The following is a 144179-nucleotide window of genomic DNA, read 5'->3' as shown; positions in this document are numbered from 1 at the left end:
TCCCAATGGAAATCACCTTCAACATGAGTTTTGGATGAATCTACTGTATTTAAACAAATAACACACCCAGTTATTACTTACATAAGAGTTAGCACACATAACAGGAGACCCTGGGTATCCTTCCTCCATCCTCTTTCTTAACGTTTTGCTCCTCCTCCTAACCTGGGTTTGATTTTCGCCTGTTCTGACATTGCTTGCACTTTTAATCGCATGTGTGTTTCTCCATAAGATATGTGATATTGTTCATGCCTTTAACACATCCTGTAAGATTTTTGCATTGCAGGTGGAGCTCCATACATTACTCTTTTTCTTTCAGCATTGGCTCTTTGAGGTTCCACTCTGTCCACAATGTGTATTAGTTTGTTTTAACCACAACTTAATGTTTACTGACTGACTACACAAAATGTTCTATCCACCTACTGGGAATGGTCGGTCACGCTGTCAACACTACGTTTTGCCTGTTTCACTGCCGTGTATTTTGCTTTAGGTTTGTACATAATTTAGGGTGATTGAATTTAGTGGACGATACCAGACACACAGTCCTATTTGAGTCTCCCAGAAATAATAAGTTTTCAGTATGTGTCACAAACATTACTCCTGCAAGAATTTCATTCCAAACCCAGTGAGAGGACAAGCACCAGACACGCTATTACCGGCTGTTACCTCAGCATCTAAGACAACAAAGAGGAGATCAGGAGTTCAAGACAAGCCTGGCCTATATAATGAGACCCTGACTCAAAGAAAACAATACAAATGCTCCACAAAATTCCAGCACATGCACACACAAAGAGTAATTAAAAAGAAAGTTTGCTCAAACGATAGTTGATTTTACTTATTGATATTCTGGTCTTTTTTTTCTATTCAAATTTATGCTTAACTACACCATCTTATCCCACCCACCCCCATTCATAAGAAACAAAAATATGGTTCTACTACCAAATAAATTAATTCCACCCCATTACTAAGGGGCCAAGCAGGTCCCACACTTTGAAAACAGTTACAGGGTAGACAGCCAGGAGTAGAATGCTAATTTGTAAGCATTCCATTTGGGGCTTTTCAGAACAGCCAAACTATTCTCCAGAGTGCAAGCAAATGAACGTCCTTGTGGTCTGCAGAAAGTTTTACTCTGGTCAAAACTTTTGATGCAAAGCCCTCAAACAACAACAACAACAACAACAACAACAACAACAACAACAACAACAGAACAAACTAAGAACTAGAGCTTTGCCTGGTACAGACAGACATAATTCCAAAATTTCTTGACTGCTGGAGTCTGCCTCACTTCGGCACACATGGCTGTCACTGGTGCCAGTAATGCTTAGAATCATTTTTGTTCTTGTTGATCACGAGAAGGTCGTCCTCAGTGAACTGCCAGTTCAGCCTTTGCTTTTCTTGTGGGCTACCTGCCTACTAGTACACTTCGTTTCTGATAATCACGCAACAAACACCTAATCTGAGGCGTCTTCCCATTTGGTTTCTACGGATACTTCTTAATGTGAGAGTATTTTAATATGGCCAAATATTTGAAAATATTTAAATAGTTGAAAAATAATATCTACCTTTTACAACTTGCTTCAATAAATGTAGTCTGCTTTTCTTTGTAGTGACAACCGAAAGCAGCTTGGGAGGAAAGGATGTTTCCTGTTAGGCTTCATAGTCGTCACTACAGGAACTCGGGGCAGGAACTGCAGCAGGGACCATGGAGGGCCACTGCTTACAAGCTGCCCTCTTGGCTTGCTCAGTGTGTTTTCTTATATAAACCAAGATCATCTGCTCAGGGGTGGTCTCACCCGTAACTGCTAGACCTTCCACATCAATCACAGATCAGGAAAATACACATACATTCTGGGAACCCGCAACGGATGTCTCTCTCCCCAGGTATCTCTAGCCGTGGCAAGTAAATAAAAACTCCCCAGCATAGTCTGGGAACGAGGCGAATTTCTCCGTGCTTACTCCTACGTCAGTGATTTTGGTCTGGTTTAGTTATTGCTACTCTATATGGCAAATGCCTGAATGACTGTTAGCGCCTGACAGGCTCTGAATGCTTGATGAGTCAACCGCAGTGTGTAACTGCCAACGAAGAAGTCAGGTTCTGGGGCGAGCCCTTCGATAAGGGTTGCGGGGCGGGGCCTGGAACCAGAGTCCTGGGTGTCCATAAACAACCTTGGACCCTCAAGAGAAAGACAGAAAAAATTTGCCCAGGTAAAGCTTTAAAAGGATCATTATTCTATTTTATCTAGTATTTGAGTGGAATACACGTGAGATTTTTGAGTTACTTATCCTACAATCTCACAAGAAATTTATAGTTTGAATTATATTAATAGACTTTTCAACTTCCAGGCACATCTGCCTTCCCAGGATATGCCATTATTAAAAACAGAGGTTTTATTTATGATAAGGACTGAATCCAGGGTCTCCTGGATGCTAAGCGAGTACTCTATGCTCACTGCTTAAAATATTGGATTTTGTTTATTAATAACATTTTATAGGCTTTCATATTTTATGGTTATAATTTTTCTAATAGTATCTTTTTTCTAATAGCATTATCTGAATATGTAGATCAGGAATTATCCAGGGCATTCAGTACTTCAGAGATTTTAATGATGACTATTTTAATTTTGAATTTTAATTATGAATTTTGCATGGAGACTGTCAGATTCTGTTACGCTGCCAGGGAAAAATCTTTTTACTTGGTCTCTTTGGATTTTTAAGCCTGGAATGAATTTAATTTGTTTTTTATAAAGATCTTAACTGGCACCTTTACAGTCTCAAGATTTTAAAATCACATGTATCTGCCCGTGTGTGAAAGAGGGGGTGGGGGTTGTAAGCGTGTACCACATAGAGGACAAAGGACGGTTTGCCGGAGTCTATTCTCGCCTTCTGCCACGTGGGTCCTAGGAATAGAATTCAGTTGCCATGCTTGGCAGGCAGGGCCTCTACTCACTGGCTCAGAATCTCCAGTGTTTAGCAGAGCAACACGGATAGTAGATGTTCTGCACACAGCAAGCCAAGAAGCTGTGAAAAACATGAAAGACTAGGTTGCTGCAGACCCTAAGGGCCTGGGTACAGCGGTGAGGCAGTCCATCAGTCGGGGAAGTGAGCCGTGGAGCCTCTGAAGGAATTGTCAGCGTGCTCTGATTCCAGATATTCTTGAAGGGAAGCTCTCTCCCTTCTCCTCAGACATAAAGAGGGGTTTTCACAGGTCCACAGGAGCCTTCTTGTGCCTCTTGAGGACGTTTGACACCACAGATGATAGGCCTACTACAGCCAGGGTAACAGACAAGGAGAGGATCTCTCATAAAGCAAGTCCCGGGACACCCTCAGAGAAAATCTTTCATGTTGAAATATCGTGGGACGATTTGAACATCATGGTGACTGTCACACAGTATAGCCAAACTCGAAAGCTTTATGCTGCCTACCTTTCATATATTTAATCGTTATCGGATAATGAAATATTTTAAAACATGCCCAAATTACACTCACCCATTTCAGAGAGCTTTCCAACAGACAAGCTTCTGATTCCGTATGCCACGTCTATGCTTTTGTTACTTTTTGTATTTTTTTTTTCAATCAGTATGTATGCCAGGGCACATGTGTGGAAGTCAGGTGACTGTGGAAGTTGGTTTTATCTTTCTATCCTGTGAATCCTAGGGATTATTAAGCCCAGGTCATCAAGTTTGGCCACAAGCACCTTCACCTGTTTAGCCCTCTCACTGGCCCTGCCTTTTTATTCTTTGGTTTTATTTTTTTCTGTTCTAATAACTTCTCATATTTATTGGTCCCTTTCTCTGAGGTTATTTGGAAGGGTCACTTCTACTTTTTTTTCTAGTGTTTACTTTGCTTGCCTTCTAAGTTGTACTTATCACTAATCTTTAATGCTTTTATTATATTTTCTCTTTTTGATTAGTGCATACTACTTCAAAGTAATGGGCTTCGCTGTGACATTTGGACTTGAGGGGCCCACGCTTGCTTTCTCCCTCATCTGTATCCCCTGGCTCCTGCTGGCTGGGCCTTTCATCTTTCCAAATGCTGCCCCTTCTACTTTCACATCTTTCTTAAAAATCCAGGGCTTGGAGCGAAGGCTCAGCAGCTAAGAATTGCTGTTACATAGGTTTGAGTCCTAGCACCCTGTCTTAGTTGGGGTTTTATTGCCATGAAGAGAGAGCATGGCCAAGGCAACTCTTAAAGGGGACAACATTTCATTGGGGCTGACTTACAGGTTCAGAGGTTCAGTCCATTCTCATCAAAGAGGAGCATGGCAGTGTCCAGGCAGATGTCTGAAGGAGCTAGAATTCCACCTCTTGGTCTAAAGGCAGCTAGTAGACTGGGTTCCAGGCAGCTAGTGGCACACTTCCTCCAACAAGGCCACACCTCCAAATAATGCCACTCCCTGGGTCAAGCATGTTCAAACCACCACACACCTACACTATTGCTCACCACCATCTCTAACACCAGTCCTAAGGAATCGGAAGCCTTCTTTTGGCCTCTGTAGGCACTGTACAAATGCATATGGCACATGTAAGTAGGCACAGAAAGAAGCCGACAAACAAAGCCACTCAGTGAGGGAGAGAAGCAGTTTACTAAAAGCAAAAAAACCTGCCAGCTCCTCCCATAGACAGTGTTGGAAAGTGACAGCTGGGACCTTGGATAGTGTAGGACAGTGACTCCCACAAGAGCTTCTTAGGTGTTATATGGATATATGATATGTGAGGGAAGGGAGACAGCTGGAATATCCAGGTGGCTAGTGAGGGGCTCTCAAATAGTGGGGTACTGCCCTTTATGATTAGGGCTGCTCATCCAGCCATTATCAGCTTCTGAGAAATGTTTTATGTGTCTACTTTGTAGCAAACCCCAGCCCAAGTGGAACCCTCTTTGTAACTTAACAGCATGAAGGCAAAACACTGTTCACAATAACGTAGCAGTAAGTATAGCCTTTGTCTTTGCTCTAAGATGCTGATCTACAATTCCACCCATTTTCCTGCATAGGACACAGTTTCACGTTTGGCCGTGGCACACTTACTGTGCTTTCCTCTCTCCACTCATCTGTGGATGGGTAGCTAGGCTGGCTGCATAACTTGTGACTTGTGCCACAGTAGCCATGGGTGTGCAGATGTTTGTTATATGCTCACATAGACTCTGTCTGATAGATACCCAGGAGTGATGTAGCTGCTGGCCCACATTATAGTACTGTGTGTAGGGTTTTGTTGTTCTATGGGTTTGATTGTGTTCTGAAACTCCCACACTGAGTTTCATGATGACTGAACAATTTTACATTCCCAACAACAGTGTATTTTTCCATTTGTTCTAATAGCATATGTTGTTTATTTTCTTAAGGATATGCGTTATGGTAAGGGTATGACATAACCTCCATTGATTGATATTTGACTTAGATGATGAGCACTTCATTTCTTGTATTTATTGGCCATTTGAAAAATTTCCCCCATTAACTTATTTATTTATTCACTTTACATCCTGGCACAGCACCCCCCTCCTCCCAGTCCTCCTCCCACCATGGCTCCCCCTCCACTCTCTTCCTTTCACCTTGGAGAAAGGGGAGGTTCCCCCTGGTACCAACGCACCCTGGAATCTCAAGTCATTATTGGCCTAAGCACATCCTCTCCCACTGAAGCCAGACAAGGCAGCATTTGAATTTCTTTTCAGAAATATCTATTTAATCCATTGGCTCATTCTTGGTTAGATTGTTAGTTCATTGATGGTCGATGTCTTTGTTTAGAATCCAAAGTAATAGATTTGATTAACACATTCTCATACATGTGCATCCCTGCACACCACTCGCTTGCATATCCATGCACACCACTTGCATTCAGCCTTCCACTGCTCTCTGAGTCCCTACCTGGCCCATGGTACTGTTCCTCCATAGAAAAAGTCCATTTACCTTTGTGTCAGGTGTCTGCACATGTATTAGAATCTTAGTTATGTAGTGGAGAAAGGAGGTGATACTGGCCTTCTCCATCATACTCTCTTCCACCTCCCCTTTCTGTAGAGCCTGTTTTATTTTCATTTCTATTGCTGGATAAAGAATTCCAAATGTCCCCAGTGATAGCACAGTTGTGGGTGACTGCGAGCTACCATTTTGTAAATGATAGCAGTGAGAAAGGAACGCATTGCAGTGCTGTAAGCACTCAGTATGCATGCTGCTACCCTGTATGCAAATGCACCTCACCTCTGTATAGTTGAGAGTCTCATCAGAAATGACCGTGGTGCCTGGAACCTGAGCTCCTCAGTGGTTGTTCAAATACAAGTGTATGTAGTGGAGACACATCAGATGATAAAGTCGTCATGAGAGTATCCTTGATTTCTGGGTGTCTCATTACTTTATTCCAGTATACTGACACATACTTCAAGACATCTTTCCCAGAGTGCCTCAGACCTTATTGCTTTAAGAGAATGATGATAATATTTTCATGACTTTATTTTAATGATTTAGTAAAGTGATTGAATCTAGTGTAGACTTCTGGGTGTGTGTGTGTGTGGGTGTGTGTGTGTGTGTGTGTGTGTGTGTGTTTAAAGTTTTTATCAAACTGTAATATTTGTGAATGGAATGCCTTGTAATATGAATGTTAATATAATATGTAAAGGGAGATTAAACGTTTGAATGATTAAACAAAAAAAAAAAGAATTCTAACAAAAACGTGCCTTAGGCTTGGCTGTAACACACCTGATGTTTCCCTAATGTATACAATAGGCTACTGTAATGACCTGAATCTTGCACAGCTTTGGCTCTGGCTACCTGATCATGGTGTTCCCAGGGGTGCCATAAATGCTAAGTTATTAGGTTCTTGCTTGAATTCTATAATAATATGGTCTTTTAAAACTACCAAACAATTTTTAAAAAAGAATCCCTCAAGCCATAGCAATAGGCGATCACATCCTGTCAGATCCCAGAGTTGGGTTGGTTTACCCATGTAGAACCCTTCAATGAAGTCATGCCCTCTTGAAGAAGAACCTTGTGCAATATCAACCTTTCTTCCATCCTTTCCTGAAAGGACTCATAGCCTCTTCCTAAGACAACTGCACACAAGGGAAAGGAAATAGATCTGCTGTGACCTTCTAGATGTGGGTTCTAAATTGATATACGTAAAGCATTGCTGTCCTTTAATCAAAGTATAGGCTGGTAAATGGCGGCGTTTAAGCCTAAGTCCAACTCACAGCAGGTACAGTGGACCTCCAAACTCATGCTGTCCTCATTTCCCCAGCTTCAGAAAGCAAAAGTTGGCAAAAATCCTCATTTTAGTTCTCTGACTCGTGGAGTGAGACTTGTTATGTGTGGTGGGACGGGCAAAACCGGACTCCATTAGAGCTGTGTCTACCAAAGAAACTAGGGAATTAAAAAGCAGTGTTGCATTCCTTTTGTATTCTGTAATTGGATTACGGAATTTAGTGCCACCACCAAGGACTTCAAAATTGCAAGGGTGTAGTTCTCATAATAGCTCATTTTACCTCTTCTCTCCAGCCTGTGCAGAAAACAGATGATGAATCATAGACAATGGAGAAAACAGATGAATCACAGACAATGGCAGCTGATCATTGCAAACTTAAAGTAATTACTCTAACTGCTGCTTCTGTACCAGGAATGCTGTCCGCGTTTGAGCAGAGTAAGGGTTCTCCTGCAACGTGGTAAACAGCTGTTGATTTTGCAAACGCCCTTTGCTTCATACCTGTCCATGAGGACCACCAAAAGGAGTCTGCTTTCAGCTGGCAAAGCCAGAAGTATACCTTTACTGTTGTGCTTCAAAGGTCTCTCAGCGCGCCAGTCCTATGTCATAATTTAGCTCATGAAGATTCTGACCACCTATCTGTTCCACAAGACATCACACTGGACCATGACATTGATGACATCACTGTAACTGGAGCAAGTGAACATAAGGTAGCAACCACTCTGGACAAGTTGGTAAAACATATGCATATCAGAGGACTGGAATTGAATACAACCCAAAGGGCCTTCTACTTCGCTGAAATTTTGGGGGGCCCAGTGGTGTAGAAGATGAAGAAATATTCCTTCTAGTATAAGGAGAGTGCATGTGGCTCCTCCCACCACCACGAAGGACTCACAATGTGTCGTGGGCCTATTTTGGAGGCCACACATTCCCCACTTGGGTGTGTTGCTCAAGCCTACGAACCAAAAAAAGGAGAACAGAGAAACCTTCCTGTTTTCAGTACGGTCTGGAATGAGAGAAGGCTTTTCAACAAGGTTAAGCTTTTGTGCAGTTGCTCTGCCATTCGGACCGTATGATCCAGCTTACCCAATGGTACTTGAAGTGGCAGTGGCAGATAGGGATGCTATTTGGAGCCTTTGGCAGGCTCCTATCCATGAATTACAGTGGAGGCCCTTCGATCTTTAGAGGAAGTCCCTAATGTCATCTGCATACAACTATTCTCCCTTTGAAAGAAAGCTAGATGTTGGGCCTTAGCAGGAACTGAACAGTTAACAATGGGCCATTGAGTATCATGAAACCTGAGCTGTTCATTATGAGCAGTGTTATCTGACCCATCAAGGCCTAGCAGCCACTCTGTAAAGTACAGTAGCAACCCATCATCAAATGGGCATGATGAAATCAGGTCTGAGCAGGTTGTGATGACGTGATTGTGTTTCATGACGTTCCTACTCTTGCTTTCTGACTCTAAGCATGTACCTATAGCCTCATGGGTGTGCTGTGTGATCAGTTGCCTGGGGAAGGGATTAGGACCCAGTTTGTGAATAGTTCTGAACATTTTCAGGTACCGTGCAGAAGATGGCAGTTGCAGCATCGCAGTCCCACTCTAAGACAACCCTGGAGGACATTGGTGAAGAAAAAGTCTTCACAGTATTCAGAACTTCAGACAGTATACATGGCTGCATTTGCTTAGAAAGGAAAATGGCTTGATGTACAATTACATACTGATGCAAAGACTGTGACAAATGATGTGGCTAGATTATCAGGAACTGGGAAGGAGTTGGTGAGGTAACTGGTGAGGAAAACATTGGAAAAGAGATAGCTTGATCCCTGGGCCTGAGAGAACTGACTCCCCCAAGTTTGTACTCTGACTTCCACATGTTCACAGCAGCATGCACACACACACACACACACACACACACACACACACACACACACACACACACACGCACAGCAAACTGCTTAAGTGTATTGGTGCAATCTCCATGTATTTGTGTAGTTCCTACAGTTTCACTTGCTACTGCTTTCTAATTTTTTTCCACTATGATGTGTTAAATACAAGAAGTCACTTTGATTCTTTTACTTGCTAAGAAATTATTTATTACTATAAGTGTGACCTATTTTCAATGGATTGTTGAGAAGCATGTGCCTTGAATTTTTGACATTGTCTGATTGACATATAGTGCCAGATGATTCTGCAGTTTCTTTAGTAGTTTTTTTTTTTAATTTGGGTGATCTACTGATCCAAGTGAGACACTGAAGTCAGCCATGGTTATTGTATCTGTACTTCTCTGTCCCTTTGTGTCCAGTAGCATTTGCTTTGTGAGTCCAAGTGGTGCAGTAGTGTTTGGTAAAGATATTTCATCACTGTAGCTCTTTGATAGTGTGTGCCCTTTGTAATGTTGATTGAATTCGTTTTCTGAATGATTTTTGACTGGAATATGCTCTATCAAATGTGAGCAGAGCTGTTCTTGCTCACTTTTGGACTCCATATTCCTTGAATATAATCTTCAGTCTCTCCCTCTCTCTGTCTCTCTGTGTCTCTCTGTGTCTCTGTCTCTGTCTCTCTCTCTCCCTCTTTCAGTGTCATGTCAGCCTTCTCCCTTAGCTTCCTCTTTATTCATCTTTGTGATTTAAAATGTAGGATCTTTCCTGTGTCTCACTGGTTTATTCCGTGATATTCATTCTTTCCCAAGCTCTTACATCTCTATGTATACTTTTTTTCCTATGCATTGAACTCCTTCAAATATCGTCTACAATGATTGCCTAGTGCTTATTAACTGTTTTAGTTTCTGATTACCATGATTACCTTTGTCAACTTGTGCAGCTCTTGTCTGGTGAATCTGATATCTTAATCTTTCAAGACTTGGGCATACATTAGAGTATGCACTTGTGGGAGCCGAATTGGATTTGGGCCTGGTTGCCTTGTCACTGTGTGGCCTTAGTCTTAGATTGTAGGATCAAAAGCCTCTCCCTGTAATTTACCGCACAAGAAGTTTGCATTCATGGAATGTTTTCAGCCTGAACAAGACCCTCCTGGGTCTCGTTTGACCCCTGCTGAGCCCTGCCCTTACATGTGGGAGCCTTTTGTTCCCAGTCTGGCCAGGTACTTCTCACCTGAGTCAAAGAATTAGGCTGGCCTTCCTGGTTATTTCCCTAATTTATTCAGGTCACATAGTCGGTCCTTTGTTACCACCGAGCTTCACAGATACCTACTAAGTGCTGTACTTGGGATATATAGTTTGGTCAATAAAGAAACCAGAGGCTCTCTTCCTCTTCTGGCTTGACACAATAACCTGTGTGTGTGTGTATGTGTGTGTGTGTGTGTGTGTGTGTGTGTGTGTGTGTGTGTGTGTGTTTCTTTCATCCCACAGGCTTTCGCCCGATTCTTGGTACCGTGTCGGTGCAGGCGCCGACATGCACTTAAGTGAAAATATGTTATCAGTCTGATTCTGTTTCATTTCAGTTAATGCTTCATTCTTCATGTGCCATGATTTTGTTCTTTTTTTATAGCTTGGTGAAATCTCACTGAACCATATGTACTAACTTTCTTTATTCTTTAGTCAGTTGGTGACTACATAGACTGGTTCTTCTTCTTGGCTATTATGGACAGAAGCATAATGTGGCACTAAGCGTACATGTGCAAGTGTTGCTGGGATGTGCTAACAAAGTACTTCCTATATCATTCCCATGAGTTATGTAACTTTGTCATGTGGTAGTTGCAAGTGTAGTTTTTTGAGGAAGCTCCACAGGGGCTCCCATAGGGGCTGTATTACTTTTCTCTTCCCCTAGCAGTAAGTCAGGGAATATCTTTTTTTAGGTCCTCACCAGTGTTTCTTGTCATTTATTTCCTTGACAACAGTCACTCTGACTAGAGTAAGGAGGAATTAAAAAAGCTGCTTCAAATTTGAGTTTCCATGCTGGTTAAAGATATTGGTTAATTTCAGAAATATATATAATGGTTTCTTCCAAACTGTCTTTCATTCAGTAGCTTGTTTATTGAGTGCATGATGGTGGTTATGTTTACAATTCTCATTTCTTCATATATTTCAGATACCAATCCCCTGTCTGTTTAATACATAGTTGGCAAAGATTGCTCATCTTATAGGCTGTTATAGTGTCTTTGCTGTGCAGCCTTTTAATTTCAAATAAACCCAACTGTCAACTCTTGGAATTACTTCTTGTGCTATTGGTTCTGCTGCTGTTGTTGTTTCTTTTCTTTTTTCAGGAAGTCCTTGCCTAGATACACTGTGTTTGAATATGCTTGGCCCATGGGAAGTGGAGTTGTGGCCTTCTTGAAGTAGATGGGGCCTTGTTGGAGGAAGTGTATCACATGTAGGTGGGCTTCCAGGGCTCCTAGTGCTCAAACTCTACCCAGTGCAGAAGAGAGCTTCCTGGTTGCCTGTGGAAGACTCCTTCTAGATGCAGAACTGTCAGCAACTTCTCCAGTACTGTGTCTACTTGGATTCTGCCGTGCTTCCCACCATGATGATAATGAACTGAACCTCTGAAACTGTAAGCCAGCCCCAATGAAATATTTTCCTTTATAAGAGTTTCCTTGGGGGCCAGAAGATGGCAGTGGCCTCGGAGTTGAGGCTACTAGAGAAGAGTCTGGGACTGAAGCCAGGGATAAGCACAGTGCTCAGGGTGAGCGACAGATTCTAGTCCTACAAGCAAACAATGGGCCAAGTCTAATGGGATTGGGTACCATGGAGACCCATCTAGTCAAGCACGTCAGAAAGGAGCACTTGCGGGGGAGCACTACAGAAGAAAAGGTAATAGTTCAGCAGTGGTTAGAATTCAGGATCACTTGAGTAGGTGGACACTCCAGTAAACAAGACACCCAGGCTCTGCTGAAGGGTCTTAACTCCTATCTTGAAGACACAGTCTACCTTGGAGAACATAACATTACCACGACAGACATCCTACGGTACCATGCGCTCTACCACTTTATAGTTGACCTGACAGTTCAAGAAAAGAAGAACTATCTCGATGTGTCTCCTGGTTTTGTCACATTCAACATTACCCAGACATCAGGCAGCATATGTCTAGTGTTGTCTTCATCAAGAACAGACTGTATGCTAACTCCCACTAGGAGCCCTGCCGGGCAGCAGCCAGAATAGAAGTGTAATGGAAAATGGACCATGGTACTGATGTAAATTAATACGACGTCGTTGTTTCTTTGTTAATGTTGGTAGAATTTTTAAAGTGTAAGCTCAAGTCTGAATGTTTTATTTTGTCCCTTAGTTGAGGCTTAGTAAGTTTTTAGTGGAAAAGTTCAGCTGTTACCCAAACAAATCATGATCAGATTACAGATTTTGTTGTTTTATGGGCGAAGTTGATTTTAGTAACAGTTGCAAATCAGTGGCTCAACTTAAAACAAAACAAAACAAAACAGTCCCTGTTTGTGTCACATCTGAATGCTCACCTTTGTCCTGTTTGTAAAATTCATTTTTCTCTTAGATATTTATTTTAGGTTACTAAAACCTATGACAAATTATGCTGAGGAATCAGAAAAGGAAAATAGATACATTTGTTCTCAAAATATTTATGTGAGCTAATAAATGTGGTTTTGTTTTTTTTTTAAGAGTTGCTTTGGTCATGGTGTCTCTTCACAGCAATGGAAACTTTAAATAAGACATATACCTCTTTTTTTTTTTTTCTGGCAGACTTACAAATTCCTTGCTATTTCAAACATTTTAGACATTTGGGTTCCAATTATTGAAAACCTGAGAACCTTTAGATAAGCCATATTTAAGCCATATTGCTTTGCCTTTCATATTTCTTTTGTCCCTGAGTTTCAACTTGGGCAATGTTGGGGCGAATAACATTTCCAGTTTTATTTGCAGTGTCTTGCTGTTGGGCAGCCTTCTCTTGAAGGTCCCGCCCCAAGTGTTGCTCAGAAAGGAGAAAACAAATTAGCACATTACAGCCAAAGCAAGCCAGACATAGAAACACAATTACTGCCAAGTACTACACCCACTAACAGCTGTAGAAAGGAAAATTGAAAAAATGAATAATGTAGAAGAAAACCATAGCAGTTAAAATTTAATTTGGCAACCATAATAGATAAATAAATAAAAGAGTGGGAATAAATAAAAAAGAAGGAAAAAGAACCAGCAATAAATGAAAGACAGTAAAGGGGGCGTGGAGAAGAAGCGATGGGGAGAGAACGAGCAAGAGCTGGAAGATGATCCCGCAGAGGACAGGAGCCCTGTCAGAAGCTTCGTTTCTGTTGTTTTAGGGCCATCCAGAGACTGCCCCACCTGGGGACCCATCCCACATAAAGTCACCAAACCCAGACACTATTGGGGATGCCAAGAGCTATATGCTGACAGGAACCTGATAGAGCTGTCTCCTGAGAGGCTCTGCCAGAGCCTGACAAATACGGAGGCAGAAGCTCACAGCCAACCATTGGACTGACAGCAGGGTACCAATGGAGGATTAGAGAAAGGACTAGGGTAGCTGAGGGGGCTTGCAACCCCATAGAAAGACCAACAATATCTACCAATCAGACACCCCAGAGCTCCCAGGGACTAAACCACCAACTACAGAGTACACATGGAGCGACCCTTGGCTCTAGCCGAATTTGTAGCAGAGAATGGCCTTGTCGGGCATCAATGGGAGGAGAGGCCCTTGGTCCTGTTGAATGCTCGATGCTTCAGTGTAGGGGGATGCCAGGGCAGAAAGGCAGGAGGGAGTGGATGGGTGGGTGGGGGAGTACCCTCATGGAGTCATGGTGGGGAGATGGGATAGGGGTTTCTGGAAGGGAAACCTGGAAGGGGAACAACATTTGAAATGTAGATAAAGAAAATGTCCATTAGGGGGAAAAAATGAAGAAAAAAAAAAGATGAGCTGTCCCCTCAGTCAGTCCCTCAGGCCCTCCCTCCTTATCTTCACAATGGAATCTGTCCCATCTGTTTACCCCAGGGGTCATGGAGGTCTTTGGGTTCACAGACCTGCACTAGGTGAGACTGGAATGGTAAACACTCCCGGCTGTTTCTTCAAGGGAAGGAATGCAATACCCGCTATCTACCCCGAAGGCTAGCAAATAGTGAGTGAGGTCTGCTACCAAAGATAGCAAAGAGGTCACCAGGTCATTAACGAATCCACCGCCAGGCTTCTGAGCAGGAGAACCGGTATTTTATTTTCTCCACTGAGGGCAGACCTCTGCGTGTTTAACAGTCCTGGTTCCTTCCTGGTTCCTTAGTGTTCTCTGGGTATGAGGACATTTGTGCACTCAGCACTCTGCTTCTCAGAGAGATTTATGCATGCTTTCCTGTGCATGACGTACTGAGTCAGTCACCACCAAAATAGTGTTCACCAGTTTGTGCTGTGCTCAAATATGCCTGGAATAAACCACTCAGGGTCAAGTTGGAACCATCACAGGTTACTACCTCCTCCAACCCCACCCCACCGCCATAGTCCCACTCTCTGAAGTTTGTAAAGGTACTAAGAGATCTCCTGCATTTCTGCTTTCTAATATTGGCTTTTAAGGTTCTATTTCTTTTGAATTTCGTTAGCTCTTATTTTGACTCATTTTTTGCTTGAAGATAAAGGATCCCTTTCCTAATAAGCAAGTCAGTTATTTTTACAATGCAATGAAATTCAGAATATTACAATGCAGGCCCAGCTGCAATCATTCTTCAGGCTAATTCCTTCCACATGTTCTCACTTTAAGCTCATGTAACTAGTCAGATATCTAGATATCTGTACTCTGACTTCCCAGCCAGCTTGTATCTAGACATTACCATAGTGGAGGAGATCTGGACAGTGATGATGGCATGGTTTATCTACCCCCCCAACCCCCATCCCCAAATGAAGCTTTACAACGTGGCAAATTGGTAAGAAGTCTTAGCATGGAAAACAAAGCACACTGTCCATGTATTTCTATACTTACAGTTTTTCATGTGTCTCTAGCCATGTTCTGTGCCTCAGCACTTGTCGTGAACTAGAACATGACATCTCTTAAATTGGGCCATTATTAAGGCAGAGCGACAGAAGATAAATGTTGTCTGTTCCTACTGTAACATAGTTAATTCAAGAATGACATTCAAAGACAAGCCTAACACCCACATGTTGTTGTAAAAATATAAAAATAAAACGGTAATGTTGGTCTTTTACCCCGCTGGGTCTACACCTCGGTGTCCCACAGTATCTGCTAGATATCTTGGCGGAAACACATCCCAGCCGCGCACTTTCCTACACTCAAACCTTCACATAAAAGAACACACAACACAATAATCTTTGACCCAATTGATAAGATATAATCGCCCACTTAAACATACAAAGCCTGGTACCATCCATCCCTTGAGAACATTAATAACAACCTGTAAATACACAGAGCAGAATCTTAATGTCACCTGCCATCTTGTCCTGCCACAGCTTCTCTGCCTCTCTCCCTCCTGTCTCTCCTTTCTCTCCTAGTCTCCTCCTCCTCCTTCAAACTTCTCTTCTGCCCATCCTTCCTTCTCCTCCAATGACAGGCTTCCTTCTATCCTGTACCTGCCCCTCATCTGTACTTTACAAATTCAATGGGGAGGTGGCTCTGGCGAAGTCATCTGACTTCTGAGTACTTGACTAGGCAGCTGTCCTTGGGGCAGTGGAATTAGCATCAAAATACAGATAACTCCAGGGCAAACCACAACACCCACAAATGGCTTTTTCCTGTTGTCTAGGGAGCACTATTGGTAAGTTCTGAGTTGTTTGCCTAACATGTAATGTTTCCAGGCAATTTTTTGGTTTGTTTAATAATTAATTCTAAACAATAATTATGTCCCTCCTTCTATTTCTTCTTCTTCTTCTTCTTCTTCTTCTTCTTCTTCTTCTTCTTCTTCTTCTTCTTCTTCTTCTTCTGCTTCTGCTTCTGCTTCTGCTTCTGCTTCTGCTTCTGCTTCTGCTTCTGCTTCTGCTTCTGCTTTTGCTTCTTCTTCTTTTCTTCTTCTTCCTTCTTCTTCTTCTTCTTCTTCTTCTTCTTCTTCTTCTTCTCCTTCTTCTTCTTCTTCTTCTTCTCCTTCTTCTTCTCCTTCTTCTTCTCCTCCTTTCTCCCTCTCCTACCCCTTCTCCTTCCCCTCCTCCTCCTCCTTCCCCTCCCCCTCCTCCTCTTCCTCTTCTTCTTTTGAGACAGTCTCCCTATGTAGCCCAGAAAGACCTCAAACTTCCAAGTACTATGTATACTCAACATCACTGACTTCACTATGGCATATTAGTCTTTCATAGACTGTGATCACACTGTTTAATTTAGACTTTAAACTGATATAGCTTGTCTGATATTTAATCTATTGACACAACGATATCATTTCTCAATGTCTTTAGTTTTGGTCCAAACATCAGATTCACCCTCTCAGTCCCTTATTGTTTAGTGTATAGCGACGTCATAGCAGTATGCAAAAGGACAGTCATTGGTTTCATTAGCTTGATGGTCCTTGCTCTTTGAACTTTCTGAACCCATGGCACTAAGCTATGATTTCCACTGCCTACTAAGCTTAAACAAAAGATATATTTTCCAGAAACTGCAGAAACCTAGTTCTAGTGTTTTTACACGGAACTGTAAGATCCTGTAGAGCTATGAACACAGGAAGGGAGGATAAAGATCAGATGAATAGGTTAAAATTTTTAAATTGGGAGGATAAACAGAGAATGGATACTTGAGCAGAGGTGGAAACTGCCTGGGCAGATCTCATATCTTAAATACCACAGATCTTGACAATACCCATCAGAACTGAGGCATGCTTTTAAGGCCTCTTGACAGTTTTTCTGCATTTATTGACACTGTTTCCTGAACGGCATGCATATTTAACATACCATCCTTATTACGAACACTGCTTTCCAACTCTGTGAAGGTGTTTCAGCATCTCATTGCTTGCCACTGCTTGGTTTGTGGTGTCGATTGATTGGACATGGGCGCTAGCTTGAAAAACTGAACCCATGAAAACCGCTAAAGATTGCTGGTGGCTACAGTGCGTTCATTCACTTGGGAGCAGCGCACACTTGCAATGTGCCTAGAGCCTTCTACTGTGTATTTTTTTCCACATCCTGCATACATTCCCTCGACAGGTCAAAGTTGATTGTTTTCTACACCCAGTTATCTGTCTCTGAATGTTTCACTGGTTCACTTTTTTTTTTTTTTTTTTTTTTAAATTTTCCTTCTTTGTTTTTGTTTTATATGCATAGATGTTTTGTCTGGGCACCACATGCATGCTGTGCTCACCGTGGCCAGAAGAGGGTGTCAAGTCCCCTGAGACTGGAGTTATAAATGGTTGTTAGCCACCATGTAGGTACTGCAAGTTGAACCCCAGACCTCTGAAAGAGAAGCTAATGCTCTTAACCACTGAGCCACCTCTCCAGTCCTATCCACAGAATTTGTAATAACTGTCTGGCCATGATAAAATGTCCCTATATGGTCTTCCTCTCATATAGCACAGTTATAAACTTGAAAAGAATTTTGATAAAGATCCCATCAATTTAAATTTTTTCAGTAAATAATTAGTGTAGGTTTTCCTCGCTGGTAAAAAATAATTTATGCTTCTACTTTATTGGATATTTTCAGAATAATTTCTCAGGCCATACAGCAACTAGCTAGACACTGCTTCAAAGTCTAATAAGTAGACACCAATTGTCACTCTCGATTGTTTCAGCAAGATCATTCTCACTAAACAATTTCAAAAAGTATGATCACCTCTCTAATGGGAGTGGTACTTACGTAGTTTAGCTTTTGCTTCATATACTTCCCAATTGTCCCTCTGGTGCTACCTATCTGTCTGTCTGTCTGTATAGATATTGTATGAAAGTGTGGTATGTATGTGTGTATGTGTGTGTGTATGTGTGTGTGTATGTGTGTGTGCTGGGAACTGAATCCAGTCCCATTTATGCTAAGTCTATACTTGATCACTGAGCTACACTCTGGACAATTCTTTTTTATTTAGAGTTTTGTGGTGTGTTGCGACATCCAGGCTAACATGTGGAGGAGGAGTAATACACAGTAAGCCTTTCCTCAATGTGAGGATTTATCAGATACTTATCAGTCCTGTTACTTGTCAGCAGAGAAAAGAGAATGTCATTCCAAATACTCTCTTGGAGTTGAGGTTTTGAAGCATAGATACTGTCAGGGATAGGGGGTCGGGTAAGCATATTGAAAAAGAAAAATTAAAGTATCAGCTCGGGGAGCACGGGACTGTAAAGAATAACCCCATGTCCATCCTTCACCTGTCAGTTTAGACCATTCTGTCATCAAGGTTCTGGTCTGTAGTTTAATTCCTGAGTAGTACATCTGAATAAAGTCAACTTTGCTTGTTAAGCTGGGGCATATTAAAAAAGCTGTGAGTTCTTATCCTGGCTTATTCAGTAAATTACTATTGAATTGTTTTCCTAGTTTGTGTACATAGAAATTCATAAAAGCAAAGCAGACAAATAAAAAGTTTGATCTAATCCAAGAGGTGGATGATAAAAATCAAGTCCGCCCTTATCGAAATGCTGAAGACGTCCCTCTTTTGGTCTGTTTTGCTTTTATGTATAATATAGATAATATAAAAATAATACCTTGAGGCAGTTTATGTCAGGCTTTGTTTATGTATTATCTTCATTCAAAGAACCATTAGAGATTTTCAAATCAAAGGGATTTATTTGGTTTTGAGTTTATATACATTTTCTGAATTCCCAGTTATTGCATGGTCATCAGAAAGCACAATCTTGGGTTGAGTGTGCTTTTCAATAGTTTTGATATATATATATCAAACTATATATATATATATATATATACACACACACACACATATATATATATATATATATATAGAGAGAGAGAGAGAGAGAGAGAGAAAGAGAGAAAGAGAGAAAGAGAAAGAGAGAGAGAGCCATAGTTATATTTTGAGGATGGTTTTGTGGTTATTTTAAAGTAAGTTATCTATTTCTCTGAACCAGATGTGTAGATCTACACTCCTGTGTTGAGATGGAAACATTGCTTGTATTTAAGCTGTTGCACCTTTAGAATTCTTCCCCTGATACTCACATTTAAGTGTTAATGTGCTTTTCCACTATGTTTAGAGACTTGTGTATTTTTCCTTCTGTAAATCTTTCAGCTTTTGACTGCTTTATATTTGGATCTGTTTTGAAGGTGTATGTTTGGTATTGTGGACTCACCAGATTGATTTCTATCAATAATCAAATGCTTTTGCCTACACCTGAATTTGTTTGTTTTGTGTTATTATACATTTGTGCTTATTTGTGTTTACCTCAAATGTCTTCTTTTTCTTCTTCTTAGATGTAAAAAATTTTAAAGCGTAATTTTTAATGACAAAGAGCTTCAGTTTGTTCTTAACATTGCAGTGGAGTTTGTCTTTTAACATGTCATTCCTTTCAGCTGGGTGATGGTAGATACTCTAATCCCAGTACGAGGAAGGCAGAGGCAGGCAGAGCACTGTGAGTTCAAGGCCAACCTGGTCTACAGAGCTAGTTCCAGGACAGCTGAGGCTACATGGAAAAACTCTGTCTAGAGAAAAAAAGAAAAGAAAGAAAGAAAATATTATTCTCGTGTCCTATTGGGTTGTCACACCTGCTCATCCGACTTTTTTGTTTGTTTGTTTCCCAATAACCACTGCTGCTTTTCGCTTCTTCCTGCCTGTGTTGGATCGAGGAACTCCTATTCATATCTCATTTTTTATCTGTGACGTAGGCACTACAAATCTTTAAAATAAGATTCTTATTCCTAGGCGTCATAATGGTCTGAATGGAAAACGTGTCCCACAATCTTGGGCATCTGTACATGTATTCTGCAGTTGAGGGTGCTGTGTGGGGAAGAGTGGGAAGTCGAGGCCAGCTGGGGGAACTGTGTCACTGGGGAGTGAAATAGCCTCCCTTCTAGGCTTCTCTCTGTCTTTCATGCTTGCAGTTGAAGATGTGAGCATTCAGCTTCCCTTCTACCTGCCTCCTTGCCTGCTGATAAGCCTCGATGCCGTGAAAGCTCCTTACCTTCTGAAACCTTAGGCCAAAAGAAAACCATTCCTTTTTTTAAGTTGCTTTGGGCATGGTACTTTCTCACCACAACAGGCAAGAAACTAATATGGTGTTTAGACACACATTCATTCCGATTTGGCGAACTGGTTCTTGATGTGTAGTCATGGCTTACCTGATACTATAGACTTTGTTCTTCGTGTTGACATTGATCTCTTGGCAATCCTCCTGCTTCAGTCTCCAGAAAGGTGGAATTAAAGTGTGAGTCACCACCCCTGGCTTTCTGATATACTCACATCATTAACGGATGCATTTAATTTATGCCGTTCTAGCAGCATCAGACATAACCTATGCCCTTTAAAATCATTCTTTAACCTGAGAGAAGATGAACAAGCTGTGAATCTCTTCATCCTTAGCACCTGGAAACCATATAAAGATAATGAGATAATTGCTAAGGGTTTTTTTCTCCATATTATATGCCAGTTGTTAGATTCAACCACAGATTTTGCTAGTATGTAAAAAGTATTATTTTTAAAACTCTTACATTCATCCTGTTTTATATAGTCATTAACTTGCTTAATTTTCCTCAGTTCTTTCAGAAGAGAATGTGTAGACAAATCCTGCGAAATACTCTAATTTTTTTTGCTTCTTTATCTACTTTAGTTGTAGTTCCTCTAAAACAGACATGATCCAAATTAGAATTTGTCTGCCTGTGCTTAGGGCTAAATATGATGCTCTTCAGTGTGGTTGCCCTGAGACATTGCAACAGAAGCCATTGCACAACCACTGCCATCAGTGTGCTTCTGAGTGTCTCCAGCAGAAGGACTTGGTTTCACTGGTTCCTACTCCTGCTCTCAGTGAGCAACAGGGGCTGCCAGCTATGGAGAACATGTCGTCCACAGGTCACATCCAAAGCTGAGAAGTGTCATGGATAGCAGTACAGTAGATGCAGGCACTGTGATGATGTAATAAGGTAGAATGAGGTCTTTCAAAGATGCCAATGTAAAATTCCTCTGCACTTGAGAATGTGAAGAAACAAGGGCTTGTGTGAAGAACTCTTGTGAGCTTAAGTTGCATGGAATGTCCTTGAACATAGCATGAGGAAGAGATGGTCTGAGCCCAAAGCCTCGCTGTTGACGGAGAAAGGCGCCATTTGCACTTTACTAGTTTATGGTCTGAACATCTGAATTCTGAAATGGAATCAATGGACTACATCAAGGGTTTTGCCAGATCTGGTCTCTCTTAGACATTGTAGGGGAGAATTGGTTTCTTTGCTTTTTTCTAGTTTCTAGAAGCTTCCTAGATCCCTTCACATATGATGATTTGTTGCCTGGAATACTTTGCTTATCACCCATCCTCCCAACACATTTTGGATTAGCATATTTTAGGAGGGGGGAAAGTTTCCCCAATGCTCTTTGCTTCTCCAACACCATGTCTGCCTAGATGCTGCCATGCTTTCCACCCTAGTGATAATGGACTATAAACCTTTGAACCTACAAGCCAGCCACAATTAAATGTTTTCCTTTCTAAGAGTTGCCTTGGTCATAGTGTCTTTTCACAGCAATAAAACCATAATTAAGGCAGAAGGTCAACATTTTCTTTCTTTCTTTTTTTTTTTTTTTTCTTTTCTTTTTTTCGGAGCGAGGGACCGAACCCAGGGACTTGTGCTTGCAAGGCAAGAGCTCTACCACTGAGCTGAATCCCCAACCCCAACGTTTTCTTTGTTGTTATTATACAAAAAGGAATCTAGAAGTAAAATCTCAGGTTACAAAAACATCTGCTCTGCCAGTTACCACACTCCAGAAAGCAAGAGGGAGCTAAGGTAGACAAGGCCAAAACCTCCTTGAGGTTTGAAAACACTTAGATTGTATCTCACCAGTCATATCTAGCTGCAAAAGGTCTAAAATATTACTGGTTTTCCAGCAGAGTTCCCAGGTACCTGATATTAAGGAAGAAAGATGACCAGATAGGTGGTTGTAACACAATTGGCTTTCTGTGTTTCATGCTGTTATTAAAAGTATGAATATAATATACCATAACATCTATTAAATGGGGAACAACATAAAGATCTAGAAAACTTGGCTCGTCCCATCACAGACACACACTGTAATATATGAGTTCATGGGAGGGGGCTAGGATAGCTCAGTTGGTAAAGTACTTCCTGTGTTCTAGCCCAGATCCCACAAATAACCACAGCATACTGGCCAGCCAGCCTAGCCTACAACAGGAGCTCTAGGCCAGTGACAACCTGGGGAAAAAAGTAGGCAGTACCTGAGGACTGACACCTAAAGTTGTTTTCTGGCCTTCACACACATGCACACACATGTGCACAAGTACCCATGATTACACATGAGCACACATGTACTCAAACATGAAAGAGTGAACAGAAAGCCACAGAGCAAGCCCTCCAAGGCCACCAGGAATTCTCCTTCCAATTCCTCCCAGGCCTCTCCCCAAACTGATAGCCACGCACGCGCACACGTGTGGATATGTATACAGAAAGACATAAGTACACCTTGCTGAGTCTGGTTTTGTCCCTTGTGTATATATGGGTTCATGACTGGCAACTTTATATTGGCCAAACAATAAGAGGACTCACCTCTGAGAGAAGGTAAATCCCCCTCTCCCAGCTACCAATCCCCTTCAAAGAGGCTCCTCTTCATAGCAAATGGAAACCATCCCAGAACACCGTGTGTATAGGTCATGTGAATTGGCTCACATAAAATTAATAAATGGGAAAATGAATCAATGTAATAATTTGAGTCCTATGCATGGGATGTCTCCAGCACATCACCCCCACGTAATCAGTGACAATCTTTCTCCACAGTTACAGAACGAGCTTCAACAATGCACAAGCCCATAAGAGAGACTTAGCAGTGGTGCCTTCCCTTAATGTTAGTGTTTGCAAGAGCGCCTAGGAGTCTCTTGAGGGTTATGTGGTTAGTAAGGTGTGATGACAGATAAGGGAGCTGCTGGAACACAAAGAAAAGTTAGAAAGAAGGAGTGGGGAGCGGAAAAAGAAAAGAATCCCTCTTGATTAAAAAAAATGATGATAGCCCATCACTCAAGCCTTTAATTTTTATAATGCTAGTCTGCTAGAACACACACACACACACACACACACACACACACACACACACACACACACACACACACCTTGGAAAAGTGGAGACAAGCCCCTGCCTTCAAAGCCATCTCAGAATAAGACTGGTTGGGGACAGCCTCTTTTTAAGGCATGCTTTTAAATAGCTGCCTTGTTTTTGCTCGCTGCTCCTATTTGAATACCGAGCACTGTGTTCTCTCTCTCAGTCTGTGTGTGCCATCTGCCATGTTGTTTATAGTATGTATTTTTGTAGAAAACATTTTGATAGACCCATGAGGTTTTATAAAGAAATTATAATGAGAAAGCAAGGAAACTAGAACTAATACAACGTTCCCCTTTCAGATCTTAACACCATTTTTCAGCCAAAGTTGGCTTTCTAGCCGGCTTCACTCCCTGCCTCCTACCATGGCTTCATTTTATTTAATGTTTAGACTCAAATCTTTATAAAGGCAAAGCACGTCTCTTTGTAGTCTCTTTCTCAAGAAGCTGCTGGACGATGCAGTGCCTACACAGAGAGCAGAGAAAAGGCTTGGGACTCTCCAACTCAACACAACAGAGCCATGGGGAAGGAGTTCAGGATGCTGGACAGCAAAGTCAAAGACAGATGGTCGTATGGCCTCCTCGAGTGCAACTTGTCCATCTGCTCCTTGGTCTAAGAGATAGCTGCCAGGAGGAAGACGGAGACTAGAGCTAAGAACTGAGGATCACAGCAGTTCCCCCTTATGACTAGGATAACATTCCAAAATACTGCAATGCTCTAAAATTTAGAGCAGCGCTAATCTCTTTATAGACTATGCATTTTCTATCCATGCAGGTCTATAACCTAAATTATTTTATAAACTACACATAATGAGTGTAAGGAAGATGCTAATAATAGCATAGAACAACCACAATCGATGGAGTAATGGAAAGCATGCCTTTCCCCTCTCCTGAACTGTCTATCGACTACTTAGCACCTTCCTGTGATGGTAGACGATGAGACAAGCCCATCTTGAGTACCAAGGATGGAGGATAGTAAGGAGCCAGTTAATTAAAGGTTATGTGCACGGCTGCTGGAAGATGTGACATAATTTATGCAGGGCTATGTTGCAGTAATTATTAAAAAATAGAATCTTTTATCTTGCACAAGTGCTGGCACCATTGGGCCGCATGGCATCTTCAGGATATTCTCATCTCAGCAGTGGCCAGTTCCAGCGTGGCACCATTCCATTTTACCTCTAGTCCTGGCAGTCTCTCATCCCCCATTGCTAGCTGCCCTTTCCTGGCTGTCTCTCTGCCAGCCAGGAACTCTCTGGTCCCAGCTACCCAGTAAAATCAGGACACTAGAGGTCCAGCAGTGGCTGGCCCTATCACGGCTTCCGGTTGTGGACTCTGCCCACACTCCCAGTAACTACCCCCTGATAGTTATAGTATAAGCTCCCAGCAACCTGTTAAAATCATGATTCACCAAACCGTAATTTAGCAATCAGATTTATATGTTAAATTCTCAATTCACAATATGCCCACACAGTAAACTCACAACAAATTGATAAAGATATAAAGCACCCACCCAGATAAGATAAACTGACCTACAGAAATCCGTCCACTAAGAAATATTCATAGCTACCTATGGCCATTTGAGGCCACACGGATCTGAGTTCTCCTTCTCTGCCTTCATTTCGGTTCTTCTCTCTCTCTCTCTCTCTCTCTCTCTCTCTCTCTCTCTCTCTCTCTCTCTCCCCCAAAACTTTATGCCTGCCCCACTTTCTCATTCTCCAAATACAGGCCTTTGCTTAACTTGTGCCAGCCCTCACCTGCATATAGACATCAACCTACAGGGCTGGATCATACGCCCTTGTTCCCAAGGGCATTTTATACATAATCACCCCAAAGTGACTTCTTTCCAGAATGCGTTATATAACCCACTAATATATATGGTATATTAATGGTATATATGGTATATTAGTTAGATACCAGTTGCATTTATTGCTTATGGTTCTACAGACATTTAGTAGCAGCCATCTTAGTTAGCCAAGTCACCCTGGATGGTCGCACTGGTGCCATGTCTAAACATTTATCTTGCCCTTACAGCCTTTATTCCCTTCATTCCACATACCCCAGGCACCTTGTTAGAACTGCCCACAGGAGCAGTTCTTGGGCCCACAGTCCACAGCCGCACTATAAAGAAGAACAACATTTGACCCGTAAACAGGCTCCGGCATCCTAAAGTTATGATGGCTCACTTTAGGCTATGGAAATGCTGTGGTTGCCTCCGGTCAGCCTGGGCAATACGATCAGCAAAAAGAGACCTGTCAGCATACCAGTACTTGTAATGGCATAAGCACAATCTTCAGGCACAGGAAGTCACCTGATGTAGTCGACACGCTATGTGCTAAGCGTACTTCTTGCCCTTGATCCAGCTAGGCTTTATTGCCTGTCACTACTGTTGTGATAGAGTCATGGCTCCCATATGGACAGACCACACTAGGCCACTGTAGTTCCACATGAGAAAGGTTTATAGGGAGGGGCTACAGAGATAAAGGAGGGAAAGAGAGAGATTCTGGGATTTCAGGGTCCAGATTAGTGTAATGCAATAAAGCCTTTGGGAGGCGTTCTAAAAATTGAGATGGGTTTTCCTGTTTGTCCTAAATGACCTCTTGGAGGTTTTCAAAATTTACTCGTTTTAAGGCTGCCTTATGGAGACCAGCCAGGAGGCAGGTTATAATTCTATCTCTGGCTAAAATACCACCTATGGAATTATAATTCCATTGAGGATTTTGGTCAGGTACTGCCTCAGATCCAATTGGATATTTTCTGTTTGATGAATTTTGTCTGCATGTGGTCTCGCTTGTTCCCAAACTCGCCTACGTTCATCGGGAAGTAAATTATTAGTAAGGATCATGTGTACGTCGTGGAAAGTCAAGCTATAAGACTGAGGAGTGTACTGAAACTCTTTAATAAAGGCAGAGGAGTTAGAGGTATAGGAACCCAGTCTGCTGTCCAGTTGAGAAAGCTCACTCACTGAGAAAGGACCATGCACTCTGGCAAGGCCATCTACCCCAACAACTTCCCCTAAAGGAAGAGCAATGCTGTGTCAGGTGTCCCTGGGGGAAAGGCACTTGGGCCTTAGAGTGGGTGATAGGATGGGTGAAGGTAGGTGCCAGTTCATGGTGATTAGAGCGACCTGCAGCTGGCACAGGAGGGGAGAGGTCTTGAGAGGTCGAGCAAGGAGGCTCCGAGGTAGCCTAGTGAGAAGGAGAAACTGAGGCGGCAGTTTGGGTTTTTGGAGGCGTGGAAATAGTCTGCATCGGAGAGGAGGCCGTTCGGTAGCTGAATCAAGGGTTGTAGCGTCCTCTAGCGGAGGTTTCATGGCTAAGAGAAGTTGGGTCCGGGAACAAGAAGAACACAGGGAGGGGTTGGAGCGAAGATAGGTAACCGCTTGGGCATAGGGAACCTCTTTCCATTTACCAAACCGATGGCTGTATGTATGTAAGATAGTCTGATCTAGTGTGTCATTAAGTAGACATTTGGAGCCATGGTCTAATGGGTAGTGAATCTAGACCATATTGCAGAGTTGTTCTTGTTTTGATGCCCTCATGTCGGGCATTAACTTAAGAGATTTGAAAATTTCCAGGAGACATCACAGTGGGGAGCCTGGAGGTTTGTTTGAAGAAAACGAGTCACTCATGGGGGGGTGTTGTTATTGAATTATTCATACTGGTGTCCGGAGAATAATTTCAATAACAAAATTTCAGCCAGGCTAGATGTCCTAGTCGTCACTTAGACCCTCTAGAGGCTATATACGGCGAGACCAGACTCATCAGAACACGTCTCTACCCAGGCCTGGGATTTCCTGAATAGCCGCAAGAGCCCAGAGGTAGCAATGCGAGAGGCACTTTTGAGGGGGTAGTCATCCAAGGAATGAAGTCTTATCTTGTACTTCAGCTAGGAGGCTGGTCATAAGGACTGGCCGTGAACTGCCAAACCCTTAGCCCATAAAGGCTGGCCAGGCCCTATTTAGGAAATTAGGGTCCTCTCCACCAACTGGCAAAAACCTTACCTATCTGCTGACGTTCATGTGAGAATTTTAGCAGTCTGGTAGGAAACGTGAAACTGTATGGTTGGTGTGGGCCTGTCTGACTAAGTAACCTAGAGGGCAGGAGCTAGCACCTCATGGTGAGCCATGGTGGACAGCAGCTCAGGTGATGGAAGTCCGTGAGTCCTGCAGCAGCCAGCGGGGGGGGGGGGCATTTGGGGGTTGAACATGGTGGCAGTGATAGAAATCCATCCACGTGGCCACTTCAGTGGGGTGTTGGTGGCAGCTGTGGCTCACGGCCCCAGAGCAGCAGCTGTGCAAGAAATGGAGTGGCAGAGCGGAGGTGGCACAGTGCTGTAGCCAGCAGCTCACAGACCCTGGCCCAACAGCCGCAGCAGCTGCCGGCTGGCACAACTGGATCTAGAGGTTCCTGAGTGTTGGCACCAATGTTGTGATAGAATAGCAGGTTTACTGGGGGTGTAGGGTGGGGCGGTAGGGGGGCGCAAAAGAGGGAAAGAGAGAAAAAGAAGGTGCGAAGGTCAGGAAGGGTCTGCTTTTTATTTAAACTATGACGTAATCACCCACAGGTAAAGATGGGATCTTAACCAAATGGACGCTGGGATTGTATGGCCATTGCCATGACAACAGATGCCCAGGTTCCTGTCACCTATGTATGACATCACCTCTGAGTTGAGGAGAAAGCTGGATCCTAATACCAACAACTATTGTTTGGGGGTTGCCTGGATACACATAAAACATTGCTGAAAGGTATGCCACAGTCCTTCCTTCAGAAGACCTATTTTTCTATTGGGCTTTTATCTATGCCACGACCTTGCTTCCTGTATGTCCCAGTCATCAGTACAGACATATAGCAGAATCCTCTGTTCAAGGTCTCCCACCTTGAACATCATTTTGTCTGAGGTATTTGCTTAGCATCACCATTTGCCGTGGTTTGGTAGCTTGGGTCTTAGAATTCTGAAAACATCCCCAGACAAGACAATCACTTTGGATAGTTATTGTGATGCTACCACGCCGACTTCTGACTCTGGCAGATCTGGAATCAGCAGCTGCGAGCCTGAGAGCTGCCCATGAATCACCCTCCCAGGTGAAGGCAAATTTTTCTTGACTCTCCAGGACCATGCCAATGGAGAGAAGAGGCTTTGCCAGATCTGCCACATGTTGGCATCAACCCAAGGACAAGTCAGTTGATCCATCAAGTCCATGATGGTGGCACCACAGCACACAGGAGTGGAGTTTCCTCTTTCACTTCCCTTTAGCCCACAATCATCCTCCAGATTCCATTGACTTCTGCAGCGGCCACACAGGGGAGTGTAAGGGACTGTGCTGTCTGTATTGTTATATCAGCTCCTCCTAATCGCTTAATAGTCTGAGTAATCTCTTCATGCTCCCTAGGTCACTGATACCTGTGTACCTGAACTCTGCTCGGGAAATCGACAGTGTTTGTGGATAGTGCTATAGATGACCTCATACCGCTGTCACAGCTGTGACTTACATTGTAAACTCACTGGCTGTCGTTTGGAGGGTTGCCAGCACTCAGAAGATATCCTCTCCCACATATATTTAGCCACTAGAGACACATATATTGTGTATGACCAGGAAGTCATGGTGATGTTGATCGTGGGGCCACCATAGCTATCTATGTATGTAGTCAGCCTAGGAAACAGAGCAAGGCTCCCATGAACTGACGTACAGTCAATCCCAGTATCAATGATGGCCAACACTCTTCATTCCTTGGAGGACAATTGAACATGAGGCCTTTGGTCTTCCAGAGTCCCCTTAGAGTAGCCCCTCAGCCCCACCCCTAGCTCAAAGGGCAAGGTAATGCAACTGAAGTAGTGCCAGAAAAGCCTGGAGAAATAGCTTTCATTTTTCTGCTGGTCCAGACTTCATTTCCATGTCTTTAAGGAAGCTCTGGAACCACAGGAGGAGGAGGGGTTCAGTTGGTTCCACAATGCTAACAGCACCTCTTTGGCTGGTGATCTATCCCCGCTAGAACGAGTTCTACCCATATCTGCGCTCCTGACTTCTGCTGGAGAGTGACTTAGCCTGTGCTCTGAATAGTTCATAGTGCTCTGCCTCCTTTTCTGGCTTTGGTCACCTCTTGTATATGCTGGTCTGTATAATACTACAGCCAAAGACCCAAATGTACTTTCAGAGCAGTAGCAAAAATCAAACCCCTCATTCTGGTCATAAAAATGCCTTGTATCAGGTACCTGGGAGTTTACATCAAACATAATCTCTACCATCTGGATAAAGACAGTGTACAAAGTCCATTTATACACAGTCCCTGGCAACTTGTCAGCCTCAGACCATACCAGAGATGTTCCAGCTGCTATCTGTCTCATTATCAAGCGTCCTCCCAGATCCTGTGGTCTCAAGACAAGCAAACATTTCCTTAAAGATCAATGGGTGGTGATGGAAGTCAATTTCTTCACCCCTTTGCAGTTCACTGCCTGCACTTCCCTTGTAGAGGTGCAGCGATCAGGCACAGACTGGCTCCCCTGGACTCTGCCCTGCTTTCCAAGCTGCTGCAGCTCTGTGAGATTGTAGGACATGTAGATCATGTGTGTGTGACTGTCATGTGCCTTGGGCCTGACCACACAGACCCAGGGGCTGCTCTGTCTCCGGCTTATTTGCCAGTAGAACTTACAAGAGGAGGTGGGGCATCGCTTCATACCCTGCCTCACCTTAGATGATGGGCCCTAGGCAGCTAGAGTTGTAAATCACGTTCCCAGGATTCTAGTTTCTCCACAGCTCTTAGCCTGCCTTGGCTTCACACTGCAGGGCATCTTTATAACCAGCAGCATAACTTTCCTACTGCTATTTGTTTTATTGTCTTGTTTTGTTCTTTTGTTTTTGTTGTTGTTGTTGCTGTTGTTGTTGTTGTTTTTCCTGTCAGGGCATCTACCAGGACCCCCAGAGCCTTTTCCCAGGATGCAGACAGTCTGAGCACCTCATCCCAGATTTCTGCTGGGAGCCCAGTAGGAAAGAAAAGCTACCAAAGGCTATCAAATGCTGTATTCGAGCACATATCCTCCATGCCTCCTTCAACCACTGTGGAAGATAGTTCATTTATTTCTGAGGTCCTACCCTACCATGTTGCCTATGCCAAACACTGAGGCAGAGTTCAGGGAGTCAGGGGTTGAGGGTCATGAAGAGCTGGGAGATTAGAAAACAATGTGTGGATGCTGCCGCCAGCAGAGCCCCTGGCAGGTTGAGCACACGCCTTTTAGTAGCACTTGATAGAGACATTTTATAGAGAATCACACAAAAGTGGCGTCTTGCCAGAGCTGGTTACATAATAAGTTATACAACAGTCCCGTTTCCTGATTACTCATGGCTCCCTGGATATGCAGTAGCTACCACATGAATCAATCCCCCACCAATGCCATGCTGTCCAGGCTGGAAGGACATGAGAGGTGAGGTAAATGCTGTAGGCATTGTGACATCTAGTTGCTACAGTAGAAGGGTGACTGAACCATCTGCTTTGCTTTATCTCACAGTCAGGGAACCAACATGGCAAAAAAACAAAACAAAACAAAACAAAACAACAACAACAACAACAACAACAACAAACCTTAGTAGTTAAGTGGCATACGCAGTGTTGACACACTGGCTCAAGGGCAAACCATGTCTTAGATAGAGCAGAATAGGAGAAAGCAGACGGTGTGAGATTTCATCTCATATCCAAAGGAACAATTCAAAATCAGTGACTTATTTATGTCTAGAAATTTCTGTTAGCATTTTTATAACTCTTGCCCATAATTGAAATCAATGGAACCACACACCACAGTAAAGGAGGGCATAATGTGTCTGCATAGTTTTGAGTATAAGGAACGTGACACCCAGCTTTTGAGTAGATGCTCAGATCAATAATATGTGAGGCTATGAACAGCTAATTCCAGTTCGACTTGCAAAACAAAAAAAAACAAAAAGACAATAAAACAAAACAAATAAAAAACAGTTGAGTGTCCCCGCCAGCGGGAACCCAGTTATTCAGGGTCCCGAAGAGGCTTTCTACCTGTGGGCCAAAATGGGGGTGAAGAGAAGAAGGAGACCAAGCAAGATTCTGTTGTCAAGGTCTCGTTTATTGGGATGAATGTTACAGCTTTTAAGGCTTTCAGGTAGGGGGAGTGTCCTTTGTGAAACACAGAGGAGGGGGAGGTGTGGATATAGGTAGTGATAGCAGGAGGCAAAGAGGTCAGGCGGTGGAGACACCGGGTGTTGATTCAGGAGGTAACAGGTATCTGCTAAGGGAGCTGAGGCATCCCTTGAATGTTATCTTCCTGTGCCATAAATTCATGGGAGAGGCTTTCATTCAACAATCTTAAGACTTATGGCAGTCATCTTAGGGGTGAGTCTCTGTGGCCAAACAGCCCAGAGTCACCTAGTCACTTTGAGCCATACAGTTCAAAAAGCGGCTAGGCCCAAATCCAATATGGCTCCGTGCAGTTGAAGGTATTTGTATCTCCTCGATACGTAGAATGGATTATGGGTCCCGGGATTCCACTTGGGATTTAATAAGAATAGTAATGCTCAGAGGGTTGGGGATTTGGCTCAGGGGTAGAGCGCTTGCCTAGCAAGCGCAAGGCCCTGGGTTCGATCCCCAGCTCCGAAAAAAAAAAAAAAAAAAAGAATAGTAATGCTCTGTGTATGTATGTGCAGAGTGCGTGTGTGCATGTGCCCATCTGCACACACATGCATGTGCAGACCAGAAGACAGCCTTGGGTGTTACTCTTTCTCAGGAACCAGCCACCTTGTGACTCTGTTGTTGTTATTGTTTGTTTCTTTGCTTGCTTATGAGATGGGGATTTTCATTGGTTGACCTAGAGTTTTCTAGTTAGGCTAAGCTAGTCAATAGACAAGCATCAGGGATTCTCCTGTTTCCACCTCGCTAGCTCATTTCTTCATGCTTTTCAAGCATTTGACTATAACTTCAGGCCCATGCTTAGAATAGGTTTCTTTATGCTAAACCCAGAATGCAATCTCAATTTTATGCCAGTGACCTAGATTAGCCGATCAATCTACCTTCCCAAAATATAGTTGAGATCCTATTTTTGTATTCTCTCCTAGAAAGCACAGTGACACCTCTGCTTGGGTTCCATCCATATTGCTTATTGAGGATGCTCATGGAGATCTGACTTTAAATGCTGGTCAAACTCTTCTTTCTTCCAGTACCTGGGATCCCACACAGCTCTTGCTCCCAAGATCCACTTGTTGATTCTCTAGGACTCTTACATAGCTGTTCTGTGCATTGGACCAATTACATGCACAGGGTCAATTATCAGAGAAGAGTTCAAAATCGTTAACGAGGACCAACCTCCTTATATGAATGCCAGAAGCACAGGGCTCTCTGGCTTCCATTTGTGGTCTTGAGTTACCTCATCCTATAATGATTTTCAAACCATCTTTATTGGCAACAAAGAAACCCAACTTAAGTTAAAAACATAATCAGTTCAGTGGTGTCACTGCTAATGTTGCAAGGGAAGTGACAGTCTTCTTCTGGGGCAACTATAGCACATGACTGAACTTGACCAGGCAGAGAGAAGCAGAAGCATCTCAACTTACATTTTTTCCAGACACCATGGCCACTGAAACCTTAAGGTCTGAACTGTTAGGATGTAGAAAGATACGGTATAGATCTGGGGGAGAGGGGTGGCTATTACACACAGGAACCTCTTCAACTCCTTAGACATTGCTCCAGGAGCAAAGATAACAAAAAACAAAGCCAGTTCAGCTCTCAGGCAGTTCCTAGTTAGATTCATAGATGGTTAATACTCAAGAGACCGCGGGGAGGAAAAGACTACGCCTGCTAAAATGTAAAACCGTGTAAAGGCTGTAGCAAGATCCGAAGGCTAAGATCTCATGGTTGGACTAGTGTAGCTGTTCAGTTATCTGCACTTGGGAAAAATAAAAGAACTATATGATTCCCTATAGGAATAGGATTAGAAATCATGTACACCCCTGGACGGGTAAATAAATGTGTGGCTGTGTCTGAGCATCTGGAACATCTGCTCTGAGTAACTTGGAAATAAGCCTTTGGCACCTTTCTTAAGGGTGTGTAGAGTCACAGTTTAGAGCAGAATCCCGGGGAAAGTTCCAGAGTGGGAAGCAAAAGCAGTCAGCACATTGAAGGAGTTCAGCCATGTCCTAGGAAGGCACTGATCCACCAATGATGGTACCAATGTCACCATGGCACACACCTGGCAAGGGACAGATGTCCTTAGGTTTGTTAATGACTTTATTCAGTGTTCTTAAATAGTTAGTCCAGAGATTATTAAAATTTAAGCTGAGTATAAGTAGCCACCCAATATTGTAGTATTCCTGTAAAAATTGCCCTCAACACTGGTGTGTTATATCCTTCTTACTAACATGTCAGTATCAAAGCTACTATAATATATCCTTGTATATTATTGATTGCTTCTTTTTATTTTCTTGTTAGAGGACTCTTGTTTCCAATGGGCTAATACATCTTAAACTTCCTCTCCTTATAAATATCATTCATGACAGCCAACTAGACAAGATAGACTTTTGAAACGCCCTTAGTGACTAAGTCACCATGCCACGATTGAAACTTTCTTTTTAGAGAAAGTCACAAGTCACTTTTACATTGCCTTAAGCTTTTTTTAATATATTAAAAATATATTTAATAGAGGGAAGATATTTCAAAACTAAGTAAATTTTATTTTACTTTCTTGGAAAAACATAAGCCAGACTAGAGGTATAGTTGAGTAATAAAGTGATTGCCTCACATGCCTGAGGGCCTTTCAGTCAGTCCCTGGCAGGAGGTGGGAGGGTCAGGGTACAAGGGGTGACAGAAGCCAATGTATTACTTCTTAAGGGGTTTTGATTAAAGGGTCTAGGGGCTCAAGTGTTGTACAAATTAGCTTATATTTTACAAATTGTGTTTAACATGCCTTCCATCAATTAACAATGTTTTGACCATCTCTAAGAGATAAGGGTCATGTGACTCTATAGTATAGATAATGTGTCACAATGAAAACATGCTGTGATAGAACTTGAAAAAAATAGCCTTGTAATATCCAGTTTAGCAATGGGGACTTTATAACTTACACAGCTATCATCTCCGTTAAATCCATCTTTTAAATGATATTAAGGAATAATGATTCACCTTCATAAATACCAAGGCTTCACACAATGATTTATCCCACTGTTCTCTGTGCTGTTTGTTTGTTTGTTTGTTTGTTTGTTTGTTTATTGAACCCACAGCTTTCCTGGTAGGTAAGCACCCTACCAGTGAGCAGCACTGCTAATCTTCGATGCTTTTTTAAAATATGGTGCCTCCCTTGTACATCTAGAGTGCCACACAAAAGACAGTATGATGTAGTTCTTTTCGGAGCTATAGTCTCTTCTCCATGAGATTCTCTAGGATGTGCTTCAGCTGCAGTTGCCTGTGTTAGACCTGTACAAGATCTAGTCAGTCATAATTCCAGGATGAATGGGAGAGGCCCCACTCCCTTTTTACTAACTATTGGTAGTTAATGACTAGCAGGGGAAGGGGAGTCAATGTTCTTGAAGGATGTGGCCCTCATAAGTTGCCCTTGCTCAGATGGTGGCCCTGGACCCACATCCTTATAGGAAGCTCTAATTGGGCTCATTGGGTTATAGAAAAAAAAAATCAGTAGGACGACATGAAGTTAGCAGAGGGGTGGGTGCGAGGAATGTGAGAGGAGTTGGAGTGGTTTATAATCAAAATATATTGTAAACAAGTATGAAGTCACAGAATAAATAAAAGGAATAAAAAAAGAACGGCAGCCAGAGATTTATTTCCAGAGGAAGGCAGCAGGGGAGCGTTTTTTTAGGTGATCTATTGTTTAACAAAACGCTTATAATCTTGCTAGTGCTTTGGGGTGGGGGGAGCTGTTCTAGAACAAAGGCCGACCTAAGGACTTTCGGGAAGCTGCTTTGTCATGTGCCCGAGACTTTTGCAAGAGGAAGTTACATCACTCACAGAGCATGTGACCTATCAGGGATCAGCTCCTCTCCGATTTTTGGTAAAAAGAAACCTTTGGAGAGCAGCAACGCTAATTTTAGTAGCTCCAGGCAGCTCGAACAGAGGAAATTCTGAAGATTGATTTTTTTTCTGATAATTACTTGCAGTTTTACTCCCTTCGAATAAATACCACTGTACTATAGGCATAGCAGGAAATACCAAGGTGACTTTTACAAGCAGCTATATCATGCAGGTTGGTCATGCTCTACCAGAATGATTGTTAGAGTATATACACACTTACAGATTTATTTTTACATCAAGTTACTGAAAAATCCCTCTGTAGCCCAAACAGGTTGATACTGGATTTTGGGGGTGGGGGTGGGGCTCACTAGATGATACCAAGGAAACCAGGGCCACCTCTTAGTCCCATTAATAATAATTTTAGGAGACTACAGGGATGGCCCAGTGGTTAAGCGAACTGACCACTTCTTCCAGAGAACCTGGAACTCCCAGCAACCACATAGCAGCTCACAACACAACTGTTTGTAACTCCAGTTCCATCAGATCTGACACCCTCGAGCAAACAAGCACGCAGGCAAAACATGAAATGATAAGAATACATAAAAAGATAAAAAGAATTTTAAAATGGAATCAAGCAGAAGCTTGAGACCATTTTCTTAGGATTTAAAAAGAAAACAGCACAGGGTAGTGTTGGACCCCAAAGGGAGCCCCCCACTCAAGTCTCGGGTGAGACGCGCACCCAGTAGGACACAGAGACCGACCTGCTGCAATCACATGAGGAAGTTTTATTGTGAGCAAGATGGTATGAGAGCTCAGGCCAGCATGCTGGGGTCGAGACTCATACACCACACAGGGAGTAGAGGAGTTCGACCACGACCTGAATTTTCACAGAGCTTATAAAGGAAAAAAACACAATTTAGGGGGAGCAAGAGGGAGGGAGGAGGGGAATTCCAAGACCATAAACAGCTCACACAGCTAGATCATATGCTAGTCATGTGCAACACCAGGCAACACACCTAGGGCTTTGTGACATTCTACAGGGTCATTAGAGCATCGTGGCCGGAGGCTATGGGTCATTGTGGCTGTTCCAGAAAACTTTTCATGCAAGAATGTTCCGGGAACCATTGTACAGCAGGGAGGGTGAAAAGTTCAAGCTCTTACAGACCCCACTTCTTCTTTTGGGGTAGTTAGGTTTATTATTAATTTTTAATTCTTCATTCCCCACTTCTTCTTTTTATCGCTCTAATCCTAGAGCCACTGTTCATCCCATTGTAGCTCTTGGTACTGTTGTCGCAGGACCAGTACCTGAACAGCACTCACTCTTTCTTTTATAAAAGCCACCAGCCTATTGAGTATACATGGCCCGAAAGTAAGTAGAAGCATGAGAATTATAATGGGCCCAACTAAAGTAGAGAGGAGAGTGGTTGACCATGGGGACTTATTAAACCAACTTTTAAACCATCCCTGATGCGCTTCTCTGTCTGCCTTTTGTCTAACCTTTTTCTAAGTTTATTTATGGAGTCTTTAATTACTCCTGAATGGCAGTTCTGAATTCTCTATAAGCCTTGTATTGTAACAGCAGATGTCCTTGTGCTGCCCTTGCAGCACCTAGATAGCCTTAGCCCTAAGTAATTCTCAACTCCTTTTTTGTGTCTTACTAAGTCGTTAGCATCAGGATTCCAATCTGGACACTATCTAAACCTGCACACCAAGGTCATGACTAGCTTTCAGAACTTCTAAACTTATATAGATTGTGATCCCTGAGGCACAGTCCCAAGAAGTGTTAGGAGTACTAACGTATGTAGCGTTACATCATTTGTAATGGAAATCAAGCCTATCCCACACCTATCTTGATAGAACCCAGGACAAACATGACTGACTTTCCCTCTAGGTCCCAGCTCTCAGCCCCAACAGCTAGTACACGGCTGGTGAGAGAATTGACAGCTGTCAGGGTGGTCAGCAGCACCAGGTACAGTCCTTTCCAGCGAGGCTCGAATGTCTGGGCTCAGTGTAGCTGCAGTCTCCGACCTGGAACTCAGGGTCTCCGGGGCATAGGCTGCTGTCAGCTGTGAGCAGATTTCTTTCTGTATCACCTGTAGGTCTTTTAACTTGGCATACAAATCATTATTACTATGGCACTATGACATGTTGGTTCAGTAACATCATCTAATACAGTCAGGGGAGCAGAGGCCCCATGTAAGATCTCAAAGGGGGTAAGGCTTAATCTGGAAGGGGTATTTCTTGCTCTAAAGAGAGCAAGAGGGAAGGAGTGTCACCCAGTCTGCGCCAGTCTCCATGGTCAATTTGGTCAGGGTCTCTTTTAGAGTTCTATTTATTTACTCTACCTGTCCTGAACTTTGAGGTCTGTAAATACAATGTAATTTCCAATCGACCTCTAAATACTTGGCCACACCCTGGCTTACCTTGGCAACGAAAGTAGGCCCGTTGTCTGACCAGATTACCTTGGGCACTCCAGACCTGGGGAAGATTTCTTCCAGTATCTTCTTGATGATTGCAGAGGCCGTCTCTCGTTTGGTGAGGAAAGCTTCTATCTGTTCCTGGAAAGGTATCTACAAGCACTAGGGAAATACTTGATCATATTTTTCTGGTTTTATCTCAGTGAAGTTCACTTGACTTTTCACTAAACTCTCTAGGTCTCTTTGCCCTGTTTGCTTGCTAAGCATTCACTACTGACATACCTTATATTTTTTTACTGTCTCTCTGGCTAAAATCTTAAAGTCTATTACATACACTTAACTACTTGGACAAACTTTTTATCTCCTAAATGAATCCATTTCTGTATTTGGCAAAGTGAGTCTTTTCTTTGTTCTCTGGGGAGTATAGCTTTCCCCTCAAGTGTGTCATTGTCTTTTTTTTTTTTTCCGTTTAATCAATTTTATCCTTTTCTTCTGTTTTACATTCTAAGTGAGGCCATCCCTTAGTCCAATCCCAGTTCCCAGTGGCTGTCTCTTGCAGGCCTGTAACCAGGATAGGCTCCTGCATAGCCATTTCCCGAGCCACTTTATCTGCTTTGTTACTGCCCCATGTCACTGAATCTCTTCCCTCCTGTTTTCCTGGGCAATGAAAAGTACTCACAGTTGTTGGCTTCACCAGGGCATCCAAGAGATGGCAAAGGCATCTGCAGTGCTGATGTGCTGGGGGCGTAGAAGTTCAGCCATCCCAGATGACATCGTTTTGTCCACCATGGCAGCACCCACTTATCTCTGACCTTCATTCATGAAGAGAACTGTTCCCATCTGTGACAAGGTCCTCGGCTTTCAGCAGCGGTCAATCAGCCAGTCGCAGAGGTCTTTCCTCCACCCATGGGCTTCTGCCAGTGCTTGACACTCGTGCTGTGGTGGTTCCAGGTCCGGACTGGGCAGCAAGGTGACCAGATTGTCCCCACCAGGTGGAGAATCTAGTCCATGGCAGCTGACCAGTGGTCCCATCTTTTGGGACACTCTATTCAAAGGCAAACATCAGCCACTCTATCACAGTTTAAGTCCTGGATTGGGTGATAATTGTTAGTGCCCGGCTGGCAGGAGTGATATGTTCCAAGCAGAACAGCGCTAAGCCATTCATCTCCCAGCATCAGGTACTGGTGCACTGAGACAAGTCTTAAGCTCCACATATACAGTCTGTAGATATGCATACACATGGCCTCACCCAGCCATTTCAACCCACGCAAGCCATTTTGGAGAGCAATTTTCTCATGAGCAAGGGATAGGGGCAGTCAGGGATGACTATGAACTAGTGGGTTACCCGGCCCACGCCAAGGTCCACTGTTCTTCGGGCAGTCCATAAGTATTGTTCGTTGCCAGTAGCCCCTTACACTCAAGGTCTTTGGATATTGGCCCACTGGGGGGCATAGGAGCACAGAGCATTGGGTCCCTGTATCCACACTTCCCTTCTATCTCTGTACATAGCCAGCACTCTAGGACCAAGAAGCTCTCCAGTGGCCCCTCTTGTTCTTTCTTGGGCAGTCACTGACCCAGTGTCCTTTTTCTTTGCATTAGGCACACTGATCTTTAGCCAGGAATTCTCTTCTGTTGCCAGGTACTATCTTCCTAGGTTCCCTAACTACTGTGGCCAGTATATGTTCCTTTCTCGTCTTTTATCTCTCTTTAGCTCTCTAACTTCCTCTTCTTTTTGTCTCCTTTCTTCCCTAGCTTTCTGCTCTTTTTACCTTCTTTCTCTTTTAACCTTACTTTCTCTGTAACTTACACTAACTCTCAGCAACTTAACTTAACCCTTCAAGTTTCTGTAACATTCTCTTCATATCCTTTCTTTATCTTGGCCAGATTGGTGGGGCACTTTCCAGCCCCTCAGAGACCCACCCTTGGAGCCTGGCGGCAGACCTGGAGCACTCCCTACCTTCAGGCGTCTGAAGAGAGCAGGCAGAAGTGAGGGCCTTCTATCCGTGTCTGGAACATTTTTTCTGGCCTCTAGTAGGATTCCGTCTTTCCTCAGTGGTAAAGAAGACCTGTAACAGCTACTAACAAGCATCTCAAATGGGATGGTGAGAAAACATAATGGATTCAAGAAGCCTGGTCAGGCCTGCAGGATTTTCTGAAAAGGAAGGGTGATTATTTTTCCAATTATATAGGTCAGCTGAGGAGAGAGGCCAATACTGCAAAGGGACGAGCTCATCGGGGCCCGGTGGTGGGCCATAGGCGCGGAGGGGCAAGGCAACCGTGAAATCTCCCTCTGGGCTGCGGCCTCTCCGGCTCCGCGTCCCCGCCGCGGGCCCCTCCACCCCTTCCCTCTCGGCAGGTGCCGGGTCCGGGGGTGCAGATGGCCGCGGCAGAGGGTAAGGGGGAGGCTGTGGCTCTGTCCATGAAGGGTCCTCGATCTCAGGGTAGATCTTCGGGGGTGCCGAAGGGCCCGCCGACGGTTGGGTCTGCTTAGGTTTAGCTGCCGCAACTGCCACTGTCACTCCGGACCCTACGGTCCAGGGCTTAACCCAAGGTGGGGGATCTTGGACTAGATCTGCCAGACGGTGATATAGGGGATCTGGTCGGGATGTCCTCCTACTTCCTGAAAGATAATGCGCTTGACAGCGAAAATGAGAGACAGGTTAAAGGCTCCCTCTGGTGGCCATCCTACCTTAAAGGTCGGCCATTCAGATGAACAAAAAGTCTGCCAGGGTCCCTTTTTAACATCTACTGAAAAATTGTGAGCTCTAGTCCTTACTTCAGTCCAGTGATCCAAAGTCAAAGTCAAAGGAGTCGTTACTTTCTGTCCCATGTCGAGCTCGACAACACACACCACACACACGAACACAAACAAAAAAGACAACAGAAAACAAAACCGACGTCGACCTCGTGTCGACCAGAGGCACTGAAACTGATCGGCAGGTCCCAGACCTTGCCTAACAAATCGGTCGTCAAGGAGTAAAGTCTCCTCTGGACCTACCAGAAGGGGTCCACCAGGCGTCCCTGGTCCTCCCCCGTCTCCTCCTGGGACGTCTCCCAGGGCGAACGGACGGTGGACACCTGGACACGTCTATCTTATCCACCCCGCCCTCCTTCCAGGAGTGCGGTCTCCTGAGCGTCCATGAAACCGAAACTGCGATCGCACAGATTTCCAGACAGAACACAGACACAGCGCTGAGACAAAACAGAGAATCTTACCTCCAAGTGGGTCTTTGGACCCCTGGGTGGTCGCGCTGATCCCGGACGAGCCCAAAAAAAAAAAATGTTGGACCCCAAAGGAGCCCCCACTCAAGTCTCGGGTGACGCGCACCCAATAGGACACAGAGACCGACCTGCTGCAATCACATGAGGAAGTTTTATTGTGAGCAAGATGGTATGAGAGCTCAGGCCAGCATGCTGGGTCGAGACTCATACACCCACAGGGAGTAGAGGAGTTCGACCACGACCTGAATTTTCACAGAGCTTATAAAGGAAAAAACACAATTTAGGGGGAGCAAGAGGGAGGGAGGAGGGAATTCCAAGACCATAAACAGCTCACACAGCTAGATCATATGCTAGTCATGTGCAACACCAGGCAACACACCTAGGGCTTTGTGACATTCTACAGGGTCATTAGAGCATTGTGGCCGGAGGCTATGGGTCATTGTGGCTGTTCCAGAAAACTTTTCATGCAAGAATGTTCCGGGAACCATTGTACAGCAGGGGAGGGTGAAAAGTTCAAGCTCTTACAGACCCCACTTCTTCTTTTGGGGTAGTTAGGCGGCTTATTATTAATTTTTTAATTCTTCAGTAGGTGTTAGCTTCAGAAACCCTGCCTACTTAGTGCATCTGAGAAAACCTGGTCATTAGCTTCTCCTTGCATCCCTCAGGTCCATCCTGTCACGAGGCCCTGCTGGCTGGCATTCCCCACCCGAAACTTCTCCAGCACAAGAGGCTGCTGGGTTTCTCTGCCCCCACAGCTGCTCTTCCCTACAGAACCCAGCCAGTGTGCTTACCCCTCCTCTTTTGGGACTCATAGGTGTTGCACCTGTGCCCCCGCCAGCGGGGACCCAGTTATTCAGGGTCCCGAAGAGGCTTTCTACCTGTGGGCCAAATGAGGGTGAAGAGCAGAAGGAGACCAAGCAAGATTCTGTTGTCAAGGTCTTGTTTATTGGAGTGAACGTTACAATTTTTAAGGCTTTCAGGTAGGGGGAGTGTCCTTTGTGAAACACAGAGGAGGGAGAGATGAAGATATAGACAGTGATAGCTGGAGGCAAAGAGGTCAGGCGGTAGATGATGATGAGGTCAGGCAATGGAGACACCGAGTGTTGACTCAGGAGATAACAGGTATCTGCTCGAGCTGAGGCATCCCTTGAATGTTATCTTCCTGTGCCGTAAATTCATGGGAGAGGCTTTTGTCCAACAATCCTAAGACTTATGGCAGTCATCTTAAGGGTGAATATCTGTGGCCAAACAGCCCAGAGTCACCTAGCCACTTTGAGCCATGCAGTCAAAAAGCGGCTAGGCCCAAATCCAATATGGCTCCGTACACACCTGGTTCCCCTCTCTTCCTTCCGCTCTCCCTTCTCCTCACCTGGTTCAGGATCACGTCTCTTCTGGACTCTCCCGGATGTCCCCGCCTCTCTCTGGCTATGTTCTCCCACATATCTGTCATAAACTTTCTCCTCCACCATACACAGGGACAGTCAGTTCCCTCCTTTTTCATTCTTTTGTTCATTAAGTACAAAAGCTATAAACCTCAAAAGCTACTCAGAGAAGGAGAGTAGAGGAGAGAAGAAAATTGCTATGCTTCTTAGCTGGCATGGTGTCAGAGACATGGGACAGGCAGACCCATGATGGAGAAAAGCCGGTAGATTTAAGCAGCATTGATGATGCTCTGGGAGAGTTGGTGCTGGGGGCAGGAATTGTGGAAATTAAAAATATATTAGCCCATTCAAGGAGAATTATTTTGCCTGTCTCTTTAGAGTGGCTTAAGGTAATCCTACTTTCTAAGGAAGGGTTCTACCTTCCTAAGTGGTGGCCCCTGCCTAGGCCAGAGACTAGGCCAAAGACTCTAGTCTCTTGACCAAAGGAGTATTCCATTGATGGTTCTTTATTGGTGCTCTACCATGATCATGTTTGGACCTAAAGTAATAATACTTTAATCTAACTATGTTTACATAAAGACTGTTCAAACATGAGAGTCATGTATAGTAAAGCTCTTAACCTTTGAGTCATTTTTCCAGACATCTTTCAGGCGCCATTAGTAAATGCACAACTGCTAATGCACATGCGTCTTCAGATCTAATCAGTCCTGCAAACTTCCAACTGTCTTGCCTCCTCTCTGTGTTCATTTCGGTGTGCTCCACCTCAGTCTGTCACTGTCCAGAGTATGCTTATGTCAAAACACTGTCAAAAAAAAGGAAAGAAAAAAAAAACCCTAAAAAAAGGGGTTGGGGATTTAGCTCAGTGGTAGAGCACTTGCCTAGCAAGCGCCAGGCCCGGGGTTCGGTCCCCAGCCCCAAAAAAAAAAAAAAAAAAAAAAAAAAGGAAAGGAAAAAAAACACTGTCAATCATCTTGTTAGCTCCCCATAATGAATCCAAACCTGACTAATCATGGAGTCTTTCTAACTCCTTTTCTTAAAGTTATTTAAATTTCAAGTTGTCTACATCTCTACCCTCAGTAACTGGAACATAAATACTGCTGTAGAGCTCTCCTATACGAGTTCGTCTTTCAGTTGCTCTGTCAAAATACCTACAGCTGGGCATTTAGAACTTTATTGAGCTCATAGCATTGGAGGCTTAAAGCCCAAGATATCGATGATCCCATCTGTTTAGGCTCTGGTGAGAATCTGCTTGGCTGTATCACAGTTTAGCCTAAATATAAAGAAGTCACCAACTTCAGAAGAAGGCCACATGGACAAACAGGAAGCCAGAGCATGATTGTATAGTTTGGTTTTTTTAGTTTGGTTTTTTGTTGTTGTTTGTTTTTTTTTTTTTTTTTTTTTTTTTGGTTCTTTTTTTCGGAGCTGGGGACGGAACCCAGGGCCTTGCGCTTCCTAGGCAAGCGCTCTACCACTGAGCTAAATCCCCAATCCCATAGTTTGGTTTTTTTATGTCAGCTAATTCCACAAGCCAGGTATGAGTTTCTTTCCAAGAGAATGTCACCGACGGACGATCCATCACCTTTAACTAGGCCCCATCTCTTAGGTTCCAAATACTTCTTAGTCCCACCATATTGGGGATCGGCAATGAGTCTGTGGAAGCCAGACCCCATGGAAGTCGTAATTAGACCTGTCCTTGCCTGTAATCTGTCCCCCACGCAGCAGCGGGAGCAGCGCTTTCAATGCGAACCGATGACGCTCTCAATGCGAACCGATCCTGCTCTCTGCGCTTAGGAAGCATTTCCTACTGCCCAGCCTCATCTTAGCCATCCATCTTTTATCCTGGTGCTCTAAGCACAGTGGCCTTTCAGCTGCCGAGTGCATCAAGGCTCTGTTCATCAACTGAAAAGCTTTTCCACATTCTTTCCCCTTTGCCTGGGACACTTTTCTTCCATTAGTCACTTGGCTAATCCCTCCCCTTCCGGCTAAAAGCTACATCTCCAAGGAGGCATTAGTGAACTCCTAGGCTAATATCGATTCCCTTGTAATGTCATTTTGTAGTGCCTGAGGTTTTCTTCTTCGAATGTCTATCAGAGCTTTGTAGAGTTATTTTAGTTCCATATTATTGTTACTCTTTAAAGCAGTGCTTTCAAGCGGGTATAGGAGCACCTGCCTTTAATCCCAGCGCTCGGGAGGCAGAGACAGGTGGATCTCTGAGTTTGAGGCCAGTTTGATCTATTTGAAGCTAGCCTGGTCTATAGGGTGAGTTACAGGACAGTGAGGGATATGCAGAAAAAGCCTGCTTCAAAGGACCAAACAAACAACAGTCTTTTGTGTTTCCAGGAAAGTTGACCTAACGGTACTGAGAGTTCACACATACTCCCTGTACTCAGAACACAGCATTCCATACTAAATGTACGTTTCTGCAGTAACACATTTAGTATAAATCATGAGTCAAGATGGATAATTAAATGAAAACCACAGTTTTCATCAGAGCCCTCTATGTGTTACACAATGTATCCTGTCAACAATTCTCTGACACTGAGTGTTCCAGTATTCTACTCAATTTTGATTCAGCGTGCTTCCAGTTCACAACAGACCCCCAACTAGGCAAAGATCTCCAACAAAATTGCCCTATCTTTCCCATGCATTCACACTGCTCTCTAACTAGGGCAGGCATTTGAAAGTACTCACCTTCCCCCACTCCAGGCTCAATGATTAGCTGGGATGACTCACTGAAGTCACCCTGAGAACTGTACTTGTGAGAGTAATTTTATGATAGAGGATATAGCTGGACAAATGAAAAAGTCCAAAAGCTAAGGTCTGGAGAACTAGCAAAGGCCCTTACCCTTGTGGAACTGGCCTGAGTGTAGCACTTCCTACCCACCAAAGGCTCCAGGAGCCGTCACGCAGAGATGTTTTATTTGAGATTTCATGGTTTGGTCTTGGACATGAACTCAGACTTCTGACCTCGCCTCTTTGGATGTGAGTGGTTTTGGCTGAAAGCTTTAACGCTAACCACGTGCTTAGCCTTTGTGACTACCTCTAATCTGAAACTCTTTAGAGCCCTCCATCTCAGCCCAGTCATAGACCATTTCATTTGATTAACAAAGACCCTTGTCACCCAGAAAGCTACAGTCTGAGGGTCTTGGAAGATTTGTAATAGGAGCTGGGGATAAAAAAGCACATAGATACCTATATAAACATACATATATATCATATAAGTAAACAGATAATGCAAATACATGCACACACATACTGTTCTATCATATGCTCTTTGACAAATTCTTAATATCATGTATCTACTATTTTGTTTATTACTTTTTTTTATTTTTTATTTTTTTATTTTTTTGGTTCTTTTTTTCGGAGCTGGGGATCGAACCCAGGGCCTTGTGCTTCCTAGGCAAGCGCTCTACCACTGAGCTAAATCCCCAACCCCTACTTTTTTTTTTTATTAACTTAAGTATTTCTTATTTACATTTCGAGTGTTATTCCCTTTCCCGGTTTCTGGGCCAACATCCCCCTAACCTCTCCCACTCCCCTTCTATATGGGTGATCCCCTTCCCATCCTCCCCCAATTATTGCCCTCCCCGCAACAATCACATTCACTGGGGGTTCAGTCTTAGCAGGATCAAGGGCTTCCCCTTCCACTGGTGATCTTACTAGGCTATTCATTGCTACCTATGAGGTTGGAGCCCGGGGTCAGTCCATGTATAGTCTTTGGGTAGTGGCTTAGTCCCTGGAAGCTCTGGTTGCTTGGCATTGTTGTTCATAAGGGGTCTCGAGCTCCTTCAAGCTCTTCCAGTTCTTTCTCTGACTCCTTCAATGGGGGTCCTATTCTCAGTTCAGTGGTTTGCTGCTGGCATTCGCCTCTGTATTTGCTGTATTCTGGCTGTGTCTCTCAGGAGAGATCTACATCTGGCTCCTGTCGGCCTGCACTTCTTTGCTTCATTCATCTCGTCTAATTGGATGGCTGTATATGCATGGGCCACATGTGGGGCGGGCTCTGAATGGGTGTTCCTTCTGTCTCTGTTTTAATCTTTGCCTCTCTATTCCCTGCCAAGGGTATTCTTGTTCCCCTTTTAAAGAAGGAGTGAAGCATTCACATTTTGATCATCCGTCTTGAGTTTCATTTGTTCTAGGCATCTAGGGTAATTTAAGCATTTGGGCTAATAGCCACTTATCAATGAGTGCATACCATGTGTGTTGTTCTGTGATTGGGTTACCTCACTCAGGATGATATTTTCCAGTTCCAACCATTTGCCTATGAATTTCATAAAGGCATTGTTTTTGATAGCTGAGTAATATTCCATTGAGTAGATGTACCACATTTTCTGTATCCATTCCTCTGTTGAAGGGCATCTGGGTTCTTTCCAGCTTCTGGCTATTATAAATAAGGCTGCGATGAACATAGTGGAGCACGTGTCTTTTTTATATGTTGGGGCATCTTTTGGGTATATGCCCAAGAGAGATATAGGTGGATCCTCAGGTAGTTCAATGTCCAATTTTCTGAGGAACCTCCAGACTGATTTCCAGAATGGTTGTACCAGTCTGCAATCCCAACAACAATGGAGGAGTGTTCCTCTTTCTCCACATCCTTGCCAGCATTTGTTGTCACCTGAGTTTTTGATCTTAGCCATTCTCACTGGTGTGAGGTGAAATCTCAGGGTTGTTTTGATTTGCATTTCCCTTATGACTAAAGATGTTGAACATTTCTTTAGGTCTTTCACAGCCATTAGGCATTCCTCAGCTGTGAATTCTTTGTTTAGTTCTGAATCCCATTTTTTAATAGGGTTATTTGTCTCCCTGCGGTCTAACTTTTTGAGTTCTTTGTATATTTTGGATATAAGGCCTCTATCTGTTGTAGGATTGGTGAAGATCTTTTCCCAATCTGTTGGTTGCCGTTTTGTCCTAACCACAGTGTCCTTTGCCTTACAGAAGCTTTGCAGTTTTATGAGATCCCATTTGTCGATTCTTGATCTTAGAGCATAAGCCATTGGTGTTTTGTTCAGGAAATTTTTTCCAGTGCCCATGTGTTCGAGATGCTGCCCTAGTTTTTCTTCTAATAGTTTGAGTGTATCTGGTTTGATGTGGAGGTCCTTGATCCACTTGGACTTAAGCTTTGTACAGGGTGATAAGCATGGATCAATTTGCATTCTTCTACATGTTGACCTCCAGTTGAACCAGCACCATTTGCTGAAAATGCTATCTTTTTTCCATTGGATGGTTTTGGCTCCTTTGTCAAAAATCAAGTGACCATAGGTGTGTGGGTTCATTTCTGGGTCTTCAATTCTATTCCATTGGTCTATCTGTCTGTCTCTGTACCAATGCCATGCAGTTTTTATCACTATTGCTCTGTAATACTGCTTGAGTTCAAGGATAGTGATTCCCCCTGAAGTCCTTTTATTGTTGAGAATAGTTTTAGCTATCCTGGGTTTTTTGTTATTCCAGATGAATTTGCAAATTGTTCTGTCTAACTCTGAAGAATTGGATTGGTATTTTGATGGGGATTGCATTGAATCTGTAGATAGCTTTTGGTAAAATGGCCATTTTTACTATATTAATCCTGCCAATCCATGAGCATGGGAGATCTTTCCATCTTCTGAGGTCTTCTTCAATTTCTTTCTTCAGAGTCTTGAAGTTCTTATTGTACAGATCTTTTACTTGCTTGGTTAAAGTCACACCGAGGTACTTTATATTATTTGGGTCTATTATGAAGGGTGTCGTGTCCTAATTTTTTTTCGGCTTGTTTCTCTTTTGTGTAGAGGAAGGCTATGTATCTACTGTTATGGTATCACATAAAATGTCTACCAACCTCTGTAATTCACATACTTAACCATTTCTCTATGTTCCTCAACCTCTTGGTAATCCCTGGTATTTTTAGTGCCTTTAATTTTGCTGTTTCTGGAATTAAATATTGTTGAAATCACACATTGTAGTCATTGTAGGTTAGTTTCTAAAATGCATTTAAATAGCTTCCTTTCAAATAAGAACTTACTAGGTAGGTAAGTCTGGCCTCCAACTTATAGTCTTCCTATCCTCCTATTCTTAGTGGGGCATTAAAGCTACCTACTGTAATGGTGACCTTTCTCATGTCTTTTTGTGGCTTTATAGCTCATTAGGGGTGTGTGTGTGTGTGTGTGTGTGTGTGTGTATGCATTTGCACATGTATACAAGAGTACACACATGCACGTGTGTACATAGGTGCATATGCACATTTACATCCATGCATAGGCCCCTCAAAGATCAACCATGGGTATTATACCTTCCTCAGATACTGTTTGTGGGAAAACTTCGCCAAGTAAATTTGCAGTCCACCATAATAGTCTCTGAGCTTGGCGGAAAATGGGAGACTCCCTTGTTAGCAGGTTTCCCCCTTTCCCGATCTTGTCCCCCACATTGGCCTCTACCTGAGGAAAGTCACATAGCATTAAGAACCATGCTCATGAGGTATCTAGATAGGCCCTGAGTGTTCAGCGAATGAGCATTCCTCCTCGGCATTTCTCCTGCAAAAGGTATTTAATCCTTGGTTCTTCCGGAGTAAGATGTATGCACTCACATTCGCCATCAGATGTGTCTCTCCATCAAGATTGCATTTCTAGTAAGGAGCCGTGACTAAATCCCGGAGAAGGCCTTCTCTTTTCCAGCCCGCAACAAGGCTCTCTGCCTTCCCCTTCCTGCCTGCTGCATGAACTCCCCGAGGGAAAGCATGGACAGGGACTCCATGCAGTATGCCAGCAAAGCCTGGCTACAGAGGAGATTGGGAACTACAGCAATTGACCCAGACTCTGCTATTTCCCTTTGGGGAAAACAGGAACTGAGGATCTCCATTATGGACCGTATCTGCTTACCCTGAGCAGCCTGCTGGCAGCACTCCTGAGACCTCAGCAGTGAGCCAGACAGGCAGCCTGGCAACTGTCCACCCTAGTTTTTTGTTGTTTTTTTTTAATGTGAGTTCTGAGGCTGAGACTCGGGTCTTTGTACTTACAAAGCAGCACTTTGCTGATGGAGCACTTGTTTCTCTACCTCTTGAAGAACATCTTGTGACCGGATTTGGTAATGATAAACAACTCTGATAAAAATATTCACAAGCAGTTGTTTTGTGGACATAACTTTTCAGCTAAGTGCCCAGAAGCATGGCTAATGGCTCTCAAGCATGATTCATAGGACAACATCACAGTTAGATTGGTAAGGAAGTTTAGATTGCTGTCCAGTGGCTGGGCTCATGAGTGTCTCACCATTCTAATTGGCATTCGGTGTTATCACTGCTTTGGATTTTAGCTTTCTGACGGATGTATATTGTGGTCTCATTTTAAATTTGCTGTCTCCTAGTTTTACAGGATTCTGAACTTCTCTTCAAATTGCTCTCCTTCTGTATCTTCTTTCAGACCTTTCGCCCAGTTTTTATTTATTTTCAGACAGGGTTTCTCTTTCTCCATGTAACCCACTCTTGGCTGTCCAGGATCTTGCTTGTAAACCAGGTTGGCCTTGAACTCACCTATCCTCCTGCCTCTGTCTCCTGAGTGCTGGGGTTAAAGGCTCTTACCACTAACACTTGACATTTTTATTGTTGAAATTTTAGTGTTATTGGTGTCTTGGGAATACACATCTTTTCTCAAATGTGTTTTCTTGTTTTACCTCTTGGTCTGTACCCTGTTTTCTGTGAACTCTCATGACACACAAACTTTTCTTTTTAATGAAGGTCAGCTTATCAAGTGTTTCTTCTGTGGAATGTACAGCTAGAAGCCTTTCCCCAAACTTTCCACAGATCTCCTATATTATTTTCTAGAACTTTTACAGATTTGCATTTTACATTTATCAAAAATTTTTTTTGTTTTGTTTTGTTTCATTTGGTTTGGTTTGGTTTGGTTTTTAAGATAGGCTTTCTCTTTATAGCCCTGGGAATCCTGGAACTTGCTCTGTAGACCAAGTTCCAGGCTGTTCTGGAACTCACAGAGATCCTCCTGCCTCTGCCTCCTGAGTGCTGGGATTAAAGGCTTGTATGCTACCGCCAGGCTGAAAGTGATTATTATAAAAGTCTAATGTCCATATCTACGTTCATTTTTACCTGAGGACATCCACTTATTGAGAAACTACCCATCCTCCACTCCTTTCTCTCTCTTCCTCTTCCTATTTCCCCTCCCACAGTCATTGGTCACCCATAGCCAAGTAGGACGACTGCCGTCAGGTTTCCTGCTTCTTCATCTTCTCTTTCATGATCCTGGGGGTCAGACTCAGAGCTGTGTGCTTTCGAAGCAGGCGCTCTTTGGTTTTCTGTCAGAGATCTCTTCCATGTACTTGTTGACTTTATTTCTCTGCTTCTATTTGTCTGTCCAATCTGCTCTGTCTTAATTACTACAACATCGAAGGAGTTTTGTACTGAGTACTGCTACGAACAGAGTGTTTGTGTCTCTAATCCCCAATTCCTACATGGAAGCCCGCTCTGTAGTATGATTCACGAACTCTCCCCTCTTCCCTTCATCTTCCGATCTTTTTTCCTCATCATCCCCTTGTTTTTCTCTCCTGTCCTTCAGATGGCTATCTGCAAATTAGGAGGTGGTGTTGTTATTAATATCAGATATCAATTGTTAATAATATCAGATATTGACTGCACCCGTGGGGAAAGAGCACACCAAACCAACACCAACACGGTTCCACATGGTGAGGTTTTAGTGGGGGAATGAGACAAGGGAAGGGGCTAGAGAAAGAAGAGAGAAGAGGGGGAGGGCGCAGGGAATCTGCCTTTTATTTAGAATGTGACATAAAGGTTCCTAGGTGGAGGCGCGAATTGAACCGGAAGGTCTTCTGGGGATGTATGGCCATTGCCATGGCAAGTGACCAAACAGTGTCACTGCTAAAGGCAATTCCTGATACCAACAGGTGGGTCCTTGTTAGATCCACAGTCTTTATCCAGACCCAAGATACAACAGGTATTCCCAGATTGCACAATCGGGAGGGGGGAGTTTCTGTTGCTTCAACCACCTAGCCCTTGGTAATTTGTTCTCATAGCCACAGTAAAACACCATCAAGCTATACTTTATTTATACTTTCTTTTGAGATTAGTTTACTTACTGTTCGCGTGTGCACCGGTGTGTATGTGCACAGTTCTTATGTCACACAGCACAAGTGTGAAGTCAGAGGACAGCGTCTCAAGATCTGGTTCTTTCTTTCAGGTTGACAGTTTTGGGGTTTTGTTTTGTTTGTTTAAGCTCTTGTCTTAAAGGGGATGAGAGATAGTTTATTTTGGAGTCATTTTGAGAGATCATGGCCTGGGAACACAGATTTAGGTTACCCCAAATTCCATGTTGTCATGTGGAAGCAGTTTCACTTAGTTCTGGTAGTTTTACAGAGCAGAGGAAGTCGTCAGTCTAGGCAAGTTTATAATATGGAGGTGTGTACATCAGAGAGGCAGGTACATGGGTGTGGGGGTGAGGGTCAGGGAACCTGTATGTAAGACCCAAGGTGTTTTCTGATGACAGTCTAAGCTTTTGGATTGGTAAAAGCCTGTTGCCGGCTAACTCAATATATTCTAAAGACCTTTTATCTATTGTCACAAGATAAGATGTTAGTTTGGACGGGGGTTGGCGGGGGTGACTGTTCTGGAGGGCCAGGATTTAAGCCCAAGAGAAGGTGATCTTCCTCTGGACTTGCAACATTCCAGCCAATTTCCACAGTATGGAATTCTTTTTTTTTTTTTTCTTTTTTCTTTTTTCTTTTTTTTCGGAGCTGGGGACCGAACCCAGGGCCTTGCGCTTTCTAGGCAAGCGCTCTACCACTGAGCTAAATCCCCAACTCCCACAGTATGGAATTCTAGGCAGGAGTTTTCCTTCGCACAGATATACATTCAACTATGCTTGTAGTTAAGTATTTTTATCTCGATATATTTTTAATATTGAATTCCAATTGCTCATTTTGAGCAGATAGGGAAGTAATTGACTCATGTACATTAACCTTGTATCCCAGCAACCTTGTTGTAGCTGCTTATTGGTGTTTATTTTGTCTTTGTTTACATAGATAATCATGCCATCTGTGAATAGAACTGTATTTCTTCCTTTTCAATTCTGTAACTCGTTTTACAAGTTTTTCACCAGCTCTGTCATAAGCTCCCCAGAGCATCAAATTTTCATTCTTCTTGTCTTGCAATGTTTATTGTTTTACTGGTTACCGGAGATATCGAGTTATTGTAATGGGGAGTAATTTAGGTAGACGATTGCTTGCACGCCAATGATGTCATACGCCGCTACTAAGAAACGGTCAGGTAATGGCCTCAGCAATGGAATGCTGTAGATATTGTCAGTTTCGCATATTAATGTAGACCCCAAACATCTGAGTTCTCGTATCAGCACCATCAATTCTCAGAAAAAGCATAGTCTTTGTTTTTAAGATTAGAATGTGGCTTTTATTTATTCATTCTTTGTGTGTTCAATACCGAGAGTAACAGGCAGCAGCCAATGAGCATTAGCTCTGGGAACAAAGGGTAGTAAAAGGCGGCGGGGCTGCCAGGGAAACGAGGCTGGAGTGGGGTCTTGGGCGGATTTCCTAGAGGGAGACTGGGCGGGAGGTCGCTGGGGCTGCGCCGCGTTGTCATGGGGACGGAGCCTGCGCCTGCGCCTGCGCGGCGGAAGGCGGGGGCGGTGATGACGCGCAGGGCGGGCCCTGAGGTTCGATTGTGTGGAGCCGGAGCGAGCGGCAGGAACATCGCGGTGTTCGGGGCAGGTGAGTAGCCGCGGGGGTCCCGGACCCCGGCAGGTCTTGGACGCTGATCGGGCGCTCTGTTCGGGGATCGGGTGGGTCTGGCCGTGTCCTCACCCGCACTCGGTCGCGTCCTCGGCGGCGTCAGGACGGCTGGGCGCGGACGGACCGGAGGTGACAACGGTTAGCGGCCGAGCCGCTGCTCTTGGAGGGGGCGGGGAGGACCAGGGCTTGCAGCAGGGTGTGTGCACAAGGAACGGTCCCCAGAGGTCTGGTGACTCAGATCTCCTTTGAGGATTTCCTTCTAATGCCGGGCGGAGGGAGGCGCACGGACGTGGAAAGTTTCCAGTTTCAGAAGTGCAGTTAGGGAGCGGTGGAGTGGATGGAGTGTGTGGGGATCGTCTGTTTTATTTGTCCTTTCTTCAGACACTTAGCTTTTTTGTCTTGTTTTGTTTCCATTAGGTAAATTACTTAGAAAGTGTAGGGTTTGAAATTCTTAACACGCACGCCTTACACTGAGAACTAATGTTAAGAACGAAAGTTACCTTGAAAACAGCTGCTGCCCTGGTCAGTTGTCTTGCTTTCTAAATGTCAAGGTGATAGCGTTAAATAGATTTGTACTCTCATTTTCCCGATCTAAGGACGAGGACAAGCTAAAAATGTGCCTTTCTATCCTGTTAACAGCTTAGTTCCTTAAACTTGTAGGTCTTACGTGGTACATAAGTATTACTAACCAGATGATTTGCACCAGGAAATAAGGAAGTGGAATGACTAAAAGGTTCAGTAAACAATCGCTCCATTATAGCCGAAGTTACTTAACTTAGGAATCAGATTTTAGCTGTACTGGAACTATTAAAGAGGATTTAAAAATAACGAACAAGAAGGGGCTGATTAACATTTTGATGCACTTTTTAATTAAGCAGCTCTTTAAAATGAGCATGACTCACCAGTTTTACCCCCGTTTTTGCCACTTTCTCTTAGGTAGTAAACATCAAGAGACTGTAAGACACCCACACACTTTAAAATACACATTTAGTAATAGTTCTCTTTGTATTTATTAATTGCCAAATGTTGGAACACTTACTGAAAATTTTAGTTTAGTAAACATATGGCTCAAAATTTAAGTATGAAAAAGTGTAAAACGTACACTTTTTTCATCTCCCCTGTGCTTGGATGATGCTTTGGCTGTAAGTATGATTGTCACTCTTTGCAAGTTGGTAACAACTAAAGACATGAAACGTCTTCCTGTGTGTGGAGTTATAATTGGAACAGATATCTAAATTGAGTTACTCCCATTATACTTTGTTTTCTTAAAGTTGTACAAGGCTTCGAACCAACTGTATTAAAAATTGACAGTTTTTCCCCCCTTTTGCTAGCTTTTTAAAAAAGATTGTGTTTGTGTGTGGGTGTATACATGTGAATGGGAGTAGGGGGTGTAGAGGTCAGAGTCTGAAGATCCCTGTAGGTTTGGATTCAGCGCCTTTGTCAACTGCCCAAAGAACGGGTGCTGGGAACTGAACAGCACGTGATCTGAAGAACCGCGCACCCAGAACGGCCAGCAGAGCTAGACCCCCAATGCCCAGCCTCAGGACAGCTCTACATTAATAACCTTGTCACCTTTTCAGTACCCTCTGCTAGTGTACATGGTCTGAATCTTCCTGGACCCCACTCCTGATGGAGCATAAGCAGAAACTCCTTTTGTGTTCCGAGCTGAAGGCTCTCTCCTCTTCAAGACTCTTGTCTTCTTACAACAACTCCAGGTCTTCTTAACAGCTGTTATGAAGGGCAACTCAGTTTAGCTCTCTTCAGTAGACACTATAATGCCTTTCCGTAATCTGTGACACATATGGGAGCAGTTCTCAATGGCTGATCATCAGAATCCCCTTGGCTTTTGTTTAAGAGGACAGGTCTCAAGTCTCTCCTAGACTCCATAAGTCTAAGGAAGTTTTTTTTTTTTTTTTTTTTTTTACTTTTATTTTTATATAGTCCAGTCATTGCCCCCCTCCTGGGAACAGTTTTTTTTAATGCCTGAGGTAGTTTTTATCTGAAGATTAGCCAAAGTCAAGTCGTTCTCTTAGGACCTGAATAAGTGTGTTCTCTGCCACTCTGTGTGTGTTCCATGTCACAGGATGTCTGTTAGGACGGATTCAGGTATGTTCTTTGACACATTATATGAACTACAAGCTCCTCACTGTTTTGAGTTCAACACAGTACTTCTTATTTTTGCTTTTAAATTATTTATGTATAGTTGTCCAAAGTGAAAAGTTTCACACTAGTCATCTCTCTTATTTATCTGCTCTTGGCCTCTTCAAGTGACGCACAGCAAATTTGGAATACAGATAAAAGTTATTAAAAACTGTACTGTCCTCTTAGCGAGGGAGGACGGGGCTTTTCTTAATACTGCAGGACAAAGTTCTTCCTGTTGACTAAGGGATTTTGTTTCTCCAACTAATAGAAATATGTTGTTTACTCACTGATTCTCAGGTTTGAAGAATTTAGTTGAGGAGGATTTCATCTGAAACCTCTCAGTGTATATATATGATCAGGTTATTCACATTAAACCTAGACTTCACCAGAGGGTCTCACATGCACCACCTTTCTCATTAGCTTTCTTTCTGCAACTGTGGCTGAGAGAGCAGAATTCTAGCTTGCTTTTTTTTTTTTTTTTTTTGGGGGGGGGGGGGATGGGGACCGAACCCAGGGCCTCTAACACTGAGCTAAATCCCCAACCCCTAGCTTTCTTATTAGACGCAGCAGCAGCAGCAACCAAATCCTAGTTCTTCCAAAATCTCACTTCTCTCATTTGAATTGTGTGGGCCTAAGCAACATATATTGTTCTGGGCGTTGAGGGACAGGTAGAAAATTCTTCATGATGTAGAAGTTCCTTCATCGGATGCTGATTTTTCCCAACTGTGTCTACAGAATAACAGGATCTCTGACCAGCAGCAGAGCAGTTGACAGTGATAACGCATCACTCTCAGTTTATCCCACCTGAGTAACCGTCCTTTCTAGAAGGCACCATGTCTGGAGATAACATTTCTTGTAGTCTTTTGTTGTTGTTGTCTTCTTGTTTTGAGGAGACTCCGGTATTATCCAAAATTAGGGGGAAAAAAATCTTAACAGAAACTCTTTGGGGAGTTATTTTCTAAAACCTACTGATAACCATGGGTTCAGGGTTCTTCATAAGACATGACAGAGTATTAAACCAGTATGGGGTGAGCCACACATGCCTCAAGGGCTGATTTTTTTTTTTTTTAATTTATTTATTTTATGTTATGAGTACACTTTTGCCGTCCTCAGACACACCAGAAGAGGGCATCAGATCCCATTACACATGGTTACGAGCCACCATGTGCTTGCTGGGAATTGAACTCAGGACCTGTGGAAGAGCAGTCAGATGGCTCTACTGAGCCATCTCTCCAGCCCTGAGACTGATTGTTGAAAGGATTGGTTCTTTCCAAGGAATAAAACCAGTACAGAGTGGAAGGTTGCAGGCAGATCTCCACAGATGGCAAGGACTTCCTGTGCTGGTTTGATTTCAGGAACACTGGATGATGTATCATGCCATCACTCCTGAATGGAAGCCCTAGAAGCAGAATTCTTTGGTTTAATAGGAGTTGTAAAGGATTAAAATGAGAACTCTTCACTACTGTAATCTCGTAATTCACATTGGTCATTGTAAAGAGCTTCAGTCAAGGAGCTCTAGTCAAGGGTAATCATGGTTCTGCAAAAAGAGCTAAGTACTTCTGACACTTGGAATCAGATCAGAGACTTAGTGCAGGAGCTTTCTTTCCCTCAGCCTTGTGATTGGGGACAGTGGGAAGCCAGGCAACAGCTATGGCAAAGGTAATGTTTTGTATCTTAATCTGAACACCAGATTCAAGCTCAGTGGATAGGGTGCAGTCCCAGTCGCTTAGGGTGTTTTATAACTGACTGCTGTGGAAATAGAAATTAAATGATCCACTTCAACTTGGAAAGCATCTCTTTGTTTTCCCAGTCTGGAAGATAGATGCCTATGATTCCATCCCTCTATAATGATAAACACTGAGCTTGAGTGATTTTGTTGGAGTTTTCGAGCACTGTTATTTGTGCAAAACTAAAAAACTAAGGAGTGCAGAGGCTGGAGCCAGTCTTGATCACGCAAAAGGAGGTCATTGAAGGCCCAGTTTTCTCCAGGAGTTTCCTGCCTGTGCATTCCTGCTATTGTCAGCTATGGGAGGAATTTTATGAGGAGCTGGGAAGCGAGGGCTGCTTGGGGAGGGTACATAGGTGGATGTGTAGAAGACTAGGATTGCTGAGGGAAGAAAGGCTGTTAGTAGCTTTCCTGTGCTCTCTTCTAGACTGTGGAGTTAAAAGGTGACTTTATTCCGAAGGAATATTGCTAGAGCAATTGCTGTGCATAAGATCTGTGGCATCTCATTTGATCTAGGCCAAAAAACAAAACAAAAACTGGCTGGATTTTAAGCAGAGAAGAAACAAGGTGAGAACAGCAAGGGGGATCAGCAGGTGGGAGAGTGGCAGACTCAAATCCTAGTCAGAGAACTTAGCCAGTTCTTAGAGGGAGGAAGGGGCCAGAAAGAAGGGCTAACCCTTGGCTCAAGCTGAGAAGTAGAAGGAAGTGTAGAGGTTTGAGGGAAGAGTAGTGTTAGCAAAGGTTGAGAAAGCTTGTTCAGGGAGAGGAAAACTAACTCTTCAGTTTACATGGAGGCAGTGATTGGCCTGAAGCAAGAGAGCATCTGGTCCCGATGGAGAGGTGCTTGTTTGCTGTAATGGGAAGAACACAGGGTAGGAGAGCCTTTCATAGCTGCTTGTGAGATCAGCTAGACACTTCTGCTCCGAGTCCCTTTCTCCTGCGTGCTGCATGTCTGTATGCTCGATAATAAACTGGAAGTAAGTCGTGCTTTACGAGATTTGAGTAGCTCTGTCACATTACTGAAGCACTTGATTTGTAGCCAACGTGCTGATACAGAACTTGTTGATCCCACTGGCGAAGAATAAGGTGACTTCCACAATTTTTGAGCCACATTTGAGCAAGCTTTATTAAATAGTAGCCAGAATGATGGACACCGGCCAGGTCTATACCAGAGATTCCTAGAGAATGGCTAAGTTACATTGGTCAGGTCCTTATAAAGGCAAAACCCACAAGGCTATAGACTGCCCACCGTCATCCAGTGGGGACAGGCATATACTTCCTGCTGCTCATGTGTGGTCAAGCGTATCCTGTGCAGTTGGGACAACCAGCCTTGTGTACAAAAGTGAAAAAAAAAGTGGCTTGTTACCTTAGGTGAGCAACAGCCCCCAGCATTCCAGGAAGTGATCTGTCTTTGGGCAAGTGGGGCTTACAGTTAGAGGCATTTTTGTCTATAGATCATAATGTAAATATTTCATATGCAGGATATCTGATGTGGGACCCCTCTGAAAGGGTCATGCTATCCCCAATGGGTGGGGTCATAACGTACAGGTTGAGAACCACTGCTCTAAGTCTTGACCTTCTATCTGCTCTCTGCATGAACCATGTGTAGCCCTTCCTTCTGACCTCTTCCTCTAAATCCATTAATTTGACAGAAGTACTTAAATTGCAGCAAAGTACCTTCCCAGTGTTTAAATGTATTGTTATTTTATGATGGGTTGAGCATGTTTCCTGTGGTAAGCACAGGACCTCAATCTGTGGGCTGTTACCCTTTTGAGAGTTGAACGGCCCTTTCACAAGAGTCACCTAAGACCATTGAAAAGCACAAATATTTATCTTATGATTCATAATGGTAGCAAAATTACAGTTACGAAGTAGCAACAAAAATAATTTTATGGTTTTGGGAGGTGGTCACCACAACATGAGGAGCTGAATAAAAGGGTCACATCATTAGGAAGGTTGAGAACCACTGGCTTAGGACACTCAAAACAAAGGTGTGGTGTTGTAATGCTGAAAGCAGCCACTCAGTAGGTTTTGTGCACGTATAAACTCAGACCTTTAAAATGCATAGAGTCAATTAGGACAGAGGAGAAACTGATAATAGCATATAGATTTCCTTCTCAGCTCTGACAGTGGAGAGGATGTGGAAATGATGGAGCATTAGCAAGCAGAGGAGGACTTGAGTAGCACTGTAGACCAAATGGACCTAAAGCCATCAACAGGACATTCCACCTATTTCACAGAAGACATTGTGGGTACAGCTCATTTCACTTAACAATGAAAAAACCCTGAAATATTAAGCATCATTTTGACCACAGTAAAAGTAGAAAGCAAAATACACTCTTGATCACCCTTGTAGGGTAAAAGAAGAAATCGAAGGGGAAACTAGAAAATATCAGAGACAAAAATGAACTAGAATGTGTTTAAACTCAGGGAGCTGTTATAGGCAGTCGTCAACTGCCCAACATTGGTGCTGGGCACTGAATTTAGTAGGTCCTCTACGGAAGCAGTGAGTGCTCTTAACCACTTAGCTACCTCTCTCTAGCCCCAGATCTAAAAATATGCTTATAAGTACCAATTCTATTCTTAAAACTTAGTCACAGGTCAGGAGTAGGGAGGGGAGCTAGATTGTAAAATTCACACCAAATGTATGTAGAATAACCATAAGGATCTTTAAAAGGAGTGGGGTGGGAAAATTCACACTCAACTTAATGTAAAGGTACAGTAATGAGCAGCAGGACTGGTAAAAAGGAAATCAGAGTATTAGAGGCCAAGAGTGATGACACACTTAACCATCAACCGATTTTCAACTAGGCTGCCAATGCCATTCTTTTCAAGGTAGAATTCTATTCTTTTCAAAAAACAGTGCTAGGAACAACATCTTGATATGTAGGTAGAAAGAATTAAATACATCAGTGCTTCAACGGTGTTAAAAAAAAATTCAAACTAGATAAAAATATCCAAATGTAATAGCTAAATCTGTAAAATTCATAGCCCAAAGCAGTGTTTTAATGACCATGAGTTAGTTCCTGTATGTTGTCTTTAATGTACAACTAACCGGGGGAAACACATTTAACTTTATCAAACAAAAAACGTTCGTGCTACAAACAACACTCAAAATGAAAGGCTATCTAAAGAATGAAAGGAAAGTATCTGAAAATCTTATCAGATAGGAGTCTGCGATATGTTTGAACATAGACCCTCCTTCAAAATTCACTGTTTAAGCTGTGCCAGCATGAAGGTTAAAGTGAGTTTGGGCAGAGAGATCTGAAGAGCTCTGCTCTAGTTTAGGACTAGAGCTAGTATCCTTACAGGAGAGACACCACAGAAATGCCTTGTCCCTTCTTCCTTGTGAAGGAACAATCAAAAGTTGCTGTCTGCGGCACAGGACATGACACTTCTATCTGTTCTTGGACTTTCTAGTGTGCAGAACTTTGAGAATTAAATTTGTATTTATAAACTCGCCAGTTCCATTGATTTTTGAAACCTGAATGAATTTAGAACTTGACACCTAGAATTTAAGCAGAACTGTAACCATTAAAAACAAATCCAGTTAAATAAACAGGAGGTGGTTTTAAGTAGGCATTTCTTCATAGATAGAAGATGTAGGTGTATAGGGTCTGCCAGTGGCCAAGCACCTGAAGCATTATTTGTTAGGAAAATGCAATTTTGACCACATTGAGATGTTATTTCACTTCTAGCATGGCTGTTACCACAACCACAGACTGTAGCAGTAAGGAAATGGAGAAATTAGAATACTGAGAGTATAAAAATAGTATGATCCTTTTAGAAACAGTTTGATCGTTTACAAAAAAAGTTAAATGTAGGTTACTGCACTGATTTAGAAGTTATGTTCTTACCTATATATCAAAAGTATAGAAGGTCATCATTATGCAAAAGTTCCTAAAGCATATATATTATTTACCAGTAATAAAAAAGAATGTTTGATTATCAAGAATATTATTCACTATGGCCCCACGGTACAGATGAGAATGAATAAACATAAAATGGTGTATAAGCAGTCTAATGTATGCAGTTTTAAAAGGTTGAACTGCTGATTGGTGGAGGCCACAGCATGGATGAACTTTAGCATACAAACATGGTAGAAAGGAAGCCAGCAAATGGATATTAGTAATCCTAGTTAAAATGCCTACGGTAGGTAAACCCAGGGGCAAAAGGTCTACATACAGTTGTCTGAAGCAGCAGTGGATGTCATGGGGGAGGAGGGCGGTGCCATTTGAGTGCATAATAGTATTCCTGTATTAGATGTGGGATGATGGTACAGCTCATGTTGATATGAAAAATAAATTCTTAAAAGGATATGTTTTTCTGTATGTGAATGGTAGTAAAATGTCAATTACTGCCCATCCAAGAAATAGAACTCTAGTGATCTTTTAATAAAGTTTAATGTACAGAATTAATACCTATAGCATGGTTGAATAAATGGTGATTGGTTAATGAGCAGGAAAGAGTCCTCTGGAGAATCTAGAAAGGGTAGGTTTTTTTTTGTTTTTGTTTTTTTTACTTTTGTTCGAAACAGGTTCTTTCTATGTATGTAGTCCTGAAACTTGCTGTGTAGATCAGGCCGGCGTGGAACTCAGAGATCTGCTTTCCTTTGCTTCTCAAGTACTGGTATTAAAGGCATGGACCACCACCACATCCTGCTTCTTATTTTTGAGATGATAAAGTAATTACAACATTTTTCCGTCCCCTTCCTCCCTCTGACCCACCAATATATACCTCCACGCCATCTTTCAAATTCATGGCATCTTTTTTTATTTTTGTCATTTGCCTATATGCATATATATTTATATTTCTAAATATAATCTACACAGTCTGTATGCTACTTGTATGCTTGCTTTCCAGGGCTGACCATTTGAAATTGAATAACCAATTAATACGTTTTCCCTGGGGAAGATCTCCCCCTCCCCACCAGCATCTTTGATTGTCTGTATTTCTTTGTGTAGGGTTGAGGCCTTGTGACCGTTCCCTGTCTGTATTGTCATGTATGCTGTTGTCCCTACTGGAGCTGGGTGTGTAGGCAGTCATGTTGGTAGGCAGTCGTGTCGGTGAGGCTTTGCCCGGGCAAAGCTTCAACAACCCCTGGTTTCTGACATAGAGCCTCTTTACCCCATCTTCTGCCCGTGTGCCTGAGCATTGGTGGAGTGTTTTGTCCATTTATCCACTGGGGCTGGGCCTCCCAACACCGCATCTTGATTTGGTTTTCTATATTGGTCTCTATCTGTTGCAAAGAGAAGTTTTCCTTGATGAGGGGTGGAACCGTGCTTTCTGAGGATGGACACTTGGAATGTAGTGAGGCCTGTGCTGGTTTGTAAGGTTGTGGTTGTAGGTACACTTCCGTACCTACAGCCTCACTAGCCCTCAGTGCTTAGCTAGGCTTGTGAAGTAGGTGGCATTCTTCACCTCCCGTCTCTAGGGCAGTAGCTAGAGGGCGCATGTTTTGGACTCTCTTAAGACAACCCTGGGCAATATCTCGAAAGAGGGCTTCTCATGTCTTTTATTGGGGTTTTGTTTTAGTAAGTAACCACTACTACGACTGAGAACGTGCACAGAAGGGACAAATTGGCTGCTGATAGAATTGTTCTGGGTCTTGTGAGATGCTCCTTAGTAGACATGGTCGAATGTCCAGTGAGTTTTTACTTTAGCATGTCCCACTTTAGAATTTACTACAGATCCATATGGAAGGATTTCTGAGTGAAATGTTCCTTCAGAGAGAACTTGATGGCTTTCTCCTGCTTTTCTGCTCAATAGAACTGGGCTAAACTTGTTGAATCTTCTTCCTGTGGTGGAAACTCCTGGAGAAGCAGGTTGTGCAGGAGCCTGGTTGGAGATGTACCAGCTCCAGCGTGGCAGAGAGGCGGGCTCCTCGGCTTGCCAGCTTCCCTTGCCTAGTGCTCAGCATTTTCCTCCTGTCAGCAGGGCAGCGTTTAAAAGGTTCAGCTCTGGTTTTGGAGAACAGGAAATAAAGAATAGATTTGGAAGTAGGAGGTTGATGGAACTGGCTCAGTAATTTGCCAAGCCTATTAGAAATTAGGATACATTGTTTTATTTGACTAAGCGGAAGTCTCAGGTATTTATCTCAGAATAGCTAAACAAAATTTAAAATACGTGTCTGAGTAATTTTTCAGGTAATTTTATTTTAAATTTTTGCAAAACGCAATTTATGGTAGCTTAACAAACACTGAACTGTATAGAAATGCAAACAATGAAAGGCAGTAATTGGGCTGGAGAGATGGCTCAGCGGTTAAGAGCACTGACTGCTTTTCCACAGGTCCTGAGTTCAAATCCCAGCAACCACGTGGTGGCTCACAACCATCTGTAATGAGATCAGATGCCCTCTCCTGGTGTGTCTGAAGACAGCTACAATGTATTTTTATATAATAAATAATTGTTTTTTTAAAAAAAGAAAGACAATAATTTCCTTCTTACATCCCGTTCCTCCAGATAAAACCATTGCTATAAAATAGATGGCATACGTTAAGTTTTTTCATATACTGTTATCTTCCTAGTGCTGTTTTACATGCATACTGTTTGCTCTTGGCTCTTGTTGTTAGAAGGTAATGTCCCTGCCCAACAGTGTCTTGTGAAAGGTCATTTTCTGACCCTGGTTTAGCTGAGGGGCACTGTGTTAGCTAAGGGTAAGCCACATCCCTTTCTTCTTTGATTTTCACAACTTGTGAAATGAAGGGAGCTTTTCTTGACGTTTGAAGTCCATAATGAATGTAGTTAAGTATCTATGGGAACAGAGAGACAGTTTGGTAACAACTGTTAAATGTCTGTTAACTATGATATGCCTTAAATAGTCCTGTTGTTTCGTTTTTTGGGTTTTTTCGAGCTTGTTTATTGTATTAAACAGTTGTTAAATGTTTATATGCACATTGCTGGCTATACATACTGTGCGATACATTTCTATGGCATTTTAAAAAATATGCTTTTGTTGTTTGTTTGTTTAGAAAACACCTGCAAAAATGTCTCTCTATCCATCTCTTGAAGATTTGAAGGTAGACAAAGTAATTCAGGTATGTTTGCTTTTAATTAAAAAGTGTTTCATAATGTCTTCATTTGTTAAATGAAACAGGAAGTATGCATTTGTTGATGTATTCCTGAGTCTGCTTAGGTCTCTTATAGACTAAAACATTAACTAGAAATCATTTTCATTTCTCTACCTATGAGCACTGGGATAGAATTTCTTTAGCTAAACAAGTGTGTGTTTGTGTGTATGTCTGTGAGAGAATGTGTGTATGTACATGAGAGTGTGTCTGTGTGTGTGAGTGAGAGTGTGTGTGTGGTGTATGTGTGTGTGAGAGAGAGAGTATGTGTTGTGTGTGTGTGTGTGTGTGTGTGTGTGTGTGTGTGTGTGTGTATACATGTGGCGGAATAATTATCTTGGGGTCGGCTTAAGTGGGGCTTTAGATCTGCTGTAGTGGATTGGAGTTGCATGTGGTTGTGAGCTGTCAGGCTCCAGTGCTGGGAACTGAATTTGGGTTTGCTCAAGAGCATTCCACTGTCTTCATCCTCACCACTGAGCCAAGTCTCCTCCAAGTAGTATTTCTTTTCTTTCCCCTTCCTTCCTTCCTTCCTTCCTTCCTTCCTTCCTTCCTTCCTTCCTTCCTTCCTTCCTTCCTTCCTTCCTTCCATGTGCATTGTGGTTTGCCGGCATGTATGTCTGTGTAGTCTCCTGGATCTAATTATTAGTTATGACGGTTGTGAGCTGCCTTGTGGGTGCTAGGAATTGAACCTGGGTCCTCTGGAAGAACAGTCAGTGCTCCTAATTAAGTCATCTCTCCAGCCCCAGATAATGTTTCTTTAGATTTGTTTTTACAATCTTCAAAGATAGCTTATTTCCTTAGTACAGTTTAAATTACAGAAGATGTGTGTTAGTTGAGCTGTAGATGTGCACGCCAGCCCTTTGCATAGTGGTTGTTTAGGTGCAGCGTTGTGTTTTTGTTTTGTTTTGTTAGGTTTTTAGGTCTTTAGGTATGATGAGTCCTAGAATAAATATGCCTCCTCTCTGGGGATAAAATGAACAATGAGATGATTGCCTTTTGGAGCAGGAAAAAGCTCAGGGGGACTAAGTAACAGGCTAGCTTGTCAGCTGACCTCTCTGAAAGCAGATTTCCCTCTGGGACGTTTGCTGTACAGCAGAGAGCCTGCTGCTGGGGAGATGGAATGGTGGAGGGCAGGGAGTGGGGTGACTCTTCTGTTCTGCAAGATTTAAAAATATTCCAAGTCCAGCCCTCAGGGAGTGTTCTGTACGTGTGCTTTTGATCTTGAGATGCCCTGGGAAGAAGCTACGGAAGAGTACAACATTCCTTCTTGGTGTCTGCCCTTTTCAGCACAGCAGTTCATATTTTGTAAATTACTTTACAGTAGCCATTATGCTGTTGCATTCAGCACCACATAATTGTAGAACTTCTTTCAATTGCAGACTCTTAGCAGCCTGTGCTTGTCTGGTCTGTATGCAGCCTTGGATTCAGTCCACCCCCAGCATTAAATAAACTGAGCATAGGGGCACATGCCTCTCACCCCGGGACTTGGGAGGGGGAGACCAGGGCGGCAAGAGTTGATGGTAATGTGACACTCAACTAAAGATGAGTTTGAGGCCTGACTCAAACACCAAAAGAGAAAGAGCGTGCGGTTACTTTGTTTGCAGGCACCCTGTTAAGCACTGACCGTTAAGATGTGGCAGATGGTGTCCTTCAGGTTCGAAGTACTCCTAAGAATTTTAATTTACAGGTTTCCTTTGGGGGGAAATGATTGCTGAAGTGTTTCAAGTGAAACTTTGAATAAAACTTCAGTTGTTAGTTTGTTCTGGGAAGTACTAGAATTAACATGTAAATAATATAAGAAAGATGTAGGCATTTTTGTTATTTGCTAGAATTTTCTTTTCTTTTCCAGGCTCAAACTGCCTATTCTGCTAATCCTGCCAGCCAGGCCTTTTTTTTAAATGTGGTCGATTCTGCTGCCTTCCCTCCAGATGGAAGTAAGTCTTCCCTGACACTCAAGAGTCCAGCATTCTGTTTGGACGTTTCGGTTTATGAAAGGACTAACTTGTTTAATCAAGAGTGATCTATGAGTATGAAGATGAGTTTGGGTGCATAATAGAATGCTTAGTTTGCCTGGTAATCCTTATCATAGTCTATTCTTTAGTGAGAAACACTCCTCCATGGGACCACAGTTTTCCCAACTGCCGCTCTCTCACACATCTGGAACTACCTCTTCCTTACTTTGCCAGGGAGCTCAGGGAGTTTCCAACTGTGTTCTTTTGGGAATTTCCTTCAGAACTAAGAGTTGCTGTTCAGACTCCATAAACTATAATCTGTCTGCTTTCCATCCCAAATCCAAAGGCTCTAGGACCCAGCCGCTGTAAGGCACTAAGATACAAAGTAAAGGATTAACTTAAGAGTCTCTGGCCTCTCATCTTCTCAGTCGCCCTCGCTTAACTTTATTCTTTGTAATAAATCTATTCTGAAGTCAAAACAGATCATGGAAAAAGATTTTGGAAGTAGCTCACTTCAAAAAATGTTAACCATTGTTAATGTTTAAAAATTCTGTTTGTCTTATTTCATTGGAATATGCCTGTCATTCTTAAAGTGGTAGGACAGAGTAAATCACAAGCTCTGGCAGTGTCTCCTCTTACGTGAGAGGAGCCATCCCATCCAGGGTTAAGCAGCTGAAACAGTAAACATTGGGTCTTGTGAACTGGAGGCCCTGCCATGATCCCTCAGTGTCTAATGCATTAGGGCTATGTTACAAACCCAGAAGGTCAAGCAAGGTCAGTTATTTGGAAAATTATTTTTTACCTTTGAGTAGTTACCCCTCTGTGTCTTTTATTTCTGTCTCTAAATTCTGTATTTGTACTGTGATCATACACAGTTTTTTCTTATGTTTCTTAAGAGAAATGCAGCAGCTGCCAGTGTTGGGTGGTGTTGTATATGGGGAGTCTCCTGCAGAGGTCAAGCAGACAGGATGACCAGCACAGGTCTCCTGATGGCGAGACCACCTTCAGCCTTTAAGGTGTTGTGATGTAGCCATGGAGGGCCTCAGATTTGTGGCAGTCCTCCTACTTCTGCCTCACTGGTGGTGCTCTGGGCTTAAAGCCATGTTGCCACCATGGCCAGCTTGAGCCATCTTAAATGAGGGACTTGAACACCTGCAAGTGTGGCCTATGGTGGGTTCCAAAGTGCCTCATGGCCACAAATGGATGACTCACTGGGTTAGAAAGCTAAGCCCGTTTCAGCATTAAAGTGGTTATGGACTTTTTCATTCTAATTGTGACAGAGATGGGAAGATGTCCTTCCATTTTATGCATGAAAAATAAGACACAGTAAGTCCATACTAAGTTGTTATTTTGCATATTCTGCCAATGCCTTTGTCTTTGTTTATATTAGATCTCTATCCTAAACTGTATCCAGAACTCTCTCAATACATGGGACTGTCTTTAAGTGAAGCTGAAATATGTGAAAACATGCCTGTGGTCTCTGGAGCGCCAACCCAAGGGGTATGTACAGTGTAATCTTGAGTCTATCAAACGTACTTTACACAGGTATAAACTCTCATTTGTAGGGAACTCACCTATTTATAACTTTAGGGCTGAACTCTCCTATGATTATTAAACTCTACATCTCTGACCATTGTCATCCACTGTTGAATTTATTAGGTCATTGTCTCTCCTTTGTCTTCTGCATTTTATCCTTCCCCGAGACACTGTGATGGGGCCCCTGACATGTTTACAAGTTAGTTTTATCCTTTCTAGCTGTGTAACTACACTGAGGTTTGTAATTCTGACATAGACCTACTAACTAGTACAGTTATTTCTTAACAGACCTCACAGCAAGTCTTGTTTCAGACAGTATTTCATTCCTGGCAGATTAGTTATTTGAAGTATATATCTGCCTTATTATTTTGTCCACAATCTTAACATTCCTCCTCTTGTAATTACAAACCATTTTTTTGTAGTTAGACTGAGATTTTAGGTTTAAATGTAACATGTAGCTTTTGCTCTAATTATAGTTACATGCTTCATGACTAAATCCACTTCTGTCCTCTTGCTACTGCTTAGTACAGAACCTGGCTTTTATATATTGAAATTTCAGTATTTATTGAAACCTTGTATTAGTTATGATTTGTACAGTGAATTTGTTAATCCGCTTTGGCCGGTCAGGCTTCAGCCACACGCCCAGGAACTCTTTGGATTTGCTAATGGGAGACACACACATGCACATATGCCAGCTAACTTTAAATGCCTTGGCTCCCTCAAAGGCTGGGCACTAAAAACCTTCCCCCTGCTACCCAAGCCCAGTCGGGGAAGTGGCCAGTCACCTGAATTCTCACATTGGCTTGCTTTCTTGTAGTTCCTGTGTCACATCCTTCTATACATGGTGATCTCTCTTCTCTCCCCTGCATCCCAGCCTGAGCAACTCTCAGGGTTCTTCCCTGTCTCCCTTTGTCCATCTGTTAGCTGCTGGCATCATTATTGATGGATTAAAAACCAATTGAGGACAAGGACCTTTAGTGCTTGGACATGCAGATTCCTGATTGAATCAAAGCATTAGAACCGGTCTCCACCAGTATACAGCATATTACATATCAATTTGTGTACATTGTGAAATATTTCTACAATCAAGTGAAGCAATCTGTCTATCACCTCCTAGAGTTACAACTTTTTTAGTATGTGGTTATAACACTAGCAAGTTTCAGTTGTAAAAATATTAACAGCATGGTTACTGTGCTGTTCCTTCAGACTTATTTTTATTATTGAGCGTTTGTATACTTTGTCTGCCTTCCCATTTCCCCTCCATTCATTTATTGGCCCTGTCGAGCTCCTCCTCTGCCCAGCTCTTACCCCAACAAGGGCCTTCCTTCTGCTTCCTCCTGCTGAGACTGTATAGAGAGAGTTTACATAAGATCACACTGTACTAGCTTTTTGTCTCTTATTTCCTCTAGTATAATGTCTTCCAGGGTCAATCTTACTGTTCCAATGCCAATGTTTTTATGGCTTTAGTAATAAGCCATTGTTCATTTACAGACAACATTTTCTTTATTTAGTCCTCTGTTGACAGACACTAGTGTTTCTCAGCTTTGACCACAGTGATGAATGCTGCAGTGAACACGGGAACGCGGGTGTCATTGGCATGTAGGGATTTTATTTCCCTTTTGGAATATACCTACAAGGGAGATTGTCTGATTGTATGGCACATGTGTTTTTCACATGAGGCTCCTTGTTACTATTTCATAATGGTTATTCCAAATATGTTCACTGTCTGACAGTACACAGGAGTTTACGAGCACTTCTGTCTTTTCGATAGGTAATATTTGCTGTGGGGTCTGCTTGAATCCAACATGGATCCAATGTGACAAACACCAGGTTAATGCAGATGACAAAAGTTATTATAATCAAGCCACTACTCGTCAAATAGACTCAGGGACTGAACTATGACCCTGAAAGGATGCTGTATGACATAAAGGATGAAACCATAAAGCAAAGGGGAGTGGGGTGGGTTGTACTATTGTCCAATTATATTTCGACATAAGGGGTTGAGCAAGGGAGTTTTCACCAATTGGAGGAAGTTCCTGGGTCTGGGAACATGAACTTAGTTTGACGCTGCTAGCAAGATGGAGAGTTGTCCTTAGATGGCTGGACTCATTCAGCTGTTTCCTTATAGTAGAAGCTGCTCAGCTCAGGAAAAGTCCCCAGCTCCCCTAGGGCTGGGACCTTAAATGTAGTTTCTCCCTAGGATTAACTGGAGTCTGAAAACGAAGTGGTGGGACTTAGTTTCTTTTGCTTGTTCCCAGCTCACTGACACATGAGGTGGTGATGTCACTGACACATGAGGTGGTGATGTCATTGTTCTGGCTTTGACTTTTTTAACGATAAATGATCTGTCACACCCGTTTGTTATCTTTGGGAAAAGGTTGTATGTAGGCATTTTGCCCATTCTTAAATTGAGTTTGCTTTTTCCGCTGTTGAGTTTTGGTTAATTATTCCTTGGGATATTTGCCCCTTACTGCATGATGATTTTTCAGTCACTTCTCCCATTCTGTGGGCTCTCAGTTTGGTGAATGCTTCTTTGGTTGTGAAGAGCTTTTTTGTTTGTTTTGAGATAGGTCTTGAGTCTGGCCTCAAACCTGATCCACCTACCTCTGGGTGTGCACCGTCCTGCCCCACTCCAGCTGTGAAGACTCTGGTTTTGCTATAGCTCTGCTTCTGCACTTCTGCTTATGCCTCTGGTGTGAAGATTAAAAAAGGCACTGCTAAGATCCGTGTCGGAGATCGAGCTTGCGTTTTCTCCTAGTTGTTTGTGTTCTGCAGATCTTAGCTGTGGCTTTGCAGTCCCTCTGGAGCTGACGTACCTTTCATATAAGATCAGCCACAGTCCACTGCCCTGCTCTTGGCGCCTTGGTTTTCCTAATCCTGTTTATGTACAGATGGAGATTTTGTCAAGAGTAGTTTAACATGTTTTTATGTTGTCTCCTTATGTCATTCCTGGCTTAAGGCCTTGTTCACATTGAACTTATTTATAAATTGGTAATTTTATGATTACACCACAGAAAATCTTGGAAAATTAATGTTGCAGAAGTCTAGTGTGACGTTTAAGTTCTAGGAAAATATGTTTGAAATAAAGGCAACCCCCAGTGCTGTTGTCAGCCACAGAGTGTCTTCTGAGAAATGACTCATGCACTGCTCTCAGGGGCGCACCAGCTACATCTAAGTGCACTTACCCAGGCTGAGGCCGCATGACCTCGTTGGGCAATGCAGACGTTTGAGACAGCTGTTGTCACTTATGTGGTCTCTGGCAGAGGCACTTCCGTAGTATATGCTGATCCCGTACGCAGGGGTGCCAGCTGACAAGTCACTGAGTCTTATCTTCCCAAGGTTATGGGGGAGTAAATTACAAAAGAATGAGGAAATAAAACCACTATCATTATTGTGGGAATCAGACTTGACCTGAGGGAAGTTATTAATGGAGCGATATTTGTAAGAACTATAACCGAATGTGTTCCAGTTAGTTGCTGTGTTTCTAAATACTGTCAAATTTTGTATTTTTCTTAGCAGTTGGTAGCAAGGCCATCCAGTGTGAACTACATGGTAGCACCTGTGACAGGTAACGATGCGGGGATTAGGAGAGCAGAGATTAAGCAAGGGATTCGGGAAGTCATTTTGTGTAAGGATCAAGATGGAAAAATTGGGCTCAGACTGAAGTCAGTAGATAATGTAAGTATTTATATTTTTGAATTTATCTAAATAGGTCTCAGAATATTAATGTCAAACATTGAAATGAAAACAGTTTGGCTAGTCATAACCACCCATCTACAATGGGAATATTATGTATCTAGAGTTTTTACGTGGGGACACCCGCTTAAAGAAGCCGTGCTGGCACTTGCATGCAGATCCCACAGTTTTCTTCTGAATTTCTTTACTGAGACGAGTGCTGTCACTGGGTTTATATAATCATATGAAAGCATGCGTGTGATAGAATTCTGGGCTTCACATAGGGCAGCATATGTGAAAGTAAAGGAAGAGTGGACCAGTGGGAATTGGGTGCACATTTTTAAACTAAGTGATAATTACTTATGAGGTGGTTCTGCAAGTTTGTTATTTCTGTTCATAAAATTTGAACTTTTACTTACTATGCCTTGTAGAAGGCGGGTTTGGCTTTTTTTTTTTTTTTTTTTTTTTTTTTTGGTTCTTTTTTTCGGAGCTGGGGACCGAACCCAGGGCCTTGTGCTTCCTAGGCAAGCGCTCTACCACTGAGCCAAATCCCCAACCCCATAAAATTTGAACTTAAATTGTGAACAGTTCTTTGTAATTGAGTCCGAATCCCAGTCACACTAACGACATGAAGCCAGTTCCTCTGATTCATTTTAAAATGTTAAGAACATGGTAGGTCTTTACCTCAGTTTACAATTTCTTTTCCTTTTTCTGTCTCCTTCTCCTCTTCCTCTTCCTCCTTCTCGTCTTCCTTCTTCTTCACCATTATCTTCCTGGGTTCTGTTTCAGCCTAACTGTTCCTTAGCTTCAGTGTGTCCATCTTTCCACATAGAAAATAAGCGTATCACAGTATGTAACTGAATGAGGCTGATGTAGGCAGGAAAGACGAACACCACCCTTCCACTCAAAAGGCTGAGGGCATGGTTGTGTGTAGTCCTCTGTCCATGCTTAAGATCCGTCACTGTGCTTGTAAAGCCCTGGCCTCACTGAAGCTCCAGTGTGGCATAGTTCAGCAGAGATGCCTTAGCACCGTTCTAGTTTACTGCTTGGCACAGGTCAGTCAGTGGGATGCTGCCTGTTGCCACTGTTTCATGGCAGATCTCCTGTCTGGTCCACCACAGACTGTAGGCTTGTGCTTGGTTCAAAGTCTGATTGAACCAAGAGAAGTTCAAGATAAGTGTGAGTGTCCTGGGAGTTTATTGTTAGAAGTACTTTGTTGTTAATGTTGTTTATCCCCAGTTTTATTATTTTAAGAGATGAATAAAGTGGCCTTTGAGCTAAAAAAATATGGAATTGTTACCCCAAACTATCATTTAATTGTCTTTATAATTGTTTGTGTTGAGTGTTGGCCGGCATATTTATGCACCATATACATGCCTGGTATCCTTACAGGTCAGAAAATGATGCCAGGTCCCCAGAAACTGGAGTTACATGTAGCAGTGATAAATTATTTTCTTGTTCTCTAGGGTATATTTGTTCAACTAGTCCAGGCTAATTCCCCAGCCTCCTTGGTTGGACTGCGATTTGGGGACCAGGTGCTCCAGATCAATGGTGAAAACTGTGCCGGCTGGAGCTCCGATAAGGCACACAAGGTGCTCAAGCAGGCCTTTGGAGAGAAGATTACCATGACCATTCGTGACAGGTGAGCTGCTCCCCACCAGTGACACTGAAGTGCAAGTCCATATTTAAATAGAGTTGTCTACTTTTTATTTTTAAGGCAAATGTTGATTTATTACATCTTGCTGTTAGGTGTTTTTCTTAAGTAGTTAGATTCTTTTCATAGAAGTCTACATTTGCATATACATTTTACCCCCCTGTCTGGGAATCTGTCCTCTAAGCAAGCTTTCCTGTCTCTCTCTCTGGAAAGGTTGTATATGCATCAGGAGTAACTGATGTAGGAAGGGCTGTGGCCTCACTCTGTAGCACACTGCCTAAGCGTCCAGTGCCAGGGCCCCTTGTCATGAGGACTAAATGTCAGAGAGTTCCTAAGGACTCAGTTTTGAAACCAAATCTGGTCTGGGGTGGTTGTGCAGTTAAGTAAAAGAGGATGAGTCATTCTGCATGGTCGGTGGTCTACTTTTAACCTGGAAACTGTACAAAAATGATTTGCCTCTTTTCTTCCCAGCTCCCACAAGTATTAAGACCAGTATCACCACTCTGTGAGAGTAAAAGTGACATTGATCAAAAAATGTTTATTAAATTCCTAAATGTAATAAAAATGGAAAAGTCCATAAAATTGTTTTAATGTGTAAAGCAGAATTTCATAAAAATTGGACCAGGTCTGGCAAGTTTGGTTCCCATACCCAATAGGGTGGGTCACAGCCGCCTGTAATATCTGTTCCTTTCTTCATAGGCACCTGCAGTCACATGCACAGGCCCACCTGTGCCATTTTTTTTTTTTTTAAAAAAGCAGTAACATTGCAAATACAAAGACATCACATGTTGGAATTCACCAGACCCAAACATTATAAACCTCAGGGAACCTCTGTACAGATGTTCATCTATCCGGAATCTCAGGGAACCTCTGTACAGATGTACAGCTGTCCGGAACAGAAGCTGTGGAGGGAGCTTCATGGTGGATTTTATATTTTCACCATAGAATGTATTTTTGAGTTACTCACAACTATAAGCAAATTCATGAAAGAAAAAAAAATCACTTTAACTTCTTTTATAACTCAATGTGGACTACCTGCATTTAGTCCTTTCTTTTGCCCTAACCTTTACCGTATTCCTTTTCATGTTGTATCGTGTGCACCTTTGTTTATGTGCATACACTATTGGCTAGGTTCCGACTGTGAGGAAAGTGCATCTCGGTTAACTCCAGCTCATTGCTGTAGTGAATAAAGCAGGACTCAGTGTGGGGCACAAGTGTGCCAGCAGCAGGCTGTGGGGTTCTCTGCGTGTAGTGAGTGCCTAGGGGTGAAGTAGTAAGGCCATGTGCTAATTTAATGTTTTGTTTTGTTTTTTGTTTTTTTGTTTTTTTGAGAAGCTTCTAAACTTATTAGTGGCTATATTAATTTGTACCCTTGTTTTTTGATAATAGTCATTTTGATGAGTGGAGGGGTAGTATCTTGAAGTAGTTTTAATTTGCATTTTCTTGATGGCTAGTAATACTGAGCAGTTTTTGTGCGCTGAGAGGTTGAGACAGTTTCTCTGTGTGGCCCTGGCTGTTCTGGAACTCACTTTGTAGACTGTTCTGTCCCTGAACTTTAGAGATCTGCCTGCCTCTGCCTCCCGAGGGCTGGGATTAAAGGGTGGAATTAAAGGCATGTGCCACCTCCCTGCTGAACTTTTTAACATAGTTCCTAGACCTTTTAAGTTATTTTGAAAAAATATTTTATTAGTTCATTTGGCCGTCTGTTGATTGGTGGTTTTATTTCCTTAGTATGTAATTTCTGCAACTGTTTATAAATTCTGGGTGTTAGCAGCTTGTCTGAAGTTTGGTAAAGGCTGCCCATGCTGTGGCCTTTTGCTGTGCTGATTGTTTCCTCTGGTGCACAGAAATATTTTGTTTCCATGTGGTCCCATCTTGAATCTTGGGCTTCATCCCTTTACTGTTGCTGCTCTACACAGAGTTGTTGTCAACCTCAAGTGCTTGAAGGGTGTCCCCGTGGTTTCTTCTAGAAGTTGGAGCCATTTAGGATTTAGGATTATGGTCCATTTTTATTTTATTTTAGTACAAAGTGAATCTAATTTCACTCATCCACAGGTAGAATCTGTTTTGCCACTGTTGTTTTTTCCCCATTATATGATTTTGCTTTTGTTGCCAAACATTCCGTGGCCATGGCATCGCCATCTTTTCGTGCACTCACTCCGTTGCGGTGGTCTTGTGTTTACTCCAGCCCCGCGCGTTCTTCAGACTGTAGCGGTGGGTGCTCTGCTCCTGAGTATGGCAGCCCCAGCAGTGTCCTCGCTCCTCAGCATCCCTTTGGCCCGCTGCACTCTTCTAAGGGTCCAAGGGAATTCTTGGTTTGCTTTTTTTTCTAAACCTGTAAAGTCCAATATTAGAATTTTGATAGGTATTGCATTAAATCTGTAAATTAATTGTGTTGTAGTAAAGGTATTTTTATAATAATTTGGCCAATCCAGTTGCTTGGACTTGCCATCATCAACTAACTTCTGTGGTTTCCTTTTTCAGTATCTTTTGCATTGGGAGATCTGTCACTTACAGAAAGGTCTTTCACATCTTTGGCTAGATATATTCTTAAATGATTAAAAAGTTACTTTGAATGGAGTTGGACTAATAGGAAGGTAGAGCTGCAGACTTTCCTGCTGTAAACAGAGCACGTTCAGACAGTCAGGCAGTGAGCGTTAGTGGCATGACAGCTTCTGCAGGCCGAGCTGTAGCTTGTGCCTTCCCGTCCAGTCAGGCCTGAGGAACCCCCACTCACTGCTTCTCTGGTGGGTCTTTCACATTAGAGCCAAGTTTTGCCTGTAATCCCGGCCACCTAGGTGGGGTCCTGGCGCACGTGGTGGGGAGAGCTCATCCTGCAACTTACACTTTATGCATAGCACACCTAGTAAGTAAGTGAAAGGAACGAATCCAGTGGAAATGTCAAAACTGAGATGTGGAAAGTGCAGGGAGGTTTAAGGCTTAAATGTCTGAGACCACTGGCTCCAGAGCTGCTGGAAGGACTTGGTGCTTTAGTGGAAGGGCATCTGTCTCACTGTTAACGCAAGGTGTGTGGGCTGTGGAGGGAAAGCGCAGTGATAACTCCATGGAGCACTATGCTCTCCTCACACTAACAGGGTATCTCAGTAGTGAGTCAGTCAACCCGTGTGACACGTTAACCATGATAGATTATTAGAAACACCCAGCGCTTACTGTAGCAACATACCCCATGTGGCAGGGTTTGTAGGCATGCGTGTGTATGGAAATAGGAAGTGGAAGCTTCCGTCTAACCCAGCCCTTATGCTTCAGACCCTTTGAACGGACAGTTACCATGCATAAGGACAGCAGCGGACATGTTGGCTTTATCTTTAAAAGTGGAAAAATCACATCTATAGTGAAAGACAGTTCTGCTGCCAGAAACGGCCTTCTCACTGATCACCACATCTGTGAGATCAACGGACAGAACGTCATTGGCTTGAAGGTAAGGAACTCACATGATCCTGGTTTCGGTGTCATTTTTTTGTAGAAAACATCATTTGGGTGGCAGGGCTTTTGTGATGACCCCCAGTCATTGACACTTGGTGGGAGGTAAGTGCAGGAGCTGGGGCTCTGGCTCTAGCTTAGGCCGTCCAGAAGTAACTTTGGGTTGTTATTTGAATTACCTTTCCCATGCCAAGGTGGCTAAACTGATTACGGGCATTCCTTAAGCTAGAATTCTGTTGAGACACGGGCAGGGAAATATTCAGACATTCTGAATGGATGCATGGCCAATAAAAATTCCAGAAATACAGAAAAGGAGTAAGTCTTGGTACTTAGTAATCCTTTGTGTTTTTGTAGATTTTGACTAAGTCCATAAATTCTAGAATACAGTTAACTGTGGCGCAGGTAGTTCTCAAGCAAGAAAAGTTTTGTTCCGTACCTTAACTTTGCTACTAGCTTAAGAAAATTATATGTCAGATTAAAATCAAAATTCTGACATACCGGGACTGGGACTCCAGCGATATCAGCAGGACAACATCAAAATATAGTGCGTTTCTTCCCTAACAGTAGAGAACGCCCTAGTGAAACTTCATTCTGTTGTTTCATCAGGATGCTCAGATTGCAGATATCCTGTCAACAGCTGGGACCGTGGTCACCATCACGATCATGCCTGCCTTTATCTTCGAACATATTATTAAACGGTACGTGGATTGGGGGCTCTTCCACTTAGCTTGCCAGCACCTGACACACATGTAAACACTGCCTTCGGCTTGCAGCTCTACTGCATATTAGATTAGAAGTCTGGTCACGGTGGTTCCTGATGGGTGGCTTGCCTGCGAGGTATTGAGAGCGGCTGTTGCTGTTCTCTCCAGTGTTTTAGGAAGTAGAGAGCTGCATGGTGCTCACTATCTGTCCTTGGGAACCGAAGAGGGTAGTCATAGGCCAGCAAGGTGGTTCTATCCAGAGCTTTTCAGATCTTTTGTTCCTTCATAGCTGTTGCCAGGCTGTCTTGGACACACTTCTTCCAGAGCCCTGATACAGCACATGAAAGTGAGATTTGGAATATACATAAACGTAACCTTTGTAATGGATTTTTGTTTATATGTTTGGGTTTTGGGTAGAATGAAGCTAGCTACCCTCAGAGCAGGAAAAAGAGTTGATTGTTGTACAGTCTTTTTTTAACTATGGTAGGTTCTTTATCCTCCCTCCTTTTCTCTGAGTCATCACAGTCTTGCCATTTCAGTTAAACAACCAGTCTTAATGTAGAGGCCTCGCACCTTCTCTCATGTCTATCCCTGATGTAAATATCTATTCTTCCTGGACAGTTTGTGACAACTCAGATATTAGTTCCTTAGATCTGTGCTCATTTAAAGACCTTTCCTTCTTCATCAAATTCATTAGCACAACAGGTGCTAAACTGGAATTGGGGTTGTCTTAGGTGAACATGGTATTTTTGAAAATAAGACGCCAGTTACATGAGTGGCTCTCTTGTAGGATGGCTCCCAGCATTATGAAAAGCCTGATGGATCACACCATTCCTGAAGTTTAAACCTTGTACAGTGCATCACCGCCGAACGCTTCCAGTATTCCTCTTCGGCAACTTCTCTATTTCACCGCACACAAAGCTTTCCCGGATCCAGGGAGACTATGCTGCATGGAGACCTGTCTATCTTCCATCATGGCTGGGAACCTCACTCTATCTGATAGCGTCTTCAGATTTTAAGATAGGTGTAGCCTTATCCTGGTTTTACAGATGTGAAACTCTCAAAAGATTCACTGACTTTCTAGACTTGGTTCTTTACTGGGAACCTGATGTTTTTCTATAAGCCATTGTGATTAGGATGACTGGTGTAGGCTTAGCTGTGTCCGAGAACTGGTCCGCTTTCTCTGAGAAGTGCACAGTGCTAGGCACGTGCTTCAGTTCTGTGGCCTATGTGGATTGTAGTACATCAGCATAGTACCTGTAGGATGATTGCCTTTGATCGCTACTTTTTAAGTTTGTGAGTGAGTGTGTAAAATTCCAGTTAATCAACACTTCCATTCCACAAAAGCATTATACAGTTCTGTGTAGGTGGCAAGAGACTAATGATTGTCACTAAATTCTAACTACCTTCACTTAATGTGCTTCAGTTGTCGCCTTAACTACAGTAAGCATTTAGAATAAAAGCCAAAATAGAATTATTGCTGCCTTCTGAAACCTGAGAGGTTAGCTCTCTATCAAGCTGTTCTATGCTAGCCCTGAGCAGCTTACTGGTGTCGCAGAGCTGCCTAGCTGTATCAAGATTTTCTAGTCACTGCATAAAGGAAACGCCTAAGAGTTGCCGTATTGCTTTCTGAGATACAAATTGCTATATATTTCATGTAAAAGTTGTTATACTAAATAGAATAAATTTTGGAGTCTCTTTTTCACTCATAGATTAAGTGGGTAATATCTAATTTGGCATTTGAGTCCTAACATTATGTAACTTTAGCTAGGTTGGGGTGGGTTTAGAATGTTTCCCTAGTCATCTTAGTTTGTTCCATTTTCTGACTCTGTCCTGCAAACAAGAATGGCAATGACATTTGATCCTGACTCTTTCCTTCTTAGTTTGTGCCTATCTTATTATTTTATGTGATATTATCCTATTAAATGTATAAAAATATTAAATGTCAATCTGTCTGTGATTGCATCAGTCCTTACTGTGAGGTTGCCTGACACCCAGGGTCTCTTAAGACAGTCCTAGAGCTCAGACTGTCTGGAAGTACACTAGCTGGGAGTCTTTATTGGCCAGGCAGTGGCCCTCTTCACCCTGCACACTTGATGTCATGGGACCACACTTGCTGGGAGGCCTAGATGCCCAGCCTGTGGCCACCTTCTCCCTGCATACCGGGCAACAAAGGAACCTGGAAAGGCTGCCGGGTCCCTAGTAAAGCCAGAGACCATCCACATGTATTAGTGACACTTAAAACTAACTCGGGGTTCTACTACTTTAGTCTGGCTCAAGAATTTGTCCTTTTCACTGTAACCATGCTTCCAATAGCACAGAAAATTTGTAGCTGCTGTTCAGAGACTGAATGGAAAAAAAAAATCTTTGCAGGCTCTATATAGGCTACCTTGTTGGAAATTTATAATTCCCAGTTTGATTATCTACCTTGCTCTATGGACTTGTTCTGAATGTAGGTCCAAAAGAAATGAAATTGTATTTGTGTCATTAAGTATGGTTTTGTAGAAGGATTAGTACTTGTGATTATTTAAATAAGACAAGGGAGAAAGTGCTTTCATTACAGAAAAATATTTTTAATGTAGAAAAGATGAACATTTTGTAGCATAATGAAATATAAACCATTGCTATACACAGTAATAGACTTCCTGTTATAAGAACAGCTACTCCTCCCCCAGATTCTCAGAAGCTGGGCACACAGCACCGCAGAAAGGAACCAGTCCATGAAACACACGAAGAACGGTGTTATCATCAGACCTGGGCAGCTTGGATCAGAGGCTGCTTCGCCTCTTGGGGACTGAGCTGGCCAGTGTTGTCCAATGTTCCTCAGTCCAACTGGGTATCTTTCTTGTCCTGAACCACCCCGTACTCTTCTAAGTGTTGTCATGTGTGACAGTCCTTCCTCTGTCTTAGAATTTCCTTTCCCCTAGCACGGCTGTGTTTTATCTGCTTAATGGATGGCAACAAATGGCTCTGAATGAAGTCACCATGATTTAGGAAGTTGGAACCACAAATTCTTCATGTGGTCAAACTTCTAAGTACTATCATTGCACATTCACCAGTTAAAAGTTTGGTTTAAAAATACATTAAATAGAATTGAACTTGATAGAGAGGAAAAGGCACTTAATACTGCAGTTTCCAGAACATAACTTGTCTGTCTTCCCCTCCGGTGATGATGCTGCTACACTGTTCATTCATCCATATGCATGTCACGGCACCTGGGAGACATTTCAGTTAGGAGTGCAACCAAAGGCAGACAGTGCGTGCCACGCTGACTTCTGAGCCCTGACACAGAGGAAATAACCTTTCATTCCTATATAAACTATCTAAAAACACTTGCTTCTACAAAGAACTTACAAGGAGTGAACCATTTCACTATGAATCTAAAAGCAAAATGATTGATGGAAACACACACCTTGGCGAATGCTACAACTAGAAACATGGAGAAATTTATGGAAAGGGAAGGGGCAGCCTGCAGCCAGCCTTGTGATTTTATGCCTTTTCCATAGAAAGGTTCAAATTGTAGCTATAAAAAAACCTAAACTTGAAAGGGACAACATAGCTACACAATTTTAAGATACAGGTTTAAGAAGAAATAAATCATATGAGAACTGTATAAGGAGAGAGAGTTACAGTAGGCAGTTACAACTTAGAGTTGAAACAGTCCTCCAGATGACCAGGACAGCATGCAGTGTAAGCACGCTACACTGGGTCTCCAGGAGCGTGCAAAAGAGAAGGGAAAGGGAGCAGACGAGCAGATCCTGATACTGTGCATGTGCAGGGATTCACTGCCAAACCCCTCAAGCCTGGGATGCAGGAGGTGCAGCAGTAGGCAGGGAACCTTAGTTACCATGGTACTTTATTTTTGCATGGTCTTTTGGTGACTACATTATTTTTAAAAATCAGTCACTCAGCTTTGCCATAGTTTTTAATTCTCTTTGTGGAAGTTAAGACTTCTTTCAGAGGCTAAAACAAATATAACCTTAAGGAAACTAAAAGACACCCACTGGCCAATCAGGATGTGCAAGGGAAATGTTAATGCATAGAGCACATAGGGTTGTGTCTGTCTAAGAAAAGGGCTCAGCAGCAGATGAAGACAGCCACGCTCCACTCACCTGTGTGGCCCTGTATCCGCTCACTGACTTTTGCTCCAAGGAGGTCCCAGACAAGCAGCTCACCAGACCGACTTCCAGATAAGACAGAGTTTCCATCCCAGACAAAGCACCTGCAAGCATGATCAGGAGACAGTCCATCATAAAGGAAGGGTGTGACCTGCTCAAGCATGACCAAAGGAAAAGATCACAAATCACGTTATGGCCTCTCCCAGGTGGCTGTACCTCTGTGGCTCCTCTGAGGCCATGGAGGAGATGAGCATGCCCGTCTGCACATCAATCACGTTCAGGCAGCCGTCTACTCCTGTGCTGAGGACGTGGCGACTGTCTGCCAGAAAAACATGGAGCTATTCACAAAGCGGCTTTATTTCCCAGTCCACTCCCTGCTTCTTCCTGGACCTCCTTGTATTCTTGAAATGGTTTGTTTTGTTTCTTAGACCCTATAATGAGTTGACCCTTCTCCTGGTGAAGAATTAAAAGCAGGGTCCAGTTTATAAATTACCAGTGCTGGAGTATATGTATCCAGACATGAACCAGCCTAGAGGCGAAACCTCTCATGTCAGGAAGGAGTGCTGCTCTGTTGAACTTTTAATTTCAGAGTTCAAATGAACTGTCATTTGTATTGAAAAGGAAAACACCTACCTGGGCTAAAAGCAGCATCACATACTGTCCCTGAGTGGCATGAAATCTGGTGTAATAGAGTGGCTGTAGTGAGGTCCCAAATATTCACCAGGCCTTCCTTGGTGCCAGAAACTAGCAGTGTGCTCACAGCATTTAAATTGATCGTATTGACCTAAGAAGAAACAGTGATAAAGAACTGATTCAGAATACTCATTAACTATGTGTGTCCAAAATGAAACTACCGTGCGATGTGCTGGTATAGCTAACGTGACTGTATTATATTTTAGTGGCATCTTATCAAATGGCCACTTGTTTTAAAATGAAGTAAACTTCTAAGGATGCCAGAGAAAAATCCAAGTATGAGAAATAATTCAGGGAATTTACTGCTGTTCTCAAATGGCCTAAAATAGTCTAAAAAAAAAAAAAAAAAAAAAAAAGTTTGTAGGATTGTAGAGATGGCTCAGTGGTTAATAACATGCACTGCTCTTGTAGGAGAACCAGAGGGAGGTTATGAGCGCCCAAATCAAGTTCACAACAGGCTGTAACTGTCACCAGCAGATCTAATGCCCTATTGTCTTCCAGGAATACTTGCACTCAGGTGCCCACGCACATGCACACGTACAAGTGCACGCACACAGAATCTTTAAATAAAATGAACTTCCCTCCAACCCGCTGTCTGCAAACTCACCATCCTAACTGTAGACTTGCAGCGATGAATTCAACTGTGAATCCCTTTGCCTGGCCTACATCTAGGTTGGGAAGCTGCCTTTTCTTGTCCAATTAAAGAGCTCATTCAGCTTCACATGACCCAGCTCAGCTGGTGCATCTCCTGTATTGGCCCCATCTAAGGAAGGCCACACTAACACCAACCAAAGAACCAAAGAAGTGCACATGCCCAGGTCAAATCACAGAACTAAACAGGGAAAGACCACAGCAGCATGTCTCGTCACTCACTAGTCCTATAGGCGTGTTCTCTACTCAACTCCCTAGATGAACCTTAAGATACAATTTAAAAGAACAAGCATAAATTTTTATCAAGTAATTCATTTAAAAATGTAATGAAGACACAAATACTTCATTTAAGTCCATGAGCATAACAAACACCTGAAAGACATACAAGACTTCAATAAAGATAATTTAAGATTTCAAAACTGAATTTAATAAAAATATGGAAACAGTGAAGAAAATCACAAGCCAAGATGAATTGAAACACTCAATAACCAGATGAGAAAATTCAGGGGAAAATCCTCCAAGCAGAAGACAGAATATCAAGACTTGAAGACAGAGATTAAATAAGGAAAGAAAATATTTTTTAAATATACTCAAAGGAATTTACAGGAAATATGGAATACCATCAAAAAACCAAGTCTTCAAATTATAGGCATAAATGAAGGAGAAGAATCCCTGGTAGCATCGACCAGATCATAGAAGAAAACTTCCTCAAACTAAGGAAAGACACCCATACAAGAAGGTATGGGCACAAGAAGCACACAGAACCTCAACTAGGCAGGACCCAAAAAGGAAACACCTCACAGTGTATCACAGTCAAAACATTAAATGTTCAGAGAAAATAAAACTGCAAGAGGAAAAAGTCACAAGTAAAGGAAAGCAAATCAGAATAATTCCTAATTCTGCAATGGAACCTCTGAAAGCTTGAAGAACTTGGAACAATGCAGCCTACCTTCTAAAAGGCTAACTGCCAACTTTGTCAAAGTTTTGTATTCAGCCAAAGTGTCTGCCACAGTTGAAGGAGAAAGAAAAAGTTTCCATGGTTTAAACAGCTTGGAATTCAAAAAAATATCCAAGTTAAAAAACTAAATAAAACAAAACCACTAAAGAGAATACCTGAAGAGAGGAGAGGACCAAGCTCAGCCAAGTCACTTTAGAAAGAAAAGAATGAAGCCTAATTTAATAAAAACCAAGCAACTGAGCACAAGGCAGAAAAACAAAACCCAACTGACTGCAGTTTACACATATCTTTCAATAGTAATTCTAAATATTAATGGACTTAAGAAATCCATTATATGCTGTCTACAAAAAAATCTCAGCTTTAACAATAGGTACCACCTTGAAAGAATGGAAAAAGTATTCCAAGCAAATGGAATAAAGAAGCAAACAGGCTTGCCCTTCTAATAGAAGAAAAAATATTTCAAACTGAAACTAATCAACAAAATTATGAAGGGTACTTCATTCTAATCAAGGCATCAATTAGTCAGAAAAATATCACAATACTAGACATATATACACCATACTCTGGTGTACCCAATTTAGTTACAAACATATAGGTGGAATTAAAGAGAGATTAGCACAGTCACAATCACAGTAGATAATTAAACAACTCACCCACCTTCTCTAATAGATAAGTCATCTGGACAAACAAGACAAAGACAAAGACAAAAACAGAGAAATGTTTTCTTACCTACTTCACATGGTCCTAACACATTTAGAGAATCTTCTACCAAAATACCAGTTAATGTACATTATCTCATCAGCACATAGGAGCATCTCTAACACAGACAGCATGCTGGCACACAAAGCAAACCTTTGAACTAATCCAATGTATCCTATGCAACCACTATGTAATAAAATCAACAGCAAACAAAACTCTAATAAGTGCATAAACTCATGGAGATTTAGCAACTCATGATTCAAAGATATATGTATGGGTCAAAGAAGAAATTATAAAAAATATTCTTGAGAAGAAGTGAGAATGAAAACATAACCTGTGGGACACTGAAAGCAGTCCTATGAGGGACGTTTATATTTATAGGCTCAGATGGACTGGACATTTTTAGGCAGAATGATGACTTTTATTCACAGCAGAACTACTGGATTTTCAAAGAACCACAACCGATCCTTTCTAAATTCTTCATAAAAATAAAAGGATCTCTCCCAAACTCTTTTCTGTGAAACCAATATTACTAAATTCCCAAACCAGGAACAACAAAAAACAAAACTACATACCAATATCCCTTTTGAATATAAAATAAAAAATCCCCAATAGCATACTGGTAAACTGAATACAAGCACATATCCAAGAGAAAAAACATCTCAATGGCCGCAGAAAAATCCTTTGTCAAAATTCAGCACACTTTCAGGATAAAAGTCCTAGCATCGTAGGACTGGAGGAACATACATCAACATAATAAAGACTGTATATGACCAGTGTACAGCCAACATTATTCTAAATGGAGAAAAATTTAAAGCGGTCTCCTAATAGGGAACAGGATAGGGCTATCCGCTCCCCACAGTCCTTTCCAATACAATGTAGAAGTACTAACTGAAGCAATAAGAGAAGAAAATGTAAAGGACACAAACAGGAAAGGATGTTAAACCATCCCTACTCGCAGACGGTTTGATACTGTACATAAGAGATCTCAAAATTTCTACCATAAAACTTGGAGAAAACAATGTCAGCAAAGTGGCAAGGTACACAATCAACTTACAAAAATCAGTAGCCTTTCTATGGATCAACAAACACTGAGAGAGATCATAGGTACTTCTACTTATAGTAGCATCAAACACAATAAAATAGCTTTGAAGAAACTCAACCAAGGAGGTAAAAGACCTCTACAATGAAAACTTTAAATCTCTGAGGAAAATTTGAGAAAGACATTAGAAAATGGAAAGACATCCCACGTTCATGATCGGTATTCTGAAAATGGCCATCTCACCAAAGCAATTAATCAATTTAATCCCAATCAAAATATTCACAACATCCTTCACAGAAAAACAAAAGAAAACAAAGCAAAACAAAAACCTAAAATTCAAGAGGAACCAGAAAAGACCACAGATAACCAAAACAATCCTGAACAAAAAGAAGAGTAAGAGAGAGACTCTTGTTCTAGACTTGTACTAAAGCTTGGTACTCACACAAAAACAGACATGCAGACCAAAGGAATAAAAGAGAAGACACAAATATATCGTATTCATAACTACTGCCATTTGATTATTTAACAAAAGTCAAGAAACATACCCTGCAGAAAGACAGCATCTTCTATAAATATTGCTGGCAAAACTGGATGTCTACCCATGAATTACACTGATATCTAATCTTTTGCACAAAAATTAGATTCAAGTGGATCAAAGATCTCAATTTTAAATATGAAATAATAAAACTTCTAGAAAACATAGGCAAGTACCCTAGAAGATACAGGCGTCAGAATTTTCAACATGACTCCACTAGCCAAGGGATTAAGGCCAGCAGTTGAAAAGAAGGCCTACATAAAATTAAAAAGCTCCCTTATAGCCAAGGAAACAGTCAATGAGGTAAATTAATATTCAGATTAATATTTGGATTAACATTCAGAATATAAAAGGAACTAAAAAAGCTGAGTCAAGGGAACAAACGACTCAACTGAACAATGGGCTAAGGATCTAAACAGAGAAAGAAGAAATAAAAATGGCTAAAAGTACTGCAAAAAGTATATATCATCCTTAGCTTAGGAAAATTAGAATTAAAACAACTTCGAGCTTTCATCTCGCCATGATCTCAATGGCTAAGACAGCAAACTGACAAAGGAAGCTTCAGGCACAGTTGTGGGAACGCAGATTGGTGCAGCCACTCTGGAAATCAGTGTGGAGAATCCTCAAGAGACTGAAGCTTAATGGACTATACGGCCAGGCTCTTAGGTAGGCCCAAAGGACTCTCGCATCTGTGCAGCAGATATAGCTCAGCCATGTCCGTTAGTGCCCTATTCACAATGGCTAGGAAACGTAAACAGCCTAAATGTCCGTCAACAGATAACTGGATAAAGAAAATGTGGCACTTATGTGGTGTGTATGTAATGGAATTCTATTTGGCTGTAAAGAAAAATGAAATTTGCAGGTAAACCAATGAACCTAGAAAAGATTATATTGAGGGAGGAAACCAAGACCCAGAAAGACAGATGCTGCGTGTTCTTTCTCATCTGCAGTTCCTAGCTCCATATCTTCACATGTGAGTGAGTAACACAGGCACCAGAGAAGTAGAGAAGAACCATAGGTGTGTGGAAGGAATGGGAAACAGAATAATGAAGAAGGGGATCCAGCTCGGGGAGGTCAAAAAGGAGAGATGAGGGACAGGGTTGTCTGATAAAGCCTCAAGGAATCATATTACTTTATATTGACATAAAATTATACACAATGGTATATACAATATGAAAGTGTACACACACACACGCACACACACACACACACACACACACACACACACACACACACACACACACACACACTTAAGCCACTTGGACTGACAGTTCTCCCCACAAGAATCATAGACTAACCAATACTCCAGTACCAGGCACAAGAGATTGCCCTTTGAGTGGTCACAGTAGTCCAAGTGACTCTCCAAACAATACAGATTATTGATAGAGCTCTTGGTTGCCTCTCAGGGGTTGACGGTGGACCCTTATTTCTGAAAACACCACACCTTAGCTGAGACACAGAATTCAAATGACTTGAGCTGGATCTGATCTGAAAGCTTCTTTCCTGTGGTCTTGCTTCCACAGTTACAGAATTACTATACAAGCTGCCGAGGGAGGGAAGCCATTGAATAGTCCTACCCAGCTGCAATACCTAGGAATCGAGACAATTGCTGGCATGTTCAGAGATGCATGAGAGCATAATAAGTTACACTCATATCAGTGGCAACCAACAGCTCTCTTGTCCGACTTAAGGTCCCCTTAACAAGAGGGAGAGCATTCCTGGGACATTCCTAAGCTAGGGGACCAGTGAGGTCATGACTTTAGAAAAGAATCCAGTACTACTACTTTGGTAGTAATTGTTACTTCATGCTAAACTTATCCTAATACCCACAGATAAGGATAATTACCACCCCTCACTAAAGAAGCCTCTCTTAACAGCACATGGAGACCATCACAGAAAACAAATTGAAAGTAACCCAGCCCCAGTGGATACATTTGTATTATAGCTCCTGCATTTATGGCTCAAGGAACATCAAGGAAGAGGGGACAGAGAGAATGTTAGAGCCAAAAGTATCAGGAAGTCAGACGTGTGTGAAATCGTCTCTCTTGGAAATGGCTAAACAAGGCTGGAACCGTGGCATAGCAATGGACATGTTAATGTGGGAAGGGGAAAATGATAGAGGGTCTCACAATAGACAAAACTGCAGGCAACTGATGACTGCGGGGAGAGGGAGAATTAACCTTTCCTAGAGATGAGCCTGGTTGTCGGTTGTTCAATGCATAGTCAGCCTTGAAACATCTCCACATGGCCAACAGACACAGACTCGGCAGGTTGCATTTATATATTTTTGTACATACACATATACATATGTGTATATAACAATATTAACTTGAAAGTGGGTAAGTCCTGGTAGAGACCTAAGGGAGGTTAGGTCAGAGGGATTAAAGGGAGGGAAAGGAGGATAGAAAATGATGTGATTCTGTTTCAATTAAAAGCATTTTTAAAAGTTAGCTGACTAATAAATCCTATGGAGGTGCCAAACTGCTTGAAGCAGGCTGATCCGTGGTTGTTTGAAGGCTTTTTGGAATGAAGGATCTCTCCATTTGAACACCATCTTGAACTGAATACTGAGTATCTTTAACCTCAGGTGAGACTGAAAACCTAGCATCAGTTCACAGCCGCTGAACAAAAGCAGTGCTGCCCACTACAGCCTAAGGCACAGCAGAATGAAAACAACAACAACAACACAGGAAAAGCTTTACTTCGGCTCTGCTACAGGCTGTGCATTCTTGGCCATCCAGACAGCTTGTCACTGTTCTCAGCTTTGGGATAGGTATCTCCTGAACAGACTGATGGTCCCTTCACCTTCTAGGCCAGAAGGCAGTAAGATACTGGGTCCCACCTTAGAACTGACATTTTGGAAATTAATTGGGAACAGAAGTTAATTCTCAGGGAAATGTACAAAGGAACAAATTAGAGGGGGAAAGGAGGGCAGAATCAAATACTTAACAGGGTTACCCAAAGAACTTGCCTATACTCCCTAACATGTACAAGAAAAGGAGGAGGGAAAAACCATACACAAATTCAAGTACTTACTCCCCACCCACCCCCGGACCTAAGGCTCTGCTGGTGGACTCACACTGACGTCATGCTCAAGCTCAGCCAGTAAGTCAAACTGGTGCCTTTTTGTGCCTGGCATTTCTGCAGGAACGCCGGACCACACCTAGGACAGAGCACATTGCAGAAGGTATTTTTAAACCTTAATACAAAATTCTCAACACATTTGAAAAAACCTCCCATCCGGCCTGCCTCTCAATAGATGCTGGGACAGGTCCAGCTTTTCCCCAGGGGCCTCTTCCTCACTAGGACACCCCTGCCTCTGTCCACGTCCACCCCTGAATGTGTTACTCAGCGCAGTCAAAGCACTGTGTGAATCGAGGGGATGGGAATGTGAAAGTGCAGTAGTGTCTAGTAATGTTTTAAGAAATAAGTAACCTGAACATCCAAAGAACTAAAATTATGTAAAGGAAACCTCTCTATAAGATTAGAGAAAAAATTCTGACAAACGCTGCAAAGATCATAATAGATTTCTCTCTCTCTCTCTTTTTTTTTTTTTCCTTGTACACAGAATCAAACTGGAAACCTAAGGTAAGAAGCAATGGAGTGGCTTGTACGGGAAAAACACCTAAAGTCTGAAGAGGCCTGTGGCATCCTGCAGCACAGAAACAGTGAACGAGTACACGGATGCCTGCTTCACATGTAAACACACTGATCTTTCAACGATTCCTCAGCATAACTTGCACTGTTAGGATTAACTGATCAACTCGTAGTTCCAGTCATCAAGCAAGAAGAGCTCTGATTCTGATTCTGAACAACGAGCCTGTCAACACCGAGGCCATCACACTGCACAGAAATGCATAGCGAAACCCTATTATTGAAGACACAACACACTTGTATTGAAGGATGTAAGAAATCAAGTTGGAAATGACCTAGAAATGTTCTTCCCTGCTGGCTAGCTTTCAGTGTCAGTCACTGGAGGTAACATTTATTCAGCAGTGGACCCTGTTTGCTACTAGACTGACCTGCCAGTCAAAGTGTGCCTACTTTGTACAACAATGGCTTTCCACTGGATCTGAGGCCTATTCCAGAGGGAGGAGCTCATGTCTTGCCCTATAAACCTGGTCAAAAGCCCACAGCTGGGGAAGCCAAGGCCTTAGGTGAAGCCTACTATTGCTGAAGGGCCAAGTGGCCAGTGTGCCTTCCTAGTATCAGACCCATAGACAGGTGCTGCCCTCAACCTCGGTCAGAGAAGCTGCTTCCTGAAGTACAAGAAGCTCCTAACAGTCTGTGGGATGGGCAGGAGTGTTATGAAATATTGTTTTCTGGATCCAACATGGCTATAGCTCTCATGAACTCACAACAGGTGGTTACCTGCATGACACTCCCATAATATTCTGTCAAGATAGGAGGGGCCCCATGAGGCTCTATCTATCCCTAGCTAAGAAACTACTGGCAACTTGTTGGGTGGGGTGCCATTTTCCTTCAGTGGTGTTGCATCTGATGAGTTACTCAAGCTGTACATCCATTCTCCATGCAGGCAACACTAACTAGAGTCTGGGTTTAAAGGAAGAGCAGGAGCAGGTGAAGTTGGGAGAGGGAGGCACTGGGAGAGTCCAGGGTCAAAAGGAGAGGAGATTTGTGTTGGATATGATCAAGATATACTTTATGCATTTATAAAACTGTCAAAAAAATAAAAAAGATATTTAAGAAAAGGCAGTTAATAACATATATTTATATATTATTTATATAATTTCTGAAAAAGTGAAGTGATTGAATATATTGACAGGAAGCTGATGGCTCACAATATTTTATGACCAAACATTTTCATTTAAAAAGTGTATATAAACCTTCACAGTAGAGTCCCAAGATGCAGAGTACAGCCTGTCATTATGCCAACAGATCTTACTGACAGCATCGTCATGTCCCATCAGTGTGTCTTGGCGTCTTCCAAATGCTATGGAATAAAAATAGCTAAAAGATAACAACAACTATTAAAATAATATCCAAGCTTAATTTTAAGATTCTCAAACATGCATTTAAGAAACAAATATTGGATTTTTTAAAATTCTAAACTACTGAGGCTTCCTGAAATTACAAATTTCTTGATCTTGTATTATTAAGTGAAAAATATAAAACATTTGAATTTGAAATTAGATTATTTCCTAATTGTTTTAGCTACATTTCACCTGAGTTTAATAGTTAGAAAAATAGATTTTACTGGAGAAATTCTTACAGTAAAATAATGGTATTTGAATCCAGCAATACTGTCCTCTCATCTCCAGTGTGTATCCCTCACATGCACACGTAAGACAGCCACTAAGCATGCAGAACTAATTTCAAAGAAGCAGGCATGGATACATACACGTTGTTATCCCAAGAAGAACTTATGACAGTGGTGTCTCCTGGCAAAAGTAAACAAGACGATAAAGCCTGAAATAGAAAAGGTTTGATATCAGTCATTTGCAGTAAAGTAGGTCCTTCATTAGTATGGTAAGACTGATGTCAGAGTCTTTCTATCCACGGTTTTCCTCATAACTACCCAGGGCTCAGAGCTGGCTAAGTCTAGATGGAGGGCTTTCTCCCAAATGCTTAAATTTGCCAGGAATAACATGGCCCATCATGATGCCTCTTGTGCTTCCATAGGGCTGGAGGACTGTGGCTAATCTGGAATACATCATGGTGGAAAGATAATTCTTAAGAATGAAATGCCCCTCTCTGTTTGGCAGACATGTGGTTATGCAAATTATACAAGATTCGTAACAAAATTTCAAAATCTCCTGGAGGACTGACATTAAAGATAAGGCACATTCTTTAATAACTTGTTTTATAGTACTGATCAATCAGAAGCAACTAAATTATTTAAGTAGTATAGAAATATTTCTTTTCTGATAGCTAAAAGAAAGGATAGACTTATTAAGGAGAATTCTACTGGGTATTTAAGATTTTTGGTTAAAATGAAATCATACTAGAAAGAAGCAAGCAGAAACTAGCCCTCCCTCCTCCCTGCCTCCCTTCCTTCCCTCTCTCCTACCATTCCTCCCTCTGCATCCAAGACACAGGCAGGGCTTTGCACACGCTCGGCAAATGCTCAAATCCCCAATGGACTTTACCATAACACTGATAGATGAACTTACCATATTTGAAAATGATATACTTCTTTGTAACATTTTGGATTCCTTAGAAAACATCTTCAAAGTGGAATCTAAGAGTTAGAACACAGACAATGAAAGGCTTCCCAAGGTGCCAGAGGACGGCTGCCCTTGCTCACTAACTGTTGGAGGGTAACATCAGTGTCGTTTCACAGAGAACTAAGTATACACCGACTGAATGGTCTGAGACTGTGCCAACATTAAGACTCTATGAGCTATAACTTCACGATTAGCTGAAAACCCACAATCGCAGCACAGACATGGTATACCATGACACTTCCAAAGGCCTTCTTCACCCACACGGAAGCCCCACACACAAGAGTTACAGAGGAGGGAGCCAGAGATCTCGATATCAAAACAAATTTAAGAAAGATTTACGGGCCTCTCGTGTGTGTGTGTGTGTGTGTGTGCCTGTGCGCGTGTGTGCCTGTGTGTGTGTGCCTGTGTGTGTGTGCCTGTGTGTGTGCCTGTGTGTGTGTGTGTGTGTGTGTGTGTGCCTGTGTGTGTGCCTGTGTGTGTGTGTGCCTGTGTGTGTTTTGGTTTTGCATGCATGCATGTGTAGACTACATGTGTCTTGTGTACCTGCTGCTGTGAAGGCCAAAAAGTGTTGATTTCCCTAGAACTGGAGTTGTAGATGGTTAGGGACTAGCAAGTGTGTGCTAGGAACCTATGTTCTATAAAGAGTAGCAAGTATTTTAAACCACTGAGCTATCTCTGCAGGCCCAATTTTTACTTTAAGCAAACAAAAATTTTGGCAATAGAGGTAATTTTTTAAAAACTGAATGGCCTAATTATAGAGTGATATTCTTGTTCTGAACTACTTATAGATGAGAAGCACTTTTATTTTTATTTTTATTTCCTTTCTTCTGAGTAAAAAAAAAGTTTTGTTGTATAAGGAATAGTGCCTAAGGCAGGCACTGAAAATCCTGAGCTTAGCCCAACACACGCCTATTTTATAAATGAGCAGAGCAGTTGCCTACCATGGAGCAAAGTCTCAGGACAACCTTCAGTACTTCAAACAAAGCCAAGCCTCACAACTTACTTTAATGTTATTACAGATATTCCTCCATGCATAACGTACTTCCTAGATATCCAACATGGTACACTGTCAGAATGAACTTTAAATAAATTTTTTCTCCAACAATAAAACTTCACATTTCAACCTAATTTTTGCAACTGAATTTAAGGAAATGTATAAAAACCTGGAGCCTCATGTGACCTTTTCTTGAGGGGTGGTGTTACTATTGGGACACCCTCCCAATTTGCTTTTGACTCTTAGGCATGTCTGAGTGCTCCCCACAAAGTCTACTGAGGACAATGTGACCATTTTACAGAACCGAAAAGCAGCTAGACACTTTTCTCAAAACCAAAGATGTTCTCCTGCTTAGAAGTTGCCAGCTTAAAGGCGTGTCCCATGCATGTTCACAAAACCTAAGCAGACTGTGCACCTGAGGGAAGAAATGTTAGCCTTGAGGCAAATATCAGTAAGTGTATAAGCTCGTAATATAAATCCCGAAAGTCAAAACTTCAGAAGTTGAAACAAAAATACAATTGTTTGACTGTAACAAAAATGCAGCCTTTTACTTAGCAAACTCTCAAAGCAGTGGTACAATTCTTTTTTTTTTCCCCCATCTTTATTAATTTGAGTATTTCTTATTTACATTTCGATGGTTATTCCTCTTCCCAGTTTCCGGGCCAACATTCCCCTAACCCCTCCCTCTCCCCTTCTATATGGGTGTTCCCCTCCCCATCCTCCCCCCATTACCGCCTGCCCCCCAACAATCACGTTCACTGGGGGTTCAGTCTTGGCAGGACCAAGGGCTTCCCCTTCCACTGGGGCTCTTACTAGGCTATTCATTGCTACCTATGAGGTTGGAGCCCAGGGTCAGTCTTTGGGTAGTGGCTTAGTCCCTGGAAGCTCTGGTTGGTTGGCATTGTTGTTTATATGGGGTCTCAAGCCCCTTCAAGCTCTTCCAATCCTTTCTCTGATTCCTTCAACAGGGGTCCCGATCTCAGTTCAGGGGTTTGCTGCTGGCATTCGCCTATGTATTTGCTGTGTTCTGGCTGTGTCTCTCAGGAGAGATCTACATCCGGTTCCTGTCGGCCTGCACTTCTTTGCTTCATCCATCTTATCTGGTTTGGATGTATGGGCCACATGTGGGGCAGGCTCTGAATGGGTGTTCCTTCTGCCTATGTTCTGAACTTTGCATCCCTATTCCTTGCCAAGGGTATTCTTGTTCTCCTTTTAAAGAAGGAGTGAAGCATTCACATTTTGGTCATCCTTCTTGAGTTTCATGTGTCCTGTGCATCTAGGGTAATTCAAGCATTTGGGCTAATAGCCACTTATCAATGAGTGCATACCATGTGTGTTTTTCTGTGATTGGGTTACCTCACTCAGGATGATATTTTCCAGTTCCATCCATTTGCCTATGAATTTCATAAAGTCATTGTTTTTGATAGCTGAGTAGTATTACATTGTGTAGATGTACCACATTTTCTGTATCCATTCCTCGGTTGAAGGGCATCTGGGTTCTTTCCAGCTTCTGGCTATTATGAATAAGGCTACTATGAACATAGTGGAGCACGTGTCTTTTTTATATGTTGGGGTATCTTTTGGGTATATGCTCAAGAGAGGTATCGCTGGGTCCTCAGGTAGTTCAATGTCCAGTTTTCTGAGGAACCTCCAGATGAATTCCAGAATGGTTGTACCAATCTGCAACCCCACCAACAATGGAGGAGTGTTCCTCTTTCTCCACATCCTTGCCTGCATCTGCTGTCACCTGAGTTTTTGAGCCATTCTCACTGGTGTAAGGTGGAACCTCAGGGTTGTTTTGATTTGCATTTCCCTTATGACTAAAGATGTTGAACATTTCTTTAGGTGTTTCTCAGCCATTCGGCATTCCTCAGCTGTGAATTCTTTGTTTAGCTCTGAACCCCATTTTTTAATAGGGTTATTTGTCTCCCTGCAGTCTAATTTCTTGAGTTCTTTGTATATTTTGGATATAAGCCCTCTATCTGTTGTAGGATTGGTCAAGATCTTTTCCCAATCTGTTGGTTGCCGTTTGTCCTAACCACAGTGTCCTTTGCCTTACAGAAGCTTTGTAGTTTTATGAGATCCCATTTGTTGATTCTTGATCTTAGAGCATAAGCCATTGGTGTTTTGTTCAGGAAATTTTTCCAGTGCCCATGTGTTCCAGATGCTTCCCTAGTTTTTCTTCTATTAGTTTGAGTGTGTCTGGTTTGATGTGGAGGTCCTTGATCCACTTGGACTTAAGTTTTGTACAGCGTGATAAGCATGGATCAATCTGCATTCTTCTACATGTTGACCTCCAGTTGAACCAGCACCATTTGCTGAAAATGCTATCTTTCTTCCATTGGATGGTTTTGGCTCCTTTGTCAAAAATCAAGTGACCATAGGTGTGTGGGTTCATTTCCGGGTCTTCAATTCTATTCCAGTGGTACAATTCTTAACAAGCTGGGGGAAGATCTGAAGCCTTGATGGCCGGTCAGAAACATAAAGCCCATGGTTAACAAGCTCAAACCATCTCAGAGAAACCTTGCTAACCACTAAGTTCTCAACCTTCCTAATGCTGTGACCCTTTAATACAGTTCCTCATGCTGTGGTGACCCCCAACCACCAAATTATTTTCGTTGCTACTTCATACCTATCATTTTGCTACTGTTGTGACTTGTAATATAAATATCTTATATGCAGGATATCCGACGTATGGCCCCTGTGGAAAGATCATTTGATCCCAGGGTGTTGCAACCCAAAGGTTGAGAACCACTTCACTCGTGCCTTTGTTAAAGGACACCACAGTGTCTGCTGGCTGCTTCCTGGTCAGCACAGCAGTTGGAAACCCTTCAAAGCACAGACGTCTTCCTCCTTCCAGCAGCACTGTCGGTACCCTGATGTGTTCAGTCAGTGTGGCGCTCTACACAATCATTTTGTACACTGTGTACGAAGCTCAACTTTACAGGATCCTAGGTGGTGTGGGAAGAGAAAAGAATGTGACGCCCAGATAACGCACCGCAATCACAGAATGTGGTAGTGGGCGCTCATCTACCTGGATGTGGTTAGCTCTCAGTATCATTTCTAAACACCACATGTGGAAGATAGTTTCCTGTGGTAATCTGGGACTGAGACGAGGAGCCCCATGGAAACAGTCAGTAGCTCTGTCAGAACTGGCTGTCCTGACGCTAAAGCTGAACAGTGATGTGCCCTCTCTGGGACACACTTCAACCAGCAATGTACACACACCTCCAGGAGAACACATGCGCTGTAAGAGATGGATATTGCTAGTGCTGCTTTTCTAGATCAGGATATCCAAAGTCTAGTGTATCCTTAAGATACAGTTTTAGTCTTATCAATAAGGCACAGGTAAATGATCAATATATGAATTCAATGTCATATCCTACAAAAAAATTAAAGCTATATGCTGAATGTCAAGGTAAAACTAGCAGCAAATCTGCACTCCACAGGTGAACATGCAGCACAACAGTCCAGGCCTGCCTCAGCCCTGCCTACCACTCACACCCTTCTAAGTTCTGCAGGCCACGCAACAGACCCTTGTAGTAAGATAGCCTGGAGTGAGCAAGGCCATGGCCTTGTTCCTGCCCTGTGACTTCATCCAGGGAGCCAGGCCAGCTTCAGGAAGCTTTTCCTTTTTTGGCAAACTATGACAAAATTTTTCTAAAGTCTATTTTCTGTGAACACAGCTCATACCAGAAAAGCTTAGCTCAGACTCTGTGCTTGCAGCTAAAGTGCTTTTCAGGCAGGAAGACATACCTTGTGAGGTGGTAAAGACTGAAGACCCATTGCAAGACACTGCTATCCCTGTAACCGCCCTGTTGAGAAGCAAAGTTTTACCGATTACTGTTAGCTGTGTGTGAGGACACTGTTCTGCTTCACTCTCACTAGGCTTCCTTCATTTTGTCTGCAAAGCTTCTTCACTTGAACTGTTCTCGGCATGTCCTTGCCACTCCAAGCCAATCCTCAGCAATGCCCACCTCTGCTCGGACAATACCCTGCTGATAGAACACACTCTCCCTCTCTGCTCTCCAAGCTGCAGCAGACCATACTGAACATGTTTCTGGCAGGAGGAAACTTCTTCTCCTACAATCCCGCCTTACCTGGCCATCCCCAATGAGATGTCACTATTCTTTACCATGGCTTGCCTCATTCCATTCAGAATACTCTGTCCCTAATGTCTGCCAATGGTGTACGTATGTGGGTCTAGTAGCCCCGTTCACAGATCGTCCAAGATCAATCATTAACCGTTACATGTATAAGTACTAGAGGTTTATTCACACCTTCACTGGACTGTCTTGGACTGCGTAATCACTTCCTAGATGCCTTTGGGGGGACAGTTAAGGGGAGGAAGGCTAGCATGTATCTGTGTGTGGGGGTGTGCATGTGGAGGCTCACAGTTGATGACAGACGGCTCTCCACTCACTCACTGAGGCAGGGTCTCCAGCTAGCCAGCTTACCGAGGGACCCTCCGTCTGTTGAGTTCTGAGATTATAGATGGCTACCCTACCTGCCTGGCTTTTACATGGCTTCTAGGGACCTAAATTCCCGCCCTGACACTTGCATGGCCTTGTTATTATTATAATGGTTTAAGGTGTGCTTTTTCCTACACTATCTGTAAATTTAAAGCTTGATAACAAACGTGCTTGCTCCACACTTTCCCACATTTTAAGTTTTGAGGGGTGGTATGTACAGCTTAGAGGTACAAACTACGGGCTGCCTGCATCCTAATCTCAGCCTAGAGCAACATATGACAGAAAGATATACGAGAGAGCATGGTGGCCCAGACTAATTTTTCTTTGCTACATTGACTTCACATGGCAAATCCCCACAGACATTTTGTAGGCTAGAAAGCAGTGAAGAAAATGTTGGATGGTCATTTTCACACGTGACTTGTCTTCTGTAGTTCATTCCCATGCCAAACTCCCAGCTTTTACACAGACTAGGTTCTCAATTTTCCTAATGCTGTGACCCTTTAATATATAGTTCATCAGGTTGCGGTGACCCCCACCATAACATTATTTTATTTTTTATTATTTTATTGCTATTTTATAACTGTACTTTTGGTACCATTATGAACTGTAATGTAAATCTCTGATACGCGATGGCCAAAGGAGTTGTGACCCACAGGTTGAGAACTGCTGGATAAGAGGCATGTGAGGTACTCTTACTCTTTGTGGATCTTGTACTGCTCATGTAGCTGCAACTTGGTGATGTTATTCCAGGCCAGAGTTTTGCTCTCCTCAGTCAGGTCTTCAAATGACTCCTCCCCTGGAGAAACTACATGAAACTGATACTGAGTGAGTCAGTAAAGTACAGAAAGTCAGCTGTTTCAGATCACAGGATCTGAAGGATTCTATCAGTGTTAAAGAACAAGAAAACAAGCCACAACCAAAATATGCTTTCAAAGGTACAAATCATACAGCCCAACATTAGCTAAGAATAAAATTATACATAGACCATTGCATTGAAAGCTCCAGGCTTCCTAGTGTTGGCAAAGTCCTGACTTGACCAGTTGCTTGGGCATCACAGGGAATAAAAGTCTGAGTGGCCATTTCTGTCTCAGCCCTTTCTTTTGGAAAACGCAACAGTTGCCTAGGAACACTAATGCTTTATTTTGGTTTTGAGAAGGAGAAAAAAAAAACCCCAAGAACTCAAATAAGGCTTCTTGTTTCTCAGGAGAAGAAGTAATACTCTTACTTCTTCATGAAGAGAAGCTAGAGGATTTGCCCTGCTTAAAGTAGCCACATGATGGTGCTTAGGGTTGGTGACCAAGGGAAGAAGACAGTAACCTGACTTTCCCCTGTATGTCATCACACAGTCCTTCAGGCTGCCCTTATCAAGCCCTCACAGTAAGAGGCTGGAGAGGAGGGTTAGCTACTCTTGTAGCAGCATGCCTGACAGGCTCAGCATGCCTGGGTGTCATGAGACAAAACCGGAAAGAAAGGGAAATCCTTTGCTGATGAGAGGCTCGTGCCATCATCACATGGCTCCCCCTGGGAGGCTATGGCATAAGAACTGTGGTTATATGGATGGAGACGTATGACTCTTCCTTTCTTAAAGTTTATCTTAGAAGCCATTGTGGCCTGGATGGAGGAGATACTCTATATACATTTGCCACATGTTAATAGAAAATTATTAAAAGGAAGGAAGGAAGGATGGAAGAAAGGAAGCAAATCAAGAAAAGGAAACCAGGTTAAAAAGCACAGCAGTTTGAGCTGAACTCAAGACCTTTATGTAAGTTTGCAAGTCTTCTCTAGAAAAGCGAGGTGCAGGTGACTGACTGCCAAAGCATGCGTGTGTGGGAGTATACGTCGGACAGTACTGCTAAGCGTGGAGCAGGAGCTTTCAAACCACAGAAAAGGAAGCAGCCAGGGAATCACAGTCATAATGGATGGCCAGAAAATAAGTGACTTAATTTCTTCCAACAAACAACCTAGAACAGAAACAGGAGTGGAACGAATATGTTTGTTTGCTTTGTGGTGCTTGGGGCTGAGCCCAAGGCCTGGCACGGAGGACAAAGGCAGGGCTTTGCCACTGGAACAGCCCAAAGCCTCCTACAGAGGCAAACATCTTTGAGCAACTCAGGAGTTCATGCTTCATCTGTTTCAGACTCTTCAGAAACACATCCCTCACAAAAGACAGACAAAGGGGCCACTCGACATTCACTCTTACAAGACTTACCTGGGGAGTCTGTCATAGACGCATTGTAGCTGGACGCTTGGGACAAACTTTTAAACTTGGGGGTGATCCTTCGAGGATGTGGTGTCACAAACAGCTGTTTTGGTGTCTGCCCAAATTCCAAAATTTGGGTCAGCATGGCTACTTTGTCATCGGGATCCTCAATGCTTTAGGAAGAAATACAAAAGATGGCATAAAGCACCAGGTTCACGTTCAAACTGCAGATCAGCTGGAGACAAAATACCCCCAAAGATACTACGAGCACAGACTAAACTTGTTCATACACCTTTCCATAATACGTCCTTTCTCGAATGATTGATTCCGATTATTTTTATTTATTTGTGTTTGTGTGTGAGGTAATACCACACACGTATGGTGCCTGAATAGGCTAGAAAGGATCACCAGGTTCCTCAGAGCTGCAGATCCAGAGAGCTCTGAGCTTCCAAACAGGGCGCTAGGAATCAAACTCAGATCCTTTCGAACAGCAGTAAGTGCTGTCAGTAGCTGAGCTAGCTGCCCGGCCCCTGTCCTCTGTGTTTTAGCAACTTGAAAGCAAGATATAAATAATTTCATAATTTAACCTCTCAATACATGCATTAATAATCAAACAGAACTGTTGTGTAGTGAAACGTGCGTACCTGTTCAGGTCTACACCGCCTTCATAGGTCAGGGGGTGAAACACTGAAGGAGAGAGGTAAATACTATTGAAAATATGTACATTTAGTCATATATACTCTGTACAGAATGTACGCAATGCAACTTAACTGTGCGCATAGAAACTCTTACTCATTTGTAAAACAGACCAATGTTCAAGCTGAGTAAATGCTAACTTGTGGTATTCTGTTATGGCTGCTATCTTGTATCTTCCTTGGTTAGCATTGCTTTCACTTTAGGGAAGGAAGCCTTAGACACAGTACTGGAGTGACTGGGCTTCCCTGGAGTCACTTCTGGATTTCAGCTCAGGTACCTTGTTACTGACGAGCAGAGGCTGATGAGGCTGACTGCTGCTATCTTCTTCCTGCTTAACTGAAAGCCAACTCTGGCCTTCACGGACACTGACGTCACTGTCCTATCAGAGATTTCTATTTGATTTGCAGTCTGGACACAGCCCAGACTGGTCTTGAGCTCCTGCTCTCCCTTCTGCAGCCTCCTGAGGTTTTTTGCCCACATTCTCACAGGACACTAGGTGAAATGCCAGCCAATATTACATACCGTTATGGGCCCCTACGGCCTCACTCCCTTTTTGCTTATAGCCAAATATCAGATCAATCCACTCATGAAGGTGCTCAGACACATAACTGCTTTCCAAGGCGTCCTTGTTCTTCTGGAGAAAGTCTTGGGGACCTATCAGAGCAGACTTCATCAGAACTTTAAGCCACCTCTACTGTATTTTCTTTCATTTCTTGTACCTATCCATTTGTGCATAAAACTTCTCAGAGAGAGATGCTTTTATGTTTTTTCCTTTTTACGTATTTCTAATTAAGATTTCATCTTACATAATTTCCCCCCCCCCAAAAAAGTGTCAGGAACCATTTTTACAACGTTTAGATCTGGCCAACATAAATAGATCTCCTTACAATGTAGACTCCGCACACTTCTGGCTGGGATACATGAACTCATAAGTGACACAATACAACAAATATCACCGCACCACTCCTGGGAAGGCAAGTACAGACACTCACTTGAGGCCCATGCCGGAAGCTCCACGTCGTCAACCATCTGCCCTCCTTGTCTCTTCCCCAGATCCAACTTCAGACTATTGATCAAGAAGCTGGCCTCTTCATCATAGAATTCTGGGATCAACTGCAGGTTGGAGGTGGGGGTACACAACAGATGCTCTAAAGCATTCAGGAACCAGAGCCCCGTGGCTCACCAGCTTCCTGGGCTACTTACCTCTTTGAAGTCCGTCGCACCATCCAAACAGTTTTTCCAGGTTTCTGCAATGCTAGACATGAAAAGAGTGCTGTGCTGATTAACCGAGCTATGGAGACAGCAGCAGCAGGCTGCTCTACGTCCTTCAACTGACCCCTACTGTTCCAGGCTCTGGTGATCTAGCTTTCTCACTGACACAGGTTGTAACATCCATGTGAGGCCCCTTGACTCGGGGTTGGTGGCATTCACTAGCCCACAGGAGAGTAAACCACACCCCACGGCACCCCACGCTTCCTGCCCTAGGTGCGCACCCTAGGATCCTATTGCAACTGCTTTGTGGCTCCAGAAAAGATCAGACACAAAGGGGCATTGTTCCGTTTTTGTATTCTGGTAGGGAAATGTTTATCATATAAATGTGTAAGCAATTTTAATGCTTTCACCATAGCATAATTAGTAAAAAGAATAATTTCTCTCTTTGGAGAGAAATGTGATTGCCCAATAGAGAATAATAGTTTGAGTAATTATGGTATATTCTAAAACAGGACACAATCGTTTTTAAAAGCATTCTTTCAAAATAGTATGGGGAAAACTGCTCAGCCTGCACAGGACAGGAGAAAAACCTACATTTGAAAATTTGTTCCTTAACCTAGTGTGGTGGCACATCCCAGCAATCTGGTGGCAGAAGCAGGTAGATCTCAGGATTGGAGGCCAGCCTGGTCTATGGAGTGAGTTCCAAAACAGTCAAGGCTACACCACAGAGAACCTTTGTCTTGAAACAAAACAAGGCAAACAAAAATCAGTTCCTAGGACTTTAGAGGTGGTCCAGTGGCTATGAGGACCAGTTACTTCTCTAGAAGATGTAGATTGGATTCCTATCATCCACATGGTAGATCACAACTGTCTCTAAGTCCAGCTCCAGAAAAATCTCCCGGCTCCATGGGCATAGCATACACATGGTGCACATTTATAGATGCAGGTAAACACTCAGATGCATGAAATACAGTTAGAATAATTAAAAACATATATTTTCCTATACACACGCATTATGAAAAAGCCTGAAAGAAATCACTTGTTTCTGAGACAGGGTCTTACTAGGTAGTCCCGGCTGTCATAGAACTCTGCATGACCAGGTTGGCCTAGAACTCACAAAGATCTGCCTGCCTCTGTCTCTTGGGGGTTAAAGGCATATGAATCCAGACCTTTCAGGTTTTATATTTCTTACCACTTTTGTTTACATCTAGAATTTTAAAACAAACACACTATACATATATAATCAAAAAGCTTTAAAAATGGTGAAGTGTTGTTTCCAAACCTGTTGAACATCCTATCTGCATTATCAAATCTTCCATTTTGTAGACACAGCATATATTCTGGTGCTAGAGGGAAACAAATCAGGGTTAAGTCAGACTGTAGAGTTATCTGAGAATCTACGTGAAACAGTACACTAGGGCTTCAGAGATGGCTCAGGGTTTAAATGCCACTGAGGCCGGCCTTACCGATCCTAACGAGGTAAAAGAGCACATAGCCTGGGGAAGAGTAGTGGCTCCCATACATGAACTTCGGCTCAGGCATTTCCTGGTATCGGGTCTACAAATAAGAACAAACAGCCATGGGTCTGTGTTGACTGTGAGACAGTAACGGGCTGAGGAGTCAACCCTTAGCAGAGAACTGGACACACTACATTCCCAATCCCTGTCTTAGGAACAGCAGAGGGCCAGTGAGAAAGCACAGCTGTCGCTAGCAGCACTCCTGTTGTAGACTCTCATTTTCTGGGGGCAGGGTGTTGATGGGTGCTGACACCCAACAAAACACAAATAATTTAGTGTGTAGGGAGAGGTTCTGATGCTAAGGTCCTATTCCCCAATTGGTTCTTGATCTGCCAGTAAAGAAAGTCGTGGGCCAATTGCTGGGCAGAAGGGACAGGTAGAATTTCTGGATTCTTGTAGGCAGGAGCGGAACGCAAGGAAGGAGATATAGTTCACCTTGCTTTGGAGAGAGGAGAACTGAGCAACCATGTGAGACCTCAAAACAGAGCAGCCACACAGGCTGATCCTACAGGCGAGTAGTTGGGGAGCTTAGCAACTGAAGTTTAGGGCGGGTGGAAGAGACTGAGATAGTAGTGCCCTGCAATTGTGCTAAGAAGGCAAGGTTAAAGGAAACCCTGTGTGTGTGTCTTTTATCTGAGGATTCAGGGGAAGCAGGGAGGGGGCTGGTCACTTCCCGGAGCTAAAGGTGGGTAAAGCTTAAAAACACGAGCTGCACTTGTCCACCTCTTTTGCAATTTATCAAACAATATCTGCATGAAAATAATTCAAGCAGCTCATCCTCCCACTTCCCAAATTAAAGCAAAGCACACAGAAAAGGTGGTCACAGAAGGGTGAGGACGTGTGTCAACAGCGCACCTAAGCCTAGGGACTGAGATTCCCTTACTAAGCAAGCACAGGCCATGCCCCGCAATGCTGTGTAGAAACAAAGAGCCCACACGGTACCAGCAGTCTCTCCAGCCTCTCTGGATTTAGGGCTCCCACCGGCTTACTAAGATCTCGGAAGGTTGCAGGATTTGACAAATCTGTGAATACAAACACAGTAGCAGTATACCATTACTCTCCTGAAATGAGCCAAGTTCACGCCTGCTTCTACAAAGTAGTTCCAAAAACTGAAATAAATCCACAAGTAGTAAGTACCTATATATTTATAGAGCTGCAAAAACAAGCAAACAAAAATAATAACAAAAAAAAACAAAGAAAAATATCCTGAAACAAAATTACATTTACTTAAAAGTAACATCTGTAGTATGAGATACCTGGAATATAGATTTTTTTTGCAACAGACCAGATGGATCTGTGGGTAAAGACACCTCCCATGGAGCCTGACAACCAGAGTTCAATCCTAGGACCCACATGATAGAAGAAGAGGACTGACTCCCACAGAGCTGTCCTCAGGTCACCACATAGGCTCTCCACGGCAGATGTCCCCACCCACAGCAACCTCCAAACGCAAGGAAGGAAGGACGGAAGGGAGGGGAGGAGGGAGGAAGGGAGGGGGAGGGAGGAGGAAGGGAGGAAGGGAGGATGGAAGGAAGGAGGAAGGAAGGAAGGAGGGAGGAAGGAGGGAGGGAGGAAGGGAGGAAGGGAGGAAGGAGGGAGGGGAGGGAGGGAGGAAGGAGGAAGGGAGGGGAGGGAGGGGAGGAAGGAGGGAGGGAGGAAGGAAGGAGGAGGAAGGAAGGGAGGGAGGAGGAAGGAGGGAGGAGGAGGGAGGGAGGAGGAAGGGAGGAGGGAGGAAGGGAGGAAGGGAGGAAGGGAAGGGAGGGAGGAAGGGAGGGAGGGGGGAAAGGGAGGGAGGGCGGGAGGAAGGGAGGGAGGGAGGGAAGGGAGGAGGGAGGGAGGAAGGGAGGGGAGGGGAGGAAGGGAGGGAGGGATGGAAGAAAGGGAGGGAGGGAGGGGGAGGAGGGAGGAGGGAGGAGGGAGGAGGGAGGGAGGAGGAAGGGAGGGAGGGAGGGAAGGGAGGGAGGGAGGGGAGGGAGGGGAGGGAGGGAGGAAGGGGGGAGGGGGGAGGGAGGGGAGGAAGGGGGGAAGGGGGGGAGGGAGGAAGGGAGGAAGGGAGGGAGGGAGGAGGGAGGGAGGGAGGAAGGAGGGGGGAGGGGAGGAGGATGGAAGGAAGGGAGGGAGGGAGGAAGGAGGAAGGGAGGGAGGGAGGGAGGGAGGAGGGAGGGGAGGGAGGAGGAAGGGAGGGAGGGAGGGGGGAGGAGGGAGAAGAGGAGGAAGAGGGAGGAGGGGGGAGGGGAGGGAGGAAGGGGGAAGGGAGGGAGGGAGGGAGGAAGGGAGGAAGGGAGGAGGAAGGGAGGGAGGGAGGAAGGAAGGGAGGAAGGAAGGGAGGGAGGGAGGAAGGGAGGGAGGGAGGGGGGGAGGAAGGGGTGGAGGGAGGAAGGAAGGGAGGGAAGGAGGGAGGGAGGGAGGGAGGGAGGGAGGAGGAGGAAGGAGGAAGGGGGATGGGGAGGGAGGGAGGAGGAAGGGAGGGAGGAGGGAGGAGGATGAAGGAGGGAGGAGGAAGGGAGGGAAGGAAGGAGGGAGGAGGGAGGAGGAGGAGGAAGGGAGGGGAGGAAGGGAGGATGGAAGGAAGGGAGGGGGAAGGGAGGAGGGGAGGGGAGGAGGAGGAAGGGGGAAGGGAGGAAGGGGAAGGAGGATGGAAGGAAGGGAGGAGGGGGAGGAGGAAGGAGGATGGAAGGAAGGAGGGAGGAGGGAGGGAGGAGGAGGGAGGAAGGGAGGAAGGGAGGAAGGAGGAAGGGAGGAGGAGGAGGAAGGAAGGAGGAGGGGAGGAGGAGGAGGAGGGAGGGAGGAGGGAGGAGGAAGGGAGGAGGGAGGGAGGGAGGAGGAGGAGGAGGAGAGAGAGAGAGAGAGGAAGGAACAAGTGTCATTTTAAGTTACTTTCTAATCAAAAACGAAGGAAGCCCAATTCCAAATAAAACTCAAAAACAAATTTTAAACCCATATTCTCCTACTAAGGTTTATGTTCTATGTCTGAATTGCAGCGACTATTATCTTGTGTTGTCAGTAACATTTGAAAGTCAAAATATTTGAAAATTAACTAAGAAATATGATCTTATATTCTTAAACAATTTGTTAGCACTTTCTATGTCAAACTTCAACTCACTAAGTTGTTAAGCGAGCTGTTGTTTGTAGTACATAATTTTTAAATGCTATGATATAAAATAACAATATTAACACATTATTTAGGAACATTATTTAAGGGACCAAGAAAGAAGTGTTAATGTCACAAAAACACGAGTGCTACTTGTGATAGTCTGAGTGCCAGCTCGCGTGGCCTGAGAGCCTGTGTCCTCACTGGCATTTCCCGAGACAATCAGGGGGATGAGGAGGTTGTATTCCTAATGAATGGACGGATCCTTTAGTTCATTCATAATGAGATGCCATTATTAACGAAGCAGTGAGAAGTCAGAGGCAGAACCTTTGGAGAGGGTCACTGGGACATGTCTTCAGGCTGTATCTTTCCTAGCCCTCTGCCCTACTCTCTTTCTCTGCTTCCTGGCTGCCATGCCCCCTTGCTATGGTGCATGGAGCCCTTTGAATCTGTGGGCTGAAATCAATCTTATAACTGCGTTTTCTCAGGCGTTTCATCACAGTGACACAAGGCCTGAGTGTAGTCACCTCCCAAATATGACTGTGGGTGACTTCCATTTCCTCCTGTGAGCCACAGTAGATGCTGATCTTTTTTTTTTCTTTCTTTTTTTGGTATTTAAAATCTCAATGTAAATTTAAAATAATGAACTAATTTGAAATTTTCAGTGAGAAACTTAAATATTTTAAAACTTGACACTTACACATAATAGCAGGAAGACTGAATTAAAATTTTGCACATATTTTCTATGTATGACCTTTGAGAATGTGTAAATACACAAAAAACACTATACAACATTTGTCCAATATTTTGAAGTGGAAATTGGTAATCTTTGGTGAGAAAACTGAAATGAGTCCAAATTTGTCCTGTAATGAGGTCTGATATAGAAGGAATCACATCTGAGGTGATTTGTATGTGCTTGGCCCAGGGAGTGGCACTACTAGAAGGTGTGGCCCTGTTGGAGTAGGTGTGCCACCGTGGGTGTAGACTTTACAACCCTCATCCTAGCTGCCTAGAAGCCAGTATTCTGCTAGCAGCCTTCAGATGAAGATGTAGAACTCTCAGCTCCTCCTGCACCATGCCTGCCTGGATGCTGCCATGCTCCTGCCTTCATGATAATGGACTGAACCTCTAAACCCATAAGCCAGCCCCAGTCAAATGTTGTCCCTCTAAGAGCTGCCTTGGTCATGGTGACCATGTGCAGCGGTGAAACCCTGACTCAGATGCCATCCTTCCCTGTGGAAGCCTGCATGACAGTGCTCACCTAGCTCTGGGCTGGAGTAGTCACTTATTACCCATGGAAACACAGGGTACTGGGACAGGTCATTGCAGCTGCGGTCGGCCAGGTTGTTGAGGTGGAGCAGGTACTGGTGAAGTTGGAGAGGTGCCCTCGCTGCCACTGCAGCATGTAGCTCTCAGCAGTGTGTTCTGCCAATGGTGTTCTGAGGGGAGAGGGGTTTTGGCAGTCAGTGCCCTTGCAGGACACTGGCTAGCTTTTGACGAACGTGTCAGAACAAGCCTCCTGGGTGTGGCCCTTCCACGAACTTCTGAATTGTTCATTTGTTCTCACAAAAAATCCAGGAAAAAAAGTTAAGCATCCTGAGCTACCAAGCCACTCCTCCCAGATATTACATAACTTGAGCCCATACTGAGAATATGAAATGAACACACAAGTGGTGTGTAGCAACAGATGGCAATTTCACAGAGTAACAAAGCTCCACCGGACATGCTGGGTTTTGACAGGCTTAAGGACCATGGCCACTATGTACACTGCCCCCACATGTTTATGAAACCAGAACAGAACCATATGGCTTCATTAACTGTTTTTAGACTCTGAAGAAGTGGGCCACTGTCAGTTTATCAGCTTCATGTTCTCTATGATCTCAAGAAAAAAAAAAACTCCAAAGAAAAAGGGGAATTTTGCAGCAGGGCTAAGTGTCAAACCAGAGAATCCAGGAAAGCCGACGTCCCTGGAAAAATGACCTCTTAGTGAGAACTCTGGATTTAGAAAGACTGGGGATGACTCAACTTACCCACAAATGAGTGGACTTGCCATTTTGTTTAGAAAACTCTGCTTTTCTGAGTCTAAGCTCTTTCCTGGATATATCAAACAACAGCTCATTTGCTGTTCTGCTCTTTATGCGCTCGTATTGACTTTTTACCAAGTTTCTAGTTAATTACCAGAGAAAGGCTTTAAGAAATGAAACATTTATTTTAGCTCTTGGGCCCTTTGGGGAAAGCTTGAACAAACTTAGAAGTGAGCTCACATAGACTGAGTGGTGGCTGGGAAGCCAGGGGAGGGAGGGAGGGAGCAGCTTTGGCAACAACCTCAGCATCCACCTACATACAAACATCCTCTCCCACCTCAACACCCTCTGGGTTGGTATTCACGACTAAGTCATCATGTGACTGGACATGAAAACGCTTGAGTAGTCTCTTTGTAACTCACTCAAACTGGAGGTCATTAAAACAGGGATGTAGTTAAACATAGTCACCAAGAGCTTTAAATACACACAAATGAATTCACCAAAACAAATTCACATTTCTCTTGTTTTTAAGATACTGTATCAGAACAAACACGTCTAACTATGGTGAAGTGATGTCTCTTCTCTTATGTGCTGTCCCGGCTTCTTAGGTCCTTAACTACCTTCAATAAACAGACATAAGGAGACCAGCAAACCTAGGTACGTGGCAATATAAAAATAGAGGTCATCTCTGTCTTGAGGCTCATAGAACTTTAGGTATATGTCAGAACACAGGTCATCTTCTGTGCAAAACACTTCCAAGCCCTAAGGAATCAAAAAGAATAAAACCAATAGCACCACGTTCATCCTGAAATCACATGTGTACATCATCTCAAAAGTCAGGTAAGCATTTATAAGCTTAAGTTTTTAACCTTGTCTACATCTATAATTTGATTCAAGGATATGTATCCCTATAGTCATATGTGTTGTCTTAAAACTTCTTGAAAACAAGAGATATACCACCTTACACAAACAATGTAATTCTCTTTGGTACCAAATCCTGTTACTGACTATTGCTTTTATTAATTTACTATTCTGAAATTTAAAATTAGATGACCAATCAACCCTCGTTTCTTCCTTGGATACAAATGTTTAGCTTTCTTGTACATATTAAGTAACCATGAAACATAAGAAATTAATAAGTCAAATAGGCCATTCAATTATGGTTACTTAAAAAAACCTATGAGCTGAATGTTTTCCCAGCACTTGGGAGGCTGATGCAGGAGATCATGAGCTCAGGGCCCTCAGGTCTGTAAAGTAAGGCCAACTCTCACGAGAAAAGAAAACTACAAGCTTTGTGGGCTTCACCATGCTGGCAAGGTGAGATGGGAAAGACAGCAGGGAGAGCCCAGAGGAGTTAGAAGTTAATCCTGGATTCAGGGCTGCTTTCTCTGTATGTACAGCAGCTGTGGTGGAAACAAGGAGAGGAACCAATGAATTCTGTCGCTTTACTGACTGTTCTTCTATATACGAGTGAGCACCAGATTTCTAATAGGATCTCTTTCCCTTCACTTTCTACCAACATTAGAAATGGACGGAAAATAGGTACTTGAATTTCACAAATTAAAAGTACAAAAACGGGCTGGAGAGATGGCTCAGTGGTTAACAGCACTCACTGCTCTTCCAGAGGTCCTGAGTTCAATTCCCAGCAACCATATGGTGGCTCACAACCATCTGTACTGGGATCTGATGCCTTCTTCTGGTGTGTCTGAAGGGAATGACAGTGTACCCACATAAAAATCAATCAATCAATCTTTAAAAGTACAAAAACAAGCTAGTTATAATCTGCAAGAGAAAATGAATTTATATTGCTGTCAATTCCAAACACCTTGGAATCATCTATCAGTGGTGATTCATTTCTAAGGTGCATATGTGAGACAAATGTAAGTGATGTGTGTGTATGTGTGTGTTTGTGTGTGTGTGTGTGTAGTAAGGGAAGTGGTGGGTAGAAGCAGTTGAATGCTTTAATGTTTGCCTTCCCTATTTCTCTTTTTTTTTAAAGATTTTTTTATTTATCATATATACGTACACTCTAGCTGTCTTCAGACACACCAGAAGAGGGCATCAGATCTCATTATAGACGGTTGTGAAGCACCATGTAATTGCTGGGATTTGAACTCAGGACCTCTGGAAGAGCACTCAGTGCTCTTAACCACTGAGCCATCTCTCAGGTCCCCTATCTCTCTTTCACTGAGCTCAGAGGCTACATTAAACACTGTGACTGTCTGCCTGTTCTCTCACTGTACTAAAGGACTTTGAGGGTCTTCCCAGTCTTACTCTGAGACCCAGCTGTAGTGGGTATGAGGTGGGAGGAACCCTGGACTTAGGTTCTAGCCTAAGGCCAGAAGTTCCGAAATTTCAGGAGTGAGAAGCTTAAGGACCCTCTAGTCTTTTGCTCTTTGAGCAAAAGTATTTTCTGCACCAAAACCTCTTATTTCCAGAAAAGTTATTCTTGTATCAATCTCTAGCCTTCACGTGCTCATATACAGCACACTGGAGCTTCCAGGCCTGTGCGGGGCCCTGTGAGTGAATCCGCTGCTACACTGCAGGCAAGACAATCCCCCACAGGTACAGCGCCCGAACTCACCAAAGGCATGAGGCCGTGCCTCCTTTTGTAAATGCGCCGGACATCTTGGAGTGTTATCTGGACCACAGGTTTCTTTAAAAAGTACAAAGATAGTGTCACCATTGTAGCTCAATTAAAAATTGTTCGTTTGTTTCTTACAGCAGTGAGGGAAAGACATACAATCCTTGCTGCAAGTAAACACCTAGGAGGGATCTTGGACAAATCATACCTGGCTTTGCATTCTGCTCGGACACCTTCCTGACCCTCGTCAGCAATCTCAGACGATAATGCTATCTTCATCTCTCAGGTATCACGAGGACTACTGCACGGTTTGCAGCATTCAGTAATGAGTAAAAATGGCTATTCAAAAAATTTGCTCTTTTAAAACATTGTCTGTCTGTCTGTCTGATTGTCTGTGTACCTTGGAGTATATGCAATCACCTGCGTATACAGGACTACATGTATCTTCACTCATATGTGAAGGCCAGAAGGGTTCATCGAATGCCTTCTGAGCGCTCGCTCTCGCGCTGGCTCTCTCTCTCTCTCCACCTATCCTTTGGGGCAGGGTCTCTCCCTGAACCTGTCTGCACCTGGCTCTGCGCTGAGGTTACTGGTATGCATGGGACGCCATGTATTCTGAGGGTGCCAGCGCTCTAGCTCCAGTTGTGACGACTGGGCAGGACAGGCTCTTACTACTGAGCCACTGCTCCAGCCAGCCATGAGGTTGTCTATAGTTTGTTTTGTTCTAACATCTTTTATTTTAAAGAATTATGTTTTTCATTTCCTTAATATTACAGTGTTAAAGCTGATAAATTAAAACATAAGGCAAGACTTTAAAACTTTCTTTTTTAAAGGAAAAAACATTTTGATTCTTTGATACTTGAAAACAGTTATAAGAAAGAATCAAAGTTAGAAATTATTGTATGCTTAGATAAGGCAAAGCTTCAACATCCCTGCTCCCAGGAAACAGGGAAGCCAGGCTAGGGAAGCCTGGTCAGCAGGTTGGGTATACACACATGTACACTATGTCCCCTGAGGCTGTGGTGCCATACATTTTCTGCAAGTTTCTGACCAAAAATAGTAACCGTGTTAGCTAGTATCAGAACACCAGGCCAGCCAGCCACGTGCCACGTCACTGGAAACTTTGCCCAGTATGTGCCACCACCTAGTGGACAGAAGTGTTATGACACCATGTCTGAGCTATTTAGAGCCAATGACTAACTACCTCAACAGTTTCCACAGCATTCTCTTCTTCCACAGAAAACGGCCCCCGGGGAACAGGTGCTCTGCCAAATGGCGCAGAGCTGTGTGGCCAGAGGGATGGGACTTGTCCTGCTATCATGGCCCACTCAGAAAAGGACCTTCTCTGGATAAGCAGCAAGTCTTTACTAGTGTCGGTGTAGATCCGAGGTTATGGTCACTTCCTGGCAGAGTTTTAGGTCTAGCATTCTTTTCAAAGAGAAGATGGTTTCCTAGACGGTGGGATGGTTCCTACAGCTCCTGACTGTGGTATCTTACACGACTCCACACTGGCTGTGAGAACCCTACACTACCACTCAGAGAAGTCAGAGAGCCACGGTCTGCAATGGTGAGAAACAAGCAGCCCCCACCCCCATGCTTATACACAGGCAACTGCACACGAGGATCCATTTCCCATTCATCACAGCACTTCCTTGGTGTCCTTCCCTGTGCTTCCTAGCAGAAGGATAAGTCCCCCTCGGCTCATCCATAATCAGGAGGGGTGGACACTCTACACACCACTAGGTACAAGGTCCTTCAGAATGGCTGAAATTCAGGGGAGTGTGCACCAGACTCCGACTACGTAGGGCACTAGGAAGTCACTTCTCCACTGGGTTGCCAAATGACTTTGACCTTCCCCAAGATGTGAGGGCACAGTAATAATGTCAGCTTCCTGGAAAATCTAGCTGGAAGACCGAAGCAAGCACTGTATGGCCCCGTGATCTACGCACCGGGTACCCGTTGAGAGGCTGGAAATACAGGTTGGTGTCAGTAATGCACACATGCCCAGGGTTCGTCACCAGAGGTGTCACCATCTCTGCTTTGCACTCCATGTGCAGCTTTTCTGAAACGCTTTGGAACCTGCAAAGATGGTTTGCAGCAAAAGTAAGAAGAGTTAGGAACTGACCTGCTGTTGAGGCTTAAGCACAGTGTGAATTTGCTTGCTTATCTGTCACACTATAGATATGAGGTGGCTGCTTAAATAAAGTTGACACACTTTCAAATGGCATAGTGGAGGCCTGGCTTTTTTATTCATTGCAGACCTTACATGTCACAGAAACAAGTCTCTCCCAAATGATCAGCCCTGAGGCTTGTCCTACATTCATGCGACTTCCTACTTTCACACGGTTAAGACCTACTTTTAGAGCTGAGAGTGGTGCTGTGCACCTCTTATCCCAGCACTTGGGCTACGGAGAAAGACACTACTCTTAGCACATTTACCTTATTAGGGTTGTAACACATAATTACAGTTGCTTTTAGGTCAGTTTCATTTCTCCATATAAAAACCACTCAATGATGCCTTTTCTACTCCTAAAATGCTTTTTAAAAAAGCTCCATTTCTGATTTGTGAGTTAAAAAAGTAGTGTGAAAACAACTAAATTATTTATATTGTAGGGTGATTACTTAGTCAAATAACCGGATTAAAAGTAAATCACAGGGGCCTAGGATTCGGCTCGGCGCTAGAGGGCACTTATGCAGGAGCCCTGGCTCAATCCTGGCACCGAGGGAAGTAAAGACAGAAATCTCAGGACACGACGCTGGCACAAACTTTTCTCTAACTGAAAATGTGAAAACTTGAAGAGAACTCTGGAGTCCTCATGACTCCTTAGAACCAATCAGAAGCAGAGAGCTCAAACATTTAAATGGCCTTAACTGCAAGAGGGAAGAAGCAGGCCAACAGGTCAGAGGCAGGAGGAGGGCAGCTTCACAGGGGTTAGTCTGCAGACTTGGACGGCTCCAGTAACTCTACAATCGTCACTGTCAGTTTTAGTGTACCTCTCCAGCAAATGACAAACCAGTCAACCAAGCACCATAATGTCTACACCCTGGGAAGGCCCCCAGCCAGCTGAAAGGGAACCACTACTGCATATACTTCCTACCAGGAACCAGGAAATATTCACCAAGAGCAGCCATGTACTAGACTATGAGACAAATTCAAACACCAGAGGAGTGAAACGCAAAACATATTTTCTGATCAAGTAATATTAATAAACCAGCAACAGAAAGATAACTACGAAATCCTCAGCTGTGTGAAAACTAATACTTCTAACCACCTGTGGGCAAAAGAAGAACTGGCAGCGTTAATTACAAAATGGATGACTGAAAGGAGTCCGGAAGCAGTTCTTTAGGGGGGGACCTTCTAAGATGAAGGGCTACTGTAACAAAAGAAAGTCTGATGCTCTCTCCCGTAGCCGTGCTCCTAGCAGCTACAGGAAGTCTCCTTTGCTCTCTACAAGCTAGAGAAATAAAATAATAATAATAATAATAATAATAATAATAATGATAAACAGACATCAACTTTAAATAAAATGGAAGACTAGGAAACTAAGGCAAAGGTTACTTGAGGTCAATAAAATTTGTAATCCCTTTGCAACACTGTGGGAACAAAACGTATCACCACAAGGCACAAATAGGCACGAATGCAGTCTGCTAGCACTAAAAGGACACGCTACCATGAAATGGCTCTACCGTGAGATAGTCTAACTTCTCTCCCGCATGGTGGCAGGAGAGAACTGACTTGTGAGACTTGTCCTCTGACTTCCACATGGGTGTCATGGCAGGCATGCACCTGCAGCCCACCCCCCAACTACATAAATAGTGTTTTTTTAATTTTACAAATGTTAAAGGGATCTAAGAAACACATGCAGCCCACCCCCCAACTACATAAATAGTGCTTTTTTAATTTTACAAATGTTAAAGGGATCTAAGAAACACATGTCACATAAGTCAGACACATTATTGAAATACACAACTTACCAAACCGGATATAAGAATCAACGTGTAAATTAAATAGTCCTACATCTAATTTAAATCATAAGAGCAGGGCTGGAGAGATGGCTGAGCAGTTAAGAGCACTGGCTGCTCTTGCACAGGACCTGGGCTGCATTCCCAGCGCCCTCACAGCAGCTCATATCCATTTGTAGCTCCGGTTTTAGGGAAAACAAAACTCTTTCCTGGGCGCTCCATGGTACCTGAAATGCACATGGTCGACAGACACACATGCAGGCAAAACATCCAGCAACAACAACAACAACAACAGCAACAACAACAAACATAAGCTGGTGTGCTGGTCTGACTGACACCACATGCTGAGGAGACGGAAGGAAAAGAACTGTGGGTTTCAGGCCAGTTTGAGCCGTGTAACAAGACCCTCTCTCGAAATGACAGTAAAAACAAACAAACAACATTAAGTACAACCTCTAAGAATGCAGTGTATTTATATAGTTTTATCTACAGATTATGTTTAAAAGCTGTAAGAAAAAGTCTCTTCTTGTAAACACAGGATCACAGCAAACATGCGAATCTACCCTGTGAGGTCAATAGAACCTTGCGCCAAAACAAATGCTAAATAAGGACAGAGCAAAGTCCCCAAGTAGATACATGCAAAAACACCTGACAAAACGCCAACCAAGCAACAGAGAGTGTTTACACACCATCATCTTAAATAGTATTTTCACATGAATACATAGTTCATTTAAAACTAAAAACTCAATAAAGTTATAATATTAACAGAATAAGTGAAAAGAAATGATCTCCATAAGTACAGGAAATATACAAAATTCTGCATCCTTTATTGAAAAAAGTTCCAACAAACAAAATGAGCTTCCTCACTGTGACAGAGAGTGCCTACAAAAACCTACTGCCATTACTGCTCCTCAGTGACAACGATTAGACCCTTTCCCCACAAGATCTAGAATAAGGAAGGATGTCTGCTTCCAACACATCCATTAACAAAATGGTGCAGTGGGACAGCAAGCAGAAAATAAACACAAATGTCTGTGAAACTGTCCTTGTCCAGAAACGATAAAAGAAACAAAAGAAAAAAACAACAACAACAACAACAAAAAAACAAACCAAACCAAGAAAAATGAATAAACAAAAAAACATCTAGGATTCACTCATGCATGAATTTAGAAATGGCAGGGTATAAGACCAACATGAAAAAAAAGAATTTGTTACATTTCTATGTCATGTAACAAATGTTTGGAAAGGAAAGGGAATCAAGGAAATATGTAGGAATGTATAGGGATACACACGCGCGCACACACGCGCGCGCGCACACACACACACACACACACACACGCACGCACCCCTGTGGTCCCTAAGCTCCTTATCTGGCAGGACACAGTATCTGCATGAACCATAGCCACCTCCTTTGCCCACTGAACTGGTAGAAGTCGATGACCAGCTCACGCCATCCACGTGCCTCACAGGAGCTGCCTGCTGCATACCGAGGGGATACGACAAGGAAAGTGCTTGAACAAAGCATGCACACACAGCAGAGCAGGGACATGAACGTGCCAGTGAGCACGGCAAGACCCAAAGGAAGCCGGACATACACTCACAAACACATGTCTCATACGTCACAGGGTGTCTGCGTTCACTAGACTTTCCCTCAAGGTTGTCAGAATTTGACAATGTTAAAAGCAGGGGAAATATAGCCCTATTCCTTCAATAAGAGGCATTTCTTCAAAAGCATGATGAAAGCTTTTGTTTGCAAGTTTACTTTCACCTGTTTAGAAAGTGTGCACAGAAACAGAATATTTCATTTTATACTGCAAAGATGCCCATCTAAATCCATCAGTGTGACATTTTGGGTCTTGGACAAGTAAATGAAAACTTTCAAAGAGAACCACTTTTAATCTCCTTAAGATTTATCTATTCCATGCTGTGTTCATGAGTCTTGCGCACATGTGTGTCTGTGTACCATACATGTACCTGGTACTCTAGGAGGTCAGATCCCCCAGAAATGGAGCTGTAGACAGTTTGTACCACCAGGAATCAATAGTTATTGTAAAGATAAAGTAATACAGAAGAACAGGACATAAAAATATAGGCAAGTAGCCCACATCTAATTAATATAAGGCAAGAAATAAACAAGAGACTATGATAATAAAAAAAGCACCATTATTTTTAGAAAATGTATTGCATGCTTATAAAGCCAAGAAAATCAATGGGAAAGCCATTAGAACAATGAGTGTACTTTCCTGGTCCTGAGGGGAATGACGGGACAGTATTGAGTGCAGTTTGAAGAGCCGAAGAAAGACTCTCCTGCAGAGCGGACAGCTAAGCTAAAGTCGGAAGGCCCAGTTAGCCAGGAGCAAGAGGCAGGTACACATGCTAAGCACGAGAACCAAGGGGCTAATGTGAAGGAGCAGAGGAAAGAGAATATGAGGGAACAAGGGAACGAGAGAACGTGACCAGCAGGATCTGCTCCCTTTGTAAGCAGCCGAAGCCCAGAAACTCACAAGAGCAGACATCCACCTGGAGCTGTGAGCAGTGACCAAGCACTACCATGCAAGGGGCTGAGACCAGTGCCAGCAGGTCGTCTTGGACATTGTTAGTTCCGACAGTCAAGTGATAAATGTGCTCTTCATACAGGACAAAATGTAGCACGCCATTGGGTTCAGGGGTGACGAGGAACTGAGGAGGGAAGCTGAGCGCTGAGAAGATGGACTAAGGGCTGCTATGGTGCACTGGGGCCATCACAGTGGAGAAGACAAGTGGACGGGCTAGACAGATGGCCATGTGGGGATGCACGGGCTTTATAGTGGAGAGGTCAGGAAGATAAAGGGCAGAGGAAGCTCTGAGATCTCTCATTCATAGGCTGGGCCATTCCCTAAGAGGAGCAGGTCGGAGGAAGATGATGAAAGCATCAGTTCTATTTGTGTGGCTAGGATCAGCACTCAAAGCCTCACTTGTTGAGGCAAGTGCTGTCTCACAGCCCTGCCTGTTCACTGATTTCTAATCAGAAAACAAAACCTCGAAATCTTACCTGTTTTTGTCAAATGATGTCCTAGCCAAACGTGACTGCAAGATAGCTGTTATCTAGGAGAAAACCATTTAAACGTATGGACGTAAGTCTAAGTGACATAAACCGAAGTTAACACCCAACCACATGTAACAATTGTCAGGACACTCACCATGGCCATTTGGTCACCAAGTTTATCAAGGCAGGATGCTCTGTGCAGCTACAATGTTACAAATATACACAATTAGTTTTCCTTGAAGATAATCGCAAGTATTTGTTTAGAAGCAATGGAAAAATACTGAATACTTTGTCACTGAGTAACAGTGAAGATTCTGACATGTCTAGCCTTTCCTACAGTTTTCAAATTAACATGTTCAAGTAAATCTGCAGCATGTGCTGAAAAGTGGCAATTATTTGTGTAATATGAGCCACGAGGTTTAAAAAACCGGTTTCTCGAGCACGCCTTTAATCCCGGTGCAAGCGTGGGATGAACTCTGCTGCCTCGAAAACCAAAAGTACAAACTGAAGCAAGGGTTTCCAGCCCGGTCTGCTCTGTGTTCTGTGGGTGCTAGTGTGGAAGGCTGGCCTACCTGTAGCAATGTCTCGACCACATCTTCCACCTTCCCAGAAACTTCCAGTTCGAAGACATACTCCATTTTTCCCTGATGAGGACAAAAGCGGCAGCGTGTCAACCTGACGCGTTAAGAGCATCTGCACAGCAACTGCCAATCTCCGGATTTTTTGTGGCCCAGCCACATTGACATGCAATGTCAGTCACAAAAATGCAAACGCATTTCACTGCTGGTGCTTGTCTGTGGGGGTATCTGTGTGGAGTCCACACGTGAATCACTAAGCTGGGTGAACAGACTGAGCTCTTCTATGTAAGTGAGTCTCGTCTGTGAAGGATCTAAAGACTAAAATCTCCACCTCTGTGACTCTCCATGCTGGGGCACCAGCTTCCCTGCCCTTCAGAAACAATGATCTTACACTGCCCGCTCTCCAGAGCCTGGATGGCTGCCTCCTCGTCTCACACGCTAATTCCCTGTGATAAATTCCTTATAACACACTCTGTCTCAATTTCCCCCACGCACTTTTATACATAGATATGTACAAGCACACGTGTGCACGCACATACCCATGTGTATACACACACACACACACACACACACACACACACACACACACACACACACCCATAAATGCAACAGCCTGATAATCTGTGTTCTCAGAGAACCTTTCCAAGAACTGATAGCTATGTGGCTGGCAGGGAAATGCAGCTCTGTACTTCAGATGGTCTCGGAGGAGCTGCCTGAGGAAGGACAGGCGGGAATGCTTTCGACTTCAAAAAAAGAGTAGTCTACTGCCCACGGGGTTGTGTCAAAGTGTGGAGGCAGTGCCACAAGAATAGTCACAGGTGAGACGCACGTAAGTAGGGAGGGATGGTGGGAGTGAGCGCCACTTACACGTTTTCTTGTCTATAAAACCGCAGGAGTGGTTTGTGTTTCACACGTTTCAAAAAATATTGCTTGCAGGGGTAATTTTGTAATGGCTGAATAAACTCTGAAGTGCTCACTATTACCATATTTGATTAAAGATGTTAACAGAATCATAAAAATCTTATTGATCAAACTCGTTGCATAAATTTCAATAATACGTGAGAAACTTTACCTACCCGTTCTATCTTATACGGTGCCACGATGTTGTGCTCCTTAATGAAATATACCTGAGAAAGGCAAGTCAACACTGAAATAATAATCAAAAATTCTCACTAAAAGAACTCCTATAAAGACACTATATTTACATTGTTACACAACCTCTATTACAAGGGCACCCATATTCATATTGGTATTGTTTTAAAGAACTGACACTGAAATAACAAATGTTATATGAAAAAGTGAATCAACAAGTGGATACAACATGTCTTATAAATGTTATCGTTTGTATCAAGTAGCCAATCACATAAGGCCAGAAGTTGTCAGTGCAGGAGACAGTTTCCTAACAAGTGGGGAAAGCAAAGGCATGGATGTACAGCACATTCAAGGGCATTAAGAGATCTCCTCCCTCAGGGAGACTTGGCTCACGGTGCTTGCATGAGGCTACCACTCCACCTGCATCTTAAGAGTACAGAATCAACACCACCATGTCCACAGTGCATCGATGGCCTGGACAGTTATTTCCTGCCTTTTCTCTCACAATGCAACACCTCGAAGCTGCCCCAGCTTCTCAAGGGCGGTTGTCCTAGCAGGGTTCAGAATACAGAGCCTGCTCCATTCCTGTGAGAGCTCACTAACTGCTCCAAGAACAATACCTGGTACACCTCTTCCATTCACAATACCTGGTACACCTCTTCCACTTCACACAAGCCACAGGTACCTATTCTGTTGGTATCACACCATCCTCTGGCCGTTTGTCTGACCTTTGTGTAGCAAGACTCTTTGCCAGAGCTATTTGTGATTTCCTTGGGCCCTTAACCACCTTATATCCCACTAAACTACTGAAGCCACTCCTTCAAGATCTGCAGGTCACCAAACATCACAGTCAATTCTCAAGCCTTTTTGGCTGCCCTGGAAAGTTCTACCCAGGCCCAGGGCTTAAAAGTTCATTGGAAACTCCAAGTCTCCATTATCTTTCTAGCTTCAGCCCCATGAAACCTAGACAAGAACATCCTAACGTCTGCTCCAAGTCTGGAAGGCTTATAGGCAGCCCATTGCTCAAATCCCAAGGAGCTGTTCCTCTTTATCTGCCCCCGACCCTTTTATTTCAGAAGGGGTAGCCTGATCCAGCTGGCTGGAAGTCTCTCTGGGTGTCCTCTTTCATGCACTGCAACTAAGTCACCAGCACATTGCCAGGCTTTCCTGCAAAATATGTCCAGACAGACATCCAGACAGACAAGCTCTCACCATCCTCATGCAAGTGAAACACCTGGGTTTCTGAATGCCCTCAGGTCTCCTAGATCTACTCTGGACCCTCACCAGAAAGATTGCAAACACATACAAATCAGGTCAGAGTCTTTCTTCTAGCTCCCAGTGGTTTGCTTATTTGCTCTGACTCTAAAGCCTCCCGATGGTTCAGAGTCCCTGCCCCTACTCCAGTCTTGCTCTACTCTGGATCTTCTGACTTCGATCAGCACCTGCGTCTCACGATCATCAGGGGCTCCCCTTGCTGGCACTGGTCAAGTGGCTCTTTCCCAGTGACCCTTTCCTAGCCACTCTGTCTGAAATAGCACAGGAGTGTTCTCTACTTCCGTACTGTTTTCATTTCTTTCATAACATTTATCACTAACACTGGAGGAGAGATTTCTTTTCTTACCATCTATCTCCCCTATTGAACATGTGGCTTAAAGCTAATATTTACACAAGCACAGCTAATACACACACAAACATGTTAGTCCACCAGCAATTACAACAAAAAACCTGACAGTGAAACTCTGTACTAAAACCTATTTCTGAGACCTGGTAAAAGTCTTGACATATCATACTTAAAACAATCCTTGAGGGAGTAGCTTGCATCTAGGTACCCCTGATTTTTAATTCATGTGATCTGAGATTTCTTCCCAAAACTATTAAAAGAGGGAGGATTTTGAGCTCTATTTCTAAAAACCAAGTTATTACAACTTTATTAAGATGGATAGTTCTCTTCATGAAATGTTACTTTTAACTAGAAAAAAAAAGTGCTTTTTCCTTCCAATATATGGAAGAGCTGCAATTTGCTCCAGAGGTAATGAATACGAACTGTGCACTCGGAGCTGGGGTAGTCACAGCGCTCCCTCCACAGAGCAATAGATGGCCGGACCTGTTCGCACCTGGGGCATTAAATACGAAGTTGAAGATAGTTTGTGAGTCTCTTCTTGGTATAAAATTGGAATTCCAGAAGCTACTAACAGAAAGTTACTTAACCCAAAATTTAACAGATTTTGTAAGGTGAACGTCAACACATGTTTAACAGTGTTTAGCAGGGTTCCGTGATTCTGACAGCTGGGGTCGCTCTTGATACCTACCGCTCTGCTCCCCAAAATGCTCCAGGCACTGGCCTGTGCAAACCTCTGTACCAAGTGCTCAAGTGCAGTCATGTTCCCCACAGGTCTCCTGCACTCATGTGATCACAGAATGATGTTTCTCTGGATGCATCAGAAGTGCACAGAATGCAACCCAGGGAACACATCCTTTGGTAAAGGATGTGAAGTTGCAGACTAAGGAACGAAGAAAGACCTCTGCTTTTTCTTTACTTAGTTTTGTCAATCTACAATCTACTGATGACACACTAACAGAGACACTTTAATTTGCCATGAGACGCCCATGCTGACTTGAGTGAATGTAGCACGCATCTGCAATGAACTAAAGACAATAGCTCGGGTCATTCCTGAGAGGAGAGACCACCCTTCCTGAGGCACGCTGGGCTGTCACACATAAGCCTGAGCTCACTTAGGCGGCCTGGCCCAGGCCTCCCACCTTTTTAACACTGGGAGGCCACAGAAGGAACTGCTGTGCTTTCACTCCAAGCTTCCTCCCCTGAGCTCCTGAGGACAAACTGCAGTTCTTATACTGAGTAAATACAGAGGGTCCTGTGGGAAAATATTATTTTTTAAAAAGTTTATTTATCAAGGATTAAATTCTCAAGGCATTTAAATTAAACATTAGTTGTGATTTGTACATAAGTGATTTATCTTATCATGCAAAACAAGTATACACATTCACTCACAAAAATCTTCACACAAGTTTGGGCAAATATATACTAACATCTTAGTGTTTTTACTAAATGCTTCTTACCTGACTGAAAATGAGTGAAATACCCAAAGATTTTGCCCTGAAATGAAGATAAAAATCATGAGACATGTAACATTTTTTTTTTTTTTTTTTTGGTTCTTTTTTTCGGAGCTGGGGACCGAACCCAGGGCCTTGCGCTTCCTAGGCAAGCGCTCTACCACTGAGCTAAATCCCCAACCCCCAACATTTTTTTGTTGTTGAAATAAAGTTAAAAGTAAAAAATGACATACTTTGCAAAGTGTTTATTGGCTCCATTTTCTCCATGTTTTCCTATTTTTAAACAGTCTCTCAAAGGAATCTGGATAAAATTGAGAGAGATTATTATAAAGATGAGAGCGCACACACACACACACACACACTCACATACACACACACACCGACACACACACACACACACTCAATCACACACACACTCAATCACACACTCACACACACACACACACACTCACTCACACACACACTCATACACACACACACTCGTACACACACACACTCACTCACACACACACTCACTCACACACACACTACACACACACACACACACACACACACACACACACACACACACACACACACACACACACACACACACACACACACACACACACTCTTAGCAATGTTTCTGCTCACATTTAAAACACCTTTACCTTAAGAATGGGCTGCGATATTGCGTCTGGTTCAAAAATCACTGATTTTGAACATATCTTTAAGGAGCCTCTGATTTTCCTGGAGCCAGAGAAGAAACAGATTATCTGATGAACACCAATACAACCTCAAAGTTATTTATTGTGACTAGAATGTGGACTGCTCAGGTGTCAGCTAACAAACGCTTGGCAACGAGAGAAAGGGTGTAGCAGGATGGTGACAAGCTACCTTTATCTCTACTCTCAAGAGAATGGAGACACACACAGGCTGAAGTTACAGCTTCTCTGGTTGACTGCAACCCCACGGCCCCAGTAATTATTATTAATTACTAGCATCCTCATTATTGACTGTTCCAACTGCTCTCCACAGAAACAAAGGCTCAGAAGCAGTAATACATGCTAGATCTGTGATGATTTCGTTCTCTGAACCTAGAAAAACCACCCAGAAGGCAACACTAAACAAGTACAGGTAACTGACTAAAAGCATTTTTTGTCACAGAAGAATTGTTTGAATTTTACATACAAGAGAGCATAAACAGTGCTTCTGAGGTATTCAGGGAAAATCTACGTCATGGCGATAGGTAATTGTAAAGACTGTGGATATGCTATCAGAGTCGGGTGTGGGGCTGACCACTTCCTTAGTTTCCTAGACATTCATATGGCTTTACTATGTTTTATGGAAAAAATATGCAAGTGTCTTAGAGGCTGTTGTTAATTTGGGCCAATATGTACTACCTTAACTTTCTTTTAGCAATTGATTCATATCAATGATTAAACCAAGACAACAGCTTTCTATGAAGTCAGACACAGGTGAGGGGATATTGAGTGCATCTATAAAAAGTTATACAAAGATAATTCCTAAATGTACACTTTTATACAAGTGCAATGCTTATGATCACATTCTTTCTCTTCCATTTTTCATATGTATGTGTGTGTGTGCTCATGTTTATGTGTGTGCACATGCAAGTGGAGGGCTGTGGGTGATGTGGGAATCATCCCCCATTGCTCATGCACATTGCTGTTTGAGACAGGATCTCCCAGCAGCACCCAGAGCTCATAACATGGCTAGCCTCACTGTGCAGCAAACCTCACTGGGCAGCGAGTCTCACTGGGTGGCATGCTCCAGGGAAGCCCTCTTATGTCTTCCAAGGCTGGGACTGCAGGCAGGCAGCCATTCCCAGCCAGTACGTTACATAGTTCTGTGGGTCTAAACTCAGTCCCCCATGAGTGCATGAAGAGTGTTTTAACCACTGAGCCACCTTCCTGGCCCTTGTTTCCTCTGCAATCATTTCAGTGCCCTGTGGATACTTCTGTAGCCCTTGGGTCAATTCTCTCACTTTGTCCATCCAGGGCTCCTGGGTCACCCTGTTTTAACTGAAGCAACTGCAGATGGCCCTGAATACCCAAGCTTCTATCTCCATAAATTCACCCAAATCAGATTGTTTTTTAAATTTTTGATAGCGCAAAACCAGCATTTGCTGTGGGGAGAAGTGCTGCTATGTAGGCTGCATGTTTAGTGCTGTACATAATCATAGATGTGTTAGGTAAACAGGAAGATGCTTGAAAGTTGCATGCAAATACTAGACCACTTTATATAAGGGACCTGAGCATTCAAGGACTTGTGGATTCGGAGGAATCTGAGGAGAAAAATCTGTGAGTCTCTATCTGTACATAAAGTGTCAAAAACAAAACAAAAAACAACAACGACAACAACAAAAACCACACTAAGAAATACAGTTGCTTAGTCTGAGGGTGTTCTCCCAGCTTCCACAGCAACGGTCTCTCCTTCTGTGGAGGGATGTTTGCTGAAGCTTCCTGGTTATCCCCAATGTTCCACTGAATGGATGAACAGGGCCATCGGAACAACTCTGCTTTCTCAAAGAGTTTTGAAAATTTACATTTTTCATGTTCTTATGTTCATCTACTTTTAATATGCAAACGTACCCAACAGTAAAACTTTTCAACAGTATAAAATTTCTAAGTATAAGCAAATAGAATAGAAAATGCCCATACACGAATCATTTTATTTAAGCATCTGTCAATATGTGGTTATTTTTGCTTCTTGTATGAACCCCTCCTTAGCCCTGCTGGTCTACATGCAGACCTGTTACCAGAGACATTTCCACGTAAGTCTTTAAGGAAGCACTCCTTCTTTCTCTTTTTCTTTTCTTCCTTTAACATATTATTTAACATTGATTCTTTGGTAACACCACATCATGAACCCCAAACACACTTGTTTTCCAGTCCTCCCAGGTCTGCCCATCCCACTGTACAATGACCTCCTCTCCCCAAAAATAAGGAGAAAAAAAAAAAAAACCAAACAAGTCCAATTTCTGTTGCCCATATGCTCACTGGAGAATGGCCAGACTTAGTGGCCAGACCGTAGAGAAAATGGAGTCCTTCCCTCCCAGCCACCAACTGTGGAGAGCTACCCCTCCGAATCCCTATCACAGTTTTAAGAGTTCTCTTCAGTTATTCAATGGCTTTCTGTCTGGGCTGTTACTCCTTTTCCTCCCTTCAGTTTTTTGAGACAGGGTTTCTCTGTGTAACAACCCCATCTATTCTGGAACGAACTCTGTAGACCAGGCTGGCCTCAAACTCACAGAGATCTGCCTGCCTCTGCCTACTCTTCACATTTGCTAATAATCTAAATCAATTTCCTTATGTCATCATTTTTGTTGTCCCTTTTGCAGTACCAGAATACATATTCTCTCGAAAGTTCTAGACAAGGGCCCTCCCAGTGCAGCAGCAACCTCACCTCCCAGCCCCATAAATGTTGCTTACTACATGTGTGTGATACTCCTCTGCCATGTCCTTCTTTACATCATCCATGAGACAGATCAGATTCTGTTCCCTAATCCAACAGAACCTCAGGGGAGGAACACAGTGTCTACAGCAGATACAAAGGACCTGAGGTGAGATTAATCTTGGTGTGCCCATTACGAAAGCTCTCAGTTAACCTCTCACCAAATGGTTATAGCAGCCCTTGAAGATTATGATACACTATAACTATGGTATAGTCTTTATGAAGGGCCAGAGAGAGGTATCTTTATAGCTTATGGAGTCACAGGGTGAGCAAACATGGGCCACACGAATGGCAGTGACCGCTCTAAAACACCCAGTCGTATTCTGTCCAAAGGCTCTATGTGGCCTGCTGGCCCCTCCTACAGTTCCATTGCTTCATCAGGGATTTAAATTCTAGGGCTGGAGAGATGGCTCAGTAGTTAAGAGCACTGACTGCTCTTCCAGAGGTCCTGAGTTCAATTCCCAGCTACCACATGGTGGCTTACAACTATCTGTAATGGGAACCGATGCCCTCTTCTGGTGTGTCTGAAGACAGCTACATAAAATAAATGAATCTTAAAAAAATGAAATGAAATAAAAAAACAGAGCCTATTGTATGATTTAAAAAAAATTCTATCACTCCATTATCTTCACTAGCTGGAATTTTCCAGCTGAGAATAAGTGCATATTAATCAGCAATTTAGTGACACTGAAGTACAATTTGTACAAGGAAAACAAAAATTCAAAGACAAAAACATGCTTGATTCACAGCTTTCAAAAACTGATTCAAAACAACTGGATCTGTTTTTACAGGAGCAATTGCAAGCTGTGGAGAAAGCAGATTTTCCTCCAGTTCACACTGTTTACTATTTCTTACTTCAATTTGAAGAGGGTGACATTTCTCACTGCTCCACGGTTTATGAGCATTACTTAACTGCAACCCAGTGACGGAGAGCAGGATGCACCGTGTGGTGACAAGAGAGATGCAGGAGCCGTGCTAGACCAGAGGCCTGATCAGCAGCTTCATGGGCCGGAACCATTGTAAGTTGTGCCCCGATGTCACTGCCTATCCACGAGGAGAGAAGAGGGCCCGCCCCATGCAGCCGGCCCTGTGTTTAGTGTACAGAAGTCAGACCTCAGAGCCCACTTGTGCCCAGAGCTATCCGGTCACTCACCTTTCCTCGGGGCTGCCCTGGTGCTGGACATGGAAAGCCGTATGCTGCTCGAAGTAGTACTCCTCCAAGTTGAGCAGCAGTAAGGAGAACCTGAGCATGGAAGAGGAAGGGAGCCATGTGCTCATCTGGTTTACATAAAGTGCTGAAGGCTTCACACATAAAATGCCTGCTCCCAAATCCCCAGCCAGCACTCGAAGCCCACACTCCCCTCCCATGCCCCGGATGGAGTCCTTCTCACGGTAATAGCACCCTCCTTAAACTGTGTGAAATTGTTTATGAAGTCCGAACTCTCCCTACGGCCCATGAAATTTTCACATCCGTGTCCCCTGACACCACAAGCCAAGGCTCCCTGCCATACCCTCACACCTGTCCCATACTGACTTCAGTTCTTGTGACTCCCACAAAACACTGAGCTCTGAGACACGTCTGTGAAGGTGGTTATAACCAACCTGATGTTTTAGGCACCGCTCATGTTTAATAAACAAAACCAATGGGCTGGGTTGAATAGTTCCTTGAGTTTTAAGTGCTTTGAAGTTTAAAAGGAAGACGGGAGAGAAATGTAAAGTGGGGAGGCAATTCCGGCTCAAGCCGGATGACCTGCCCCTGACCTCCACACTTGCACCATGGCCCGGGCACATGCATACACAACTAAGAAAGTAATAATTACTGCCACAGAAATAAATATAAGGCCGAAGCATGAAAAGAAGCATGTCCCTGGCTGCAGAGCATGTGCAAGGAACACTGACAGCATCTCAAGTCACCAAGAAAGCTTTCAGGCAGGGTCAGCCCTCAGACGGATCTAGATGCTCTGCTGTCCTGGAGGGAGATATCTAGATTAAATGTGACCTACGCAGAATAATACTTATAGATGTGAGTAAGATTTTTTAAAATGACAAAGCCCAAAGAAGACAGCAAACTAGAGAGAGATCAAAAGCCAGGAAGAGATGTGAGTCGATCTGTGGGAGGCGGAAAGCAGACGGGAGAATCATTGTGGATGCTTCCTGAGATGAACCCACTCATCAGAAAACTAATGGGAGAGCAGGACTTCCCCAAACCCGGAAGCGGCAGGTGTCACCGTGCAGAAGTCACTCCCAGATAGCTGGCTCCTAATGCGAAGGCACAAGGCTCAAACAAGCATAAGCTTACAAACCTAAGGACCAGAGACGACGCGGGGTCAGAAGGAAAGGTCAAAGACTAAGTGACAGAGTGACAACCAAATCAGTCGAATGTCATAACATCCTAATAATGTCCTGAGTTCACTCACAAAGCAACCTGACCCAAAGGGCTGGCTCACGAGACTAAAATGAGTGAGTCCAGGAACCAGTTTTATCATCTAAGTTTTATTGATCGGTTTAAAGTTTCTGAACAAGAGTTAGTCATAAATTTGACTTAGTCTCCATTTTATTAAAAAAAATTAGTCATAAGCTAAACTTGCCAGAGCATGGCCTGAAATGTTTCTCCATCCTTCTGGATTCAGTAGTCACCAGATTCAGGAGTGTGAGGGCATTCCTCTGATGTGTCCAGGCAGGAACTTACTCACTACTGACCACCCACTCCTAATTCTGGCGGCTGTGGACTCCTTCCTTCTGTTCCCCGCTGTCCCTGTAGTGTCCACAGAAAGGGGAAAACAAACCAAGTGTTCTTCAACAAGATACATGAATGATCATACGCTAGCAAACACAGAGCACCTTCCACAACAACTGTTCTTCACCTGGTAATTAAGATACGCGTATGTCTACTTTTTAGCACCAAATCTATCATAAACTAATAGTAGTTTCTTTGGTTCATCAATACCTAAGTTTGACAAGAAATGCAAGCCTACAGAGAAGGGCTCTGGCCAAATCTTAATGCATAACATTGACAGTTTAAGAAGCTGTTTAGTTCACTCAAGTGTTTACTGGTAATCTGCTTTAAATATTTTCTATGTAAAACAATATTTCAATTAACTTTCAACAATAACTTCCAAACAACATTCTATGGAGTAATAAAAACTCATGCTTGAAAAATCTTAAAGTCACTGTCATGCAGTTTCATGATTTTGTGCGCTCACGTGCTAGTGTTACAGCAAACCATGAACTACTTCTTTAGAAGACTTGTGCAACCCACCTTTATAGAGCACGGTCATTTCCTGGATCTTTTCCCCTTTAGCGAGTCATTACACTAAACGCCTTGTTCTACCTTCACACCTCCACCTGAAACTTAAGAGCATACTGATGTGCTTAACGCCTGACCAACTGCTGCACTGCAGACAGTCAGAGGATAGCCCTGCATGCTCAGCGACTCAGTTCTTCCCAATCGTGCTGACAGGAGTCAGGCCTGTGCCTAGGTTCTGGGTGTAAACCAGCACAGGTTCAATGGGGAAAGCTTTGACACCTGGGTGGCACTGCCCAGGATACAGGAAAGCTACACTATCCAGGGTTTCTTACCCACACATACCCTGATACACAAACTTATCCTCAGATTAAGCCAGGCTGTTGTGCTCCTATTAGAGAGGTGGTTAAACAAACTGGCTATTTAAAATTTAAAAAACAAAACAGAAAAACCCTTCTTGGATTCGGAAATAAAGAAGAGGTTAAGGGAACAGGTAGACAGTGCTGGAAACACCACCCACCTCCAAACAGCAAAGTCTGAAGAGAGGACTAGAGGCAGAAGAGCTAAACCTCTCCTTCTCCATTATAATAGCCACACCCACTCTCCTATAACAAAGGCGGGCTCACAAGGGAAAAGCTCACCAAATTTATTTAATCAAGGTTTTGCATGATAGCAGAGCCTTCCAAAGACCCAGGGGAAACTGCCTTTCTTTTACACTCAAGTCCCTGAGACTTAGGCTTAAGTAGACAGCTGTGCAGAAGGACAGAAGGGTGCTACATGGGGAGGGGACCCAACAACAGTCCTGCTCCAGAGTGTGGTCAGGACCCCTCAGAGTGAAGGTCTTCAAGAGAGGAACAGAAATTGACTTTTCTAGTTTCTGTGGTTGGTTAAAGGAGAAGGGCTGTAAGTTCTATGACACAGTACGCGGAAGGCGGGTTCTGAATTCATGACTCACTTTAGAAGAGCGTGGAGGCAGGAGGTCAGACTTTCCGAAGGCTTCTCAGCTCTTCAGTTCTAAGCACTCAGCATGCTGAGAGCACACTCTGCAGTATTCCTTTCAGACTCTCCACAGTGGGGTTAGATTCCATCTAACTATCTAACGCCAGTCTCCTCATCTTAATTTTGTACACACAAATTAAAAACAAACTAAAAACGCTTCATCCCCTGCCCAAGTGAAGATGACTGACAGTTTTACCTACCAGTCAGAACTCCACCAACAGAGTTAGTGAAGCAGGGTGGGACTTCACTGGTAATTCACAGGGGTAAATGGTGACAACTTCCCCCTTCCTTTTCCACGGTCCGTGAACCATCTGTCTGTCTGGAACTGCCAGCAGCTAGTGCACACATGCTCTTGCAGGGACTCTCAAGGTTCCTACATCACTAGACAACTGCAACTGTACTCGGGTTTTTATCTCAGCAGACACTTGCTTCCTCTGCACCTTACTAAATGAAATTCTCCTTTAGAGGAGACTCACTGCCATGAGAAGGGTACAAAGGAAGAGGCACTTTCTCTGTCTTAGGTCCACGCCGTCCTGCTCAGTAGCAACATACATCCTCAACTTCAAACACAACTTTTTTTTTTAACCTACAGCATTTTTCAAAGCCTCCAGTCAGGGGAGGCTCCAACCTTCTTGAAGCCTCTTATGACTTCTGGACTCAGATCTGGAAAACAGCTTGGAGGGACACTATCACATAGCCATTCTGTATGATGTCTGCTTGCCTTACTCTCTGCAGCTCTTCAGGAAAGAGAACTTGAACTAGAAATTCTGAATTATATTTTTGATGATGTCCATAGTTCCTCAGTGGAAAGATTTTTTTTAGAAGTTTCTAGTAATAATGTATGATTTGTGTGTGTGCATGCATGTGTATGTGTGTGTTTCTCTGTGTCTATGTCTCTGTGAGTGTGTGTGAGTGTGTGTCTGTGTGTCTATGTCTCTGTGAGTGTGTGTCTATGTCTCCGTGAGTGTGTATGTGTGTGTCTGTGTGTCTATGTCTCTGTGTGTGTGTGTGTGCGTGTGTGTGTGTGTGTGTGTGTGTGTGTGTGTGTGATGGAGAGGGTTGTGGGGGTTTTTTCTTACTTGAAACTTTCAATTCTGTTTTCTTAAAAAACAGACCTACTTAAAAAACTTGAAACCTACTGAGTTTCAAGTAGGGCCTATATCTCTTGACACAAATGTGTTACCTTGGATCACTGCTTTTTCTGAAGATTTTCACTGCCCTTTGCTTCACTTTCACTATTTAATGTTCAGAATTCAGTAAACGTCCCAAGTTCTCTACATTAGGATAAATTAAAAGTGTCAGAAGGGAAGTGAGGAGCTGTCATTAGCTCCACTAAGCCTCTCAGCACTTGTCACTATTGCCACTTCCTGTTCTCTGGTCTACCCCAGGTACACATCTGTCACTTTTTCCGGCCCACTGGCATGGCCTGCAATGAATGAATACGAGTGTGTTTTATCTCTGCTCACTTTCCAAAGGTCCTCCCTGTGCGGCCCCACCCACCTAGTGCTGGATTCCAGACACAGGATGTTGCTTCTCCTCCGTGTTAAGGACCCACTGCCTCCCCTAGCAAGGTGGTACTTTCAGACACGTCTGCAGCTTTTCAGCCCTGGATTTTAATTTCAATTCCCATCTCCGCAAGCTTCAGTGACACCTAAGCGCACAGTATCCCTCATTCTACTCTGCTTTCTGTTGCTGTTATAAACACCATGATAAACACAACTTAGGAGGAAAAGACTATTTACACTTTCAGGTTACATGTCTCGTTTAGAGAAGTGGTTCTCAACCTATGGATCACAAATGCCCTTTCCACAAAGGTCACCTAAGACCATGAGAAGACAGACATTTACTCTGTGATTCATAGCAGTAGAAAAAAAAAATGAAGCTATAAAGTAACCGTTTAAGATCTGTATTAAAGAGTAACAGCATTAGGAAGGCTGAGAACCACTGAGCTGAAGAAACCAGAAGGCAGGAACTCAAGATATCTCCCAGGGGAACAGCGCTTCCTAGCCTGTGTCCAAGTTCATGTAAAAGTACCTTTCTGGTACAGCCAGAACCACTTGTGCAGGGTACCATTGCCCACAGTGGGCTCTGCGCTCCCCCCATCAATTAGCAATCAAGAACATGCCCCCCTAGACAGCTCACAGGACCATCTGACAGTTTCTCAACAGAGGCTCCCTCTCCCCAGGTGTCTCTAATGAGTGTCACATTATCCACAGGCTACAAATTTGCATAGAAATACCTGAGTGATTAAAGGGTGTTTCTAGTTCAGGTACTCATTGGCCCATGTAAATTACTGGTTCCTCTTCCTCTGAAGCTGTGGGTCCCTAGAAAAACCAATTTCACTACTTCGGCTGGCTTTTGCCTTCTTTCCCCTCCACAGCACATCTACCACTCCATTACTTAGCCCAACTCCGAGCCCACTAACACTACCCACAAAGCCTGGTGCTTCTAATCTCAAGTCTCCACAACCTATAAGGATAAAACATTGCCCATGCTCTCAAAAGCCTTTCAGCTTCCTTACTCACCCTGGCTCGTAGCTGTGTGCTGGGTGATAAAGCTATGCCGTGGAGTACTTACCCAGCACCTTCAGGGCCCTGGATACAATCTGCAGTACACACACAGAGCCATTGCCCAGGGAGCCTCGGGGCCTGACAGACTTAAGAAGTGGTTGGGAAGAACAAGCAGACAGAACAGACAGCCTGGGCGCCTGGCTGACAGGACCAGTAGCTTCTCCCACTCAGGTGCTCACAGTCACCTTGAAATCACATCAATGCTGGATTCCGATGTGGACCTGGTTTGTGAGCTCCAGGAATGCTCATCCTGCCGGCCTAGCACGCACAGGGAAACTGAGTCCAACACCATATAAACTAGGTTCCCTTCACCCCAGACGCGTTTTAAACTTCAGAGACCACAACAGTGAGTACTGTCTGGCAGTTCGAATGTCCTGTGTTTAAAACAGAATCAGTAAGTCACAGTGGGACAAAGGCTGAACTTGGGCTCAGGACCTAGGTGCTAGTGCCAGCTGGTGCTCAGTCACGCTGCGTTAGTTTTATTTTTGTGGCTCAGAATTTCATAGTTGTATCCTGGCAGGGAGGCGTGGCCAGCAGTTAACATCAAATGTCCCAGCACATTTCCTTCCTCATCAACCCCTAATGGATATTCACACTCTGGGCATGTCTTGTTCTCTGTCGACCTTCTCTGGAAATGGCCTCAGAGACAGAGGTGTGTTCACAGGTGCTCTCCAATGCATTCCAGGTGACACAACCAACCAGCACACACGGCTAAGCTATGTGGCCTTGTCAAACAGTTCCCCGATTACTTAAACTCGACTCCGAAACATAGTGGAGATACTGACAGATGAGCTTATTTACAAAACAGACCAAATAAATCTGAGTCTAAGGAAATCACCAGGACTGGATAAAAGGCAGCAAACACCACGGAGAGGAGGCCTCCAAAGCTTCCAGAGAAGTCAGTCCACTTGTAAACAGTTTGATAGCAACAGTGCTAGTCTGTTACAGATGAGAAAGCGGCGTCCTGCGAAGCTGCCCGGCATCCAGCTTTGTTCGTCTTTGTGTTTAAGATCATCAGTTCTGGTTGTCCACAGGCTTGAACCTTACCAACGTGCCCCTACCCCCTGCCCCAATACCAGGGAATGTGCTCGTGCTTCCCCCAACTATAGACAAAACCCTGCTAGATCTTGCAGATTTAGCCAGTCTCCCATCAGGCCAGTGGGGGTAAGGACAACGCAAAGCCTCCTGGTCATTCTGCAGGGTTCGAGTTTTTCCGTAACTTAAGTGGCAAGGTTGAGTAGCGCTGTTGAGAGGAAAGCAGGGCACACCAGTGTCCGACCATTTCTCTGCTAGTGGTATCATGACCTATATTGCTCCTCCAGCAAGTCCTGGGCTATCCAATGGCCATCTGCCTTTGTTTAGAGATGCTCAAGAAATGACACATATAGCAGCAAGACTGTTCTCAAAGCAAGGGCAAAATAAGACTATGTTTAGACACGCAGGAACCATGGCTACTTCCTATCATCAGACCCTGCTCAGAGGAACGTTTACAGGTATTTCTAAGAAAAAAAATGTCCATATGGGAGACAGGACATGCAAGAAGGAAAACCCATCAAAGACTGCAGCAAGTATGCACATAAAACTATGCAATTATCCATCAGGCAGTCCTAATGTGTAGATTTAACCGATCAACAGTGGACTATAATTTAGCATGGGACAACAAAGGTGGTTATTCCAGGGCCTCTGCATTGATTGAGAGGAAGGCAGGGAGAATGATGATGAGCTTCTGATATAAAAGAACATACTAAAATGTCAAGGAGAAGTACCAAAACAAAGGTAACATTAGAATGCAGAACCCCATACTCTGCAGGGAAATACAAAGAACACATAGGGGCTTTCACTTAATCCAAAGAAGAAGGGGCTGGGGAAAGGGATACAGTCAAAGACTAGAGAAGAAATAAATCTGTCATACTTATAACAAATGAACGTTGCTCAAGACAAAGACTCAAAATGAACTGCTAACAAGCCCAACAACAAGGGCTGGCAAACGGCTCTGTATTAGCTCTTACGCCTGACACCCTCAGTTTGGTCTCTTGGGCTCACATGGTAGAAACAGAAAACTGACTCCTACGATTGACCTCCACTCACACGTGAACACACATATGTGTATATGTACACGCATGCACAAAACGCATGCACGAAATGAGTGAATAAGATATAATGGTTTTAACTTTAAAATTTAAATAATACATTATTCACAAGTAACATATACAAAACAAGGCTATAGAAATTATTAACAATACAAAATTTCATATAATGAAAATCACCTAAAACCCCAGTATTAATATTAATATCAGACCAAAAACATTACTAGAAACAGCAAGGTTATTATATGTTCCTAAAAGATTCACTTAAGAAAAACATAACAATTCAAAGTTCCTCATAAAATACAAATTAATAGTAAGTCAGAAGGCTGGCTAGAACAGTTGCCTACCATCTGAAAGTCACCGTGTTCAATCCCCAGCAGTAAGGGGAAAAAGAAACAAAACAAAACTCCAGTTTTCAAAACTTTTTGAGTTAAAATGTGAGGACAACTTCTAAAAATATGGTGATAAAAATTGAGGCCACAGTGGTATTTAGAAGAAACCAGGCCAAGGTATATCTCAGAGGTAAAGTCTTTATCTACCCTTAGGAGACTCTGAGTATCCCCAGTGTATCAACTGCAGCAAAACAAAAATATTGTACCCTGGTTAATAAAATACTGGGTATGATATAGGCTTGTAATTACAGCTCTTGGGAAGTGTTGGCAGGAGGTCAATAATCTACATCTGGCATGGACTACATGGGACTCTATCTCATAAAAGAAAGAAAGGAAGAATGGAGCAGGGGCAGGGCGGGAGGGTACATGGAGGGAAAGAAACTATAATTGAGCACTGAATCCTTAACGCCCACTACTATTTATACCTCACTTAAAAGACATAATTAATGCGAATCATACAGCAAAAAAGCCTCAGGTTCAGCCTGGAGAGATGGCTCAGTGGTTAAGAGCACTGACTGCTCTTCCAAAGGTCCTGAGTTCGAATCCCAGCAATCACATGGTGGCTCACAACCATCTGAAATGGGATAGGACGCCCCCTTCTGGTGTGTCTGAAGACAGCTACAATGTACTCATATATATCAAATAAACAAAACTTTAAAAAACAGAACAACAAAAAAACATTGTGTCAAAAAAACAACAAAAAAAGCCTTTATTTGCAGCATTTATCTTCTCACTCGATTTATATGTGGGGAAAAAAAATGAGCCAATTACTTTAAAGGAGAAATTTATGTGACCCACAAGCATTCCTGATTGCCCGAGTGCTGACTCTGCAGTTTATCTCCGATTCTAATACCTAGCATAACCTACAAAGGAGAATGAAGAACTGGAACGCTTCACGTTAGAAATGGAAGGTTACACAGGAGAATAACACATCACTCAGTATTCTAAAAGCGTATTGCAAATAAGTGCAAACTCAGTTGATAAGCGAAATGTGCTGAGTAAAAGAAATTTGATATCAGCAGAACCAAGGAGCTGCACATCCACGGGCTACTCGGAACAAGGTGGAAGTCTCCGAAATGCCTGTGACACACGGGCACACAACAGAAAGTTAAGAATCGGTAACACTTGAGCCTGAGTCGGCAGCTCACAAACCGCAAAGCTGTTCATTCTAGTACAGGATAGGAACAGAACACAGCTCGCTCTCTCTCTCTCTCTCTCCTCTCCCTCAGTCTCTCTCTCTCGGCTCTTGGTATGTCAGCTACCTAAACATCTCCTTCACCTAAGATGAGAATGGTTGTGACAACAAAACTTAAACAGAAATATTCATAAGTGGAAATGTCTTCGGTGGCAGTTTGCAGAACATCCTCATTTGCTTACCCACTGAGCATTTCCGCCAGGCCCAGCTATCTCAGAGAATAAACCGGAACTGTGTCCTGAATTTTTTTCATCTGCCTTCATTGGCATCTAACCGTGGCCTTTTGAAATAACCAGTAAAAGCTAATATGACTCCTGACATAGTTGTACGGATACAAGAGTGTTTAATTGAACTGTCTGTTTGCTTTCTAGTCCTGAAAATTACTAAAGCTTTCTTTTCCCCATAAACTTCAGCAAACAGTGCCAGGGTATGGTTTATTTGAAACCTACGTCTGCGTGCAAGGCTGTGTGGTTTGGCAAATAACAGTACGGGATACCTAAATGGAGGTTGAATTTTAGATAAACAGTATAGTTAGCCTGTACTGTGATTTTAGTATAAGTATGTCCCCAAATCTACATGGGGACATTATCTGAAATTAATATTTAACTGAGAGTCTCGTATTAGTTACAACTAACAATCCCGAGTTTCTTTCTACAGCCTTCTTAAATGCAATATCAGCGCTGCTCACAATCTATCTCATTAAACATCTAAAATATATCGACTTTTCTCCATTCTTTCTTCTGTCATCCTTGTGGCAGAATCTCCCAGCCAGGAGCTTCTACTTCTGTGGAAAATGTTAACTTATGCTAACGGCAGCAGAATCAGCAATCAGAGAAACACAAGCTAACTTCAGTTTCTCTTTCTCTGGGGTCATTGGTAGTTGTAGAAGAAATCTAAAATCCCTAACTCAGTATGTGTAGAGCCAACGAGTACACTAAGCAGAGGCCTCTGGTTATCTCTGAAGCTTCAAGCTCCGAGAAAGAACAGAGCTGTGAGATAGCTGAAACCAGTCACTTTTATCATCTTGCCCATTTGTGGCCATGTCGGCAAATTATAGATAAGAAACACGTGAGCAGAAGAAATTTTAAATTTGGGTCGGTTTTCCAAAGTTAACTTTTAAAAGTTCCTCTTTTTAGAAATAGTTCTGTGATCTTTAAAGAAATCTGCTTGGTTTAAGTTCAAATCTCAGTCAGAAACGTTCCACTAATGCAAATAGAAACCTCTGAACAGTACCCTAAGATTGCAAAGCTATTAAGCAGAGTTGGGGGTGATCAGGAAGTGTGAATTCAATGGCTGCTGCTGACTGTAGGGTACAGTTGATGCTGGCAGCTGATAAATGCTTGACTTGGGAGAACTCTTACCTTGGAGTACTGTGAGCCCAATATGTAAACAAAACAGCGTTTGCTGGAAATAACAAGGGCAGCGGGTTCCCCCAACATTACAGAACAGTGGAAAACGATTAAAATAAGTCAGAATATAAGGCGAAACACCCCTTTCCCGATTTCGCTGTTTATCACTGGAGTCAAAACATTGTTACAAATGACTAAGTCCTAGAACAGGACAGGCCAAGCGTTTAAAACATTTCAAATGTTAATGTGAATGCTCATCGATGTAATATAGAGCACCAACAAGTCTCAACAAGTCGTCAGTGCCAGACAAAGAAATTCCACTTAAAATCAGGAGGGAAATAGCAATTTCAGAACGGACCACCTTGCTAGCCCACTACAGATTAAAGAGAGGTGCACGGATGGGGAAAGAGGGCGGGTCGAGTAATAGCTACAAGTGAAGACTCCCGGAGAGCCACGCAGAATAAAAGCTGCACCTGCATTTCCTGGCATAACCTACTTTGCTGGATCCACTAAGCAACAACGTGACCGTCCATCCCAGCTCCCACAAACAAACCCCATATCTCAAAACAAACAAACAAACAAACAAACAAACAAACAAAAAACCAAAAAACAAAACCCGCATTCTCTTTGGAACCATAGCTGGATCACCCGCAGGCGCGTGGATCACAAAAAAATCGTCCTGGGAAGGACACACACCGGGCGGAAGTGCGCTTTCCTGTGTGGGGACTGGATCTGAAGGAGGCCGGAGCTCTACCCACGTCCTCGCTGGGCCGCGGCTGACCGCGACCGTCCAGCCGCGCGCGCTCCTCCAACAGCCTCCCACACAGGCCGGCTGCGGGGCGCCGAGGGTCGGTGGGGAGACGCTGGCTGGGGATGGCAGGCGGACGGGCTGGCAGGCGGACGGGCCCGGGCCCGGCCCTGCCTCCGCGTCCCGAGGTTCCCCGCCAGCCGGGCCCACCCACGGCTCTGCGGCCTCCAGAGGAGCCCCTGGCTGCCGCCCGGCCCGACCTCCCGCCCCGCGCACCTCTCCTTGGAGTAGAGCTGCAGCTGCTGCTCGCGCTGCCTCTTCCGGGTGAACGCCATGGAGGCCCGGGGCGCGCAGGCCGCCGACTGTCCCGAGCAGTCCCGAGCGGCGGCGCTGGGCGGGCGGCCGAGAGCCCCACGCTGCGCCCCAGGGCCCGCGGCGTCCGGACCTCGCTCACCGCAGCATCCTCGCGTGGGGACTCCGGCGACGCCGTGACTCAGGCCCGGAGGAGGGGCGCGCCGTGACCTGAGGCCGCGGGAGCCGCGTCCCACACTGCCCCGACTAACCTCTGCAGCGCTGCTGCGGCGAGGACACCTCACACGTGAAAGCCCAGACCTGCGGGGGAGCCCCCCAGTACGTTAGTGGCGGGGATTTGAAATAACAAGGTTTTCGATGTTTAGTGCCAAATTTCAGTCTTATAAATAATCGATGGTTTTGTTTTGTTTTGTTTTCGCCCATGTATGGTGTAAGCAGTGAATGGTTCTTAGTAATATTCACAGGTTGTAACTATTACCACCTTGTTGGGATATTTTTACCGTCTCAAAAAGAAACTTTTACGTTTTAGCAATCACTACTCTTAGCTGCATCTCCACAAACCTTTGCCCTAGGAAACACTACTTTCTGTCTCTGTGAATTTGCCTAGCCTGGACATTGGTGGTCCATACAATATATGGTCTTGGTGTCTAATTTCTTTCATGTAGCACTAGGCTTCCAAGGTTAGTCTGAGGTACAGCACAAGTCAACATTCTATTCCTTTTTATCACTGAAGTGTATTCCATTGTATTGCATAGCATTTCCATTAATATATTCAACAGTTGCCAGGCATGTCAGTGTTTCCACCTCTTGGCTATTAAGAATAATGCAGCTATAAGCATTCGTGTGCCCGTTTTTGTGTGTGCATGCTTTCATTTCTGTTGAGTGAAACTGAAATCAAAGAGTGGAGTTGCTAGGGGTTGGGGATTTAGCTCAGTGGTAGAGCACTTGCCTAGCAAGCGCAAGGCCCTGGGTTCGGTCCCCAGCTCCGGGAAAAAAAAAAAAAAAAAAGAAAAAAAAAAAAAAAAGAGTGGAGTTGCTAGACTGTCTTAACCCCATCCGTGAACTTTGAAAGACTGCCACTGTGCTTTCAAAGTATCTGAGCCATTTAACTCCCACTGGAAGCAAAGAAAGGTTCTGACCTTCAACAATACTTAATATCTTTTGGATTATGTCTGTTCTACCTATCAACTATGACTTGCCTTTCATAGGGGTTATGACTTCTCCATACCCTGAGAATAAGCTGGATATTGCTTACCTCTAAGGGGCTCTCAGATAACAAGCCTCCAAGTTGTGTGTGTTGAAACACTCCTAGCGTTGACTTAAGAATCAGGTTCTGCAGGGTTGAAAAAAAAAACCCAAAACAATGGCTGCAGAAGTATCAGTGCTTCTTAGCTGTCTTTCATCAATGTCAGAATGTGGGGGGAAGATAGGAGGTCGTGACTGAAGAGATCTCAGTACCCTGTGTCAGTGAATCTCTCCCTTGTCTCCCAGGGCTGCACAGATGCTGAACTGACTTAATGGTCCTTGGGAAAGTGTCTGTGTGCCTATGTGCACAATGAAATAAGATTATGAGAATGCCTCCGGTACCACTTGAAAAATCTCTGTATGAGAAAGAGTATAATAAGGGGTTGGGGATTTAGCTCAGTGGTAGAGCGCTTGCCTAGCAAACGCAAGGCCCTGGGTTCGGTCCCCAGCTCCGAAAAAAAAAAAAAGGAGAAAGAGTATAATAGATGCTATGAAGCCAGAGGAGAGACGTTAATTTGGCTGGAATAAAATAAGGAAAAAAAATAGACCAGAATATAAGTTTTCTTTCCATTAAGCATTGAGGAAAGATGTGGTCCTGGTAGGTTGAGAGAGACAGTTTCTCCTTGGCCAAATTCTATCTAGGTCCTGAGTCCTCTTAAGTAGGCCTCGATCTTAGCTTACGAAAACTGTGGACTTCCATCTTATACCCTCTCCTTATTCTGGCATCATTTCTAATGGTTCCTCTGGATGACCCTAAGCCCCTATCAGTACCTGTTCCAAGCAGCCAAGAGATCTCACTGTTGTTCAAGTCCACTGTCTCACATAGGCTGGAACCTTCCTGAAGATGACTTATGGGGCTAGGGAGATAACTGCTAGCGAAGTGTCCGCCACACGTAGGTGGAGATCTGAGTATGCACCTGGTGAGTGTGTATCCAGGCACCCATGTGAGGAAAAATAAAAATAAAAAAGTCAAGCCCGGCAGAACCAGCCTGTAACCCCTGCACACCGGGGAGTCTGACCGTGACTTACTGTCTAGCATGTCTAGTGAACGTTGGGTTCAGTGATAAGCCCTTTCCCAAGAAAACAAAAATTAAAATGTTATTGCAATAGAGGAGGCCCCTGACAGACATTGGCCTCTGGTCTCCCAAGTGCACACTGCCCAGGGGCACAGGGCCTTGAATACACTTCCCTACCTTCCCCACTTCCCTACCTACCCCCCTCCTGCTCCCAAACTGCTTACATTTGTTAATCCTTTGTCCCTTTGGGGTGTGTTTGTATCTCCAGCCCTCAGAAGTATCCTTTTCAAGGTCCTGAGAGCCACTCTTTTGAAATGGGTGTGGGAAAACAGAATTGTAACGTTTATAATTGCGGGTTAACTGACCCAGCTGCTTAAGTGTGTTTAGATTAACTCGCCCTTCTTAGTTTTTTTTTTCTCCCCCAACTCTCTTGAGCCACTGAGCTCTTCCTGAGTCCTACGCTGTCCCTTCAGAGTATTTACTCCACTTTTCCACAAATCAAAGTTCAATTCAATTCCCACACCTATGGTAACAGCGCATTTCTGATTATAAGTGGTCCTTCCTACTTTAGGCTTTTCTTGGACAAAGAGAAGGGAGAAATATTTTTCAAAGAGTCTTCCTCCATTAGCCCCGAAGAGAGAGATTTCTGCTATAATAGTTTGTTAGGGAAGGGAATTTAAGAGGACTTTGAACTGGCAGTCCCTCCCTTTCCTGACATTCACTGGCTTCCCTTCTCTTGTGTTCTGTCTTTGTTTATATATGGGGGACCCTAAGGGCTTTTCCAGTCCCACACTCTCCTTGCAGCTTCCCCCTCCTGCCTGCGGACAAGGCTAGGCCAAGTTCCATTCTCCACCCACAGGAACATTCTTGAGTAAAAAAATTCAGAAAGTACTGACTGATAGTCACAGGACCCTCTGAAAAGTCCCAGGTAGAGTTCAAATTTGTGTCATGCTTGCTAGCCAATACATTTAAAGGTCAATATGCTTAGCCAATAAGTTTGAACTGTAACCTTGCTGATGTAACCTGTGCTCCTAAAAAGAATAAAAACTGCTTGTAATAACCAGTCGGGGGCGCCTTCTCGTCACTCACCAGAAAAATAAACCTCCTGCCTTTGCTTCGAACTCCATTCTCCTGTCTCACTTGGGGGGTCTCCCGATAGTTAAGACTCACTTCGAGTTACGTTTGTGTGTGTGTGTGTGTGTGTGTGTGTGTGTGTGTGTGTGTGTGTGTGTGTGTGTGTGTGTGTGTGTATTTCTATCAAAGGCTAACTTTTTCTTCCCAGCAGCCATGAACCTAAAATTATGCTTTCTTCTGTCATTCTTGTAGTAAGTCTGTCTTCTCTCACTATCGGATCTTTGCCATCTGAATAGTGATGTATTCTTTTTTCATTTTACTGAAAATAGATTATATTTTCATACAATATATTCTGACTAAAGTTTTCCCTCCCTCTACTCCTCCGGGTTCCTCTCCATCTCCCTTCCCCTCCCAATCCACTCCCTTTCTGTCTCTCACTAGAAAAGAACAAGCTGCCAAGAGATAACAACCAAACGGGACAAAATAAAATATAATAATATGAAGCAAAAATTATATCAAGGTTAGACACAACAGGAAGACATGAGTCCCAAGAGCGGGCACAAGAGTCAAAGCACACTTGTTCTCCTAGTCAAGAGGCCTATAAAAATACCAAGCTATTATCTACAAAGGACCTGATTGCAAACCCATGAAGGCCATGTGCTTGGTGCTTCAGTCTCTGTGAGCTGATATGGGCCTTGATTCAGAATCTCTTCTAAACAATGCCTATCAACAAAAAACCTTATGGTCAATGAACTGAGGCAGGAAATAGGAAGTGGGACACTGGTGGGAAGAGAGAATTCTGGGAAATGATGAGAGAATAAAAAGATACAGGAAGAGATTCAAGAGATATTCGAGGGGGAGGCTCAGAAGACTAGAAGGAAGAAGCAAGCTGGGACTGTAGGGGAGGAAACTAGCCATATGGACGACATAGAATAGTTTGAATGGGTTAAATAAGTCATGAGCTAGTCAGGAAATGAGCCAAAGTTTATGGCCTAGGCATTTAATAATAGTTTTAGACTCACCATTCCTGAAGCAGGGGCCAGGAGGTAAAACAGATTAATGTTTTTACAAGAAGGCCTTGTTCTCCTGGTCTCCTCCAACCCCTCTGGTCCTTACATTCTTCCGGTACCCTCAGCGAGGTTCCCTGAGTTCCAAGGGAAGAGTAACATATTTTTAAGATTGAAATAAGCTTTCCCTTATCATGTACTTCCTTCCAGCATCTCGTTCCTGACAGGACTCCTTGACATATTTATCTGCACAAGCTGTCTCCATTTTTTTTCTCTTTGCAATCTGTTCAGTTCGTTTTGATTGGACTTCCATTAACACACCTCCTCTACAATGCCTCGCTGCTAAATATCCACATTCATTGGTTACATTCAGCATACTAAAACAGCACTGACCATTGCTTCTGTCTGTAGCATTTCACCCCATTGCTTCCAAGCTCCCATGGTTTCCTTGTTTCTCTCCTACCTCACTCCCTGCTCCTGGGTCCCTTTGTCTGCCCCCATCCCCACCCCCACACTGGATTTCATAATGCTGATCCTCTGGTGACTTAACCAGTTCTGTAAGGGAGGAATTGAACAGGTGTTGAAGACAGAAACTTCTAATCTTAAATTGTTTGTTCTGTCCTAGGGTAAACATCTCACTAGTTTGGGTAAATCTATTTGAGAGTTAGGGTGTCTGTATAGGTACACTTGTGAATGTTGTTTAAGAAATTAAATATCTCTAAAGGTTTAGTCTCCAGTTGATGGCACTATTGGGAGGTGGTGGAACCAGCAGAAGGTTGGCCCTAAACGGTGGGATGCCTTTGAAGGGATACTGAAACTCTGGCCCCTTCCTCTAGTGATGGGGGCCTTCGCACAGGCCCCAAAGCAACAGGACTGAAACCCTAAGACAAAGGAGCTCTGTCTTCCTTTAGCTCGATCTTCTCTTGGGTATTTTGTCACAACAGCAGCAAGCTGGCTAACTGTCTGAAATAAACTGAGCAGTACAGTTGAAAATTTTGTTATGAGTACCTAACTATCAAGTCAGACATGAGGAGAAATGTCAGTACTAACAGCCAAGTATGAGCATTGAGTAGAGTCTGACTGAGAGGTGTCCTTGAAATGTATCTTCTTTGAGGGAGTGAAGATTCCTGATATACCATTGGACTTTCAGTAAGGCTAAGCAAAGGTTTAACAGTCTTGTTTTTAATGGTAGACAACT

General features: G+C 43.3%; 2 protein-coding genes and 1 pseudogene across 4 annotated transcripts; 2 read left to right on the top strand and 1 right to left on the bottom strand.

Moving 5' to 3' along the window:
- Positions 1–11747: 11747 nt before the first annotated feature.
- Positions 11748–12270, top strand: LOC116889428 (annotated as a pseudogene).
- Positions 12271–52875: 40605 nt separating this feature from the next.
- On the top strand, positions 52876–78835 carry Sdcbp (syndecan binding protein). Of its 3 annotated transcripts, none has more exons than XM_032906252.1 (9): positions 52876–52971; positions 63832–63897; positions 65777–65861; positions 67270–67379; positions 70935–71093; positions 72557–72732; positions 76012–76183; positions 76792–76883; positions 77677–78835. In XM_032906252.1, the coding sequence occupies exons 2-9, from the start codon at positions 63847–63849 to the stop codon at positions 77729–77731; spliced, it is 900 nt and encodes a 299-aa protein (XP_032762143.1). In that variant the 5' UTR covers positions 52876–52971; positions 63832–63846; the 3' UTR covers positions 77732–78835. The 3 variants fall into 3 exon arrangements, with proteins under 3 accessions (XP_032762143.1, XP_032762130.1, XP_032762135.1); XM_032906239.1 differs by having other exon boundaries at positions 70932–71093; XM_032906244.1 differs by lacking the exon at positions 52876–52971 and adding an exon at positions 52994–53042 and having other exon boundaries at positions 70932–71093; positions 77677–78829.
- A 603-nt stretch (positions 78836–79438) lies between these two features.
- Nsmaf (neutral sphingomyelinase activation associated factor) lies at positions 79439–138941 on the bottom strand. Its single transcript, XM_032906262.1, is given in 33 exon segments — positions 79439–80101; positions 80999–81108; positions 81221–81323; positions 81638–81788; positions 88662–88745; positions 90430–90553; positions 90945–91012; positions 91717–91784; positions 96521–96579; positions 97933–98041; positions 99446–99609; positions 100081–100123; positions 100655–100786; positions 101125–101245; positions 101336–101387; positions 102627–102690; positions 102811–102901; positions 103804–103883; positions 107214–107319; positions 107322–107383; positions 107386–107391; positions 108630–108738; positions 110561–110632; positions 112510–112639; positions 117555–117607; positions 117703–117750; positions 118121–118192; positions 119203–119253; positions 122297–122333; positions 122524–122591; positions 122941–123019; positions 126897–126986; positions 138604–138941. Coding segments are annotated over 33 exon segments (2760 nt in total). The 5' UTR covers positions 138663–138941; the 3' UTR covers positions 79439–80006.
- Between the last annotated feature and the right edge of the window lie 5238 nt (positions 138942–144179).

The sequence above is a fragment of the Rattus rattus genome, chromosome 1 (genome assembly GCF_011064425.1).
Source record: "Rattus rattus isolate New Zealand chromosome 1, Rrattus_CSIRO_v1, whole genome shotgun sequence".
In the NCBI taxonomy this organism is placed as follows: Eukaryota; Metazoa; Chordata; class Mammalia; order Rodentia; family Muridae; genus Rattus; species Rattus rattus.
This window is presented reverse-complemented; position numbering and strand designations above follow the sequence as displayed.

Bases quoted from the DNA above. Each gene is read 5' to 3' on its own strand.
- Sdcbp (XM_032906239.1), top strand. From the start codon at position 63,847: ATGTCTCTCTATCCATCTCTTGAAGATTTGAAGGTAGACAAAGTAATT. The intron at 65,862-67,269 runs GTAAGTCTTCCC...TGTTTATATTAG, and splicing joins TGCCTTCCCTCCAGATGGAA to ATCTCTATCCTAAACTGTAT. The intron at 67,380-70,931 runs GTATGTACAGTG...TATTTTTCTTAG, and splicing joins CTGGAGCGCCAACCCAAGGG to CAGTTGGTAGCAAGGCCATC.